Raw genomic sequence first — 107,191 nt, 5'->3', positions numbered from 1 at the left:
GTTTCTGGCAGCGTGAAATGGGTTTTCTGGGTCACATTGTGTCTGCTCATGGGGTCTCTGTAGATCCGGAGAAGATTCAGACTATCATGGAATGACATAGACCGCATAATGCCACGCAGATCAAGAGTTTTCTGGGGTTGGCCGATTACTACAGGAGGTTTGTGCAGCTGTTTGCGAGTAGAGCACGTCCTATGACTAAGTTGACAGGGAAGGATGTTCCTTTTGTTTGGTCACATGAGTGCGAGGAGGGCTTTGCAAGCCTGAAGGATATGTTGACTACCGCTCCAGTATTGGCGTTGCCTGATCAGAGAGAACCCTATATGGTTTATACAGATGCATCCAGAGTTGGGTTGGGGTGTGTGTTGATGCAGCATGGGAAGGTGATTGCCTATGCTTCGCGGCAGTTGCGGAAGCATGAGGACAACTATCCTACTCATGATTTGGAGATGGATGCTGTAGTTTTTGCCCTGAAGATTTGGAAATCTTATCTTTATGGTGCAAAGGTACAGGTGTTTACAGATCATAAGAGCCTAAAGTATATATTCACTCAGCCCGAGCTGAATTTGTGGCACTCATAAGAGCCTAAAGTATATATTCACTCAGCCCGAGCTGAATTTGTGGCAGAGGCAGTAGATGGAGCTGGTGGCGGATTATGATTTGGAGATAGCCTATCACCCTTGTAAGGCAAACTTGGTTGCAGATGCCTTGAGTCGGAAGCGGGCGGCTTCGGCTCAGGAGCAGGATATGGAGTCTCTGGTAGGAGAGATCAGTGCGTTGAGCCTGTGTGCGGTTTCTCAGGAGCCGTTGGGTTTAGTTGCAGCTGATAGAGCAGATTTGTTGAGCGGAGTGCGGTTGGCTCAGGAGAAGGATTTGGGGCTGGTGAATGCCTCAAAGGATGTTGATTCAGAGTATCAGGTTTTGGCTAATGGTACTATTTTGGTTCATGGGCGGATTTGTGTGCCTAAGGATGAGGAGTTGAGGCAGGAGAACTTGAGAGAGGCTCATGCGAGCATGTTCTCTATTCATCCAGGAACGACTAAGATGTACCGTGATCTCAAGAGGTACTATCACTGGGTCGGGATGAAGAAGGACGTGGCTAGTTGGGTTGCGAGGTATGATGTGTGTCAGCTAGCGAAGGCTGAGCATCAGGTACGAGGTGGATTCCTGAAGAGTCTTCCCATTCCAGAGTGGAAGTGGGATATGATTACTATGGACTTCGTGGTTGGTTTGCCAGTGTCCAGGACGTGTGATGCTATTTGGGTCTTGATATATCAGGGTTTTTATGGTTTTTAACCATGATATAAGTGTGCTTTTTGAGTCTTTTCATTTGTTTCTAGGTTGTTTTTGAGTCTTTACATGTTATTTAGGAATTTGGCACAGATGGAGCAAAGTGGAGCAATTTGGATGACTTTGGAGCATTTTACAGAAGGAAAAGAATTTGGAGTCGGATCAGAGTAGGAGCATCGACCGACACCGAAGGAGCATCTGTCGACACCCATGTATATCCCACGAGAGAAAGAAGAAATTGGAAGTGTTACAATTTTACCCAAAGTTTTTCTAAATTGCAAGACAAGTCCCTGACGTGTTTTAGGACATATATATAGTGTCTTTGGGTTTTAGAAAACCCTTAAGTTTTATTATAGCAAGTTATTTTCTAGCAGCTTTTTGAGAGAGAGATATTGAAAGCTTTTGGGAGAGAAAGAGATCTAAACTGCTTTGTAGAGAAGAATTCTTGAACTCCCTTCTTACTTTTTAATATCTATTGCTTATTATTCAGAATAGATGTTTTGTTCTTCATTAAATATGTCTGAGTAATTTGCTTGTTAGGTTTAGGGTTTTTCACAGGGTTTTTATGATTTATTTGATCTGTGATTTTTAGGGTTCTTAACCTTTATGATCTTCATCCTTGATTGTTCTTCACAATAATTTTTGATTGATCACCTAGAATTATTATCTTAGGGAAATTAATTGATATGAGAATATAATTGTTTTTCTGATTAAAACTATTGATGAACAAAATTACTTTTTACAAAGAGATTTGAATTAGTGATTTTGTGAACTTATCTAAACCTGTTTTTAAAGCTGATTTTTAACTTAGAATTTTACAAAGAGATTTGGATTTTCTGGTTTTAAATTTAGATAGTAATTGCAGTGAGAACTGAGTTATTTTACCAAAAAGTTTAGAGTTCTAGATCTGTTTTTTATTGCATGAACCCTAATTAATCTATTGATTTAATACTTCATAATTACCTGAGAAATTCCATAAGCTTAAGCTTTTGATTTCCTGATTTCACAACACTTTGATTTAATATTTTGCATTGTCTTCTTTTGTTTTTAATACAACTTAATCTGTTTAGCGTAATTACAAAAACTCTATAATCCATTGTGTTTGATCTTGAGTCTCTGTGGATTCGACCCCTAAGTACTACATTGATCTCTTGTTTGAGAGAGTAGCTCTAGGGTTTACATATTAAGTCTTTGTGGACTGGTTGACTAAGTCGGCACATTTTCTGGCCATTAAGAAGAATGATGGAGCAGCGGTCTTGGCTAAGAAGTATGTGAAGGAGATAGTCAGGTTGCATGGGGTGCCAACGAGCATTGTGTCTAATAGGGTTTCGAAGTTCACTTCGGTGTTCTGGAGGGCATTTCATGCAGAGATGGACACTAAGGTGCATATGAGTACAGCTTATCATCCTCAGACAGATGGACAGTCTGAGAGGACGATCCAGACGTTGCAGGATTTGCTGAGGATGTGTGTGTTGGATTGGGGTGGCCATTGGGCAGATCACCTTAGCTTGGTAGAGTTTGCTTACAACAACAATTACTAGGCGAGTATTGGCATGACTCCCTATGAGGCTTTGTATGGGAGGCCGTGTCGTACAACGTTATGCTGGACTCAGGTGGGGGAGAGGAGCATATACGGGGCAGATTTTGTTCAGGAGACCTCGGAGAAGATTCAGGTTCTCAAGCTGAACATGAAGGAAGCTTAGGATCAGCAGAGGAGTTATGCCGATAGGAGGAGGAGAGATCTTGAGTTCAGGTTGGAGATAGAGTACCTCAATATGGCCATGTTGTGGGGTCCGAACAGGTCATTGACTGAGACTAAGTTGAGTCCAAGGTATATGGGTCCGTTCAGAGTGATTGAGCGAGTTGGACCAGTGGCATATAGACTGGAGTTAGCTGAGGTTATGCGAGCATTCCATAAGGTTTTCCATGTGTCTATGTTGCGGAAGTGTCTCCGTGAGGATAATCAGTTGTTGGCTAAGATTCCTGAGGATCTTCAGCCTAACATGACTTTGGAGGCGAGACCAGTGAGAGTTCTCGAGAGGAGGATCAAGGAGATTCGGAAGAAGAAGATTCCTTTGTTGAGAGTCCTTTGGGACTGTGATGGTGTTGAGGAGCAGACTTGGGAGACTGAGGCGAGGATAAAGGCAAGGTTTAAGAAGTGGTATGAGAAGCAAGCCGCGACTTGAGCTTGCCTAGCCTGATCCCATTTGTAATCCGTGGTTAGAGTGGGAATGGAGTATTCCAGCCCATCTCTCTTGTTTACTTGGTCGCTTAGGGGTGGTTGTTTGTGCGACTAAGTAACAAGATGAGGTGGTGCTCGGGATACAAAATTTCTGTGAGGCGGTGTTTGAAGGAAGGTTTCCTGAAATAGAAATTTCTATAAGTGGAAAGTTTCCTGAAGTGGGAAGTGCTAAAATGGAAACTTTTATGTGAGTTATAATTTGTCCATTTTTAGTGGCGGAGGGCTTGGAGAGGCTTGTGTGGCCTTGTGGCGGGCTGTTTAGCCATTGTGTGGCCTTTGTGGCGGGTTGTTTAGCCGTGTGTGGCCTTTGTGACAGGCTGTTTAGCCAATTGTGTGGCCTTTGTGGCAGGCTGTTTAGCCAATTGTGTGGCCTTTTTGGCGGGCTGTTTAGCCAGAGTGCCTGTTTAGGCGGTCCTTCGGGACAGATGGTCTTTGTGATGGTCCTTCGGGACATATGGTCTTTGTAACGAGCCTTCGGGACAGATCGTCTTTGTGATGGTCCTTCGGGACAGATTGTCTTTGTGACGGTCGTTCGGGACGAGTGGCCTTGGTGGCGGTCGTGTTTAGGATATTTGTTTGGCCTCTGTGGCGGTCCTGTTTAGGACATTTGTTTGGCCTTTGTGGTGGTCCTGTTTAGGATATTTGTTTGGCCTTTGTGGCGGCCCGTGGGGCAGTGAGATGACCCTTGTGTGGCCATTAGGTATTCCAGTGAGGGAATATGTGGTTGGTAGGACATTGTGTTATCTTACGCGAGCCATGGGAAAGAAACCTGGTTAGGGATAGGACTTAGACGTGTTCAGAATTGTTTGCTCACTACTCTTGGGGGACTTCGGTTCTCCTAGTACCGCCATTTTCTAAGACTTTGTGGCTTGGGAGTGTGGTTGATATATCGACTTCGGATGACGATCCGGGGGTGTGCTGTAGGGTGGCAACCCGAGATACGAGTATTGGATTTCCTTATATATATTATGGCATGCAGGTTTAGGCTTGATGAGGAGCCAATATCATGGCATGCAGACCTCAGTCTGATGAGGAGCAAATAAAGACTCAAGGTTTACACTTGTGAGTAAAGGAAAGTCCAAAAGTCGAGAGCAAATAATGCCTGGAACATGAGTCTATCGCCTAGAGGTAACCTTTCGTACATCGGTCGGAGGAGTGCGGGCCGTGGAGACGGTGGCACGGGAGTCCTTGACTGATGGTTGTTCGAGATTCGAAGACGAATCTTTGTTGGTGGAGGAGAATTGTAACGCCCGCAAACCAAAAGTCTGCATTTTGGGGGTGTGTGTCGGTCGACCCCAAGGTTTTTCTGGTTCGACGAGATTGAGTTTTTGATCGATTTAGTTCGGTTTGGTTTTGGGAAACCATTGAACCGGGTTACTTAAGTGTTTGTCGACCCAAGAAGGGGTTTAGAAGTTTATTTTGTCGCCGCTTTGTTGTTTTGAGAGGAAAGGGAGAAGAGTATTGTTCTTGAGCTTTTGAGAGAGTTTGGTGAGATTCCTTGCTGTTTCTTGAGAGATCGAAGGCTAGGAAGGAGTTAGAGGCTTGCTAGGAGGGTTGGATTTGTTGCTATGGTTCAGAAACTTCCTGCAAAGAGGTGAGTGCATGACCATGGCTAATCTAAGCCTTTGATTTCGTTGTTCTTGCTTGTTTGTTGTTGTTTTGTGTGTTTTCTTGCTGGGGATTGGTTGCTATAGGTTTCTAAGGATGTTTCCGGCTTGGGTTTTGAGTATTGGACAATTTGGTGAAGTTTTGGGAGCGAGATTCGACTCTCGGCTTTGTGCGGATCGCGGTTGCAGAGGAAGTGTCGATCGACACCACTTGGTGTCAGTCGACACCAGCAAAATGGCATCGATCGACACTGTGGGGTAGTGTCGGTCGACACCAAGGCCGGTTTCGGTCGACACTTGGCTGGTGTCGGTCGACACCAAGGCCAGTTTCGGTCGACACTTGGCTGGTGTCGGTCGACACCTCCCTTCCATCGAGATGATTTTTGTTTTCCTGGTTTGTATGTTTTGTTTGTTGATTGTTTGGAACTTTGGAATCACTGTTGCTTGTGTGTATAGCCCGGTAGATGGGAAGATTGTCTCACTGAGTGTTTATCAGATACTCATGCATCTCAATTTGTGTTTGTGGTGCAGGTAAAGGCAAAGTGTGATCGTGGAATCAAGGCAATGAAGAGGAGGATGTTCTAGGGACTCGACTGGTTGTTGTCTGGCATTGCTAGGTTGCTAAAGTTGGGTCATTAGAAACATTGCTAGGTTGCTCATTCTATGTTCCCTGTTGGTTGGTTATTGGATATTGTTTATGTTATACTATTGGTTTATTATTGGATATTTAATTGGATATTGGTATTGGTTATTTCCGTTGTTGGTTGTGATTGTGATTAGGTGGCTAGTGGATATGGGACCACTAATTGTAGTTTACTTTTTATACTTATTTATTATTTATAAAAAAAATGGGTCGGGTCGTTTCACCATCGAATTCCTCTCTAGGAATTTCAACTCTTGATGGTGCATTTGCAGCGGGGGAATATGACTTCGTCACCCTTTTTTGTATCTATGAACGCATCAGGTAATTGATTTGCCAAATTTTGTAAATGTACAACTTTCTGAACTTTCATCTCACGTTGATTTGTAGGAGGGTCAAGATATATCAAAGATGGTGTAGACCATGTAATATCTTTTGGAACTTGTTTAATCCTCCCCCTAACGCTGGAAATTCATCTTCATTAAAATGGAAATCAGCAAAACGTGCTGTAAACATATCACCAGTTTGCGGTTCAAGATATCGAATTATACTCGGTGATGCATAACCAACGTATATACCCAATCTCCATTGAGGTCCCATTTTTTTTCTTTGCGGTGGGGCAATAGGAACATAAACCACACAACAAATAATACGGAGATGAGATACATTTGGCTCTTGACCAGATGTTAGTTGTAAAGGGGAATAGAGAATTTTATCTTGAAAAATCAAAGTTTTCATGGAAGAATTATTTTTAGGGTAATGGCACATAAATCTGATCGAAACGGGATATTTCGGCGAGAAACAGTTAACGGTTTGTGAGAGTTGGGCTTGGAATCAGTTGGGAGAGTTTTAATTGGTCAATAAGAGACCAAGTGGTTCATTCTTAGCCAAGAAAATAGGATGAGGGCGTTGTTGAGGTGTAATGCCATGTGTTGGCATGGAAAAATGGATACGTATGGTTAAGGTTAAAATGGCGAGATGTGATTGGTTGAGAATTGAACGAAAGACACTTGTTTAGGTGACTAATCAACCTCATCACCGACCCTACAGGAGTATCAATACCACCCACCGTTCATTAGCTTTAGTAAACCCAAAATCCACCTTAAACCTTAGGGGGATGTATTGAATTAAGGATTTTAGGAGATTTGCTGGGAATTTAGTATTCCAGAATTTTGGGAGATTTGAGTGTACTTTTAAGAGATTTGATTAGAATTTATAAAATTTTGAGATTTGATTTTTGGGATTTGGTGAGATTTTGATTATTGAATTTAGGTAGATTTAGAATTTTTTTTAAAAAAAGAGCAACTTGATTCAACGTAATCTGAAGAAGCTTGATTTCTTGTTTCATTTGTCGGCACCTTCTAGAAGCTCCTCCAACTGATTTTTCCATAAAATGATGATGAGAAAACTCATATCTCCATGTATTTGATTCTTGGCAGTGTTGGTTAACGTGTTAAACAAGATCCAACAAGAACAATATCAAGTTGTTGGCAAAATCAACACCGTTAAAGAATAACATTTATCGAAACTTCACTCACACTTTGGTTAATTTAAGAAAATAAAAAATAGACATTGTAGTTAAAAGGAGACAAAAATTTCCTCAATAAAAAGTATTGGATATAAGTAAAAAAAAACCAACAGAAAAAATGAAAACAATCTAACATAAAACACATTAATATTATTGCATCATGATCCCATATTCATAGCTATAACTGCTCTCCAGTTATTAGCAAGCACTCTTTGTTATTCTTGAGTACCATGAAGCTGTTCTTCTTCATTATTCCCATCAGCAACTCTTTCATTAACGTTAGTTCCTTCTGCATTTCTAACATCTGCAAATTTACTGGAGCTAGAAGATAGTGGTGTTTTAGCATGTTCCCAATTTTGGTAAACTGACGCTTTTGACCATTATCCTTGACGGAAGTTCCGTTGCGGAGGGGGCTGCGATATCTGGTTTTGATAAAACAGGGAGAGACATTGTAGAGTTATTCAATGATCAACTCAATTGGCTTTGAAGACAAATTTACATAGTTTCCCTTCATGCACTGTGACTAACTTTAATACATATTGGCTTAAAAAAGATAAAATATTTTCATAAAGATCATAGCTTTTGTCTCTTTGGAATCAATTATAACGTTTCCAAACTTTTTAAAAGCCCTACAAAAACAATTTTTTCACATCAACAAAGACACCACTAAAAGGTACATGGTTCATAAACAATTTCATCGTCCAAAAGACTTGAGGGTTGTACTAATTAGAGTTGAGGGTTGTTCAATTGTAAGTTATTTGACAGTGAGCACACCAGAAGCTATATATGCAGTTGAACAATGAATGGAGGATAAGTGGGTGTGTTGTGTAAAGTACAATGTATTTTTGGCGAGGGTAACAAACTGTTATCACACATAACTATCTGCGTTTCTATTCTGATTTCATCAACAAAATTCTATACGAATTATGCATTTTGTTTTCTCGAAGATTCTTTTTTTAACAAAAAAAAAACTTGAAAATAACATTAGAAACAAAAGCAAAGAGAAACCAAGACTTTCGATCATGTTTTTTTTTTTTTTTTTTTTGGGTTTTTTGATATCCAAAGAAACTTAATTTGCAAAATTAAAAGTACCTAAAGAAAATTTAAGGATAAGGGGGAAATAAGCTATAAGGATTCTCAAGAGGTTAATTACAAAACGATTTTGAAGGCTTGGCTCAAGAATTAAAGATACTAGTCAGTTTACTTTGTCTATGATCAGCACATCTGCTCCACAATGAAAGAAGGACATAAAACAGTTGAGCTCCTAAAGTAAAAAAATTGAATCCAGCTTTCATTTATCTCGAAGCTGATAAAGGATTTAGGGGTTTCCTAACACAAAATTGAGAATCTTAAGATGATAAAAGAAAAGGGGAAATTATTGCCTAAGAGAAATTTATGGAAAAGTTTAGTATTTTTCCATAGTAAAGAGAGAAGACAGAAAGAGAGAGTTGCAAAAAAAAATTGCAACGACTGTCGAAGAAGTCTTTTTAACAAATATTTTTAAGTTTCATCTTTAAAGGTGTGATTTTGTAAGACATATTTTTGAACTAAAAATATTAGAAAACTCTCCTAGGATCACATTCAGTAGATTTTTTTAAAAAAGTTGTGATTTTTTGAATAAGAGTAGATTTGATGTGAGATTTATAAATGATTGATTGAATAACAATAGATTGTAAATGATTTTAATAAATTTCACATTCAATAACATAGGATTTCAGTTGATTTTAAAAAATCAGCAATTAAATAACAGAGGATTTAAGAATACCCCAAAATCCCCTAAAATCCTCAGTTCAATACACCTCCTTTAGTTAAAGTTCTTTGTTTGTTCTTGGAGTTAAGGGAAGTCTCCAAGTAGCTCAAGGGAGTATTCAAACAAGGTTAGCAAGGTTGTTAGGTAAGTAACTTAGTCATAGTTCAGTTTGCTTTCTAGCTTTTCTTTTTAGATCCTAGCCTAAGCGGATCTTGATGATGCGAAATCCAGAGCTTTCGAGTTCGCGCGGATCTGGCTAGTCGGAGACGTGAAACCAAGACAAGTTCCAGCCTAACCTTGTGAGTACCAAACACAGGTGAAGTAGCACATGTCTAGGATTTATTTCCTTATTTCGTGTGAGGTTAAGTTCGGTTGTTGTTTGTTTTGTGTGGTTGTTGTGTTTCTTATTGTAATTTCTTAGGATATGTGTTGCATGTTAGGTTCATGTTCTATTTTGGTATAGCTCCTGATCATTGTTGTGTGCTTTGTTTGATGTGCTTATTATTGTGTGATTTGTTTGTTCTGAGTGGTTTAGATGCTAGTATAATTGGTTATGCTATCGTTATAGCCGTTATGCTGCTCGTTTTTTTGTAATTCAATAATTGGTAGTTATTGACGAGTTTGTGATGTCTTGTTTGATGTTGTGTTTTATTTGTTATTTATTATGATAGGAAGCATGTTATTTTGTTGTGCGTTGTTGTGTTAGTCATACTTATGCATGACTAATGTTTGTTTGATTGATTGTTAGTTTATGTTGCAAATATTCTTAGTTTCTAGATATACTTGTATTTTTGGGCTAAGTCATTAGTCTTATTAATACTTGGTAAGGCGATAACTTGATTGTACCAATGGCTCGGAGTGGTTAGTTACCAACAAGCACTACTTGACGAAGTAGTAAATTTTACCGTAAGGGAATAGGTCCCTTATACACGATTTTGGGAAAGGGATTTGATCTTTCTAGCCTTTGTGGCTAAGGGTCGAGGAAGCATTCCTGGTGGGAAATCCGTATCGCAGAAGAACAAAGACCTTAAGGCAAGGTTTATTAGTATCGTACATGTATTTGGACCAATGCTGCAATATGCATTATAGCATGACCCCATATAGAAATTGGGAGCTTTGTTCTCAATATTAACGGTCTAGCAATGAGTTGCAGCCGTTTAATCAAAGATTCAGCCATGCCATTTTGTGTATGAGCATGAGGAACTGGATGCTCAACATCAATTCCTATTGACATACAGTAGTCATTAAAAGCTTGTGAAGTAAATTCACCAGCGTTATCAAGTCTAACTTTCTTTATGGCATTATCAGGGAATTGAGCTTTCAACCTGATTTTTTGGGCAATGAATTTTGCGAAGGCCGTATTTTGTGTTGTCAATAGACACACATGTGACCATCTACTAGATGCGTCAATCATTACCATAAAGTAACGAAATTGCCCGCATGAAGGGTGGATATGCCCACATATATCACCATGTATTCTCTCAAAGAACATTGGTGATTCATTCCCAACTTTGGTTGGCAATGGCCGAATTATGAGTTTTCCTTGAGAACATGCTTTACATGAAACTCAGAAGATCGAAAAATCATTTGGTTTTTCAATGGGTGACCATTTGAATTTTGTACAATTTTCCGCATCATGACTGAACCAGGATGTCCCAGTATTTCATGCCAAATCTTAAATATACTAGTAAGCTTAGAGTTTACTGTAACATAAGATGCAATTATATTTATTTTTGTGCAATATAATCTAGAGGATAACATTGGCAATTCTTCCAATATGTGTTTCCTCTTAGATGTGATGCAAAGATATTCAATGCCATTTTTATTCAGAGTCTCTATATGATATCCATTTCTTTGGATATCTCTGAAACTTATTAAGTTTCTATAAGACTTAGGGGAATATAATGCATCGATTTCAAATTTCGTTCCACTTGGCATTTAGAAATTGGCTTTCCCAAAGCCCATAATGATATTTGCATTTCCACATATAGTGCTCACGCTTCCGGCGTAGTCTTTTATTTTGAGAGAGAAGAAGTATTGTTTATCTTTAAGTATTAAGTGAGTTGTAGCACTGTCTGCTAGACACATATCTCATCCTCAATCTCAAAATTTGACATTTTATGAGATAAAGCATTTATAAAAATATGCATTAATAAAAAAACAAAAAATCTTACAAAGGTTTGTTTTATATACTACAAGAAAACCATTATTCAAAAAGACCTTTCTGAAAAACATAAAGTACATATAAAAATATTACAAGCATATCATGTCATTGATTTTATTCGCATGATTTCCCGTTTTCATGATCAACGAGAAAATCTGCGATATCTAGATTGGTTTCATCATTCAGGCCATTGAAGGAAGGTCCAGGTTCATCAGAGATGAGGTTGGTCTCCACATCCCTTTCTTTTGCCTTTTGAGATGCTTGATACAGATCGGCCAAATGTTTTGGTATACGACACATTTGGAACCAATGTCCTTTCATGCCGCAACTGTAACAAGTACTCTCATCTTGTTTCTTCAGAACGCGACCAACATCATTTATTTGTAGATTTTTGTTGGGTTTTCTTGCGTTGAAGTTATTAGGAGAGAAACCTCTTCCTTTCCCTCGTCCACGACCTCCTCCACGATCACGACCACGGCCTCGACCGCGTCCACGTCCTTGTCCTTGCCAATTATTGTAGCTGGATGTAGTAACATTCACTTCTGAAACTGGAGCTGATCCAGTTGGACGAGTTTGATGATTCATCATCACGAGTTTATTATTTCGTTTAACAACAAGAATAACTTGCATTAATTTAGAATATCGAGTATATCTTCTTTCTCGATATTGTTGCTGCAGGATTACATTTGAAGGATGAAAAGTTTAAAATATTTTTCCGATCATATCATAATCGGAAACATTCTCTCCGCAGAGAATCATCCTGGAAGTGATTCTGAACATAACAGAATTATATTCACCTACAGTTTGTAATCCTGGAACCGCAGATTTAGCCATTCATGTTTGGCTTTTGGTAGGATCACATATTTTTGGTGGTCAAACCTATCTTTGAGAGAGACCCAAAATCTGTGGGATTTTCTATTGTGATGTATTCATTTTTAAAACTATCATGGAGATGGTGACGCAAAAACGTCATGGTTTTTGCTTTTTCCTCTTCTAACCCATTTTCCGATGGATCAAGGGTTTTAAGAAACCCATTTCCTTTTAGATACATTATTGCATCTAATGCTCATGTCATATAATTATTTCCAGAGATATCAAGGGCAGCGATCTCAAGCTTTGCCATGTTTGACATGGTAACTATATAAATAACAATATAATTTGTTAAATATATTTTTTTTTACGAAAATTTCTTTTGTAAAAGTTTTTGATAAAATAAATTTAAAATAGTATAATCTATAATAGAATCATAATATAAAACAATCATTTTTAAGAAGCATAACCTTCCATATGATTGTAGAAAAAGGTATTAACATTTTATAAGATCAAGGAGGCAAAGCCTACCATTTGATCCAAATATATAGATCTAAACATATGACCAAGGAGGCAGAGCCTACCATTATGATCAAGATTATAGATCTAAATAATCGAGGAGGCAAAGCCTACCATTATGATTAAGATTATAGATCTATGTAATCGAGGAGGCAGAGCCTACCATTTTGATTAATATCGATAAATGATTAAGAAGACAATGGTACGATTAAATATAAAATAAGAACGCCTTACTCTATATTAGTACATATAATAATATATGCATATAAACTTAAATTAAACTTAAATAAATTTGACATAATTTAAATGTTACCTCGAATTGATGACAGATCAGGAGTCGCTCGTGTTGATAACGTGTTGAAAAACTACTCTTATAATATAAAATAGTAAAGAGAGTAAACAAGAGAGTGAAGTATCTTTATTGCCTTTTGTTGTTGTGTTGTTGTTACAATGAGCAAAACTAACACATATATATATACACAGGTCATTACTTGAGGAGGAAGTAAAAGATGAAGGGATAACTAGTACTAATAGATATGTATCACTAATGGATAAGTGTATACGTAAATAGATAATAATTATCCAGTTTTTAACATTAAACATTTAAAAAAAAAATTAAAATAGTACTACTAACAAAAGAGGCTAATTAATTCATATTGTAAAAACAAATTTTGAATTTTAGAATGTAATAAATGGTTTAGTGAAAAAAACAAGCTAGAGATTAATTCATGTGTAATTGATATTTTCATAAAATTTTGTAAACGTTTTATTCTTCTTCTTTGTTTAAAGGTATGTTTAGATCGAAAGCATGCACCACTTTGACACCCACTTCTTCTTCATCAGGAAAATTGCTTAAAGCGCAAACAAAATTTTATGATTTCGTTTGAGCTTTAAGTAATTTTCCTGATGAAGAAGAAGTGGCTGCCAAAGTGGTGCACATGAATTAGTTAATATTGTTTTATTTTATACATGAATTCGTCTCTATTTTGTTTTTTTTTCACTAAACCATTTATTACATTCTAAAATTCAAAATTTGTTTTTACAATATGAATTAATTAGCCTCTTTTATTAGTAGTACTATTTTAACTTTTAAGAAAATCGCCTTATACATATAAAAATAAAAGAAGTATAAAATGCAACCAATCCTAAAAATTCGTGGAGATGCTGAAAATTTATCTTCCAATGTATTTTAAATGATAACTTCAACGATAAAGGTACCTGCCATGGTATTGGTTTGATTAGTACGATTGTTGTTGGATATCTAAAGATTTTTGTTTTTGTTTTTTTATGACTATGAATAAAAATTGTCAATAAAATCATTGTTTTCTTCAGTATCTAATCATACATTATTACTTGAGTTTGTTTTTTTCACTTTTGTTTTAGGCAGTGCTTTTCTGGTTTTCTTAGAGTGTATTTGTGTTTTGCACCAAAAAAAAACACAGAAAAAAAGAAGAGTGTATCTTGTTTTCATACTTGTGAGTTTTGATTTAATTAATCAGAAGTATGCACTTTTCTTATTACTTGTGTGTATGATTTTAACCTCCTTTGTATAGAAATATTCATCATAAAATAAAATTTAATTTTTATTAGAAATAAATACTGAATTTCATAACAAAACCAAACAAATTAAGAACTTAAGAAGCAGAAAAGAACGAACCAAACTTAAGTTCGTAGTTGGTTTCTGACACTTTCTACAATACTTAGGTCACACGTTATTTGTTCAGGAAGAAGACGTGCTCTTTCCAATGTTTGTTTCTTCATGTGTGGAATTTTGTAGTTATTAGATCTTCCAACTCTCTTAGTTTCTTACATACAAAGTTGCAAACTCAAGAAAATATGATTGATCTTCGTCGTTGAATATTCTTCAAAAGATTTTCTAACGGCACCAATAAGTTCTTCAACGGTTTTAGGACATACCTTATGTTGTAAGGCTTGGATATCACTAAAGAATCCAAGGTCAAGAACATTCAAATATGAAGAACTCGGCGATTGACATATCAATCGAATGTCAAACCCATTTTTCGAAGCAACTTCTTCAAATTCTTTATCGCTTGGATTCATTGTGTCCTTGCATTATCTTGTTGAATGAATATTGAGTTTTCCTAAATCTTCAGCTGGCCACTTTTTGTGAATGCTCGGAATAACTTCTTCAATTAAGCATATTTTATGTGTTCCCAACGGAAGTAATCAGTTTTATCTCCATGACCCCTGCTTCTCTGTTCCTACTTCGTCTTTTTGCAGCTTGCATCGTGACAAAGGGAAATACTTCGTTCTTTCCCGTTCAGTACCCGCAACATTAAATCTTGGACGAGCCATAGAAACTAAGAACATAACTTTTCCAATAAAATTCTTACTTTGACATGTCCGCAATGGTTCATCTTTAGCCGAAAGTAGATAACAATTCTCTGACTTCTTAGTCATATAGAACCATTTCTCGTCAATATTGTACATATTGAAAAATTTTGGCTCGTGAATTAAACTGTGTGGATTCATCATATATAAGCAGAATTGTAGTCGTGCTCTCCTAGTCTCCTCCTTAAGATGTGGTTTTGAGGCATTAGTGTGACATCGTAGAAGACCTTCTTTCAGTCGTCTATATAGCGTTACATAACTAACTCCAAGTGCTTCTCCCACAATGACCTTAAAGTTATTTGCCGATGAAGAGGAATGTCAGCAATCCGTCGTAAATCAATTGCAACTCTCTTATGACCACAATTTATTATCTTTCGCTCAAATACATCAACTAATGCACCAAGGGGAGTCTTTTTAGCTCGTTCCCATATTCATTGCACAGTACGACAATGATGGTCTTGCTCTGTTCAAATATATTTAGATGGTGTAAGTGACACATTTGTATGAGCTATATATGAAAAGACAAACACACGTTCTTTACGAAACATATTGATATTCCATTTATAACACACTAGTTCTATATGAATACTAGATATTCATCACGGTACACCGTGGGCTATTTTTTACTTTAAAACAATTTAAGTAATGTTTTGTAAATTTTAAGTGAACAATATGTTAAATCAATATATTATGTAGTGCATAAGTAGTATGTTTGTGGTGTATTGTGTTATAGTGAAGTTAGGATATCATATTGTTAATTAAATGTTATGTAGTATAAAATGTACAGATGTTTTTAAGTATCTATTTGGTTTGTGTACAGATAAAATATTTGAAATTACTTTGAATTTTTAAGAATATATGCATATACTATATTGTGACATTGTAATTTAGTTTGTTTCATCCATTTATAATTAGACACTTTGGAATATTTAGTTTTATTGTGCATATAATATTTTTAATTTTCGACGTTTTAAACTTTCAATTGATCCATACTTATTTTTTGCTTTGTTATTAGTATGATACGTATGTGTATAGATATGTTAGCAATGAGCAAATGAAATTAAATAATAATTTTGTTATAGATAGAGATATATGGGGTTTTGACAAAATAAAATAAAAAAGAGAGATATATGGGGTTTTGACAAAATAAAATAAGAAAGAGAGATATATAGGTCGTGTCTTCTTCTACAATTGGGAAAGTTGATTTTTTATTTATTTTTTTCTCGACCGACTAAATAAGTAAGAACTGGGAAAACAAGGTTCCCATATCTTCTTCTTTCCTTAGCATTTCTGTGCAGCTATTTTTTTTTTTAATTCAGAGAAAGCAAATCGAGCTGTTGTCATTTCATGATTTCAGTTTTGAGTAGATTAGAAAAAGAGAGTACCAATTTCATCACATCATAATCGAGAATTCCAAATCTAATCAACTTTTGGAATAGTTTTGAGGTAAAATTACACTGTTTCTTTCTGTTTTTGTTTAAAAAATAATTCGATCCGATATAGAGGCTATTACATACATATGTTAATAGATTGTTTGGTAATTTGATTGTAGATTATCGATTATGGAAAGAATTTAATTGAGGATTGCTTTTCTGATCAAGTCAGCGAATTATTTCTACAATTATGAGGTGATGACCTTCTAATGATTCACATAATATGATGTGCTGCCAATATTAAATTATGGCATGGATAAATGACTTCCAAATCATACAGTATTCAGATCTAAAACCCAAGCTGCAATTAAAAAGCTAAGCACAGTTGACCTCCACACTAATCCTTCATCAATAAGTCAGTGTATTCATAACTTTAAATACAACTGCTTAACTTTGAAGGTTACTTTTATTTCTATGCAACCAATAATATAAGTGTCAGTAATAGTACATCAATTGGAAAGGAAAATATGGTGAGTAATAGAGGAAGCTGTTTCAGTTCAAATTATCAAGCTTTACTGTTGAAACGACTGCACCCGGATTCCCAATCCTCACACAGGATCCACAGAAAACGATCTCACCGGAACCCCATAATTCCGACGATACAACCGACATAGAATTCGCTCCTTACAAAAACCCTCACAAACATACCAAACCCCACCTCATCTAGTTATTGAGTCACACAACCAACCACCCCTAGCGACCGAGTAACAAGAGAGGTGGGATGGAATATTTGATTTCGTCCAGCCACAGACAACACTTCCCCAGGAATACTCCAATTCACTATCAACTCCTCTAGTGTCGAACGTCACTCTCACACAGCATCACTTCCGTTGATCTACCCTCGTCCAAACCTAACTCCAGATGTCCTCTTGACCCAAACACACAACAACATGATGGTATCGACCGACACCACCTTGGTGTCGCTCGACACCCAAACCTTAACATAAAACCGTCTATGCCAGACCACAATACAAACACTTGATTAAATCATAAACCAACCGTTAATCTCACAAATCCACTGTTGGATATGGAGCCTTTAGTATCACGAAGCTCCCACCAAATTTCAGCTAAATCGGACTTCGTTTTATCCTCCAAACGCTTCTCTAAAGTAGCCATCTTGGACTAGTCCACACAGTCCATCTGTAAGTGTTGGTGTCGACTGACACCACCATGGTGTCGAACGACACCAACCACGACCATAAAACTCTAATCCTTCACAACTATCGATTCCCTAATCAATTAAGCAAATAAATTACGCATTCACAAAGACAATAGCAATAGGAAACAACACATGGATTCTCCCAATCCATCTTACTTATCACAAATCCATATTAACCATCACAATCCTCTAGATGAGCACCATAACATCTACTTACCTTGGATTAGGAACGAATCTGGGAAAAGAACAACACTAGACAACCAATGGTGCTTCCCTTCCCTCATCCACGTCTCAAAAACACATTTCAGCCTCTTTCCTTCTCATGTCCAACCCCAAAACCATCTCCTTTGTCCCTCCTTCTAAGAGAGATAACCAAAATTCTCTCTTCTACTTCAAGCTCAGGAAACAGCAGGGAGCGCCCCCCCCCCCCAAAGAAAGAGAGACATTGTACTTTTATAGGGAGGGTATAGGGTTTCCTTCAAACGACACTAAACCACCCCAAAACCGGAGATGAAACTAACCGTCTAACCCAAAACGTTGCTAGTGTCGACCGACATCCCCTTGATGTCGCTCGACACCAAGCTCACAAACAGTTTCCGGGTTACATGCGTTACAACTGTTACTTTTATATATAGCTAATTGTTTTTGATTTCGTCAGGTGCAAGCTCATAAATGTAACAAACTACTGGTGCCAACAATAACTGTCTTCAGTTATATACAGATTCAGGTTAGTATATGTAATAAATGTGTTTGATGTATCAGTTTTAAAAGGCATATTCAAAATTTGAAACTAGAAAAATGAATTGGCTTTATGTTTGACATAAATGACGTTTTCTTTAGTCGGTCATGGTAATGTAGTTAAGTGATAGTAGAAACTGTGTTTTCGAAAAAATAAAATCAAGACACTTTCAGTAAAATAGAGAGTTATATGATTCTTTACAACCAATAATGATATGGCTGAAATTAGGAAGATAATTGAAATGACCCGACCCGTTTTTTTTTGTTTTTTAATAAGTAATAAATAATAATATCAATAATAATAATCATAATAATAGTAATATTAATAATCTAAGCTAGTGGTCCCATACCCACTAACCACCTAACCACAATCAAACCAAACAGCGAAAATTAAACAACAAACACCAATATCCAATAATAAAATAATCAATATTAGATCATAGCAATTATCCAATAACCAAACAACATGAAACAATGAACCATCACCCTAGAAATGTTCTACTGTCCCAACTCTAGCAACCTAGCAAAGCCAGACAACAACCAATCGAGCCACTAGAACATCCTCATCTTCATTGCCTTGATTCCACGATCACACTTTGTCTTTACCAACACCACAAACACAAATTGAGATGCATGAGTATTTTACAAACACTCAGTGAGGCAATCCTCCCATCTACTGGGCTATACACACAATCAACTGAGATACCCAAGTCAAACACAATCAACAAACAACACATACAAACCAGGGAACAAGTATCGTCTTCACTGGAAGGAAGGTGTCGACCGACACTGGCATTGGTGACGACCGACACTAACCCACAGTGTCGATCGATGCTGACTCAGCAAACGCAATCCGCTCAAAGCCGAGAGTCGAATCTCGCTTCCTATCACCTCCAATCCGTCCAATACTGAAACCCAAAGCCATATGAATCCGTGGAGACCCTATAGCAACCATAACAAGCAACAAAACACCACAAACAACAACAAAAAAGAAAGAAAAAGGAAATCTCATGCTTAGATCAGCCATGGTCATTCACTCACCTCTTTGCAGGAAGATTCTGACCAACATCAACGAATCCAACCCTCCTAGGAAGCTCCTAACTCCTTCCTAGCCTCAGATCTCTCAAGAACAGCCAATAAATCTCACCAATCCTCTCAAAAACCCACACTACAAGAAAACATCCCAATAGCGACTACAATATTAGTCGCCTAATAGTCGTTAAAATATAAGTTACGACTAACTTACGACTATATAGAATAGTCGTAAATCGAGAGTCGTGAATTGTTGTAGTCGTAAAAATAGTCGTCTTATAGCGACTATTTGACATCTATACACATGTAGTAATTGTTTGGTCATCTTATAGTCGTACAATATAGTGACTATTTTGCGACTATAGTGTTATTAACATATCGTCTCCTTAGTGTAATCGGGATATAGTCGTATATGTTTGGTTACTTATTGGCGACTAAAAGTTGACTTATACTATATCTATATGAATTAGTCACGATATAGTCACTTAATTTAGCGACTTGATATGTACTCTATCAACGACTATTTGGCGACTAATGTTTTCAGAAATTGAAAATAGCATGCTCTTTTTCTTCGTTTCATTCATGTCGACAAAACCAAAAATATTGATTCGAATTTGGAAAACTAAAAGAAATACATAATATTGAAAATAAGAGACATTGTATTTTGTTAACTTACCAAAATTACAAAAAGTACAACGCAATATCAAACTGTCATTGAGTTCATTAGAAAAGAGGTAATTAATACTTAGAAACCTATGAAGCAGATGTTGATGGAGTTGAAGTTGGATCTTTTTGATGAAGAGGGTCTGTGGTTGTGTCTTTACCTGAATGGGTTGCCATGAAATTCTGGAACCGTGGATCACATTCCCGCAGAAACTTCTCCACCAAGGAGAAGTGGTCAATCTTGTCCTTCTGTTCAGAAATAACTTTGGATTGAGCAGCAATTTCTGCATCACACCTCAACGTTTGAGCAGCCTGCTCTTCCATCATGCGTTGAGCTTGGTTCAATTGTTATTGCATAACCACAAAAGTAGAATAGTCACTTCCTTGCACCAGCTTTCCATTGACAAGGCAGTCCTTGAGGCTTCCAACTCCAAAAGGTATTCCTCTTGAGTCCTTCTCAGTGGACTACAAAGTAAGAGAATATTAAAGATTAGAGCATGTAATATAAAACTAGAAGACTATTTGGTGAATATTAGTTAAAATTAAGAAAACGTAACCTGAAGAAAAATTGTTGTATATTCTTCTGTACTGAGATCCCGTGGCCGAGAAGAACCATCTGACACAACAAAAGGATCTGCCTCGAGCTGAGACAACCTCTCTTGCACATTCTTCTCATATGTTTGTGCAATCTTCTCTGCCTTCCGATCAACATATGTACCATCAGGCTTTGTATGTGCCTTGATAAAAACCTCACCAATACGGACTTCTCTTCCCAACTCCTCTTCCTGCAATGTTAGCAAATAAACTAGGATTAATTTTAAAAAATAACAGCTATGTAAGAATTGAAAGGGGCGAAGTTGTAACAATACAATTGACTCACCATTTCGTCTTGGATCTGTTGATAAGACTTTGGCCCTAAGAGATGGACAGGAGGGCCTAGGCCATTACGGTCAGACATACGAGCATTAAAATAGGTTTTACTCCTTTGTTTTGCTTCTTTAGTGTCCTAATATTCCGTCATTGTTTTCCAGAGAGTGTTTCCAATCCATTTTGGTTGAACTCGACTAGTCCTCGCAGTGCTTACCATGTCTTTGATCCGCTTTTGGCATATTGACTCAAAATAAGCTTGAACAGTCCCGATTATCAAAGGATCCCACGTGTGGGTTTTCTAGAAAAAAAGGCAGCTATTGTAAGTAAGAAGAAGAAATGTAAAGCTATGTATGAAGGCTATGTGACATAAATCCTTACCGTGAACTCAAGGATGTATCTCTCTTGTTTGTCCCGCGGCACACATGTCCAGCTGTAGTAGGGAGCATCAAATTTGTTTATAAGAATTTTAGTAATTTTCCGAACAAGTTTAGATCCTTTGTCACGATTAAACCTCCATACACATGAAACAATAAAACAAGTAAGTAGGTTAATTAAAAGCAAATAGGTTAATTAAAAGCAAATAAACAAGAAATGAGATCAATACAAGAGGGGAAGAAATCATTGGATTACAATACGCATACGCATAAGACAAAAAACACCATTACAATACATTGACCCACCAATTTCTGTTCTAACAATAAAAAAAAACATGAAACAGTACAAAACCCACCAAACTCTCTTCTAACAATCACAACACACCATTACAATACATTGACTCACAAATTTCTGTTCTAACAATCACAAAAACATGAAACAATACAAAACCCACCAAACTCTCTTCTAACAATCACAAAACACCATGAGAAGAGGAAAAATCATACCATTGGGTGTTCGGTATGGGTATGGGAGAGAGGACGGTGGTGAACTTATCCCTGTTTGGAACGAGAAGCAATGCATTTAGAGCACACAACAGGTCATCCTGGAGTTCCGACAACACCGGAGAAGATTCTTCTTCGAAGTTGTTCCCTTGAGACGATGGATGCGATCGACTTTGAGAGGGTTGAACTGGAGAAGGCGGAGGGTCATCCTGAAGATTGTACTGAGTCTGCGGATTGAAGTGAACTTCTTCTGAAGGACTCCGGTGTGGTTCGGGTTGAGTTGGGTGTGTAAATTAGTTCTGAAAAAGTTGTTGCAGCGCAGGATAGCTTCGGATCAGGGCTGCTGAAAACTGTCGTTGCAAACCGGGGACTTGTAGTTCAGGTGTCTGTAGAGAGGAGGATCTTGGACCGCCAGAGTGAAGTTGTACTGACTGGGCAGAGTGTTAGGCCGTCGATTTGGTGTTGTCCCTCTCGGTCTCTGAGCAACATTAGGAGCAACTTTCCTCTTTGTTCCTCGATTCGGCATCTTGTTACTGATTGATAGAGAGACTGATTCGAAGAGTTATAGATTCGAAGAGAGTGAGAATAGAAAGAAGAATGGAGAGAGTTTGGGTTTCAAGTTTGGATTGATCGAGAGAGTTTGAGAGAAACTGAGAGGAAGAATCGAGATTACGGATTAAGGGTTTGGATTCTGAGAGAGGTAGGTAGGGTTTCGAGATTAGGGTAGTGTTTAGTGGGCTTAGTTTAGGAAAATTTAGGCCTAAATCAAATCGATTTGATTAGTTTAGGAAATCGATTTGGGCCTAAATTTAGCCCAATTGTAAACTGTAAAATTTAAATTATTTTGGGTAAAAATAATAATTACAAATTTAATAAATTATTTTGGTAAAATTAATACTTAGTGAAAATTAATTTAAATTACAAATTACAAATATAATTGATTTTGATGAAAATACTGAAACAAACTTAATATTATTTAACATACTTAATATTATTTAACAAAGTGAATATTAATTAACAAAGATTTTGGGTTAAGTTTTGATAAAAATATAAGATATGGATACTATAATTTTTTATCATCCTTAAGCTCAGTTTATGGATATATTATATCAATTAAACTTTTTTATATAAGTATTAAAGCTTAATTTTATATAATAAAGCTTGGTTTTATATAATAACTAGATAAGGACCCGCACGATGTGCGGGTTTAAAATTTTTTGAAGAAAATAAATCTTAAACCATAAACAATTTGTTTAAATTATTAAAAAAAATAATTCCTAAAGTAAATATATTAATAATTTTAGTTATAGAAAAAAATCATATTTGTATTTACCTTCATACACTTTTTTCTAGTTTTATATTTCAAATATATTATAAAAATTGTTACAATAATCTAAAGCTAAATTATACTCCACCAAAACTTTTACCAAATACTCATCATTACAAATATTATTATTGTCATTTTTCCATAACATTTCACAACTTATTATAAAATCTTTTATATGCAAAGAATTCATCAAAACAACATATAATTAATAACCACGTACAATTTTATTTCATGTTTTACCATTAAATACACGCTGTTACACCCAAAACTATTTTATTGTTAAAGTATGCTCTTTATCACCACCTAAAATATATTTTAAACAAATTTTATGTTACTTTACTTTCATTTTGGCATAATTATAGTTCTTATAATTACTAAAATTGTTTTGTGACATAATTTTATAACCATGAATATTTTTACTCCAAAAAATATTTTTGATGAACAACTGGTGAAAATTATTAACTCGAGTAGAATGATTTTATGACCAATCAAATATTTTTTTTTATTGAGAAATTGAAAAAAAGGTAATATAACATAATAAAAATAAAAATTTGAAAATTATAATGATGATGGTATATATAAAGTCTTAGATAATTCAGACATACAAAATAAAAAACTTCATAAACAATCCAAAACATGACATATGTCAGATCAGATTGGTGCTCTGGAGTTGGCGAAGATCAGATTTTATTGTTGGGTGATAGATGTCTTCGTCGAAGCCCTTCCCCGCTTCATGCAGAATTGGAGGTTCTACTTTGGGCAATAGAGTGTCTCCTCGCTAATGGAGTTGTTTTTCAGCGCGATGAGACGGACAGCGCCGAATTAGTTACGATGCTGAAGATTGGTCGGTTTTCACTAATATCCTTGACGATTTTCACCTGCTTCGGGCCGCATTTCCTCTCTTCTCCCTGTCCAAGATTCCTCGTTCATCGAATTTGAGAGAGGATTGTCTTGCTCAATCCTCTACTTCGTTTACGCTCATCTACTTCGTTTGTAAACTTTTTCCCTCTGAGTTAGGTCACTATTTCTGGAGTACTTTTCTTATTAATGTTTGGTTGACAAAAAAAAAACCTGATATATGTCATAATCACATTAAAGGATAGATGACCTGTTTACTTCTCAACTTATTTTTATCTGAATCAAAAGTTCTCATATATTTATCTATATACCTGAGTTTAAACGGTTTACGAACCAAATCCGATAAAAAACCACATAAATCCGGTTTGAAACCAATTTTAAAACGGTTTACCGTTCTAACTTCCCAAATTTCAAAATCTCTTCTCAATTACTCTATCAAGTAGCTTTTGTTTCAGTACTGGAATCACTGACATTATCCAGAAGAGAAAACTCTAGATTTTGACCAGAAACATCAACCATCGATTCTTCGAAACTTATAACGCTACTAACGCTTTATATACTTTGATTTAGCAGGCTTTTGGAACCTCCATCAGTGTCTCCATCCTCGATTAATATAGCAGGCTTTATATACTTTGATTCTATTCATTGAATATGACAGCTTCCATTGAATAACCTACACGAATCAAAGACCCATAAAAGATAAGCAAAATGATATCAGAAAAAAAAATCAAAGATCAAAGATTTCGATATAAAAATGTAAATTTATGTAGATATAATGTTATTTTCTTAATTAGTTGTCCTATTACATTTCAAAAGTAATAATTCTTTTGACATAACTTATGTTATTCTTTTTAGATTTGTTATTACCTATTTATTGATTAATAATAATATACATGTTTAATGAATTATTTTTTTGTTTATACTCAAAATGTAATTAAGAAAACACGTATAATACAATTAACGTACAATGAAAAATATATTAATTCGTTAATTTTCCTTTTGGATTTAGGAACTTTTTTATATATATAATAAACATGTAAATTTTATATAGATTTAATGCTATTATCTTAATTAGCTGTTTTATAAACTAATAATTTTTGACACAAGTCAACATCTTATCAGTATACTTGACACGTGTCATGATCCTGTTAATGGCTAAATTTGAAATCCAACTTTATATAATAAGATTTTGTGATTAGTATTTTTTTTTTTTCTTGATTTTTTAAAAAGAATTTTTCTTTTACAGTTGGAAATTTGTGTAAAATTGACAATTATCACAACCTGGTTAGTTAGTAACTTATGAAATTGACACGTGTCACAATCTGGTGAGTTTGTAAGATTTTTTTTCTTTTATAGAAATTTGTGTAAAATTGACACTTGTCACGATCTGGTGAGTTAGTAACTTTTAAATTTCACACATGTCACGATCTGGTGAGTTAGTAACTTTTGAAACCTTACTTTATACAATAAGATGGTTAAGTTTTGATTTTATGATTTATGAACTAATTTCTAATACTAAGAATTGAAAGTTTAAGATTCAGAGTTTATAATATAAGTTTTAGACTTTAGTAAAGATTTTGAGGTTAAATTTTAATTTTCTTGAATAGCGACTCATATGCGACGTATTAGCGACTTTTACCATGAGTCGCATACTAGTCGCTAAATCGGAAACTTTTACCATAAATCGCATATTAGTCGCTAAATAGATGACTATTTAGCGACTATTTTTTTGGTATGCGATATAGCCATTAAATAGTCGCTAAATTACGACTAAAAGTAGCCATTTTATGACAACCTTATTTTCCCGGTTCTATGGTTTCCTTAAACCAAACCGACCAAAATTGACAATTAAATCGAACTGGTCGAACCAGAAATTATTGGTGTTGGCCGACACTACACTTGGCGTCGATCGACACCCATCCCTAAAACGCAGAGTTTTGGTTCGTGGATGTTACAATAATAAATATAATCAGCTTGTTATAGAATTTTATGGCATCTATACTATTAAAAGGGAAGCACTATTTACAAGGAAAAAATGAAACATCCGATTAGGACAAATATTGTCTTTGAATAAATTATAAAGCATACAGTAGGAGAGGGACAATCACGTAATTTTATAAATCAAAACAGGCAGATCCGTATGAGGCCCAGGTTTTCAATATTCGGATCGTGTTTGTGACAACCCGTCCCGTGGACCCCACTAGCTCCCCGCTAGCCGCCCCCATGGACCCCAAGCTGGCCCTACAGGGCATCGATCCTAACTCCTCACCGTGGAAATGAAACTAATCATCCAAATCCACTAGTAGGTTATTTGTGCGCCATGCGTTCCTCGAACCCTGATCCCCAACCTTTAACAACCTTCCCATAGGACAAGCTGTCACCAATTGATCTGCACAGTGAGGGGTTAGGATCGATGCCCTACAGGACTAGCTTGGGGTCCATGGGACGGCTAGCGGGGGCTAGTGGGGTCCACATGACGGGTTGTCATAGTGTTTTACAAATCGGATCAGGACTTAAAAGTCTTGGATCCAAACAGAATCGACCACAATTATGTATAATGAAAGTCAATTTATTTTATGGAAGTAAAAACAAATCAGTATTCGTGACAATTAGTAACTTCCAAAGGTATCATTATGGAGCATTAATCACAAATTCTAAATAACATATAATTCAATATAGAAAATTATCCATATTTAAATTCAAATTTAAAACGAATCATTAAGTTGAAATCTTGAATATTACCTAATCTAATGGTATCAGATCAAATATCTAATTAACCTCAATTGGTTGTTAACCTAATCTCTATATAAGACGCGTCGAAGTATTTTGTTTCATTCATTCGCAAAAACTTCTCCGAGTATCAATATTTTGAGTTTTGAGTTTTTTTTTTATCTTTTATTTTTCAATATCTTTTAGTTTTCCAGATTTGAAACTCTTCAAAAAAATATGAAACATAAAAGTCAAGACTGTAAAACTTCTAAAATACGGATGCTGTGAAACAATAAGTTGTTATAAATGATTTAATCTTACGATTCTTTTTCATGAATTACGGTTTTTTTATGTTAGTACATATATACATTAACTATAATGGTGTAGTTTTACTCTATGATTATATTCTTACACATCGTCTATTGATATTAAAACATATTAGTGTGAGTAATTTCTTCGATATATTTCCAAATTGTTAAGAATAGATAGTGATTATCCATTTGTTTCATTTATCCATATGTTTATCACTTACTTACTCCCCAAGTAATTAGAGTTTATCTTCTTACCCCATGTATGACTTATCCATTAGTAGTCCATATATATATGCGTTGGTTTGAGTCATTGTAATACAGAACAAAAAGTTAGAGAGTGAAGTAATAGAAGTTCATTGTTTTAACTCTCGCCCTCCCCTCTCGATCTCTCTCCACTTATTTATTCTAGTGTATATAGTTATACATACATATACACATATACATATATAATATAATAATATTATATATTTGCGTTAAGTTTTATAACACGTTATCATCATGATGTCTTTACCGTTGGAGTTTTTACAAGGTAAGTAAATTTATATAGTTTTCATTTATATTTATAGAACATAAATATAATTATTATAGAGAAAGTGAAATTATGCTTTTTTCCGGATTGATCGTCATAAGTTGTAGGCGTTGCCTCCTTTACAATAACATCTATAGCTAAATCAGATCCGGATAGATCGTTAGATATATGGTAGGCTCTGCCTCCTTCACGATCAAATAAAAGCTATGTCATTTCCTGATAGATAGATCGTTATATATGGTAGGTTTTGCCTCTTTTATGATCATACATAAAGCTATATAATTTTTGGATGGATCGCTTTATATGGTAGGCTTTGCCTCCTTCCAGATATAACAAAAGACTATGTTTTTTTTTCCGGAAAGATCGTTAAAAATGGCAGGCATGCCTCCTATATGATCAAATATAAAGGCTATGTCATTTTCTGGATTGATCATTATAAGTGGTAGGCTTTGCGATCAAATATATAGCTATCCGAGTTGATTTTTTGATATATGGTAGGCTCTGCCTCCTTCACGATCAAATAAAACTATGTCTTTTCTGGATAGATCGTTATATATGGTAGGCTTTGCCTCCTTTACGATCATATAAAAAGCTATGTAATATTTGGATTGATCATTTGATACGGTAGGCTTCGCCCCTCCATCATGATCTAACAAAAGGCTACGTCCTTTCCAGAAAGACCGGCTTTGCCTTCTATACGATCAAATATAAAGCTATGTCATTTTTGGACTGATCGTTATACATATAGAAATTCTGCCTCATTAATGATCAAATAAAAAGTTTTGTTTTTCTGGATTGATCGTTATATATGATAGGCTCTGCCTACTCTACGATCAAAGAAAAGTTATGTCTATTAAATTCTTATATATAAGGCTATAGCTCTTATTTGATTTTCTGAATTTATAGTTGGTTTATTTAGTTTTGTTTATTCGTAAAGAATAAATATATGTGTTATATAAGATTTAAAGACAATGAAATGTCTTTATAATGAAAAATATATTTCTCTATGAGAATATATAAAGCACATGTACATATATTTAATACAGTGCAAAAGTAGTTGGAAAGTCTAGATGAGCTAGTCTCTCGACTTCCAAAGACGTCAGATTCATAGTTATCGATGTCTAGCATTCTCTGAATTCTCAAAGAAACTTATGGAGTTTCAAATACATTTTGTCTTAATAAAATTATTATGTTGAGACTATAAATAAATATGGTATTGCAAGATTGACCATAACTAATAATTCAAGTATAGCATTACCGGTCAACAATCCCGGTCAATCAATGATATTAAAAATCATTGAGAATTTGTTCAGAGGAACAAAAGTTCTTTCAAAAATATTGCATATCCTCGTTAACATTTCATGAAAATGTAAGTACTGTACTTCATTCATATTTTAGGTAACATCTAATTTATGTTGAATTTATTTAAGTTTATTTAAATCCATTTAAATTTCTACTTATTGTTTATGGAGTCGATGGTTGTATACCTCCTCTTTAATTCTGTACTAGGCTATGCCTCCAGAATCATATATTGTTGGTTCATTCACCATCCTTTTAGATTAACAAGCTCATTATATATATTATATATATGATGATTTGATTTCTTTCATAAATCCACAAATTAAACCCCAAATATAACCGATCTAAAAATAAGATTCGATCAAAGGTGAATGGACATAAAAGTCATCATCTTGAGAGTGGGTAATACTAATATCACAACTTATAAGGATCTAAGATAATACACATGACTGAAGGAGAGAATTCAAGGAATCCTACATCGACAATAAGTCGATAAACTTTGGTGAATTTGACACCCCGAGCAATATAACTCTGGTGAATTCATATCCTTTAGTTTATGACATATATATGTCGCATATGATTAAGTGGAACATCCATAATGTTCACTCTTGAAATGAGCTATGATGAATCGTTCATAGTGCAACTCCAAGAGATTGCAAAACGATTCATGGTGATTTAATCTCCATGTTTTTTACATGAAATATACAGTTTTATATGTAATAAATATTATATATGAGACCAATGGTTTGAAAGACATATATTTCTCCCATGTTATATATCCATGGTTGGAGATTAAATATTTCTCATTTTGAATTTTATGGGTGTGTGATATATATTATAAATGCTCCTCTACACCGCATAAAAATATAATCCAAAGAGGATGAAATATATGGATGCAGGAGATGAGTCTCCGCTCTAATAATATAGAACCATCTTATAGAGATGTGCGTATTGCAAGATTTGCATATCATCAAGTTGGATGATAAAAGTTCCCCATCATTATGGTAGAATCATCGAATAGTTTTAGATCTTTGAACAAATGAATCTAATGAATATGAACTTGACGTTCAAAAGTTCAACAGATCACTCTTCAAAATATATATTGCAAATCCAAATGCAAAAAACTGATGGATGAGATTTCATATAATTATTGATCCTCACATAAATGAATATGAATTTGTAGTTTTGAGAAATCTCACATCCCATCTAGAAATGCTTCAATAAAAATATCTCTCTCCCGGATGACATACAAGTCTATGACACATAAGAAACGTGATAAACTATTTTGGTTCCTAAGATAAATAAAATCCCCGAAAAGAAAAAGGAGCAAATTAAAAAGAGGATTATACTCTTGATATGTATATATTTTACACTCTTTCATCATGCATTTGTTATTCATTTTGTTCTCTTAACTCATTGTTTTGCATGGTTTTTGGTCTCTTTTGCATAACATGCACATTTAGGTAGTTTTTGCATCATCCTTGCATACATTGTGCATTTTAGAGTATTTTAGGTATCTAGGAAACGTCGGAAACACACCAGTTGAACCACCAGTCGAGCCACTAGGTGAACTACCAGTCAAGCCACCAATTGAACTACCAGTCGAGCCACCAGTTGAACTACCAATCGAGCCAACAGTCGAGCCACCAGTCGAACCACCAGTTGAACTACCAGTCGAGCCACCAGTTGAACTACCAGTCGAGCAACCAGTTAAACACCAGTCGAGCCACCAGTTGAACCTCCAGTCGAGCCACCAGTCAAGCCAGACTCCCCGCACATCATTCGAGCCACCTGGGTTGAACCACGTTGAGATTGCATTCCACTCGACGCGCACTGACTCGATCGCACATTTTAGGAAGGACGACGCTCCGTCTCACACGCTTCGGGAGATACCGAAACCGACTCCTTACCTTGTTGTTTTAAGTTTTAAGGGTTTACATGTTTTGACTATAAATACATTTTGTTAAGTTTTTGCGGAGGACATCTTTTATCTCAATTTATTCTTTTCCTGAAGTTTTTACCTAGCCACCAAAAACGTTCTCAGACTTTGTAATCTGATATCTTCAAATTTATTCAGTTTCTGCATTTGATTCATTCTACAAAGTTGTTCATCTTATGTTTATCTATCTAATGCTGCTTGATTCGCTGTTTTTTGAGTTTTTATTGTTGATGATGATTTCTAGATCCAAGTAGTGTTAGAGTTCTTGAGGATGGGATAGACTAGGTGGAGGATATTAGTATGTATATGTTTAAGCTTAGATTCGTGTGATTCCCTTCTGGAATAGAGTTAGAAATACTAGTTTCTCTCTGATCAATTGGAACTAGGTTCGAGACATTTCCACACCCAAAAGGTGTTTGATGAAATGTCTGACCAACTAGTGCTAGAGACTTACATTCCTAGCCTAAGAGATTAGTTGTCTAGGATGTTTGTTGACGTGAATGAACTTGTTTGTCATGCCTTCTTGATCATGTTTCTCTAGAGAGAGCTAGGTTTGGAAGTGGTTGAGTATGAGTAGCTTCTGTCAAGAGATTGGATTAGCTAAGTTGTGATGTTCATTGTTTAGGGATAGTTTGTTTGTGGCATGTTAAACACTCTGTAGACTAGTATACTCCACTGACATCAATTACCCCCATCCTTAGGACTTCTATCTTTTTGATTGATATTGCATTTCTGAGACCGTTTCTGCTTTTTACTCATATTTACTTCTTGTCATACATTTCCGTTTCTAGTTCTGTAGTTCATTTCCGTTTTGCATTCTGATCTCTCTAGGATTGTTGGACATAAAACCACTCTCTGAACTGGCTTGACTTGTGATTGCTTGATTGCATCCTGATTGCTAGCAACATCCCATTTGGATTGACACCTTATGTACTACAACTACATAAGGTTAATATAACCTGCTACGATAGACACACAAAAATCTTAGTATTAACTCTCAAAAGAGGAGAAAATGATGTCCTAAAGAGGAGTAGATAGACTCTTTAAAAAGAGCTAATAGACTCCTAGAGAGGAGCACATAAACTCCTAATGAGGAGCAAGATACTCCTCAAGAGAAGTAGAGAAACCGATTGATATGGCTAATAACGAAATCAGGTACAGGAATAAAATCATTTATATAGACTTTGGTTGTTGCTTGTTCAAGTCATGCCAAAATACTTGTGCTTCATATGCCATATCAAGAATCCATAATGGTTCAGATGATGCCCGAACGTTAACCAATATTTACATGTCTAAGATTGGAGCCTCGTAACATGTTGGCGAAGAACTTTGAACGTAGGGTTTGATCAGTATCAACTAGTTAATGCTTGTTGATACCCATTAGCAACAAACAACCGAAAGGCAACAACTCTATTTGAAGACTTTGTTGCATATGTCACCCAAATCAAAGGATGCTACACCAAGAGCGACAAAACAAGACATATTCCTCTCTTACACTCAAGAATTCGAGAAGAATAAGGAAGTTGATAGCCAGTCCATCAACTCAAGTAACAATGTAGCAGAGTTATTTACACCGGTTCTTCCGACTACTTTATTCAGAATGCATCTTTAGAGATCAAAATCCATCTTTTGAAGATGATACTTCCAGGGGGGAGAATATGATGATTCGCGTGGCTGCACTCTTTTTCCCTTATCATGATTTTTATCCCACTGGGTTTTTTCATGACAAAGTTTATATTGAGACAGCAAATAACACGCAAAATATAGACCTTAAAGGAGAATGTCAATAAGAACAAGACTCATTTGTTCCAGGGAAAGATTGTGTCACTATACTCTTTTCCCTTTATTATGGATTATTTCCTACACGATTTGTCCATGATTAGATTTTTAACGAGACAGTACGTAATGATGTTACTATATTTTCCATATTTTAGGCCTTGTTTAGTTCATGTTTTGCATCATATAGAAGTGATTACTTAAGTTTTATAGCCATTTCTGTCCAAATATGCACTTAGGATGTTTATAAGCATGCATTGCATACATTTGTGCATTTGGAGTATTATTAGGTGTTATGGAGCTCTAAAAGGGTAAGGAAACACTTGGTGTTATTTCTAGAGCTAAACAAAAAGATTGGACATATCAGGAAGGGAAAAGAAGGCACTCGACCATACCACTCAAGCAGGGACACTGTGACACCCCAATATCTTAAATTAGGCCAGTTTTGTTTAAAAGCTGCAGCCCATGAAGGCCCAAAAAGAGCAAAGTGACAAAACGTCAAGGGTTTCGCATCACGTTGATATGTTTGTGTACAAGTGTGTATACACACATACATCGGCGTCCTTGTTTTGGCGAGAGAAGGAATTTGTAAACCCTAACCCTAAGCCTCTCCCAACGTAGGAGCTCACCATCATCACCGTCTTCCTCAGGTTGTTGTCATTGTTGAGAGAGAGAGGAAGAGGTCACGGGAGACTTGTCGTTAGCCACCGTCCATCACCACCGTTGGTGAACAAGCCATCGTATATCACTGGATTTGCTACCATGTGTTAGCCGCTGTCAGTGGAGATGTCAGCCTCTGTTACTGGAGTAGTGGCAGCCATTGCCGAGGCCATTAGAGGTAAGGAAACCTAGATCTCATTTGTAACTTGTGCAAGAAGATCACTGGCTTTATCTTATGAGTGTTGCTTGGTTTTGGAAGTATGTTCCTGAACCATTGGGAAGTAGCCACCGTGTGGCTAAACCGTCACGTTGAGCCGTCGAGGAGATTCACCGAGAGTAAACGCCGAGAAAAGGTAAACGACAAGCTTCACTTGTGACGTTGTTGTGTGGTGTTTTCGATTATTAAACCAAGGACTATAACCAAAGTAAACCGAGGATTCTAAGTTGTGTAATGAAGTTCTCGTTAGCTTGTGCCGTTAAAGGTCACGTGTGGGATTATGGTGTTGTGCGTTTAAAGTGATTTGGGCTTTGATTATTGAACTGAAGTCGATCATGTGCATGTGCTCATGGAGTAAAATTGTGGTGTATTAAATTATTAGATTTTAGTCTAATTAATTTAATTTAGGAAACACCAAATTAACCAGTTAAATCAAGACTTTGGTTTGGGTTGTTTTTAAATGGATAAAATATCGTGGATTATATTTTGGATATAATTTCTGATCGGGTTATCTAAACCGCTGCAGCTTGAGGATTGTTGTTGAAGTGGGTCTTCTATCGATGGTTTAAATCCAATGGCTAAGGTGAGGGTGGTATTTGCAGGTAACAGTAACCTTTTTCTTTATGTACTCTTTGATGATTGCTGAGTATAGACTCAAGAATTGTTTGTTGATTGAAAGTGTTTGTGTGATTTTGTGTTCATGGTAAGATAGGTTGCTAGTAACATGATACATGTGAATCACATTAGTAATACGATTTGATGTTATGAATTAATGTATATATTATATTACAAAAATTATTATGAACGAAAAATGAAAATGAGAAAAGAAAGGATACTTGAGGATGTTGGACTGCAATGGACCGACGGGTTCATTGCAGGTCATAAACCGCTGACGAGCAGTATGGGAAAAATCGAGCTATGGGCCGTGGTCTTCTAGAAATGGGGTTTGTGAGACAGAAAAAGTGATAATGGCCAAACCTATAAGAAAAGTAAAACTTCTTAAGTAATGTAAAGGAAAAGAAATGTTTTAATGTGGTAGTTGTCACAAAAGGTGCATAAAATAATATGAAAGTTATTAAAGAGAAATAAGATGTTTGCTTGTTTGTTTGACTGATAGACATTCTGAATCTATGCTAAGTAATAGTTGTTGATTATATTTGGAACGTTATTATTGTATTTCCAGTGGGCAGAGTTTGATCTCCTCACTGAGTAAACTTGTTTACTCACCCCCTTTTTCCCTTTTTCTCAGGTTAGTAAGTTTAAGAGTTGCAGTTTGAAGTTTGTTCGTTGGTGAATTTTAAAGAAAGAAACGTTTTTGGCTAGACCGGGTGGATTACACGTTGTTCCGTCTTCTGTGACGGTACGGGTGTTACACACACGATCGAGTACTTGGTCGGATTCATAACGAGCTCCTCAAAGACCATTCAAATGAATATATTCTTTTGCGATTCAGCTTCAGCCTTCTTCACGAGAGTTGTAGTAAATTGAGTTATCTTTCCAATGTCTGTGGTGTCAAGTCAATCGGAGGTGTAGTTCATGAGTTATCCCAATTTTACTGAACAGATGTTATCCCAGATCGAAGACTCGAGCTACGTGATGGACCATGCACTCGACCGAGCACATGGTCGAGTTGACCGAGCACATGGTCGAGTTGACCGAGCCGCCTCTCTATTTTCTCTTCTAGCCATTTTAGGGCTTCCCTTCCTTCCTATATATACCTAGTGTACACTATGGCCGCCGACAAGTCTTTTTTTTTTAGGGAAAAATAATATCTTGTAGCTAGAGAAACCAAGTTTTTACCCTTTTGGAAATATTTGCTTTTTGTTTACATCATCAGCCAGTTTCATTGCATTTTTCTCTAGATTTTCATACATTTTTGGTTTCATAACTTTCTGGATATTGAGAATCTGAGTTTACTTCTTTGTTCAATATTGTAGATCTTTATCTCATCTTTCTAATCATGCAAATTTCATTAATTTATGGGTTTATGATTTTGTTCATCATGTTTAGTGATTCTGAGTAGTGTGTTAGGATCTTAGGGATGGATAAGGCTGGATAAGAGTTATGGTTGCTTAGATTGATCAAGCTTGATTGTTAAATATCTCTTCTAGATTAGGCTCTATGCTGTTCTTATATCTGAGAGGGTAAGAATAGATCTTAAGCTTCTTTGCATCGTACCAATGTTTAGGTTGTTAGATAAAGCTAATGCTATAGATTATCATGCTTAACCTGAGAGATTGGATGTTTAAGGTGATTTTTGACATTGATGATCTGGAACTTTAATGCTTGTTTTTTATGTCTTAGCTAGTTAGAACTAGGTCTAAGAGTATTTAAGCTTGATTGTTATTGTCATGAGAATGGATTAGCAAGTATTAGAAGATCATTGTCTAGAAATAGCTTATTGTTGATTGAGGTTTGTTGATCAGTTTAAGTAATTATAGCTTGAGTCCAGCACATGAATCCATCTCTAGGACCTACTTTGTTTATTGATTTATCTATTTGACTGCTGAGGTATGTTTCCTGTTTGATTTGATTGCATTTCGTTCTGTTTAAGTTGTTAAATCTGTCTTTGTTCTCTGTATTAAGTCACTCGACCTAGTACTCGATCGAGCATACGATCAATTGCTTGCTCGAGTACCTTCCAGTGTTCTTACTTTTGTTCTGTTTCATTTCTATTTCATTGCTTTCATTCCTGCTTAATCATGTTTCATTAATTGTCTTGCTCTAATGTAGTTCTTGTTCTTGTTAGTATCACTTATGTTTATTTACATTGTTCACTTTGCATTTAGTATATGTTCTTAGTAGATTTACATTCTGCATTTCATTATTGTCATTAGGATTTTAGAAACAAATCAACTTGATATTTGGCTTAACTTGAATGCATTGATCACATCTTAACTGCTTACATATCACACTCTTTATGGATTGACATCCTTTATGCTACAACATCATAAGGGTATTGAAACACCTTGCATACCATCTGATCATTCATGATCATCTTAGCCTAAGTCTGTTTGTTTGTCATCATCCATTCATTCATACGTTAAGATTAGAAAAATACATGTTTCAATTGGTGCCGTTGTCGGGGATCGAACCTGGGTCACCCGCGTGACAGGCGGGATTACTTACCACTATACTACAACGACAACAAGCTTCTGCTCTAGACCAAGAGATGAGGAGTATGCTTCATCAATTCCTCCAAGGCCAAGCTAATGGAGATATGGCAACAAGTAGGAAGCTCACAGAGATGAAAAACAAGATGGACTGCATATACAGTGACCTTAATATCAAGATTGAAGCTTTAACTTGCAGAATGCTTCTCATAGAGAGCAAGAGTGAATCTTCTTCTTCTAGACACCTCAATGGGACATCAATTGACAATCTAAAGGAGATTGCCACTGCCCAAGCTATCTCTCTCACAGAACTACCTAGAAAGCTAACTGAGGACAGTGACGACCAAGATGGGAGGGATTTTCTCCAACAAGAGGTGCAGAATGAGAAGAGAACTGAGCTTGTGACACCACTTGACCATACACTCGACCATGCACACGGCCGAGCACATTGTCGAGTGCTTGATCGAGTCATTGCTCAAGATTCTAACAAGTCGGTTCGGTTCATTCCTCCTCCCTATCAGCCACCTTTACCGTTTCCAGGACGGTTTAGAGAGCAAATGCTGAAAAAGTACAAGGCTTATATTGATAAGCAAGCAATGATGGTCTTGAGTCATGAACATTTGTTAGAAGATGTTGAAATGAAGGATAAGCCACAAGTTAAAGAGCTTGAGCAGAAGAAGAAAACTATTGATGGGCATATTTTCATGATTGAAGAGAAAGATCATGAAACTGAGTCTAAAATATTTGAGGGTGTGAATGGGGTAGAAACAAAGAACTCGACCTACTGCTCGACCTACCACTCGACCGAGTGGTACCAAGTCACCCAAAATGCCCAGAATTCATCCCCAAGCTTCATCAACAACAAGAGCCAAGAAATCCTTCCTCTGATGGTTTGTTTGAGCTTCAAACTATCAACATTCTACATGATTCATTGAGGGAGTTAACAACTAAGGATGAGGAGATAAGTAGGGAAATCAAGAAGCTCCATGGTAAAGTCAGAAGTTCCTCTCCAAAGAAAGCAAGGCAAGGTCTGAGTATTATTTGCAGAAACAACTCTTTTAGCTTTGAACCAGGAATAAGAGGAGCAATGCAATCTTTAAGACCAGAGGGGACTTCATCACCTCTCTATCACCCTTCCAAAGCATAAGAAGTATGCAAAGTCAAGCTTAGATACTTTAAACAAGCTCACTTGGGAGGAAGTCCCAAAGGTATCCTTGTACATATTAGTTTAAGTTTCTTGTTATTTTGATCTTGTTTTCTTTAGTGTTATGGTTGGTCAGGTAATAGGAAGGGAGTTTAAGCACTTTGTGGATTCCAATAAATGAATCTCACCCTCAGCCCATCCCAAGTAATACTCCAACTCTATCTTTGTATATACCATTGCATTTCTTGTTTTAATGTTGTTTCTTGATTCTTGAATCCTTTTCCAAATCTTTCTTACACAAGGGACTGTGTAATTTAAGTTTGGGGGAGGGTTTGAGATAGCATTTGACATTGTTTTCTGTTTTCTTATTTCAAATATTTATCATTATCATGTTAGTAGTTGCATTTCATCTATGGCATAGAAAAACCAAAAAAATGAAAATTTTTCACAAAAATCTTTAAAAAAAACAGAGTGTTCATGTAGTTTGCATTGCATATTAGGGTCTTGTTAGTATGTTCCATGTAGGACTGTTTCATATTCTGCATTTGGGATCATTGATGAGTTTAGCCTTGTTAACTTGTTTAAATTTATCAAACTAGGATCAATGCCCAAGTTAATAGTACTTTGATGCTAGTTGAGTGACTAGAAACATAAGATTCAACCAAGTCTTGAATTCCTATGTTGCATTCTGGCCTAAACTGAAGCATGTTGTGAATTGATGTCATTTCCTACTTATAAGAACCTAATATTGACTTTTAATTGTCAGTTTGTGCATTGTTTTAAACTCATGGATACTTAATATATATTTGGATCATCTTTCCCCTTTTTACCACTCTTGTTGATCCAAGTAGCTGATTTCATCATTGAATCAGTTCTCCCCACCCTTAACCAACCTTTCTTTCAAGCCATATTTATTCTTGAGTATGTGAGGCCTATTTTTGGGATTGAGCTTGGTAGAAAGTGTTAGGTTTGAACTGACAAGAATAAAGCCTTGTATAGTTCTAGTTTGCATTTTTCAAACTAGATAGGACTAGGTGGTTTAAATTCTGGGTTTGGGACTTGTTGTGTTTGAAAAAATAAAAGAAAAGAGGGAGAAGAGAAAGAAAAGGGTAAAGTCCTTAGGAGAGAAGTGTTTTTAATTAAATTCAAGCTCTAAGTGAAAGAATGGGGTGGTATAAAAGTTTTAAATAAGGTTCTGATCAAAGAAAAGAAAGAAAGAAAAGAAGAGTCTAGTAAAAAGCTTTATGACTTGGGAAACAAGAAAGAGCCTTAGCAAATAAGAAAGAAAACCCCATTCCAATAGAAAAATCAAGTAAGAAACCTCTCCTAAGACTAACAAGCAGAAAAGAGAAAAGAAGAAGTTAAAGGGTAGAACTAGGACATTATGGGATTAGAATGATAGGAACAAACACTTTGGGTACCTTTGGGTAGAAAATGTTCTGTTCTTGTATGTGTCTAAGTGATTTTACCTTTAGCCTTCTTCTAAAGCTCAATCCACTTTTTGTGAGAGAAACCTTGTTAATGATAAGACCCACTCAAAAGAGAGACCATTTTTGTCTCTAAACCCTTATTACCAAGCCAAATGAGTTTAAACATTGCATAATCTGATTCATGTTCTTGTTTAATGAATGTTAAAGGAAATGACTGATTTGAATGCATGTGGAAGTCTAAGGCTAGAATCAGTTAAGGTTGTGAAAGACTTGTCTAAAATTTTGAAGTATAGCTTATTCACCTTGCATCATAGTACTAGTAACTTGGACATTGATTCTAGCTAGTTTATTAGCAAGCTTTAGATTCTCATATCCCATTTTCAAACCTACTTCCCTCTCTTTGTTTTGTTTGTTTGCTTGAGGGCAAGCAAAAACTAAGTTTGGGGGTGTTGATGTCACTATATTTTACCATATTTTAGGCCTTGTTTAGTTTATGTTTTGCATCTTATATCAGTGATTCCTTAAGTTTTATAGCCATTTGTGTCCAAATATCATGCTTAACCTGAGAGATTGGATGTTTAAGGTGATTTTTGTCATTGATGATCTGCATTTCATTATTCTCATTAGGTTGTTAGAAACAAATCAACTTGATATTTGGCTTAACTTGAATGCATTGATCACATCTTGACTGCTTACATATCACACTCTTTATAGATTGACATCCTTTATGTTACAACATCATAAAGGTATTGAAACATCTTGCATACCATCTGATTATTCATGATCATCTTAGCCTAAGTTTGTTTGTTTGTCATCATCCATTCATAATCAGTCATTTCCTTGTTTAATAATTATCCATTTATTTCACTTATCCCATGTATGACTTATCCATTAGTAGTCCCTATATATATGCGTTTGTTGATTCATTGTAATACATAACAAAAAGTTAGAGAGTGAAGTAATAGAAGTTCATTGTTTTTAACTCTCGCCCTCCCCTCTCGATCTCTCTCCATTTATTTATTCTAGTGTATATAACTACATATACACATATACATATATAATATAATAATATTATATATTTGCGTTATGTTTTATAACATAAATCATAATAAATTTTGCAGTGCTATAAGTTTTTTATTTATTTGTAAAAGTCTTTTCTTAATTATGAAACTAATTTATGTTTAAATGTATTTTTACAAAGTTAAAAATTCAGACATAACTCAAGAAAATATATATGAGCCCTTTTTGTTCGGTTTTGAACTAGTCTTATATTTTTTATGTTGACAAAAACAGAGAAAAGAAAACAAAATATATTTTTATGTTTTTAGGATTCTAATATATTCCTTCTATTATAAAGGGTTCCCAATTACATCATGATTGACGAAATACTATCCATTTAACAATTAAATATTTTGTTTACCTTTATGAAATTATATCTTAAGACTATCGTAACTGTGAAAATTGTAATATCTTTCATTTAAGATATAATATTTTAAATTGGTACTTTTTTCATTTTTATATATTATTGTGGAGGTACCAATATACATTTATGGAAGTACCATTATTTAAATGAATTTAATATCTTTTAGCCACACATGATTTAATAATATTTATATGTATATATATGTCTGCCGGCGGTAAAAAGAAAAAATGTTGTTACTACACATGGTGTGAAAGAGAAAACATGAAGAAGTTATTAGAGCATTCCCATCGGTTATACCGATGAGATCTCTTTTATTTTTTTTTAATAATAAAATCAAAAAAAAAAGTTTTAATCCTTTATTTTTCAGAGAGCTATGTCTTTGCCCATACAATTTTAGATACCCAGAGACACCCACATGTCAATAATGCATTGGCTAATCTTTATAATTTGGTTAATTTTTATAATCGATCACTTTGGTTCACATTTGATTCGGATCCACTGTCGTTTCGATCCAAATGTTATGGTGTAATCAATTGTGATCCAAAACTACAATTATCAGACAGAAAAAAACATGACATGTATGGGAGGTGATGAGTTTTTCTGTCCATAAATAAACATATTATTTTTTCTTATTTTTTATTGTAGTTGTTACTACTATTAAGTAAACAGATCTGATCCTACTTTTTGACTAAAACAAATAGAATATTGTACTGGTATGAGTTTAGATTATAAATGTTAATAATATTTGTTAAAAATATGTTTACAAACGTAATCTCACACATACATAATATAATGTAGACTTGATAAATAACCTTAACTTTTGAAATCAATCTTGCACTTATGTGAGGGTCCGAATTTAGTATGATATATTTTGGTATTTAATTCTGTTTGCTTTGTTTGATTTTGAAGATAAATTATTGGGGGAAAATATATGGGAATCAAGGAGTAACATCGCATCGCATATCTCGCTATGATCATTGACCAAGGTAAACCAATATCTGTCTATTTAATGTTTAATGTTAAAATCTCGGATCCTAAAAAATCTATATATTTTAACGTAGATAGCGCTGTGATCATCGAGTTAGGTAAACCAATATCTCTCTATTTAATTTTTAATGTTTGATATCTCTCTATTTAATATTTAATGTTAAAATGTTAGATCCAAAACTCAATAAAATCTCAGATCCAAAATTTTAGGATATCAATGGGCTTGGGCCTTTGTAAGGGAGAGTACTTTGGACAAACCTAAGTTTTACAAAGTTTTATTAAATTAAAATTTAATATCAATGGTATTCCCTATAATAAGTTCCAACTCAAGGATTTATTTGCTAAATGTCTCCAAAAATGTATATATAGATTAGAAAACAATTTAATATATACATGGATTTCCAACCGAGTAATTTTTGTCTTCTTTATACAGTTGATTAAGATCTAGCTCTACCGGTTGTGCATCTGATCCCACCATCGGATTTGGATTCAAATCGATTAAAAGAGTACATTGCAAAGACGAGATGACCATTATTGGTGTTTCTTCATTTGGATGAATTGATTCACTATCATCCCTAATGTCTTCATTTGGAAAACATAATCATCACTACTAACTAGTGGAATATTCAAATCAAATGGATTCTTGTCGTCTTTCCTAGAAGAAGAAGCAGATTTTGGGGATGGTCATTACAACGTTGCTGGAGTTGATGGTTTGGCAAATGGACTGGTGTTAGACATCTATGAGGGTTTTGAAACACTTTTATAATATACTTTTGGTACTTTACAATGTTTACGCACTGTAAGAGTGTCAAATGTTTCTATTAGACAAGTTACTAGGTATTGAGGTAATTGCGATCTATTAGACAAGTTATATTTGCGTTATGTTTTATAACATAAATCATAATAAATTTTGCAGTGCTATAAGTTTTTTATTTATTTGTAAAAGTCTTTTCTTAATTATGAAACTAATTTATGTTTAAATGTATTTTTACAAAGTTAAAAATTCAGACATAACTCAAGAAAATATATATGAGCCCTTTTTGTTCGGTTTTGAACTAGTCTTATATTTTTTATGTTGACAAAAACAGAGAAAAGAAAACAAAATATATTTTTATGTTTTTAGGATTCTAATATATTCCTTCTATTATAAAGGGTTCCCAATTACATCATGATTGACGAAATACTATCCATTTAACAATTAAATATTTTGTTTACCTTTATGAAATTATATCTTAAGACTATCGTAACTGTGAAAATTGTAATATCTTTCATTTAAGATATAATATTTTAAATTGGTACTTTTTTCATTTTTATATATTATTATGGAGGTACCAATATACATTTATGGAAGTACCATTATTTAAATGAATTTAATATGTTTTAGCCACACATGATTTAATAATATTTATATGTATATATATATGTCTGCAGGCGCTAAAAAGAAAAAATGTTGTTACTACACATGGTGTGAAAGAGAAAACATGAAGAAGTTATTAGAGCATTCCCATCGGTTATACCGATGAGATCTCTTTTATTTTTTTTTAATAATAAAATCAAAAAAAAAAAGTTTTAATCCTTTATTTTTCAGAGAGCTATGTCTGTGCCCATACAATTTTAGATACCCAGAGACACCCACATGTCAATAATGCATTGGCTAATCTTTATAATTTGGTTAATTTTTATAACCGATCACTTCGGTTCACATTTGATTCGGATCCACTGTCGTTTCGATCCAAATGTTATGGTGTAATCAATTTTGATCCAAAACTACAATTATGAGACAGAAAAAAACATGACATGTATGGGAGGTGATGAGTTTTTCTGTCCATAAATAAACATATTATTTTTTCTTATTTTTTATTGTAGTTGTTACTACTATTAAGTAAACAGATCTGATCCTACTTTTTGACTAAAACAAATAGAATATTGTAAATGTTAATAATATTTGTTAAAAATATGTTTACAAACGTAATCTCACACATACATAATATAATGTAGACTTGATAAATAACCTTAACTTTTGAAATCAATCTTGCACTTATGTGCGGGTCTGAATTTAGTATGATATATTTTGGTATTTAATTTTGTTTGCTTTGTTTGATTTTGAAGATAAATTATTGGGGGAAAATATATGGGAATCAAGGAGTAACATCGCATCGCATATCTCGCTATGATCATTGACCAAGGTAAACCAATATCTGTCTATTTAATGTTTAATGTTAAAATCTCGGATCCTAAAAAATCTATATATTTTAACGTAGATAGCGCTGTGATCATCGAGTTAGGTAAACCAATATCTCTCTATTTAATTTTTAATGTTTGATATCTCTCTATTTAATATTTAATGTTAAAATGTTAGATCCAAAACTCAATAAAATCTCAGATCCAAAATTTTAGGATATCAATGGGCTTGGGCCTTTGTAAGGGAGAGTACTTTGGACAAACCTAAGTTTTACAAAGTTTTATTAAATTAAAATTTAATATCAATGGTATTCCCTATAATAAGTTTCAACTCCAGGATTTATTTGCTAAATGTCTCCAAAAATGTATATATAGATTAGAAAACAATTTAATATATACATGGATTTCCAACCGAGTAATTTTTGTCTTCTTTATACAGTTGATTAAGATCTAGCTCTACCGGTTGTGCATCTGATCCCACCATCGGATTTGGATTCAAATCGATTAAAAGAGTACATTGCAAAGACGAGATGACCATTATTGGTGTTTCTTCATTTGGATGAATTGATTCACTATCATCCCTAATGTCTTCATTTGGAAAACATAATCATCACTACTAACTAGTGGAATATTCAAATCAAATGGATTCTTGTCGTCTTTCCTAGAAGAAGAAGCAGATTTTGGGGATGGTCATTACAACGTTGCTGGAGTTGATGGTTTGGCAAATGGACTGGTGTTAGACATCTATGAGGGTTTTGAAACACTTTTATAATATATTTTTGGTACTTTACAATGTTTACGCACTGTAAGAGTGTCAAATGTTTCTATTAGACAAGTTACTAGGTATTGAGGTAACTGCGATCTTGTTAGTGTTCAAGCTGATAACCATACAAATGTGCTAGATTCCATTATAATTTAGGTTCTTTTAGGTTACAATAGTTGTAGATGATGGTTCAAAAGAACACTAGAATGTGATTGATTTTGCTACATGTTCTCTTTAATTTCTAGGACTCCTTGAAAATCCGGGAAAGATTCCATGAAATTCATGAAAGCTTACACAAAATTTCTCTTTTGCCTCATGTTGTTGTCTCTGTTTCTCAATCAAATATGACTGTCTTTTATACCTGATACAATCACGTTTAATCACAATTGATTCTTGTTCAGCTCTCTCCATTATGACCACTACTGGAGACTCTGGAGTCATCTTCTCTTCTCCCTAATATCCTTTTTCTTCCTTCTCTTCTTCTGCAACCCCAATTTTGACTTTAAATTCTCCATTAGAGATACATGAAGAAATTATTTTCTCTTCCTTCTCAAATTTCTCTCTTAATCTATCTATTATCAGATTCTCAAGCAAGGCTAGGAAAAATCGGCGATGTGAATACGGCTAGGTGAACACGGCGACATCAACGACATATCGACAATGAGATTCGATTGACAAGAGATCTGGGATGCTTCAAGGTCTTTGGGGGGGGGGGGTTAAGAACTCGATTGGCTCATGGAAATCAATTATTCGTCACACTTTAAGCTCATATGTTTTGTGAAACCACTTCATCGCTCTCAGATTAGAGCTTCGTTGCTGGTGAACATTGTTTCTTCTATCTCATAAGTCCCGATTTCTTTAGAGATAAAGACGAAATTTTAATTAAATATTAAATTAGAGTTTGTGTGCTAAAATTGGATAACTTGAGAATGTTTACTATGTTTGGAAGAAAAACCTAATTTGGTACTATTTTGAGAATCTCCCATTTTTAAATATGATAGAAATTAAAACTATTAATTTTGGTTTTTATAACTTTATTCCTCATTGTTTGTTTTTTTGTAAGTAAACTATAGTAAGAAATGATGTTGACTAATGTTGGCTACATAGCTAATTATACAAGGGAATCAATTTCAAATCGTTAAACTTAAAAAAATGATATTCATTGTGGTTATAAATGTAAGGAACAATGCTAAGAAAAACATTGCATGTAGAAAATTAAGATAAACATATCAAAGAGAAATTTGTTCTTAGAAGCAAGTGAAGGTAGAGTTAAATTTGGGTAGTGACACTGAATACAATGTCCTAAGCGGCTAAGACCCCAAGTATTGTAAGGTTGATATTATGAGAGATTACATTACTTAGTCAATTCCATAAATAACTCTTTTTGTATAGAGGATCCCTAATTTATCGCAACAACTCTGTTCTTATATGGTAACTCTTTTGAATCAATTTCCTTAGGATTTAAGGAAATAAATTTTCAATTATACAGTATATGGTTTCAATATAGGTTTTCCAAAATTAAGAGAATATATAAACTGCTAAGCGAACATCTCTCTCACCCTACTTGTTTGCAATTATAATGGGCTGGGGCGCCTATCCGGCCCACTATTCTTGTAAAGTCACATCTTTGTGGTATATATCGAATGGGAAGCTCCCACATTTCGCCGTCTCGTTGCTTCTAGGGTTTTCACAGAGTCTCGTCTTCGTCTTCGTCGCCGTCCCACAAGCAATCATGGTCAGCTTTGTTCATCTCCTTTGTTTGTGAATTTTTGTTCTCTCTAATCATTTCCTATGAAGTTTCTGAGATTTTGTTTGTTTATTTTTGGATCTGTGGATTAGGTGCTCCAAAACGACATCGATCTGCTCAATCCTCCTGCCGAGCTCGAGAAGAGAAAGCATAAGCTCAAGCGTCTCGTTCAATCTCCCAACTCTTTCTTCATGGTACTGTTTCCTTCTCCTTTAAACTCTATAAACACTAATGGATTCGTGATGCAATGAATACTGATTCTTGTTTCTTTTTTGTGTTTGTGTTCAGGATGTGAAATGTCAGGGATGCTTCAACATGTGAGTCTTTTTTTTTTTCAAATCGATTGTTCTTTAGAGTCGGATAATGTTGTTTTGTATTGAACTGAGTGCTCTATAGATTGGTGTTAGTAGGAAGAATCTGGATACTGTTTTGGGATTTCATTAGTGATGATTTGAATTGATATATTTCTCATTTCTGAATGCATAATTTATCAGTAGTGAGTTTTATGAAGTGACTACACTAAGTAAGGCAGTATAGTTGATTAGGGGCTTTATCAACTAGAGGTGATTGATGTTAGGAAGAGTTTTCTAAGCTATTAGATCAGTAGTGATGTGGAGAGATTACAGTTGGTAATGAATTGGTTGGTTGTGGGTTATTTTTGCAGAACCACTGTGTTCAGCCATTCTCAAACAGTTGTAGTGTGCGGAAATTGTCAGACTGTTCTGTGCCAGCCTACTGGTGGTAAAGCAAGGCTCCAAGAAGGATGCTCTTTCAGGAAAAAGGGAGATTGAGTTCTCACGAAATCAATCATCTTTTTTCACAGATGTTTTCAGTTGAGAGGATTCGGATCTTTTTTTAGTTTTTGTTTTCTTGCTTTTAGTAGTTTTTATGTCTTATGACTTTCTTTTTTGCTTATGAGAATATTATAAAGGGATTATGAAACTACTAGATGAGTAGTCGATTAGAACTCTGGTCTTGTTGAAACAATATCTGCTTTCTTTCAAGGTTTAATATTTTCCCAAGTTGTGCTTTTTCTCTTTGTTCATGCTTGCATTTGTGGTAGTTTAGTCACTCATTGAACAAACAACCATTGTTAAATTTGATAGACTTGTGTAAAAGAATTGTAATATGGCTGTTATTAGAAGAAACTGAGACTTGATGGAACTTGAGACATTGGTTTTAACATTATGAAGTTTAGTTGTTGAGGATTGACGGATTAAGTGAGGACTGAACGCTACTGAATAGTGAGCTATTGATGGGTTTTTTTCGATGATTTTGATAGCTTTTGGTTCATAGTTTAGTTTCTGTTCTGATTAATTAGAATAATAAGAATAGAGTTCTAAACACTGTTCCAATGTTATCTCTTTGGCAATCTGAATGGGAATGTCTAATCCAACACTCGAAATATGTTTTATGGTTTTTAATGTATAGATGACATTTCCTTTTCCTCTTCCCATTCTCTCTTCTGTGGGTTTACGGGTAATATAGGTAGATCCGCGAAAACCCCCCCGCATGTCTTTTTCCTCTGCAAACTTCAGTTATAGATGACAAAGAAAGATAAAAAGAAAGAGCAGATGCAATAATATTCTCTGAAATATTAAACAGATGAACGTTACGTTTTGAACTCTTTCTCTTAGCTAAAATACTCAATTGGGTTATGTGCAAATTTGGATACCGAGCAATGATACTTTTCCAAGTGGTATCCTCTAAACTAAATTTTAAATTAAATGGACAACTTTTCTTTTGACATCGACAATGTTATATGATATCCAAAATCTAAAATTTCAAGAAATCTAGAAAAAAAAAAGAGAGATCGAAGTGTTGTTATAAACGAAATAGAATCTTATAAGAAAAAAGCTAAAAATAATGATCCATGAGCAAGAAGAAATTTTCGCGGCGCCTTGAAATGTGAGAGAGACCAAATGCGTAACCACTTTCCAATTATACAACAAAACCATCAAATGCTTTTTTCTCCATCTCATCTTTTTCTCTGACTTTTAGAAAAAGTAAATAAGAATCTATATAAAAGATAAAGTAAAATTATAAAGTGTGGTTTAAAAGACAAGTACAATGAATTTACGTCGCCGCTGGATCAAGCATCTTTCCCAATTGTGAGTTTTTTCTTTTTCTAAGAAAAACATTTTTTTGTTACACAAATTTGATAAAACCTTTTTTTGGGTAACAAATGATAAATTTTGTTTTTGATAATTTAGCTGTGCTTTTGCTTTCGTAGGTAAGTTAATCACATTTAATAACTAAAGTCGTATTCAATCAAATCTTTAAAAGACGAAGTGGACAATGGTTTCGACTCTTTGCGGATACATACGTCATTTACAAATTATGTAATTTCGACTGTTTATATATATACTCCCAACTCTCAAGTCTCAACTACTACTATAGTTCATTTTCTTCACAAATATATATTTATATTTTTTTTATCGTAAAACGTATCTGTTTCCTATTTAGATTCTTTCCTATTTACAATATATACATATTGTTGGCCATGCAATACGTCTTGCACTTTTTGGTTTTCATAGATAAACCAATCAAAGTGATCTAGATTCTAGAGTCCCACAAAAGTACGAACTAGAGTCCAGTCGACCACTGGAGAAGTATTACGATACGAGCTTTCTTTTGGGAATAGTTAGAAACTTAGATAATACATTATTAATGCGAGATGCTCTAACATAACCTAGCCCATATCATAATAAGATGTTCTAATATATTTTAAAACGTGTGATCCGGAGTTTAGAGCCCTCTACAACAAACTCTCAACACCCAAACCTCTAAGAAGTCCCTTTAAACATAAATAGATCAGCACGCTCTCAACCCCGCGAGAGACATGTTAGGTTTACAAAAATTTGTGCATATTATGACGTACCAAACATCAACAGTACAACTCGAAAAATAATGAACATTTCTATTTTTCGTTTTAAATTAATAGTAGGCATGATACTTTATGAGAAAAGAAAGAAAAAATCATACCCGACTGATCGGCGCCAAAGTGGAAATTCCCCGTTAGGCCACAATTTATAAACAAAATTAACGTAAAACTAATTTCATGAGATTCTTTATCAAAGAAAGAAATAATAGAAATATCAAATGCATACGTTCGTAAAATGTAGGCACGATGCAATTTGATTAAAGAGAACGTGCAATAAAGGTTGAAATACAGAAAAAAAGTAAGTGATCCACTACATCAAATGGCTTCTGTACACGTGGCGAACTGTGAGAAGATTGCTGTGCCATTAAGTAAAACATATAGCCGTTAACTCAACAATACGACAACAAGACTCTCACAAAGCCATGACTTGTGACCGTACCTTTTGAAAACACACTTGACACTCCCATAGTCCTATATAATCCTCTACGGGCTCTTACCTCCAATGTTCCTTTCCATGCTAATTAAGCAACATCGACCAACATAATAGAAGAAAAAAAACACACACAATTATTGAAGCTCTTTCAAAGAAGAAGAAGATATGAAGAAAGCTACCGCATTGATGAAACAGATCGTTTGTTTGTTGAGCTCTGCAGCAAAGGCTAAATCTATAGCCATAAAGAACAAAACAAGTGCCTTCAAAACAAGAGTCCTCATGTTGTCTCTTGTTAAACACAAGAAGCTCGGGTTCCGTTCGATTTCCAACAAGATTCACAACCTCTTGGGCCATGCAGATCAAGATCAAGATCATGAGGACAACAACCAAGACCAAGACAAGAACAAGGCTATAGTTCTCTACAGCAGCAAGTCATCCACAATGGCCCATCATGAGGAATACGACGTTCACGAGGACAACGACAAGTATCCTGATCTGAGGCACACGTTGTTCGAAGGAGAGGATGATTTTGGGGACTTGGAAGAGGAAGGTCAAGGCAGTTCTGTGATAGATATGGTGAGGAACTCGAAGGAAGAAGAAGGAGAGAATTTCAAGCTAGAAGATGAGATCGACCATGTCGCAGATCTCTTTATTTCAAGGTTTCATAAGCAGATGAAACTTCAGAAACTCTTGTCTTTCAAGAGGTATCAAGAAATGCTAGCCCGAGGCACCTAAACCCATATCCATAAATATGACCATATATATATATAAAAATATGTTGGCGATAGATATGAAGAATAGATTCATATTGTGATCATTTGCTAACGTTCTTATTTTGTGTTGTATCTTATAAATTCTTCGAACCCCCTTATTTTCTACGATTAAAAATATTATGATCTCTTAGTAGATGTGTTTGTATTTAACATGTTGGGTTGAAGGAAGGATCTGTTTTGTGGAATATGTTTTCTTCCTCCTAGAGGTCGTATTATATATAAGTATGATCTTTGAAATGTTACAATATTGGGCATTTTATATTTTTTTTTGGCTTATATTTCACTTATTACAGTCCTTATAATTATATGTTGATACATTTGTTTCAATTACACAAGACGCAACAGCTAGCATTCAGAATCACAAGATCGATTCTTTTGTTTGATTTTCTGCCTGAGTGACTTTGAATCTAGATGATTTGTTAAGCAAGTAGTTTTTTTTTCCACAAACATTTTTATGTAAATTAAAGTAGTATTGTTTTTCCAACATGTTGAGTTTCAAAGACTTTTTGTTAACTTTCACTACTAATTCTGCATTATTTGTAGGAAACCATATCTGTATATGCCAAATTTTTTTATTTTTATTTTTATTGTGAATTGTCATATAATGAAAAAGTGTGTATGCCATTTTGGCAGGTGAAGTAAATGCTGATTGCACTCCTCTTCGAATCTGAAATGAAACTGGCTGAGTATACAATAAAGATGATACTTGATGAGGTTTAGTTCTATTACAACTTTGATTTCTTTGAAAACAAATTAAAGACTCTTTTAGAAAACTTGATTCTTTTTGTTTTCGATCGTGAATATACATTTGAGGATGCAAATGTGGATGAGGATGGACAGAAATGGAGCAGTTTCGTTATCTAAAACCAATCATGACTAGCTCTTCTGTATATCTGATACGTACGTACGTCTCCTTGCTATGATACTATGATCTATTTAGCCAATTTTGGTGCTGTTTGCATATGATATTTACCAAATTTGGAGGACTGAAAACTTAATTTTTAGGGATATTAACACCATGACGTTTCCGAGTTTTGTCTTTTAACTCGGCGGTGGACCAATGAAAGCTGGTTTATATATTAAGACTAAGTCATAGGTTGGACCAAGAACAAGAACAAGATTGATTCCTACAAAAATGTTACTTATTTGTTACTGAAACTTACTTATTTGTTTTAATTCAAAACGATATGGGATCAGAACTGCTTACTGCTTGAGTTTGATGATTTGAAACATGACTATGAAGTTGATACTTAAAAAACAAGATAAGGCGGACCTCAGAAGAGCTTTAAACCGAGGTCTGTAGCTGTAGCTGTAAGGAATAGAAGATTGGCTTACTTGAATAAACTTGTATCAGAAGGACACTATTCCTCTGAGGATCCTATGAGCGACAGAGAGCTAGACGTATCTATTCTACACCATGTGTAGGATTTGGTGGTGATATGATTGTACAATGCCATATGTCAGAAGGAAGTAAGTGAAGAAGAGGATGACGTGGACCAGAAGAGAGGAAAGACTATGATCGAGGAGGAAGCTTGGCCGTTACGGGATCAACTTAAAAGAGCTATGAAGCTCTTCTTCTTCATTATGCTTAATCTGAGTTGTAAAACCTCTTGCGATGTGCTTGGGGATAATCTATGTTGATCATCACTTCTTAGAGTAATTGTTCTTTTGATACATTTCTCTTAGCCTTGTAATCGTTTGGTGAAGAGTTAATTGAATATTGATTCAGTATCCAGAACCCAAGCGAAGGCGCATTCGTTCAAAATGGGAGGCTATAATTATTGTTAAGATCGTTAGAGCAATCCGGAAGGGGTGGATCAAGTTTGGTAAGCCTGAAGAAGAGCCCAAGTTGTATCTCTTATGGCATAATGATGATTCAACTTCGGATTATTAGAGCAAGCAATTAATTTATACTCCTCCACTGAAACAGAAATTGCCAGGTGATTTTTTTTTTTCCTTTTTTCTGCTGATCATCTGTCTAGGAATTGTTTTTTTCTTTCTTAAGGTCTTTAATGCTTTGCAATTTGGGTTTTACAGGACATGAGGAATCATACAATCCCTCTTTGGAATACATTCCAACAGAGAAAGAGATAGCCTTAGAAAAATTGATGTGTGAGGAAGATCGTCCAAAATGAATTCCTGAAAGGTTTGTAAAAGTACCGCTTGATATACTCAACTGTTAAGCTTGTAAGCCTTATGGTAATTAAAATTAATGTGTGCGTAGGTTTGCAACTGTGAGAAGCATTCCAACATATAAGAATGCACTAAAAGAATCTTTTGACCGTTGTTTGGATCTATATTTATGTTCGAGAGTTCTAAAGAAGAGAGTCAGGACGAATTTTGATAATCTCATTTTTCTTGTTTTATCTCATTTTCTGTATCTGAATCTCACTGTGTTTCCTTTCTCCAAAGACAAACATCGATCCTGAGTCTTTGAAGCCTAAGCTACCGAGTAGGAAAGATCTTAGACCGTATCCAAACTCATGTTATCTTGAATATAAAGGCCATACATGACAAGTTACTACCATATCCACTGAATGCTCTGGCCAATGGATAGCCTCTGGTATTTTATTAAATGTTATTGTTCAATTTTGTTGAGTTCTCTTTTCTTTTTCCAAGATGCCAAGTTTTGTATCTTTCTTGTAAGGTTCAACTGATGGATCTGTCCGTATATGGGAACTGGAAACTGGTAGATGTTTGAAGATCTGGCAGTTTGATGAAGCTATTAAGTGTGTGGCTTGGAATCCTCTTTTCGACTTTTCAATTTTAGCTGTTGCCATGTTGATAACAGGATTTTCACCTAGGGTATCAATTCCCTATGCAGTTGTAGTACAAAGGGTTATCAATCCAAATGGTTGTTATGTTAGCAGATAAGATAAGATGAGAACAATGCAAGTCAAGCCAAGCAATAATGGAGGGTTTTATCGAACAACCTAAAGTAAGGAAAAGTAAATAAAAGGGCAAAAACCACACGACCTAAGTATTCGATGCAAGCATTTGGGTACAAGATCGGGTGTGATGATCGGATCAAGACGAAAAGGATGAACAGCTCGAAGGAATACACGAAGTTGGTGATCGAGTACCAGTTCGGGGTAAGGGGTCGAGTTATAGGTAAAAGCTAAACAATCAAGATGCGAAAGCTTCTAAGGATGGGGTAATCGACTCCTAAGTGCTCCTAATCAAATCGGGATGTATTACATGCCTCAAGCAAATATTCCTTATAAAATGAATCTTTAAACCTTGCTAAAACACTTTCGTGGTAGAACAATCAACCTTAATCACTCCCCTACCCAACTCTAGTTGGAGAAACATGACTAAGAAGGCATTAAAATCTGATTCATTATTGTCAATAAACTCCTTACACATCTAATCTCTTAGGCTAAGTGAGTAAATCTCTAGCATTGATTGATTCAAGCATTTCAACACATCTCTCGATGGCAAAACACCCTAGATCTAATCTCAACCTCTCGAGCATTAAGAACACCAATCTAGAAAGGAATTTTTATCAAATAACATTCAAGCTATGATATGATCATGAAACCATCCAGGATAACTCTTGAGTCTTGTTCAACACGAATGAAGTCAAAGATCAGTTCTTCCAGGCAAACGACTCTTTGGGATACATTCTTACCTCATTTAGAGCATATCTCGAAGTGGAATCAGTCAAATCAGAGTTTGTATAAAGAAGTTATTCATTTTACAAATCAGGTGAACTCATGGCTACACGATTTGGACCTACGAGCATTCAATGGAGAATTCCAACCAAGTCAGAAAGATTCAAGCTATGAACCAAACTGTTCTGGAATCTTGAACCATTCCGTAACCATGGAGAATTGGAATCACATTGAGATGAGTTCATATGTGAAAGATATGGATATTTCAAATCAGTGGATATATCCCAGTACAACTTTCACGTCTGAGCCAAATATCGTGTTACACAGAGCAACTCAGAAACAATTTCGACATGAAACCACTTGGAGGATGTTAATAGATCTCTTATGTTTCCAAGGAGCTCAGAAACGGAAGATTTGGCCCAAGGAATACAAGGATACACTTCATTTGCCAAAGGAGGTCAATCTAATTCTTCACATGAAGAGTTTTAGGTCCAATTGGTTTAGGTGCTTCCAGAATTATGTTTGGCAGCCAGGAGTTGTTTCTACTAAGCCCAAGGGGAAGAAATCATACAGCCCATGTTGTTTCTCATCAGCAAGTTGGATCAAAGAGTCAAAGAGAGAGATGATCAAGGAAACACATAATGGGTCAATTCAAGAGCTTATGGCCAAAGAAAGCATGAGAAATTCTATTGGGGATGTTGTCTATCAAGTCCAGTCTACTTTGAGCCTAATAAAAACCCAAGAAAGCCCAAAATAATCACTTTGTTTTGTGGTCTAAGAAGAGTGACGAAAATGAGAGATACATGCACCAAAAGTCACTTTGGAGGAAGGGAAACATGTACCAAGAGTTGGATCTTCATTCAACTTAGTATCTTTAATGTTTTTAGTTTCAAGAATAATCAATACTGGGCATTGTGACCAAATTTTCTATCTCTTTATAAACACATGTAATCTCATTTGAGAAATCATTCAATCAAGAAATCTTTTATCTTTTATTTGAGAGTGGAAAACTCCTTTGTTCCTTTGGAACTAGTTCTTTCTCCTTGGTGGGTTACATCAAAGAGTTCTCCTTGGTGGATTACATCAAAGAGTTTCGGTATATCAAGTGATTCCGCCGCACTTGACGTTGCCATTCACTAGCTGAGGATTGAAGAGTCGTTATAAGAGAGTCTAGGGCATAAGGATTTTCGGGATTCGTCTCACGCCTTGTCATTTGTCTCCGCGAAGCTTCTATCTAAAGTTCCACCGCCTTTCTTTGTTTGGTTTGTTTTAAGAGAGTTTGGGGCATAAGGATTTTCGAGTTTATCTCATGCCTTATCATCCAGCTTTGCGAGCCAGCGAAGTTATAGGATTATCAGTCTACCTACCTTAGAGCGTCGATTCCTTGGGAGAATCGCATCAAGTGGTTTCAGAGCATCAAGAATCACATCAAGCTAGGACATCATAACCGATCAAGAACACATATTTGTCTATCCCATCCTTAGAAACCTTAGTTCACTACTCAGATCTCATGGTAAAAAGCAAAAAAACACAAATGAATGAAACTTGCATTGTATTGAAAAATAAGGTAAAAGTAATAGAGTACAGAATCGAAACTGAAAAGAATAGCAAAAATATTAAAAGTAAAAAAAGTGTTTGAATCGCTCTATCTCTCTCTCAGAAGCTCTCGCTCTCTGTTCTCTGTGTCTGCGGCGTGCTAGGGCGAGAGAAAGAAGAGGGGGTTTATATATGGAAATCCTTTTAACCTGGCTACTCATTTCTGCCCGAAGGTCTGCTCGAGGCGGTGCACGAGGTTTGAGTCGGGTAGCTCCTCGGGTAGGGTTTCGGGTTGTTCTTCCTGCTCTTATATCCTCTTTGATCGGGTTGAGGTGCAGACTGTTCTTCTTGATCGATCACTCCTTCTGGTACATGCTCGAGTTTTATCACATTCTTCCCTATTTTGGGCTCCAAAGCACCTGTTTTCATCCAAAATGCACGAATGCAACAATGCAACACCCTAAATGGCCTAAATGCAAATTCTTACGGTTAAGGACCTAAAAATGCTAAGGTTAGGGTAACTATAATGCAAAATATGGACAGAAAGGGTGTCTAAAACATGTAAATTAGAGAGTTATCACACCCCTAAACTTATCTCTTGCTAGTCCTCTAGCAAGGAAGTAAGAGGATGAGGTTTGAAAATGGGGACTCATAACTTTTTAATACTAAGCGAAGGATTCAAGCTATAGTCCTTAAAGGTAGTGTAACAGTGATAAGATCAATCAACATACTTACAAATATTTTTCTATGCTTATCACCATGCATCGATCTAGTTCATCCTCCAACTAACAGTAAAGACTTGCAATTCCAAAGAACATCTCTTTCACATTCATTAAAGTGTTTGGCGATTTCTTGCAAATAGAAAGCAAATCAAGCTTAATCGGTTCCAAGGGTAAGGCTTTTTGGTAGGTAGGTTCCAAACAATATCTTTAGGTGGCTTACTCTCAAAAGAAGAAATGCTAAACAGTTGTGAAAGGTATCTGAGATTGAGAACAATTGAGGCATACAAAGCTTAACTCTTGATGATCTACCCCTTTCTCATTCACATTCTATTTATCCAACACCTTAGAATAAAACCGCCTACAACCTTGATTTTAACTCCCCTTTTTTTTACAATCCCTAAGGTTTTAACTTAAAAATCTAGCTCTCTTTAAAACATTTTTTTCTTTCTTTCTTTCTTTGCTATTATACTCCCAAATTTTTTTGTTTTCTCTCTTTTTTTTTCTTTCTAGGAGACTATATCAAGATCTTTCTCTTTTTTTTTTTTACTTAGAGACTTAGAGCTAATTAAACTGAACCTTAGGGACTCTCTTCTTTAGTTTCTCTTTTATTCCTCAACCCAACCCCAAATAAACATGCTAACTACCTATCTTTCAAAACCGATTCTATTAGCCAATCCAAATGATTCAAAACTTAGCTAAAACAAGAGCCAGTTCTTTGTCGTTTTCAATACTCTCAAGGTTTCACAACCTATAACACTATCAAAGCTGAAAAGGCCTCACTCAACAAATCACAACAAGGCTTGAAAGAAAAGGTTTGGGCTCAAGGGTAGGGAAAACAATTCGGGTTAAGCGAAAAGATTGGCAAAAATAGAGTGTTAACCCGAGTTTAGAGTTACCATGAGAAGGCATTCAAGTTCCATAAGCAAGATAATTTTAAGTTCCAGTTAAGTCCAATAATATAGAGATGATACAATGTTCAAGCAAGTTTCACACAAGTGGAAAAAGCTTTCAAAAGACACAAGGTTTTAAACAAAGATTTTTCATTTTTTTCCAAAGATTGATCTAGCAACAATGAACTGTGATTAAGGGCTATAACTTCAATTCTAAGGTTGGACTTTAAACAAGGTAGGTTTAATCATTGTCCCCTAAAATGAATATGCAATAATCCTATATGAAGCAATCTAGACTCAATCCTAATATGTAAATGCAACTACATGAACACTCTTTTTTTTGTATTTTTAAAAATTTTCAAATTTTTTTGGGTTTTTTACGAAAATTGATGCAGACTCAAATGAATAAAACTAGTATGCAAAATTTTGAAATAAGAAAATAAGAAAATAAAACACAATGTTAAATACATTCTCATATCCTTCCCCAAACTTATATTACACAGTCCCTTGTGTAAATAAAAGTATGAATAAGAAATCTAAGAACCACACAAAGAAAAATAAAACTCAATGCAATGGTATAAACAATGGTTTGGATGAAAGTGGTACCTCATGGGTTGGTGCAGAAGGAGGTTGTGGCAGCCTCCATGCTCGCCAAGGTGTACCCAGGATCTTCACCGGCTTCAGCAGGTGCTGGAATTTGCTCATCAGAAAGCTCGGTTATGTGCACGGACGACCTGCTCGGACCAGCATTCGAGGGGTTGATCGGGTAAGGCATCGCGTAGCTCACCGGGTAGGGCATACGGTAGTCAAAAACACCGAAGAGAGGAATACCAAAAAACGTAAACTATATTTACAACTCTGCCGTTGGGACTTCCTCCCAAGTCCCAAGTGAGCTTGTTTATAGTCCCTGAGCTTGAGTTTCAATGCTTGTCAGACTAGGGCGGGGTCGGTGAGGTACAATGATGACCCCTCCTCTGTGCTCTCATTTTCCATCTATTTCTTCACTCTCTCTCTGTTTGCGGTAAACTCGGTCCCATCCTTCCCGAGCAAGGTCACTGCTCCATAAGGCATCACTTCCTTAATTACGAAGGGTCCTGACCATCTTGACTTGAGCTTCCTGGGAAACAGTTGAAGCTTGGAGTTGAATAAGAGAACTTTATCTCCAGCTCTTAGATCCTTGTGTTGGATATTCTTGTCATGAAAAGCTTTAGTTCTTTCCTTGTAAATCTTTGAATTATCATAAGCCTCTAATCGTATTTCATCGAGTTCGTGAAGATCCATTGCTCTCCTTTCTTGAGCAGTTTTTATGTCCAGATTCAGGAGTTTAGTTGTCCAGATCGCCTTATACTCGACCTCAATTGGTAGGTGAAAATTTTTTCTGTAAAGAAGCTGGAATGGCATTCGCCCAATCGGGGTTTTGTAAGCTGTCCTGTAAGCCCATAACGCATCGTCTAGCTTGAATGCCCAATCTTTTTTCGTGATTCCCACAATCCTAGCTAATATTTCCTTGATCTGTTTATTACTTACTTCCACTTGCCCTATGGTTTGTGGGTGGTAAGCCGTTGCAACTTTATGCCTTACCCCGTGCTTTTCCAACAAGCCATCGAAAACCCTATTAATGAAGTGGGTTCCTCCGTCACTGATTACTACTCTAGGGATTCCAAATCTCGGGAAAATGATGTTTTTGAACATCTTCACCACGACCTTGTGATAATTTGTCGGGCTGGCTATTGCTTCAACCCATTTTGAGACATAGTCAATTGTCACCAGGATGTCCATGTTCCCATTCGAAGGCGGGTTGAATGGTCCCATGAAATCTATTCCCCACACATCGACAACTTCAACTTCTAAGATGGGCTGTTGAGGCATTTCGTTCCTCCTACCGATGTTACCCATTTTCTGGCATGGATCACACTTTGTTATGAAGAGCTGCGGGTCTTTGGACATGGTTGGCCACCAAAGACCGGTTTGGAGGATCTTTTGAACGGTTTTGAAAGTAGCAAAATGACCTCCATAAGCGGACCCATGGCAGTGCTCGAGCACTCCTTGAACTTCCTCCTTGGCTATACAACATATGAATTGGCAATCAGTCCCCTTTTTGTAGAAATAGGGTTCATCCCAGTAATAGCTATTGACGTCTCTGAATAACTTTTTCTTTCTGTGGGCATCATATTCCTTAGGAATCTCTCCGCATACTATGCAGTTCACGAAATCTGAGTACCAAGGTAGCTTAACTGACTCGATTGCCATAAACTCGATCGATTTGATTGAGTTGGGGGTCGAGTGAGCAATCATGTGTCCAATTGTGTGGCTCATTTCTTCCAGGAAATCAAAGTGCATTAGTTTTTATTCGGGCACTGAGTCATCTATCGGGAGCGGATCCTCAATCCTCATTCTAGACAAATGGTCGGCTACCCCATTTTCAATTCCTTTCTTGTCCAGAATTTCTATGTCAAATTCTTGCAGAAGAAGGATCCATCTGAGAAGCCTAGGTTTGGTGTCCTTTTTTGAGTAAATGTACCTTACGGCGACATGATTCGTGTAAAAAATCACTTTCAAACCGACCAGGTAACTCTGGCATTTTTTGAATGCAAAGACTACAACAAGGAGCTCCTTTTCCATTGTCACGTACCTCGTCTGAGCGTCTTCCATGGTTCTGCTGGCCTAGTACTGCCCCTACAACATAATTAGACGCATCACACATAATTTCAAAAGGAAGATCCCAGTTAGGTGCCTAGACTACCAGCGCGCTCACCAGAGCTTCTTTGATCTTATTAAATGCATCTAAACACTCCTTGTCGACAATGAATTCTTCTTCTTTGCAAAGGAGCCGCGTTAACGATCGCACAATTTTTGATAAGTCTTTAATAAAACGCTTGTAGAACCCCGCGTGACCCTGGAAGCTCGTGATGTCTTTTACTGATCTAGGTGGTTGTAATTGAACCATTACTTCAATCTTCCCTTTGTCGACCTCTATCCCCTACTTTGAGATATTGTGGCCGAGGACTATCCCCTTCTGAACCATAAAGTGACATTTTTCCCAGTTACACCAGGTTAGTCTCTTCACACCTTTTTTAGCACTTTGTAGAGGTTTGAAAGACAGGATGAGGAAGAGGCTCCATATACTGAAAAGTCGTCCATGAAAACCTCCGCCATATCTTCTATTAAATCTGAGAAAATGGACGTCATGCATCTTTGAAAGGTCGTAGGAGCGTTGCATAAACCGAAAGACATTCTCTTATAGCCAAAAGTACCGTAAGGGCAGGTAAATGTTGTTTTTTCGTGGTCAGCAGGGTGTATCGGGATTTGGAAAAACCCACTAATGATATGATCATGAGACCATCCAAGAAGATCCTTGAGCCTTGTTCAACATTAACAAAGTTGAAGATCAATTCTTCCAGCAAAACAACCATTTGAGATACATTCCATTTGCCAAAGGAGGTTAATCTAGCTGTTCACTTGAAGAGTTTTAGGTCCAATTGGTTTAGGACTGTAACAACCCGTCCCGTGGAACCCATTAGCCTCACTGCTAGCTTTCCCCCAAAGTCCCAAAGCTGGCCCTGCAGGGCATAGATCCTAACCCCTCACCGTGGCAAATGGAACTACTCATCCAAATCCACAGTAGGTTATTGGTGCGTCAGGCGTTCCTCGAACCCTCTTCCTCAACCTTTATCAACTTTCCCACATGACAAGTTGCCACCAATTGGGAAGGTTGATAAAGGGTGAGGACCAGGGTTCGAGGAACGCTTGGCGCACCAATAACCTACTGTGGATTTGGATGAGTAGTTCCATTTGCCACAGTGAGGGGTTAGGATCGATGCCCTGCAAGGATAGCTTAGGGCCTATGAGGGCAAGCTAGCGGGGGACTAGTAGGGTCTACAGGACGAGTTGTTACAAGGACCTTCCAGAATTATGCGTGGCAACCAGGAGCTGTTTCTACTAAGTCTAAGATGAAGAAAAGATACAACTAGAGGTGTCAATTGGGCATTAAGTCCGCGGACATAGCCCGTTAAGTAACATTGCGGGGCGGGCATGGGCCTTGTATTTGAAGCCCAAAAGTTAGCGGGCATAGCGGACTCAATCCGTTTGGTCTGCGGTTTTGGTGGGCATGTCTATCGCGGGTTTGCGGGCAACCCGAAGAGCGATGGAAGGTTCTTCATCTTCATCTTCGTTATTCTCCAAATCGGACGGTGAACTGGAGGATGCTCGATCAGATGCTAATGAGACTCGTTCTTTGCGAAGAATCCAAGCTTGAGTCCTAGTCTCTAACCTCCTTCCTCTTTAAGAGTTCTCGGCTAGCTTTTGAGAGAGGGGGAAATTCACGGAGAACAGGGGAGATCCATGTCAGTTCACAAGCGGTGGTGACGAGAGCTCTGTCTCTGCTTCTGTTAAACTTGAATGGTATCGGCATAATGATTGTTCACGGCATATCAATCTCGGTACAGTTTTGAATCTTTTTGGCTTAAAACTTCAATTGAATCAGCTTCAAAATTAAGAGCTTTCTTCATCGTTTATCTGGGATTTGCTGTTCCAATTCCATAAATGGTAGAAACTCTTTTTTTGTTACATCGTTATTGTAAGTTTGTGAACTTGGTGAGAATTATGAATCCATGTATCCTCAGTTTAAGAATTGAGCTTTGAAACTTTGGGGTAACTTATGTGTTTGGTCTCCTCTAAAGCTTCTTCACAACTTTGAGATTTGTAAATTTGTGAACTTGATGATTCTCTATCTCACAGGTTTCCGTTTGCTTGCAGTGTGCCAAGCTCAATCTTGTCATTATCAGTAATTTTTTTTCTTTCTTTACTTGTTTTGCTATGTTGATGTTAATCCGTAGAGGGAGTCTCAATTTCTGGGACATCACATTATTCAAATGCATAGTTGTTAAATAGTGCATATTTGTTGTTCACGACATAGGTACGGACCGTACGAAGCTTGGTGGAGGAGAAGAAGAGATGCCTGCGGGCATGCCCGTGTGTCCGCAAAACTAAGCGGAGCGGGAATGGACATTGATACGTCGCCCGATGCCCGTGGCGGACACGTCTGCGGTGGATCACTAAAAAAAAGGGACCGTCACGGTCAGCCTGTTTGGGCGCGGGCATGCCCGTTTGACATCCCTAGATACAGCCCATGTTGTTTCTCATCAGCAAATTAGATCAAAGAGCCAAAGAGATAAAATACCAAGGAATGTACTTAATGGGTTTATTCAAGAGCTTTTGGCCAAAGAGAGCATGAGAAATCTATGTGGGATGTTATGTATCAAGTCCATACCACTTTGAACCTAATTCAAGTCCAAGAAAGCCCAAAATAATCACTTTATTTTGTAGTCAAAGGAGAATGACGAAAATAGAGATACATGCACCAAGAGTCTCCTTGAGAATGGAAACACCAAGATTTGAATCTTCATTCAACTATCTATCTTTATTATGTTTAGTTTCAAGAATAATACTTGGCTTTGTTACCAAGTTTTCTTATCCTATATAAACTCAAGTTTCTTATTTCTATTTTATTTTATTTAGTTAAAAAAAAAAGAAAAAGGGTTCTATTCTTACAAAAAACAAAAAACTGTTCTAATCAAAAAGAAAAAAGAACCCGTTCTAATAAAAAAAAAATAGAGAAGAACGCGTTCTTATCAAAAAAAAAAATGTCTAATGATCAACAAGTTCAAGCACTTATGGGAGAGATGCGACGGTTGATGAGGGTTGAGATGAGTGCAATGTACAAGAGGTTGGATGATGTTCAAGCGGAGGCACAACAGAGACAACCACAAATGTTGCATCGTGGAAGAGAAAGAGATCAACCTACAGTAGCAAATGGTGATGATTATTACAATACTCAATCATCAAGAAGAAGCCATTGGAGTCCACACCATAAAGAAGGCATGGATCAAATTGATGACAACATTGGAGGTAATAAGTTGAAGATTCCTACCTTCCAAGGTAGGAATGACCCAGATGCATACCTAGAGTGGGAGAAAAAGATTGAGTCAGTTTTTAATTGTCAAAAATATTGCGAGATGAAGAAGGTACGAGTTGCAACCACTGGATTTTGTGATTATGCTATTACTTGGTGGGATCAGTTGGTGATAAGCAGGAGAAGAAATGGAGAACACCCTATTGAGAGTTGGGCAAAGTTGAAGTCTATTTTGAGGAAACGATTTGTTCCCAACCATCACCATCATGGTTCAAGTCATATTCGAAGAAGTACTTCTAGACCAACTTATGGAGCGTCTATTGTCACGCCAAGTTACCAACGAGAAAGGATGTCTCTTGTTTCTAAGGAAGAGGAAGCTACTTTTGTTTCGTTACCATCACCAAAGGAGCATAAGGAGTTGCTAGTTCAGAATAATCTGTTAGCAGTAACAAATTCACCAAGTGACCAAACGAAAGCCGAGGAACCAGAGCACAAAGAGGTTATCATAGATCATACTGAGGAAGCCGCGAAGGAAGGCATGATAATCAACAACCTTGGCAGTATGGATAATCCAGCTAATGCACCAACAAAGAGGTATCCAATATTTTCTACACTTGCTGTATATACCCTGGATTTCAAAATGGTGGAAGCAATGGACTTTTATTTTGGAGATTCCACATTTTTCAAACCGGAAAACGGAGTAAAGAGTGTACTAGAAAGGGTTATGGAACCAAGTAGAGAATAGCCAATGTTCCATTTATGGTCAAGCAAGATAGAGCAAGTTTTGAATTTCCAATGAACCAAGAAAGGTCTCACTAAAAGCAGTGCACTTTTGCCTCATCGTCAACAATATGGAGTCTTAGATTCCCTCAAAGAGAAGCCACCAAAATCACTTAACCACTCTCCAACCCATGGTCGTACAGTTTCGAGGACGAAACTTTTTCAAGAGGAGTGGTATGATATGATCATGAGACCATCCAAGAAGATCCTTGAGTCTTGTTCAATACTAACAAAGTTGAAGATCAATTCTTCCAGCAAAACTACCATTTGGGATACATTCCATTTGCCAAAGGAGGTTAATCTAGCTGTTCACTTAAAGAGTTTTAGATCCAATTGGTTTAGGACCTTCCAGAATTATGTGTGGCAACCAGGAGTTGTTTCTACTAAGTCCAAGATGAAGAAAAGATACAGCCCATGTTGTTTCTCATCAGCAAATTAGATCCAGGAGCCAAAGAGATAAAAGACCAAGGAATGTACTTAATGTGCTTATTCAAGAGCTTTTGGCCAAAGAGAGCATGGGAAATCTATTTGGGATGTTATCTATCAAGTCCAGACCACTTTGAACCTAATTCAAGTCCAAGAAGGCCCAAAATAATCACTTTATTTTGTAGCCAAAGGGGAGTGACGAAAATAGAGATACATGCACCAAGAGTCTCCTTGGGAATGGAAACACCAAGATTTGAATCTTCATTCAACTATCTATCTTTATTATTTTTAATTTCAAGAATAATAATTGGCTTTGTTACCAAGTTTTCTTATCCTATATCAACTCATGTAAGAGCAAAGAAATAATGAATCCAACTTTTTATCAAAACTTTTTTTTTTCTTTGAGAGTGATTCTCTTCTGTTCTTTGTGAACAAAACCGATTGCTTGGTGTGATTCCAACAATCAAAATCAACTACTTGGTGTGATTCCAATAGTCAAAACCCCGATCTCCTTGGTGCGAGGAAGAGATATCCGATCTTTTTGGTGAGAGGCTGAAAGATCAAACCAGTATATCAAGAGGCTTTCCGCAACTCTTGTGCGACCATTCGTTCCACCATCCTTATTCTTGAGGCTTCATCGTCTTTAGAATCAAGGTGTCTCTATCAACCAACTCGAAGGTGCTGATTCTTTGGGAGGATCATATCAACTATACCCATCAAGGAAACAGTAGTAGGGGTGGTTAGCGAGCCTTTCCAACATCTGGTCGTTGAAAGGTAGAGGAAAGTGATCTTTCCTAGAGGCCTCATTAAGCTTCCTATAGTCAATACACATTCGATGCCTAGTTATTGTCCTTGTGGGAATTAGCTCACCTTTCTCGTTTATTAGAACAGTGATTCCACCTTTCTTCGGAACGCAGTGCACCGAAGACACCCAAGTACTATCAGAGATAGGATAGATAACTCCAGCGTCGAGCAACTTCAGAATTTCCTTTTTTACCACTTCTTACAGATTCAGATTTAGCCTACGTTGAGGTTCCTTACTAGAGTATGATTCATCCTCAAGATTTATCCTATGGGTGCAGAGATCAAGAGATATACCCTTGATGTCGTATAGAGTGTAACCTATTGCCCTTCTATAATTTTTTAATTAAGTGCATAGCAATTTCAGCTCTTTTTCTGGCAAGTTAGAATTGACGATAACTAGGTAGGTTGAATTAGGTCCCAAGAAAGCGTACCTTAGCCCGGACGGAAGAGGTTTGAGTTCTACTTTAGGTGCTTTCGACTCGGACCAGTCATCAGTAGTTTGGACCTGCGACTCGAAGTGGTGCTCGATCATCCTGCTCGGTGAAGTGATCGTGTTAGTGATCGGGCTGGTGTTCGGGCGGGTTGGTGTTGAGCAGCTGCATGAGATAACACACGAAGTGACAACTGACTTGCTTAAGCCTTGTTTTTAAGGCATCATTCCCCCCCCCCCCCCCCTCAGGTTCCCTCTGATCCTCACTTAATTCTGGATCGATGACTGCTCTACAGGTATCAAGCAATTCCTTATAGACTTGCGATTCCTGGTGTATGAATCCCTCCTTACCATCCTTTGTTAGAGCTGTCTGTAGGCAATCTCCGATCGTTACCTCCTCAAACGCCTCCTCGCGTAATTTATCCAATTTTTCTATCCACAAGGTTTGCCCTGCGATTGTGGGCTTCTTCATAGTTTCCCGAATAACGAACTACATAGTGAGGTATTCCCCTAGTTTCAGATCGATCTTCATAGTTTCCCGAATATCATTGCTCCTACGGTGGCTAAGAATGGTTGTCCTAAAATCAGCGGATCCTTTGCTCATATGGTGGCTAAGAATGGTCGTCCTAAAAATCCAAAGTCAAAATTCCTCGGACAAAGGGAGTTGGGAAGACAAAGGAGGCCGAATAAGGAAACACAGTCGAAGCAGAAGAAGAAAGGCCGTGAAATCAACGATGGTACTGAACCACGGACCATGTACCGTGGACTGTACCACTTACCGCAGAACCGTCTGAGAGCATACCGCAGATCCGTCTGAGAGCATACCGCAGAACCGTCTGAGAGCGTACCGCAAAACCGTTCGAGACCATACCGCATCACATACTGTCGACTGCACCGCGGTACTGCCGGCCGACCAGACAGCGTTCCAGAATTTAAGGAGCGTTTGTCTTTCTTGCTCAGACAATGAAATTCATGCAAGAAAGTGGGAGGCATAATCATTACTTTTCATAAAAAGTAACCAATGAGATTTCATGCAAAAAGGGGAGACATCATCATTTTGTCTTCTTAAGAGCTGGCCAATGAAATCTCATGCAAAAAGGAATGGAGAAAAAATGGGAGACAAGGAAGATTCTTTAGAAATGTGTGGCTTGCAAATGACCAAGTGTTCGCCCAAGGGAGGAAAGTGAGCAACCATGTGCTTGCCATGCAAGGGCCGATGAAACCGCCCAACTCCTCTATATAAGCTCGCCCATCCGCTCTCATTTTCGCAAAGTATGAGAGAAAGGATAGAAAGAAGAGAAAAGAGTGAAGGAAGAGCAAAACCAAAACTCACACTCTGCACTATAAATAGAACTCTTAGGAAGCCATTTTTGTTGCCTTCCAAGCATAGAAAAGAGTTAGAGAATTAGAGTGAGAGAGATTTCCAGGTAGAGTTTTTTTGTCCCGCGAGTCCTTAGCTGCGTCCATTTAGCGTCAGCCAAGGTCGCATTTCGCGTCCATAGCCGTGTGTCGCCGTAGGATCTGTTCGCGTCCAGTCCTTGCCGGGTAGAGCTAGAAGTCTGATTAGATTTTGCTCTTTTCAGCCAAGCCGAGGTGAGTCTTGAAGCATGTGATATGGTACATGATAGGTTGGGTTGTTGGGTGTTTTGCCTTAAGTTTTAGACTTAAGCGTTTTAGATCCGTTGGGTTTATTGTTTTTGCTTAGGACTTTTGTGTTAAATCTAGGCATTTTCTTGCGTTTATTATACGCATGCGGAAGCTAACAACTCTTCTTCATCTCCATGGACTTTTGTGTTAAATCTAGAAGTGATGAAGTGATGAAGTGATGGAGTGAAGGAGTGAAGGGCCCATGGAGATGAATAAGATTTGTTAGCTTTCGCATGCGTATACTTTGATAGTATACTTGTTGCTTGACTAACTTGCATATTATCTTGCTTTTTTATCTTTGTTTTAGCTTGTATGTTGCATTTGAGTGTTGCATGTAGTTGTAGAATGTTAGCTTGCATGTTGTGTGTTGCTTGCTGGGGTTGGGGTTGGGTTTTTGTTCTTGTTATGTTCCCGAACTCACTGAGTGATTAGCACTCAAGACTCCATAATTTGTTTTGCAGGTAACCTTAGTGGGAAAAGCCTTAGAGGGGAGCACGAGACGTTAGACCAGCCAGTGTAGTATTGTATTACCTTTGCAAGATGTTTTGTTGTTGTAGTTTAAAATTATCACATTTTGGCTCTAGGCCTGGTACCAAAAATGTTATAAATGTTTTGTGTACTTATTTCGTTAAGTAATTGATGTTCACATGTTTTACCTTATTTTACCGTAGTTTATTTACACATTTTGCATGATTCACTAGCTTGTTAGGTCATCATTGAGTAGTTTTAGAGCTGTTTATGCATTAGAGTAGATTTGCATTGCATTGCATTGTTTATTGCATAAACAGGTGATTTAGGACCTCAATGGAGCATGGATAAGTGCTGAGGGAGAGTGAAGCCATCAAAAGAAGCAGACAAAGGAACTAGAGCAGAAGAGAATCAAGGTCCGGGAGTCCACTCGACCACCACACTCGACCAGCCACTCGACTGTGTGCTGAGAGGGACTCGACCGACTGAAAGGAGCAGAAGAAGACCTCACTCGACCATGCACTCGACCAAACACATGATCGAGTCAACCGATCGGCCTCTCTATTTTGTCTTGTAGCCATTTTAGGGCTTCCCTACTTTTCTATATATACCCTTTGTACTCTATGGCCGTTGACAAGCCACTTTACAGAGGAAAAATATCAGAAAACCTAGTTTTTACCCTTTTTGGGATTTTAGCTTTTAAGTTTACATCATCAGCCATTTTTAAGCTTTTTCTTTAGATTTTCATACCTTGTTGCTTCTGTAACTTTTTGGGTATTAAGAATCTAAGTTTATTTCTTTGAACAAAGTTGTTGATCTTCATCTTATCTTTCTAATCATGCAAGTTTCATTGATTTTTGGGTTTATGACTTTGTTCATCATGTTTTGTTCATCTGAGTAGTGTGTTAGGATCTTAGGGATGGATTAGGCTGGATGAGAATTATGGTACTTTAGACTGATCAAGCTTGATTGTTTAAATATCTCTTCTAGATTAGGCATGCTCTATGCTGTTCTTATATCTGAGAGGGTAAGAACAGATCCTAGGTTGCTTAGCATCATACCAATGTTTAAGTTTCTGGATAATACTAATGCTAGAGATTAGTGTGCCTATCCCAAGAGATTGGTTGTATAGGATGGTTTTTGACATGTGATGATCTGGATCTTTATGCCTGCTTTTATATGTAATAGCTAGTGAGAACTGGATCTAGGAGTATCTAAGCTTGATTGTTATTGTCATGAGAATGGATTAACAAGTATTGGAGGATCATTGTCTAGAGATAGCTCACTGTTGATTGAGGTTTTTTGGTCATTTTAGATTAGTATAGCTCAAGTCCAGCCCATGAATCCATCCCTGGGACCTTCTGTGTTTATTGATTTCTCTATTTGATTACTGTTATCCGCTTTCTGTTTGATTTACTTTCAACCTGCTCTGTTTGATTGTTAAGTTTGGTTTCTGTTCTTCGTAGCTTCCCACTCGATCCAGTACTCGATCGAGCATACGATCGAGTGCCTGCTCGAGTGTGTTTCCAAGTTCTTACTTTATGTCCTGCATCTTTCTAGTTTCATTCTTGTTTCATTGCATATCTTTGTTTCAGCTATTCTCTTGCATTTAAACTGTTATCTTAGTAGTTTTACATTCTGCATTTACATTTCTGTCGTCAAACTGTTACATCAAAACTATTTTCATATTTGGCTTAACTTAGATAAGTGTTTACATCTTGACTACTTGCATCATACTCATTATGGATTGACATTTCTTATACTACAACTGCATAAGAGTAATTGAAACCTCTTGCATTCCACCTGATCATATATCTTTGGTTTTAGCTTGTGTCTGTTGTCTGATTGCATCATTCATACATTCATAAGTATATTCCAAAACCCACAAAAAGATATGTTTCAATTTGGCGCCGTTGCCATTTGAGTAGTTGTTTGTAACAGTCAGGGTTTACACAAGTTTAAGATTAAGTTCTATTGTTACACTTGATCATTACTGATTTGAATCTTCATCTGCCTGGTTGTTTTGATTTTCAGTTACCAAATCGACCCTGCACTCGACCGTCTGCACGTACGAGTGATCGATCGAGTCACCAAGCCGGATGCAGTCAGTCTTCTAGTTTCAGTCAGTTTGGTCTTCAACTCGAGCCAGTGCTCGACCAAGTGTCAGTACGAGTGGTTGATCGAGTCACCAACCAAGGTTCACTTGAGCCAGTGCTCGACCGTGTGTTAGTTCGAGTAGGTGATCGATTCCGTACATGCAAACCAGATCGAAAGGAAACAAGAACCTTGAGAGATACATTGAGCACATCAACCGTTTACCAAGAGATTTGAGGCAACAGAGAACCAGAATCCTTCAGGAACAAGAACACCAACTGCTCATGGATCCACCCATGCAGAGACCAAGACAGATTGGAGCAGGTGATGCTCCAAACACCCACACACAAAGGGCAGGAGTAGTTTCCTCTTGCAGTAGCAAATAATAAAGTTTGAGATAAAAAGTGGGCTGATAAAACAGCCCCAGCAACATAACAATTATGTACCCAAGCAGCAACACCAAGGTTTCCAGGCTCCAATGTGTCCCCCACCAGGGTTTCAGACTAACCAAAGCCAGGAACCAGATCTAAGAGCTATTGATGTTCACATATTTTACCCTGTTTTCCCTTAATATATTCACATCTTTTGCATCTTTTGCTATCATTTTTGACCATTATTGCATAGTTTTAGGATTGTTCTTGCATTAGAGTGTAGTTGCATTGCATTTGCATCTTTTCTTGCATAAACAGGTGATTTTGGAGCATAAAGAGCATGGAAGCAATGCTGAGGAGAAGTGAAGCAATCATGAGGAGAAAGCAAAGGAGTAAAGGCTGGAGAACCAAGGTCCGGAGTCCAACTCAACTGCCCACTCGACCAGACACTCGACCGTGTACTGAGAGTGACTCGACCGAGTGGAAGGAGCACAAGAAAACCCAACTCGACCGGTCACTCGACCGAGCACCGGGTCGAGTTGGCCGAGCCGCCTGGCTGTTTTGTCTTTTAGCATTTTTAGGGCTTCCACTACTTTTTCTATTTAAAGGCCTTGTACCCTGCAGCCACCAATAGTCCAGCTTTTTAGATAGTCATAAACCTAGTTTTTACCCTTTTGGGAATTATTCCTTTTGCTCTTTTATTTTTAGATCTTGTACCTCCTTGAAGGAGAAAAACAGAAGATTCTTGGATTTTGTTGGTTCCATAACTTTCAAGATATTAAGAATTCGTGTTTGATTCCTTCTTCAATATTGTAGATCTTTCCTTTATCTTTCTAGTGATGCAAGTTTCGGTATTTTCTGGGTTTATTACTTTGTTGTTCATCATGTGTTCTTGTGAGTAGTTGCTTAGGATCTTGAGGATGGGTTAGGCTGGGTTGTGTTTGAGGTTTGTTTGATTTGGTCAAGCTTGATTGTTGTAGATCTCTTCTAGGCTAGATGTTCTTAATGCTGGTCCTATAACCGAGAGGGTAGGATCTGATCTCAAGCATCTTAGCATCACACCAATGTCTAAGGAGCATAGATAAGGCTAGATCTAGAGACTATCATTAGGCTTGCTATGAGATTAGAAGTCTTGTTTGATTTTTGACATATTGCTTAATGCTTGCTTGTATAGGTTCTTTACTTTGTGAGAACAAGTCTAGAAATATATGAGTTTGATTGTTTTTTGCCATGAGAGTGGATTAAACATGTTCTTAGAAATTATGGTCTAGAGATTAGCTCTAGTTGTTTGAGATTTTTTGGCCAAGTTAGATGACCTCAATCATTAGTCCAGCCCATGAATCCCTCCTCAAGACCTTCCTTGTTTATTGATTTCCTAGCTTAAATCATGTTGTTTGATCGTTGTTTGATTTGCTTTTGTATTGCTCTGTTTTTCTTGCATTGCTCTGTTTTCCGGATTTGTCCAGCTCGACCCTGAACTCGATCTACACTCGATCGAGTGCTTGCTCGAGTTCATCCCCAGAACTATTGTTTATGCTTTGTAGTTGTTCTGTCTTGTTTCCTGTTTCATTTTAGTTGCATTTCTACTGCATTCACTTAGTGTCCTGTTCATTACTTGTCTTGCATTAGTTCATTACTTGCATTATCATAGTTCTATTTTTGTTCTTGGTTCATCATAGCTTTGATTAGTCTGTTCTCTTTACATTTAGCATCTATTTAGTAGTTTTTACTTTCTGCATTTTACATTTCATCAATTGGATTGTTAGTGACAAACATCCTTTACATTTGGCTTGACTTAGACATTTATGCACATCCTGATTGCTTGCAAACTCTCAGATTGGATTGACACTCTTATACTACAATTGCATAAGGGGAATTGAAACACCTTGCTTTCACCATTGTTCATCATCATATCATTCATTCACATTCCATTTCACACACCAAGAAAGATACAAGTTTCAATTTGGCGTTGTTGCCCATTTGAGTGTTTATTTGTGACAATTAGGGTCTATATTAGTCTAAGATTAAGTTCCTTTATCCCCTTGTTCGCTACTGATCTCGATTCTTCTACTGCTTGTTTGTGATTGAGTTTCAGGTACCAACTCGACCTTCAACTCAACCGCCACTCGACCGAGTGTGTGCTCGAGTCCGTGATCGAGTCAGAAGCCGGATACAAATAGACCTCACCTCCCAGTCGACTCGACCATCCACTCGAGCCTGCGCTCGACCGAGTGCCTGTCCGAGTCTGTACTCGAGTCTGTTGATGCAAACAAGATCCAAGGGTCATCACAATCTTCAGAGACTCCTTGATCACATAAACCGACCACCAAGGGACCTGAGACAGCAGAGAACAAGAATCAATCAGGAACAAGAACAACAAGTGCTAATGGAGCAACAAGATCAACAAACTCCAAGGGCAAGGAACATTGGTGCTGGGGATGCACCTAACACACACAACCAAAGAGCTGGTATTGTGCCTCCTGCAATTGCCAATAATAATTATGAAATCAAGAGTGGATTGATCTCCATGATACAAGCCAACAAATTTCATGGGTTGCCAATGGAGGATCCTCTAAATCACCTTGATGAGTTTGACAGGATATGTGGACTCACAAAAATCAATGGAGTGAGTGAAGATGGCTTCAAGTTAAGGCTATTCCCATTTTCCCTTGGAGACAAAGCTCATCTCTGGGAGAAGACTCTTCCTACTGGAGCAATAACCACATGGGATGCATGCAAGAAAGCTTTTCTGGCCAAGTTCTTCTCCAATGCAAGGACTGCTAGGTTGAGGAATGAAATCTCAGGTTTTGCACAGAGAAATAATGAAAGTTTTTGTGAGGCATGGGAGAGATTTAAAGGATTCCAAACTCAGTGTCCCCACCATGGATTCAGCAATGAGTCTTTGCTCAGCACTTTGTACAGAGGAGTTCTACCCAAGATTAGAATGCTACTTAATACAGCCTCCAATGGAAACTTTCTCAACAAGAATGTGGAAGAAGGCTGGGAGTTGGTAGAGAATCTTGCTCAATGGAAAACATTATTTTTGTGATTGTGGTGAATGATGTATGGAATGATGACTTATGAATGAATGGATGTCAGGGTGTTTCAATTCCCCTTATGCAATTGTAGTATAAGAGGTGTCAATCCAATCTAAGTGTTTGTGAACAATCAAGATGTGCATATGAGTCTAAGTCAAGCCAGATGTAAAGGATGTTTGTCACTAACAATCCTATTATGAAATGTAAAGTGCAGAAAATAAAACTACAAGAGCTAGGAGCTAAATGCAAATGGAACAGAATGATTATGACAATTATGACGCTAAAACAGAAATAGAAACTATGATAATGCAAGTATTGAACTAATGCAAGGTAAGTAATGAACAAGATACTAAATGAATGTAACAGAAATGCAACTAGAGTGAAATAGGACAAACACAAATCATAAACACAAGTTCTGGGTTGGAACTCGAGCAAGCACTCGATCGAGTGCAGGGTCGAGCTGGACAAATACGCAAAACAGAGCAACACAAGAAAAACAGAGCAATACCAAAACGAATCAAATAACGATCAAACAACAGGATTTAAGCTAAGAAATCAATAAACAAGGAAGGTCTTGAGGAGGGATTCATGGGCTGGACTATGATTGAGGTCATCTAACTTGGTCAACAAATCTCAAACAACTTGAGCTAATCTCTGGACATATATTTCTAAGACATGTTTAATCCACTCTCATGGCAAAAAACAATCAAACTCATGCATCTCTAGACTTATTCTCACAAAGTAAAGAATCTACACAAGCAAGCATTAAGCAATATGTCAAAAATCAAACAAGACTTCTAATCTCTTAGCAAGCCTAATGATAGTCTCTAGTTCTAGCCTAATCTATGCTCCTTAGACATTGGTGTGATGCTAAGAGGCTTGAAATCAGATCCTACCCTGTCAGATATAGGATCAGCATTAAGAACATCTAGCCTAGAAGAGATCTACAACAATCAAGCTTGACCAAATCAAACAAACCTCAAACACAACCCAGCCTAACCCATCCTCAAGATCCTAAGCAACTACTCACAAGCATACATGATGAACAATAAAGTCATAAACCTAGAAAATACTGAAACTTGCATCATTAGAAAGCTAAATCAAAGATCTACAATATTGAAGAAAGAACCAAACTCAAATTCTCAATATTAAGAAAGTTATGAAACCAACAATATTGAAGAATTTAGTCTTTTTCTCCTTTTAAAAGAAGTACAAGATCTAAGAAAATAAAAGTGCAAAAGGAATAATTCTAAAAAAGGTAAAAACTAGGTTTTTTTGACTCTCTAAAAAGCTGGACTCTTTTGGTGGTTGCAGGTACAAGCCCTTATATAGAAAAAGTAGTGGAAGCCCTAAAAACGCTAAAAGACAAAATAGCCAGGCGGCTCGACCAACTCGACCTGGTGCTCGGTCGAGTGACCGGTCGAGTTGGCTCCTCTTGTGCTCCTCCCACTCGGTCGAGTTGGCTCCTCTTGTGCTCCTCCCACTCGGTCGAGTTGGCTCCTCTTGTGCTCCTCCCACTCGGCCGTGTCCCTCTCAGCACACGGTCGAGTGTCTGGTCGAGTGGGCAGTCGAGTTGGACTCCGGACCTTGGTTCTTCAGCCTTAGCTCCTTTGTTTTCTCCTCATGATTGCTTCACTTCTCCTCAGCATTGCTTCCATGCTCCTTAAGCTCCAAAATCACCTGTTTATGCATGAAAAGATGCAAATGCAATGCAACTAAACTCTAATGCAAGAACAGTCCTAAAGCTATGCAATAATGGTCAAAATGGATAGCAAAAGATGCAGAAGATGTGAATATATTAAGGGAAAACAGGGTAAAATATATGAACATCACTCAATCAGATGGTAATTATAATGAAGATTATGATAGAACCATAAGGATCACCTCCACAGATCTAGAGGACATATATAAGCAGGATTTAAAGATGGTCAATGAGAAGCTTGACAAGATTCTCCTAAGCCAATCAAAAACCATTCACTTCATTGGTGAAGAAGAAGCTCCAGTCCAAGAAGGAGATAGGGAGTTTGCTGAGTTGTGTTATATGCAGAACCAAGGAGGAGGATACAAAGGCTACAACCAAGGTGGAGGATTCAAGCAGAACAACCTCTCTTATAGGAGCACCAATGTAGCCAACCCTCAAGACCAAGTCTATCCACCTCCTCTGCCTCAACAACAGAACAACTATGCTCCCAAGCAGCAGCAACAAGTGTTCCAGCCCCAATTGTGCCCCCCACCAGAGTTTCAGACTAACCAAGGCCAGGAACAAGAACTAAGAGCAATGATACAACAGTTGTTGATTGGGCAAACCAATGGAAAGATCGAGGAAGCCAAACAGTTTGCTGAGTTGAACCAAAGGCTCACATCCTAGTACAATGATCTGAACATGATGTTTGAAGGTCTCAACTCTAGAGTGAAGTTTATGGAGAGCAACCTTACCTCTACTTCAGCTCCTAAGCCCAACCAACTCCCTGGAAAGGCAGTTCAAAACCCAAGGGAGTTTACTGCCAAAGCCATTCATATATTTGAAGAAGAAATCACTGAGGACAGTGAAGTTCAAGTTGGGGAGGATTGGTCATTTCTTGAAGCTCAGAGTGAAGTTTGTGCAAAGCAGACTGAATCCGGTATTGCACTCGACCAGGTGCTCGAGTGAGTGTTCGAGTGGTCGATCGAGCTGAAGAGTCAGAAGCTGTCAAGCCTGCTAAGTACATCCCTCCTACTTACAAACCGTCTCTACCATTCCCAGGACGTTTCAAGGCACAGAAGCTTAAGGAATTAAGGGAAATCATTGAGAAAAAAGAAATGTTGGCTTTGCAACAAGAGGAAGAGAAAGCTTTGAAGGAAGAGGTTGTGATTGAGAAACAAGAGGAAGTGATGGCCATACAAGAGATCATCATTGCTTACTAAGAAGAAGAGAGAGGACATGCCTTGGAACAGTATGATCCATATCCTCTCTATAAGGATTTTTTGCTTGATTTGTCAAAGAAGAAGGCTCAAGCTCAAGATGAGAAGGATCTTGAAGACCTTGTAGGAGTTATCATCCCAATTAAGCTTAAGGATCCAGGTCCATTCTATCTGCCTTGCACACTTAGCTATCTTCACTACAACCAGTGCTTATGTGACGTGGGAGCATTTATCAGTGTGATGCCCTATTCTATAGCACAGAAGCTTGGGCACACTGACTTCAAGTCCACCAACCTTCATATATGCCTAGCTGATGGTTCAAACAGAGATGTGGTTGGCAAGTTGGAGAATATTCCAGTCAAGATAGGAAGAGCAGTTCATACAGATTTTGTGGTATTGGAGATGGACAAAGAACCTGAAGATCCTATTATTCTTGGGAGGCCATTCTTAGCCACAATCGGAGCTGTTATTGATGTTAAGGAAGGTCTTGTGACCTTGAACATTGTTGAGGGTATAGCTATGAAGTTTAACATCTATAACCCAACCAACCTTCCTACCATTGATGATCAACCTTTTACTATCAAGGAAAAAGGTGGTCATGAAGGTTTAAGTGAAGTGGCAACTCCAAAGGACAATCTCTCTCTTCAAGAAGATTCTATGGAAAAGCTTAAGGGGTCAGTTCAAGAGTTGACTGGTATGGTTAAGGATCTCCAAGTCAAGCTAAACAAGAGGTCTTTGAGGAAAGCAAGACCAAAGCTCAAAATCAAGAAGAAATATGGTTTGTGTGTTAAGGGTGAGGTGATCAAGGATCAAGAAGTGCCAGGGAGGATTTCATCACCTCCTTGGTATCTAAACAACGCCTAAAAAGGCAACCAAAGTCAAGCTTAGTGACTCTAAACAAGCTCACTAGGGAGGAAGTCCCTAAGGTATCCTTTGTAAATAAGCTTTATTTTCCTTGTAGTTTTGATGTGTTTTCTTTTATGTTTGTGTTGGACAGGCCTTTCAATGAAAGTGTAGATGGGTATGGAGTGATTTGGACTTGGGGAAGTAGACTCGCAGGCCCACTCGACCAGCCCACGAGAGGTACTCGACCGAGTTGGCAAAGAACTAAGGCCCACTCGATTCCCATTTCTCTAGAATGATCGAGTGGAGGGAAGAAAAAGAAGAAAATTTTGAATTTTCAAACTTTGGTCAAGGAGCAAAAAGCAGGTCAAAGATTCTTATTTCAAATTTTGAATGGTATGGACGCTCCACTCTTGTCTCCTTGTCCCCTTAGTTTCTTTAAATAGAGCTTGATTCGATCATGTATCTCTCACACTCTCTCATTTGCTCAAAACAATTAAATTCAAGTTTAAAATCTCTCTCAAAGTTCATCTTTTTGCTCAAGCTTAGCTCTTTTAGTTTTTGGGTCACTAACCTATTAACTTTAAGCTTTGAGTCTATTCCTCTCAGTTCTATTCGAAAATGTCTTCAAGGATCACTAGGAAGTCTCAACAAGCGGCTGAAAGCTACATGGATCATCGTGATGCTAGTCTTGAATCGAGAGGAGAAACTGGAAGAACCACTCGACGACCCACTCGAGCATGCACTCGACCGAGTGTTCGTCCGAGTGGTAGGTCGATTCAGATGCCAAATTCAAGGAACCAGTCAGCTGAGGAAGATCCTGAGAGGACTGAAAGTGAAGAAGAAAGAGAGCCAACTCTTATGGAATTCATGAGGAGAAACAAGACCACAGGGAAGAGGCCAGCAGTTGAGATTGAACAAGAGGAGGTTGAGAGTGAGAGTGAAGAAGAAGATGAAGAAGAAGAGGGAGAAGATGATGGAGAAGCAGAATCTTGTGGTTTGACAAAGAGGCAACTTTATGAAGCCGTCATGAGAATGGAGTTCCTGGGGACTAGATATCCACACAAGGAAACCATGGAGAAGCTAGCCATTGATAGAGATGTGGAGTATCTTTTTAAAAAGAGCAACTTAACCAAGTTCATGGGGCTTTGCATGGAGGGTTACAAGGAAGAAAGTTGTGAGTTTCTAGCCACAGTCAAGCTGCACACATATGCAAGGAAGGATGATGAGTTGGGAGCTGGTCATATTGCCTTTACTATCAAGGGGAAGAAGTATGAGCTTCCAATGAAGAAGATAGCCAATATCTTTGGCTTTGAAGTTGGGAGTAATAGGAGCTTAATGATACCAAGAGAAGAGCTCTTTGCTGTTTGGGAAACCATTGGAGACCACATCACTTACTCATCCTCCAAGACCAAGAGTTCAAAGATAAGAAGCCCAGTCCTAAGGTACTTCCACAAGGCCTTAGCAAACACCTTCTTTGCTAGGAAGGAAACTGGAAATCTCAATGAGGGTGAGATCAAGATGATTGATATGGCCCTCAATGGAATCATCCTTAAGGCAAGAGATGGAACCATCATTCTTGGGACCACTGTGGAGACTGACCTTGCAATGGTGCTCATTGACCACATGATATATTTGAGAAGTTGGGTAGGCAAGCTACAAAAGAAAGGGTCACGAGGAGCCTTAGCCATTGGAGGCATCGTCACTCCAATACTACAAGCTGCCAAGGTCCCACTTAGAGGAGAGAAGGTTTTGCCAACATGGATTGACTAAAGCTACCTCACCTCTACTCTCATATTGGCCAAGGAAATGCATCAAGGAAATCACATTTTCAACTTTGAGCTTCCAACAATTGGGAAAAAACAGTTGATCTTACCTAACCAAGAGCTCACCACCATTCAAGAAGGAGCAAACATTGACTTTTGGCCAGCTGATGAGTTCTTGTTTGATGGGATAGTTCAAGTTAGAGTTGATGAAGCCGGAGATGTGCAAATGGCTGATGGGGAGGAGCAGTTTTACTTTGAGGATTATGAGCCCAACCCAAGAGATAGTAGAGGAGTGAGGGAGACTAGCAAGAGGTTGACAATCCTACAAAGGTGGAACAAGTGGCATGGGAAGAAGTTTGATAAGCTAAAGAAGAAGGTGGGCAATATGGCTAAGTCCATCAAGAGCCTAAAGAAGGAGATTGCTGAGTTGAAAAGTGGAAATTCTTCACCAACACCATCTAGCCTTTTGAGGAGGAATAGCTCAACTAGAGCACTTTCAAGAGTTGAAAACCCTGTGGAACCAGCTAGAGCCTCCATGTACGAGCCAATTCAGAGGAAGAGGAGTTTAAGTAGCCGAGAACAACAATTTTCAAGGCACTCGACCGGGTCACTCGAGCACCCACTCGACCGAGCACCCCAAATGCACTCGGCCGAGTTCCAGCCCAGAACACCTTATGGCTTCCCAGCTCCAGCTGCTTATCCAAACTATCCAGGTTACCCTCCCTTCCCATCCCAGTACTTCATGGATCCAGCACTCTTGCACCAGTTCTACCAGCAGCAAGGTCAGAGTTTTGGCACTCACAGCCCAGCTCGACCCCCCCCTCCCACTTGAGCACGTACTCGACCGAGTGCCAGTCGATTCCCATCATCGAGCTGCCCCAATCACCTTCTCCAAGTCACCAACCAGACCCCAACTACACATTTGACAGCATGAATGAGGATGTGGACAGTTTCTTCTCCAATCCTTGAGGTACCACTATCACCTTCACTTGTACATATCATAGCATTTGTTGTTGTGTTTTGTTTTCTGTCTTGAATCCTCTTACAAATTTCTTTCACACAGAGGACTGTGTGATTTAAGTTTGGGGGAGGGTTTGAGATAGCATTTGATGTTGTGTCTTGTTTTCTTATTTCAAATTTGCAAAAATCTTTATAAAAAGAGTGTTCATGTAGTTTGCATTGCATAATAGCATCTTGTTTAGCATGTTTCATGTAGGACTGTTAATTATTTGCATTAGGGATCTATGATGAGTTTTGCCTTGTTAGCTTGTTTAATTCACTAAACTAGGATCAATGCCCAAGTTAATAGTATTTTGATGCTAGTTGAGTAGTTAAAACCATAAGATTGAACCAAGCCTTGAATTCCTGCATTGCATTTGGTCTAAATTGAAGCATGTTGTGATTTGATGCCATTTTCTATTTATATGAACCTAATATTGACTTGTAATTATCAGTTTGTGCATTGCTTTAAACTCATGGATACCATATACATATTTGGATCATCTTTCTCCTTTTTACCACTCTTGTTGATCCAAGTAGCTGATTGAATCATTAAAATCAGTTTCCAATACCCTTAACCAACCCTTCTTTCAAGCCATGTTTATTCTTGAGTGTGTAAGGCCTATTTTGGGATTGATCTTGGTAGAAAGTGTTAGGTTTGAACTGACAATAATAATGCCTTGTGTAGTTCTAGTTTGCATTTTCCAAACTAGATAGGACTAGGTGACTTCATTGTTGGGTTTGGGATTTGGTTGTTTGAAAAAGAAAGAAAAGAAAAGAGGAAAAGAGAAAGAAAATGTTAGAGTCTTTAGGAGGAGAATGTGTTTAAGTAAAATCAAAGTCTAGTGAAAGAATGGGAAGTATGATATTGTTTAAAGATGGTTTCAGTCAAAGAAAAGAAAGAAAGAAAAAGAAGAGTATAGTAAAATGCTTTTATGTCTTAAGAATAAGAAGAAAAGACAACCATAGCAAATAAATAAGAATCTCCCATTCCACTAGAAAGATCAAATAAGAAACCTCTCCTAAGGCTTGAAAACAAAAGAGAAAAGGGTATTTGAGAAGAGAAGAAGATAAAAGGTAGAACTAGGATCATTTGGGCTTAGAATGATAGGATCAAACACTTGGGTTACTTTTGGGTAGACAAGGTTTTGTTCTTGTATGTGTCTAAGTGTTCTTACCTTTAGCATTCTTCTAAAGCTCAATCCATTTTTTATGAGAGAACCTTGATATTGATAAGCCCCACTCTAAACAGAGACCATCATTGTCTCTAAACCTTTATTTCCAAGCCAAATGAGTTTAAAACATTGCATAAGATTGATCCATATTCTTGATTAAATGAATGTCAAAGGAAATGGTTGATTTGAATGCATGTGGACATCTAAGGCTCAAATCAGTAAAGATTGTGATAGGTTTGTCTAAAGTCTTTAAGTACAGCTCATTTAACTTGCATCATAGTACTAGTAACTTGGACATTGATTCTAGCTGGTTTATTTGCAAGCTTTAGGAGCTGAGATCCCAGTTTCAACCCTCACCTACCTTCTTATGTCTTGTTTATTTGCTTGAGGGCAAGCAAAGACTAAGTTTGGGGGTGTTGATGTTCACATATTTTACCCTGTTTTCCCTTAATATATTCACATCTTTGGCATCTTTTGCTATCCTTTTTGACCATTATTGCATAGTTTTAGGATTGGTCTTGCATTAGAGTGTAGTTGCATTGCATTTGCATCTTTTCTTGCATAAACAGGTGATTTCGGAGCCTAAGGAGCATGGAAGCAATGCTGAGGAGAAGTGAAGCAATCATGAGGAGAAAGCAAAGGAGTTAAGGCTGGAGAACCAAGGTCCGGAGTCCAACTCGACTGCCCACTCGACCAGACACTCAACCGTGTGCTGAGAGTGACTCGACCGAGTGGAAGGAGCACAAGAAAACCCAACTCGACCGGTCACTCGACCGAGCACCGGGTCGAATTGGCCGAGCCGCCTGGCTGTTTTGTCTTTTAGCATTTTTAGGGCTTCCACTACTTTTTCTATTTAAATGCCTTGTACCCTGAAGCCACCAAGAGTCCAGCTTTTTAGATAGTCAAAAACCTAGTTTTTACCCTTTTGGGAATTATTCCTTTTGCACTTTTATTTTTAGATCTTGTACCTCCTTGAAGGAGAAAAACATAAGATTTTTGGATTTTGTTGGTTCCATAACTTTCAAGATATTAAGAATTCGTGTTTGATTCCTTCTTCAATATTGTAGATCTTTCCTTTATCTTTCTAGTGATGCAAGTTTCGGTATTTTCTGGGTTTATTACTTTGTTGTTCATCATGTGTTCTTGTGAGTAGTTGCTTAGGATCTTGAGGATGGGTTAGGCTGGGTTGTGTTTGAGGTTTGTTTGATTTGGTCAAGCTTGATTGTTGTAGATCTCTTCTAGGCTAGATGTTCTTAATGCTGGTCCTATAACCGGGAGGGTAGGATCTGATCTCAAGCATCTTAGCATCACACCAATGTCTAAGGAGCATAGATAAGGTTAGATCTAGAGACTATCATTAGGCTTGCTAAGAGATTAGAAGTCTTGTTTGATTTTTGACATATTGCTTAATGCTTGCTTGTATAGGTTCTTTACTTTGTGAGAACAAGTCTAGAAATATATGAGTTTGATTGTTTTTTGCCATGAGAGTGGATTAAACATGTTCTTAGAAATTATTGTCTAGAGATTAGCTCAAGTTGTTTGAGATTTGTTGGCCAAGTTAGATGACCTCAATCATTAGTCCAGCCCATGAATCCCTCCTCAAGACCTTCCTTGTTTATTGATTTCCTAGCTTAAATCATGTTGTTTGATCGTTGTTTGATTTGCTTTTGTATTGCTTTGTTTTTCTTGCATTGCTCTGTTTTCCGAATTTGTCCAGCTCGACCCTGCACTCGATCTACACTCGATCGAGTGCTTGCTCGAGTTCATCCCCAGAACTCTTGTTTATGCTTTGTAGTTGTCCTGTCTTGTTTCCTGTTTCATTTTAGTTGCATTTCTGCTGCATTCACTTAGTGTCCTGTTCATTACTTGTCTTGCATTAGTTCATTACTTGCATTATCATAGTTCTATTTCTGTTCTTGGTTCATCATAGCTTTGATTAGTCTGTTCTCTTTACATTTAGCATATATCTTAGTAGTTTTTACTTTCTGCATTTTACATTTCATCAATAGGATTGTTAGTGACAAACATCCTTTACATTTGGCTTGACTTAGACATTTATGCACATCCTGATTGCTTGCAAACTCTCAGATTGGATTGACACCTCTTCTACTACAATTGCATAAGGGAAATTGAAACACTCTGCCATCCATTCATTCATATCTCACCATTCCATACATTCATCATCCACCACCACAAAGATACAAGTTTCAGCTATGATGCAGCAGATGCTACTTGGACAAGCAAATGGGCAGCTTGAGACAGCAAAGAAGTTGGCTGAGCTTAACCAGAGGTTGGATTCTTCTTACAATGATCTGAATATTAAGTTTGAGAGTTTGAATTCTAAAGTCAAGTTCATGGAGAGCAACATTGCTTCTACATCGGCTCCTAAGCTAATCCAACTACCTGGTAAGGCTGTTCAAAATCCAAGGGAGTTCACAGCTAAAGCTATCCATTTCTATGAGGAAACTGTCACTGAGGACAGTGAGGTTCAAGCTGGGGAGGATTTGTCACAAGACAAAGCTCAGAGTGAAAGTTTTACATAGAAAACAGAAACCGGAGTTCCACTCGACCATGATCGAGTGTGTGATCGAGCTGATCTCGTAGAAGCTATTAAATCTGTTAGATACATTCCTCCTGCTTACAAGCCTCCTCTACCACTCCAGGACGTTTCAAGGAACAAAAGCTGAAGGAACTCAAGGAAATAATTGAAAAGAAGGAATTGATGGCTTTGAAACAAGAGGTTGTCATTGAGAAAAAGAAGAAGAAAGGAGACCTGCTTTGGAACATTATGCTCCATATCCTCTCTACAAAGGCATGCTGCTTGAAATATCCAAGAAGAAGGCTCAAAATCAGGACAAAAGGGATCTTAAGAAGATTGGGGAAGTTGTTATCCCAACAAAACTAAGACCCAGGTCCATTCAACTTACCATGCTCACTGAAATATATGCACTTCAACAAGTGTCTATGTGACCTTGGAGTCTCTGTGAGTGTTATGCTCTTCTCAATAGCACAAAAGCTGGGTTATGAAGAGTTCAAACCAAGCAACCTCTACATTAGTCTTGCTGATGGCTCTAGAAGAGATGTGATTGGTAAACTGGAAAGTTTTCCAGTTTGATAGGTAAAGCAAGGATACCGACTGACTTCATCATCCTTGATATGGAACAAGAGCTTGATGATCATATTATCCTTGGAAGGCCATTCTTGGCCACAGCTGGAGCAATGATAGATGTTAGAAAAGGTATAATCAGCCTTGAAATTGCTGTTGGGTTGACTATGAGGTTTGACATCATGAATGCAACAAACCAACCCACCATTGGAGGCCAACCTTTTGCCATAGAGGATATAGATGATGTTGAACCAGTAAAAGAAGACAAGGGTTCTAAGATCAAAGTTCCAAACAATGAAGAAGCTGTTCAAGGACTAAAGACTTCAGTTCAAGAGTTGACTAGCTTGGTGAAGGAACTTCAGGTTCAGATCAATAAGATGTCTTTGAAGAAAGCAAGGCCAAGGTTCAAGCTTAAGCAGAAACAAGGTTCAAGTTTAAAGGGTGAAGTGATCAAGAATCAGCTTCACAATGATCAAGTTACACCATGGAGGATCTCATCACCTCCTTGGTCTCCAAACCAAGCCTGAAAAGGCATCAAAAGTCTTAGTGACTTTAAAAAAATCATTGTGGAGGAAGTCCGTAAGGTATCATTGTATATAAGTTTGATTTTCCTTTTAGTTTTGATATTTTTCTTTTATGTCTCTGTTGGACAGACCTTTATTAGAGAGAATAGATGGGTTTGGGAAGAATTGAACTTGTAAAAAGGAGGTTTTGGGGCCACTCAACCAGCCCACGAGAGGTACTCGATCGAGTGACTATAGGCCCAGGCCTACTCGGTTCAATTTCTCTTTTGCTCGAACGAATGGAGGGAGAAACAAATTTGAAATTTGAATTTTGGTCAAGCACTCAACCACGTGGGGTCGAGTGGTGGGGTCGAGTGACATCAAAAGTGAGTCAAAGATTCCCAATTCAAATTTCAATGGTATGGACGTTCCACTCTTGTCTCATTTTCCTCTTTAGCCTCTTTATAAAGAGAAAACTTGATTTTAGTCTCTCACACTCTCTCATTTGCTAAAAACACTAAAAATCTAGTTAGAAATCTCTCTCAAGTTTTATCTTCTTGCTCAAGCTTAGTTCTTTTGGTTTTTGGGTTACTAACCTATTAACTTTGACCTTTGAGTCTATCTTTTTCAGTTCTCTTCCAAAATTTCTTCAAGATCTAGAGAGACATCACAACAAGCTGCCATTCGTGAAGCTGAAGGAAAGAAGGCTGCTTATCGATTTATGGATCGCCGTGATGCATCCTTGGTCACACAGAGAGAAACTGGTGAACGCACTCGACCGCATACTCGAGGGGGCAAACGACCGAGTGCTAGCTCGAGTAGGGGGTCGAGTGGCTTTTCGAAGAAGAAAAATCAACCTGTTGAGGAAGATCCAGAGCGGACAGAGAGTGATGAGGAGATGGAGGTTACTCTTGAAGAGCACATAAGAAGACATAAGGCAAAAGGGAAGAGGCCAGCTCAAGAACACCAAGAAGAAGAGAATGAAAGTGAAGAAGAAGAAGATGTGGAAGAAGAATCTGGTTCCCAGACCCCAAGCCAACTCTCTGAAGCTTTCATGAAGATGAGCTTCCAAGGAACAAGATATCATCATAAAGAAACCATGGAGAAGCTGGGTATTGCTGAAGATGTTGAGTTTTTGTTTGAGAAATGCAACCTAAGCAAATTCATGGGGTTGTGCTTGGAGGGGTATAGGGAAGAGAGTTGTGAATTTCTATCCACCATCAAGCTTCATCTCTTCACAAGCATGGACCAAGACATGGGAGCAAGATATCATCATAAAGAAACCATGGAGAAGCTGGGTATTGCTGAAGATGTTGAGTTTTTGTTTGAGAAATGCAACCTAAGCAAATTCATGGGGTTGTGCTTGGAGGGGTATAGGGAAGAGAGTTGTGAATTTCTATCCACCATCAAGCTTCATCTCTTCACAAGCATGGACCAAGACATGGGAGCTGGTTACATTGACTTCACCATCAAATGTAAGAATTATGAGCTGTCACTCAAGCAGCTAGCCACACTCTATGGGTTTGAAGTTGGAAGTGAAGAGGACATAGTCATACCCAAAGAAGAACTCTTTGCTGTTTGGGAAACAATTGGAGACAACAAGCTTTATTCTTCTTCCAAGACCAAGAGTTCAAATATAAGGAGTCTAGTCCTAAGGTACTTCCACAAAGCTTTAGCAAACACATTCTTAGCTAGGAAGGAAACTGGAAACTTGAATGAACGAGAACTTAAGATGATTGATGTAGCACTCTATGGGATCATCACAAAAGCAAGAGATGGGACTGTTATCCTTGGGAGCAGTGTGGATACAGATTTGGCTATGGTCCTCATTGACCAATTCATCTATTATAGAAGCTGGGTGAGCAAGCTGCACAAGAGGAACTCAACTGGAGTTCTAACCATTGGAGGCATCATCACTCCAATCCTTGTAGCTCCAAATGTACCACTTCAAGGAGAGAAAGCCAAACCAAGATGGATAGACACCCAATATCTCACTTCCACCCTCATTCTGCCAAAGGAGTTGCACCATGGGAAGCACCTCTTCAACTTTGAGCATCCAATAGTGGGGAAGACTCAGCTTGTTCTACCTAATAAAGCACTCACCACCATAAGAGAAGGGCTGAACATTGATTTTTGGCCAGCTGCTGAATTCTTGTTTGATGGTACAGCCCAAGTAAGAGAGGATCAAACTAGAGATGTGGAGATGGCTGGTGGGGAAGAACAGTTTTATTTTGAAGAGTATGAACCAAGCCCAAGAGATAGTAAAGGGGTTAGAGAGACAAGCAAAAGGGTAACACTTTTACAAAAGTGGAACAAGTGGCATAGGAAGACTGTGGATAAATTGAAGAAGAAGATGGGTAAGATGGCTAAGTCCATAAGACCTTTGAGAAGGAGCAGCTCAACTAGAGCATTGTCCAGAGCTAAAAACCCGATGATATCAGCTAGAGCTTCACTGCATGAGCCAATTCAGAGGGGGAGAGGTTCAGGCCGCACATAACTCACTCGAGCACCCACTCGACCAAGCACCTCCGATGTACTCGACCGAGCACCTGCCTAGACCTCCTTATGGCTTCCCAGCTCGAATAGGGTATCCATCTTATCCCTATGGTCCAGCTTACCCACCCTTTCCACCTCAGTACTTCATGGACCCATCCCTTCTGCAACAATACTATGAGCACCAAGGTCAGCCATTCTACCCACAACATGCCACTCGACCAGCCAGCTCGACCTAGCTTGTCGCAACCGATGGCCATAGTCGAGTACCCTGTTTCTCCACTTCCAAGTCAGAGTCAAGACCCCAACTATACCTATGACAGCATGAGTGATGCTGTAGAGAACTTTTTCAACAATCCATAAGGTACCAGAATCACCATCTCATTGTAAATACCATTGCAGTTCTTGTTTTGGTTTTATTTTAAGTCTTGAATCCTCTTTCAAATTTCTCTTACACAAGGGACTGTGCAATTTAAGATTGGGGAGGGTTTGGGATGACATTTGACATTGTTTTCTATTTTCTTAGTTCAAATTTTTAGCATTAGCATTTTAGAATTTGCATTTCATCTAAGGCATAGAAAAACCAAAAAAATTTGAAAACTTTTCACACAAAAATCTTGTTTAGCATTTTTCATGTAGTGTGTTCATGTAGTTTGCATTGCATATTAGGATCTTGTTTAGCATTTTTCATATAGGACTATTTCATATTTGCATTAGGGATCTATGATGAGTTTAGCCTTGTTAACTTGCTTGAATTCACTAAACTAGGATCAATGCCCAAGTTAATAGTACTTTGATGCTAGTTGAGTAGTTAGAAACATAAGATTGAACCAAGTCTAGAATTCCTATATTGCATTCTGTCTAAACTGAAGCATGTTGTGATATGAAACCATTTCCTATTTATAAGAACCTAATATTGACTTTTAATTATCAGTTTGTGCATTGCTTTAAACTCATGGATACTTTATACATATTTGGATCATCTTTTCCCATTTTCACCACTCTTGTTGATCCAAGTAGATGATTTCATCATTGAATTAGTTTCTCCTACCCTTAACCAACCCTTCTTTCAAGCCATGTTATATCTTGTGAGTGTGAGGCCTAATTTGGGATTGAGCTTGGTAGAAAGTATTAGGTTTGAACTGACAAGAATAAAACCTTGTATAGTTCTAGTTTGCATTTTTCAAACTAGATAGGACTAGCTGGTTTAAATTTTGGGTTGGGGACTTGGTGAGTTCAAAAAGAAAAGAAAAGAGTGAAAAAAAGAAAGGAAAGGGTAAAGTCTTTAGGAGGGAAATGTTATAAAGAAAATTCGAACTCTAAGTGAAAGAATGGGAGCATTAAAAGTTCTAAGTAAGGTTCTGGTCAAAGAAAAGAAAGAAAGAAAAGAAGAGTCTAGTGAAAAACTTTATGACTTGGGAAACAAGTAAGAGTAAGAACCTTAGCATATAAGAAAGAAAATCCATTTCACTAAGAGAAATCAAGTAAAAAACCCCTCCTAGGACAGAAAAACAAAGAGAAAAAGGGCAAAAGAGAAAATATGAAGTTAAAGGGTAGAAATAAAACATCATGGGTTTAGAATGATTAGGAACAAACACTTTGGGTACCTTTGGGTAGACAAGGTTCTGTTCTTGTATGTGTCTAAGTGATCTTACCTTTAGCCTTTTTCTAAAGCTCAATCCACTTTTTGTGAGAGAACCCTTGTATTTGATAAGCCCCACTCAAAAGAGAGACCATTTTTGTCTCTAAACCCTTATTACCAAGCCAAATGAGTTTAAGCATTGCATAATCTGATTCATGTTCTTGTTTAATGAATGTTAAAGGAAATGGTTGATTTGAATGCATATGGAAGTCTAAGGCTTGAATCAGTTAAGGTTGTGAAAGGCTTGTCTAAAATCTTTAAGTACAGCTCATTCACCTTGCATCCTAGTACTAGTAACTTGGACATTGATTCTAGCTAGTCTATTAACATGTTTAAGGTTATGAGATCCCACCTTCAAACCTCACTTTCATACTCATGTCTTGTTTGTTTGCTTGAGGGCAAGCAAAGACTAAGTTTGGGGGTGTTAATGTTCACATGTTTTACCTTAGTTTATTTACACATTTTGCATGATTCACTAGCTTGTTAGGTCATCATTGAGTAGTTTTAGAGCTGTTTATACATTAGAGTAGATTTGCATTGCATTGCATTGTTTCTTGCATAAACAGGTGATTTAGGACCCAATGGAGCATGGATAAGTGCTGAGGGAGAGTGAAGCCATCAAGAGAAGCAGACAAAGGAGCTAGAGCAGAAGAGAATCAAGGTCTGAGAGTCCACTCGACCACCACACTCGACCAGACACTCGACTGTGTGCTGACAGGGACTCAACCAACTGAAAGGAGCATAAGAAGACCTGACTCGACCATGCACTCTGATGTTCATATATTTTACCCTGTTTTCCCTTAATATATTCACATCTTTGCATCTTTTGCTATCCATTAGGACCATTATTGCATAGCTTTAGGACTGTTCTTGCATTAGAGTTTAGTTGCATTGCATTTGCATCTTTTCATGCATAAACATGTGATTTTGGAGCTTAAGGAGCATGGAAGCAATGCTGAGGAGAAGTGAAGCAATCATGAGGAGAAAGCAAGAGAGCTAAGGCTGAAGAACCAAGGTCCGGAGTCCAACTCGACTGCCCACTCAACCAGACAATCGACCGTGTGCTGAGAGGGACTCGACCGAGTGGGAGGAGCACAAGAGGAGCCAACTCGACCGGTCACTCGACCGAGCACCAGGTCGAGTTGGTCGAGCCGCCTGACTATTTTGTCTTTTAGCGTTTTTAGGGCTTCCACTACTTTTTCTATATAAGGGCTTGTACCTGCAGCCACCAAAGGAGTCCAGCTTTTTAGAGAGTCAAAAACCTAGTTTTTACCTTTTTTAGAATCATTCCTTTTGCACTTTTATTTTCTTAGATCTTGTACTTCTTTTAAAAAGGAGAAAAGGACTAAATTCTTCAATATTGTTGGTTTCATAACTTTCTTAATATTGAGAATTTGAGTTTGGTTCTTTCTTCAATATTGTAGATCTTTGATTTATCTTTCTAATAATGCAAGTTTCAGTATTTTCTGGGTTTATGACTTTATTGTTCATCATGTATGCTTGTGAGTAGTTGCTTAGGATATTGAGGATGGGTTAGGCTGGGTTGTGTTTGAGGTTTGTTTGATTTGGTCAAGCTTGATTGTTGTAGATCTTTTCTAGGCTAGATGTTCTTAATGCTGATCCTATATCTGAGAGGGTAGGATCTGATTTCAAGCCTCTTAGCATCACACCAATGTCTAAGGAGCATAGATAAGGCTAGATCTGGAGACTATCATTAGGCTTGCTAAGAGATTAGAAGTCTTGTTTGATTTTTGACATATAGCTTAATGCCTGCTTGTGTAGATTCTTTACTTTGTGAGAACAAGTCTAGAGATGCATGAGTTTGATTGTTTCTTGCCATGAGAGTGGATTAAACATGTCTTAGAAATATATGTCTAGAGATTAGCTCAAGTTGTTTGAGATTTGTTGACCAAGTTAGATGACCTCAATCATAGTCCAGCCCATGAATCCCTCCTCAAGACCTTCCTTGTTTATTGATTTCTTAGCTTAAATCTTGTTGTTTGATCGTTGTTTGATTCGTTTTGGTATTGCTCTGTTATTCTTGTGTTGCTCTGTTTTGCGTATTTGTCCAGCTCGACCCTGCACTCGATCAGCACTCGATCGAGTGCTTGCTCGAGTTCCAACCCAGAACTTGTGTTTATGATTTGTGTTTGTCCTGTTTCACTCTAGTTGCATTTCTGTTGCATTCATTTAGTATCTTGTTCATTACTTACCTTGCATTAGTTCAATACTTGCATTATCATAGTTTCTATTTCTGTTTTAGCTTCATAATTGTCATAATTATTATGTTCCATTTGCATTCAGCTCCTAGTTCTTGTAGTTTTACTTTCTGCATTTTACATTTCATCATAGGATTGTTAGTGACAAACAACCTTTACATCTGGCTTGACTTAGACTCATATGCACATCTTGACTGATCACAAACACTCAGATTGGATTGACACCTCTTATACTACAATTGCGTAAGGGGAATTGAAACACCCTGACATCCATTTATTCATAAGTCATCATTTCATACATCATTCACCACAACCACAAAAATAATGTGTTTCACACTCGACCTAGCACATGGTCGAGTCAACCGAGCCGCCTTTCTATTTTGTCCTGTAGCTATTTTAGGGCTTCCATACTTTTTATCAGCCACTTTTAAGCTTTTTTTTTAGATTTTCATACCTTGTTGCTTCTGTAACTTTTTGGGTATTGAGAATCTAAGTTTATTTCTTTGAACAAAGTTGTTGATCTTCATCTTATCTTTCTAATCATGCAAGTTTCATTGATTTTTGGGTTTATGACTTTGTTCATCATGTTTTGTTCATCTGAGTAGTGTGTTTGGATTTTAGGGATGGATTAGGCTGGATGAGAGTTATGGTAGTTTAGACTGATCAAGCTTGATTGTTTAAATATCTCTTCAAGATTAGGAATGCTCTATGTTTTTCTTATATATGAGAGAGTAAGAACAGATCCTAGGTTGCTTAGCATCATACCAATGTTTCAGTTTCTGGATAATACTAATGCTAGAGATTACTGTGCCTATCCCAAGAGATTGGTTGTATAGGATGGTTTTTGACATGTGATGATCTGGATCTTTATGCCTGCTTTTATATGCAATAGCTAGTGAGAACTAGATCTAGGAGTATCTAAGCTTGATTGTTATTGTCATGAGAATGGATTAACAAGTATTGGAGGATCATTGTCTAGAGATAGCTCATTGTTGATTAAGGTTTGTAGGTCAGTTTAGATTAGTATAGCTCAAAATCCAGCCCATGAATCCATCCCTGGGACCTTCCGTGTTTATTGATTTCTCTATTTGATTACTGTTATCCGCTTTCTGTTTGATTTACTTTCAACATACTCTGTTTGATTGTTAAGTTTGGTTTCTGTTCTTTGTAGCTACCCACTCGACCCAGTACTCGATCGAGTGCCTGCTCGAGTCTGTTTCCAAGTTCTTACTTTATGTCCTGCATCTTTCTAGTTTCATTCCTGTTTCATTGCATATCTTAGTTTCAGTTATTATCTTGCATTTATACTGTTATCTTAGTAGTTTTACATTCTTCATTTTCATTTCTGTCATCAAACTGTTACATCAAAACCATTTTCATATTTGGCTTAACTTAGATAAGTGTTTACATCTTGACTGCTTGCATCATACTCATTATGGATTGACATCTCTTATATTGCAACTGCATAAGAGTAATTGAAACCTTTTGCATTCCACCTGATCATATATCTTTGGTTTTAGCTTGTGTCAGTTGTCTGATTGCATCATTCATACATTCATAAGTATATTCCAAAACCCACAAAAAGAAATGTTTCAGTAATAAAAGCATGAAAGTTAATTTATTTATTTTTGTGTGGGTTTGAATGGTACTACCATTGTCCGGGCCAACACAACGCACCAGGCCGCGAGGGTTGCAAAGCCTAAGCAGTCTCGGTCGCAGGCGGAATTGCGTCCAGGGAGGACCGGTCGGGAAGCTGCAGCTTCCATCCCTCGGCTGGACCACCCGGTGCAGTTCCTATAGTAGCGTCTTGTCGCTGTCCGTTGGCCTGCGTGGTCATAGGACAGTTCAGAGGCGTAACAGGCAAGTCTTCCAATAATCCACTCGACAACCTTGTAGTTCTGTCTGTCAGGATTAGTTGGATGTCAGTGGGCTTGAACTTCTCAAATCCAAGGCGTTTGACTATAGTAAATGGCATTAAGCTGACCGATGCCCCCAAGTCACAATGACATCTTCTGAGTGTCAAAGGTCCAATCGAGCAGGGTAATGTGAACGATCTAGGGTCGCTCAGTTTCTTGCGTGCAATAGTTCTCTGGATGACAGCACTAGACTCATGGTTGAGTATAACCATTCCTTGAACTTGTTTGATCCGTTTCATCACCGCATCTTTCAGGAATTTCTGGTAAGGGGGTATCAGGGTGAAGGCTTCCATTAAAGGCATGCGAAGTTCGAGTTCCTTCATCTGTTTTTTGAACAACGCCTTATACTTCTCAAGAAGCTATTTGTGAAACCGTCCAGGGAATAGCAACGGTGGTTTGTAGGGTGGAGGAATGAATCGTCTCTCCTTCTGCTTCTCCCCGCCTGGTTTGTCGGTTGGCGGTGGGCTTACCCGAATATCCATCTGAATATTTGTTAGGGTGGCATGATCGGGTAAAGGGTCGAGTGATCTGCGGAATGATTTGGTGGATGAGTAGAAGTTGACGGCTCACGGAGATCCTCCCCATCTAAGTCATTGCTGTCCTTAGTAATGGTTGGTGGTGCCTCACAAGTCGGTAAGTGGCGCCCACTCCGTAGGGCTATGGTGAGAGCAGACTCTTTGCTGGTTGAAGTGGAAGCTGATTTAGCATTAAGCGTCTGGATTCGAAAGCTTAAAGCATCAAACTTGATATGCAGTTTCTGATAGTTGGCTGATAAGCGACTAGCAAGATCGTCGAATTGCGTGTTGATGTTTACGGCATTGGATTTCTGAGTGGACAAGACTTGTTGCATCATTGATATCAGGTCTAGAGATGAGGAAGATGACAACAAATTTTGCGATGAACTTATGTTAGACTACTGTGTCGGTGGGGGTAGTTGCCTAGCAATAGGTAGGCCATGGCGCAAACCGTGTGGAGTGGTTGGATTGATAGCCTGGTGATTGAGGATGTAGTTGGTGTACCCTTTATTTTAACCTCCTTGATTGTTGATGTAGTTCACATCCTCTAGCTTAGCATTCTCTCCATCTTGTTGCGGAAACTGGTCATCTTCTATGATGGAACGGACATGTTGTTGCTGGTTGAGGATTTTGTCCAATTTGTCATTTAGGGCTTTCATGTCGCGCTTGTACTTGGCATCATCCTCTCCAGAAGATCGTATTGTGCGATCATATTCCTCATTGTAGTGCCCATCAGATTGGGCTAAGTTATCCACTAGGTCACAACCTTCATCAACGTCCTTGTTGATAAAATTACCATTACTAGCAGTATCCGGTAACATCCGTATCTTAGGGACTACATCGCGGTAAAGTGTGCTTAGCAAAGAAGCATCGTTGAATCCGTGATGTGAGCATCCGCTGGTGTATCCCTTGAAACGCTGCCAGGCTTCACTGAATGTCTCATTGCTTTTCTAAACAAAGCTGGAGATGTCATTTCGGAGCCTTGCAGTTCTGGAGTTAGAGAAGAATTTGGCTAGGAACGCCTTTTTGCATGCCTCCCATGTGGTGATAGACTCCTTGGGAAGTGATTTTTCCCAAACGTTTTCTTTGTCACCCAGAGAAAATAGGAACAGCAGGAGTTTGAATCCATCTTCACTAACTCCATTGATCTTTGTGAGGCTACAGAGTCTATCAAATTCATCCAGGTGATCCTATGGGTCCTCCATTGGCAGTCCATGAAACTTGTTACTCTGAATCATCTGGATGAGACTACTTTTGATGTTAAAGTTATTGTTTTGAACAGCAGGTGGCACAATACCATGTCTTTGAGTATGAGTAGATGGAGCATCTCCTGCTCGTATGTTGATCCTCTCTTGAGGAGCTGGTGGACCATTCTGATTATTCATGACCTCCTCAATTGTTGTTGGTTGCGGTTGTTGGACTTGTTGTTGACGGAGTAGCCTCGGTCTGTTGATGTTGTCTATGAAAGGACTCAAGTGTTGGCTACCCTTTGATCGTGTTTGCATGCACAATCAGTTAACCGAGTAAGTACACGAAGGTCTACCCGATCCAGGTGATCGAGTGACGGATTGGGTGGGTACTTGGGTTGTACCTAAAATGCAAAACAAACAAAAACGAAAGTAAACAAGTCAGTTTCGAACCGATGGATAGAAAAAGAACTTAATCTAGCAAGTGCTGAGATCTTAAACGTAGCAAACAAAATTCAACCAAATGGCAACGACACCAAATTGATGACAGGATTTTCACCCAGGGTATCAATTCCCTATGCAGTTGTAGTACAAAGGGTTATCAATCCAAATGGTTGTTATGCTAGCAGATAAGATATGATCAGAACAATGCAAGTCAAGCCAAACAATGATGGGTTTTATCTAACAACCTAAAGTAAGCAAAAGTAAATAAAAGGGCAAAAACCACACGGCCTAAGTACTCAACGCAAGCATTCAGGTACAAGATCGGGTGGGATGATCGGATCAAGAAGACAAGGATGAACAGCTCGAAGGTATACACGAAGCTGGTGATCGAGTACCAGTTCGGGTAAGGGGTCGAGTTATAGGTAAGCTAAAGAATAGAGATGTGAAAACTCCTAAGGATGGGGTATCAACTCCTAAGTGCTCCTGATCAAATCGGGATGTCTTACATGCCTCAAGCAAATATTCCTTAGACAATAAATCTTTAAACTTTGCTAAAACACTCTCGTGATAGAAACAATCAACCTTAATCACTCCCCTAACCAACTCTCGTTGGAGAAACATGACTAAGCAGGCATTAAAATCCGATTCATTATTGTCAATAAACTCCTTACACATCTCTAATCTCTTAGGCTAAGTGAGTAAATCTCTTACATTGATTGATTCAAGCATTTCAACACACCTCTCGATGGCCAAACACTCTAGATCTAATCTCAACCTCTCGGTCTGAAATAACATTAAGAACACCAATCTAGAAAGAATTTTTCATAAAATAACATTCAAGCTAGGACATCCTATACGATCAAGAACACATATTTGTCTATCCCATCCTTAGAAACCTTGGTTCACTACTCTGATCTCATGGTAAAAAGCATATAAACACAAATGAATGAAACTTGCATTGTATTGAAAAACAAGGTAAAAGTAATAGAGTACAGAATCGAAACTGAAAATAGTAAAATTGAATCCTAACAAAAGTAGAAAAAGTGTTTGAATCACTCTATCTCTCTCTCATAAGCTCTCGCTCTTTGTTCTCTATATCTGCGGCGTGCTAGGGCGAGAGGAAGAAGAGGGGGGTTTATATATGGAAACCCTTTTAACCTAGCTACTCAGTTCTGCCCGAAGGTCTGCTCGAGGCGTTGCAAGAGGTTCGAGTCGGGTAGCTCCTCGGGTAGGACTTTGGGTTGTTCTTCCTGCTCTTAGATCCTCTTTGATCGGGTTGAGGTTCGGACTGTTCTTCTTCCTCGATCACTCCTTCGGGTACATGCTCGGGTTTTACCTCATTCTTCCCCATTTTGGTCTCCAAAGCACCTGTTATCATCCAATATTCACAAATGGAACAATGCAGCACCCTAAATGGCCTAAATGCAAATTCTTACGGTTAAGAATCTAAAAATGCTAAGGTTAAGGTAATAATGCAAAATATGGACAACAAAGGGTGTCTAAAACTTGTAAATTAGAGAGTTATCACATGTGAGTGTTTATCTTGGGAGTTTTGTTTTCTAATTTATTTATTTTATAATAACTTCCTGTTCTGAAACCATGACAGTTGCAGGGGACAAGATTTGGTTATCTTAAACACTGAACTTGGAACTGATGAGGAAGAGGAAAATGTTAAAGAGCTGCTTCAGTTAGGAAACGTTCCAGAACCAAAAGCATCTAGTAAATAGCCCACCAGCACTTTTGTCAGAAATTGAGAAAGATTGATATCTGAATGATTTTTAAATCTTTTGTGTATTTTGCACCATAGTTGCAGTTATTGCAAGTTGGCTTCCAGATGAGAAATATGGAGCGATCATGATTAGAAATTTTAAGGTACACTTTTGCTAAATATCCTTTGTAACAGAGAAAAAAAAAATCCTTAAACTGGTTTGTTTTATATATTATTGAACATATCGAGTATTGATTAGCATCGTAAAGGAGACTATCTGTCGACAGATTTGGCGTCCGGCGAAACACGAGGTGTTGTGATTCATCAAATCTCGAAAAAGCTTACACAAAAGCTTATCAAGATCCTTGGACTTCTAGTGACTGCACTTTTCCATCCAAGCCGTTCTTACTTGTTCATCGCTGATATGTATATGTTTTACACTCTTTCATCATGCATTTTTCATTCATTTTGTTCTCTTAAGTCATTGTTTTGCATTGCTTTTAGTCTCTTTCTGAAACGACCGCACCCAAATTCCCAATCTTCACACAGGATCCATGGGAAACGACCTCACCGGAACTCCATATTTCCGACGAGACAATCGGCGTAGAAATCGCTCATTACAAAAACTTACACAAACACACCAAACCCCACCACATCTAGTTACTGAGTCTCACAACCAACCATCCCTAGCTACCGAGTAACAAGAGAGGTGGGCAGGAATATTTGATTCCGTCCAGTCACGGACAACACTTCCCCATAAATACTCCAATTCACTATCAACTCCTCAAGTGCCCCGACGCCCACGAGATCACTTCCGTCGCTCGACACCCCAACCTTACCACAAATCGTTTATGCCAGACCACAATACAAACACTTGATTAAATCACAAATCAACCGTCCATTTCACAAACCCACCATTGGATATGAAGCTTGTAACACCACGAAGCTCCCCACCAAATTTCAGCCCAATCGGACTCCGTTTCATCCTCCAAACGTTGCCCCGAAGTAGTCATCCTGGACTAGTTCACATTATCTGTATGTTGGTGTTGGTGTCGACCGACACCATTGTGGTGTCAAACACGACCCGTAGTCGATTTCAAGCACCTCTCGGCCACCAAAACCTAACTCCACGACCAATACTCTTTCCCCAACGATTAAGCACATACCTAACGTATTCACAATGACAACAACCATAAAAACAACCCATGGATTCTTCTCAATCCGTCTTACCCATGACCTACCACAACCATCCCAAAACCCTAAATCAGCCTAATATCAACCACTTATCTTGGATTAAGGACGAAATCTGAGGAAGGAGCAACATCTCACCACCAAATAGCTTCCCCCTCCTCCTCCACGCCACATTATTACCACTCCCCTTTCTTCTCATCCCCAAATCCAACTCCTCACCTCCCTTGGTGCAGCGACCGATAGCGATGCCGATGGTGATGCCGATCCTGATGATTGATCCTAATTATGTTTACGGTTTCTTTCACTTTGAGTCATTTTTATTTTTCCTTGAGCCAATTTGTTATTTGTTTCAGCTTGAACTTGTATTGCATTCTGAAACATTATCTAGCATGATGCATTTAATGTTGTGCTTGAGTGATTCTTAACAGAGCTGACATCCAAGAATGAGAGAAACACAACTAACATGCAACTAACAGGATTCAACATCGGACTCTTTGTTTAAATGGAGTATCGACCGATGCAGGTCCGCATCGATCGATGCAACCTTTACATCGATCGACATAGAGGCTAACAGTTGGTAACACGTATCTGATTCATGATTTCACTACGTTTTCAATTTGATTTTTCTTTCTTAGTCAATCTTAGGCTTGATAACACTAGGGACAATGTTTTTTAAGTCTGGGGGAGGGTAGTTACTAACTAACTACTTGTTCTTTCTTGAGTGTCAGTCAAGACCATATTTTAGAGTCAATTTTTTTTAAAAAAAAAATCTTTTTGGAATTATGATCTCTAACTAATGGTTTCTGTTCTTTGGCTAACACTCTTATGAATCTTGATTAAGATTGATCTCAGAACTGAAGTTTAGAAAAGCTATGAGCTATATCAACAATCCCGAAAGCCCTTATCCAATGGATATCTGACTGAACTAACGTTATCTCAATTTTTATCAGGATTATAACCGGACTTAATCTCTTACCTTGAGAGTTGGAAATCAGCGGACTAGACTTCTTCTTCGAGCCATACAAGACAGTGCAATTTTTCAAAGTATGTCTCCCCTCTCTCTTCCCTATAGTACTCGTAAAAAAAAAAAAAAAAGACCAGAAAAAAAAAAGAAGAAGAAGGATATAAGTGAGCCAAGGGATGTCGCGTAAAACCGTGCATACTTCGAAAACTCATGGAAACCTTACTATTCTAAAAAAAAAAAAGAAGCGAGGGGTTGATAAAAAAATATGATACCCTAGAAAATTAGGGAAAAATCAACTTCTAGGAAGTGAGAAAAGAGAGAGAGAGGAAATGAGATGTATGAAGAATGTCTTGGCGAGAAGAGAGTCCATATGCCACTGATCGATATGCCCATGGTAAGAACTCGCCTTTATTTGCTTAAATTTATGTAATGAGATTAACAATGGTGAGATCAGAGATTCCAGAGCATTGTGGGATTTGAGTAAGGAATGTTGATGCTTCTCGTTGACATAGTATAAGAAGTAAGTTCTGAAGGTCAAGTCGATGAAGAGTGTGAAAAACAGTTACTTGCAATTGAGTGAGTTCCACGTTTTCAAACCTCTTTCACAGGTAAAGCTGCTGTTTTGCTTGAGGGCAAGAACTCAGCCCTGTTGAGAGAAGCTTTCTAACTCCTTTGTTTTTCTCTTTTGAATTCTTATATGATATCTATTTTATTCATGGTTTTTGTTTCATTGATCATGTCTGAGTAGATATTTAGTTATGTTCAGAGTTTCATAGAGTTTTTATGATTTATTAGATCTGTTGATTTATTAGGATTCTTATTCTTCTGTGATCTTCATCTTTGGTTGTTTTTCATATTAATTCTTGATTGATAACCTAAAATTAATAGTGTAGGAATATAATATGAGAATATAATTGATTTTCCTGATAAAACCTTTGATGAGCAAAATTACTTCTTGCAAAGAAATTTGATTTAGTAATTTTGTGAACAATCTAAACTTGTTTTTGTTGAGGATAAGCTTGAATAGCTTGTGGTAGAAGTTATCCTAATCTCACCAAGTCATGGTTTCCAAAAGAGATGAGGATTATAACAAGTTAGGAGTTATCTAATTGTTATTTTAATTAAAGATTATCAAAGGGTCTCTCTATATATAAGGAGTTGTTGAGATGTAACAACGCTTGTGAGATTAGAGAGATTGAGATTGTTTTTAGTTTTGAGAAGTTTCTAAAAGCAATAATCGAGAGTTATTCATTAATCTTTTGAGCTTGGTTCAATATTCTTTGAGCATAATTCAATATTTTGGTATTAGAGCATCATTGAATTTTAAAGCATTAAGATTTTCTTTACTAGAGCAAAACCATCTGTTTGCAACTAGCTAAATCTGTTCTGATCAAGAGACATGGGAGATATCGTTGCTATGACATCCACACCGAAGGAGACCGGTATTTCGACTCTACAATGTCCGATTCTCACCACCACCAACTATACGGTGTGGGCAATTAAGATGACAATAGTGCTGAAGGTAAATAAAGTGTGGGAGACAATTGAAACAGAGGAGGTTGCGGATGCTGACAAGATCGATCTAGCCAAAGCCCTTCTGTTCCAATCTATCCCGGAAACACTAACCCTGCAAGTTGGTAACCTAGTTACTGCTAAGGAAGTCTGGGAGGCAATCAAGTCTCGTTTTGTTGGAGCAGAAAGAGTCAAGGAGGCAAGATTGCAGACTCTTATGTCAGAGTTCAAAAGGATGAGGATGAAAGCTACGGACACAATTGATGATTTTGTGGGAAAATTATCAGAACTTGCATCAAAGTCTGGAGCATTAGGCATGAGTATTGAGGAGCCTAAGATGGTCAAGACGTTTCTGAACAGCTTGCCAAGGAAAAAGTATATCCACATCATTGCAGCCTTGGAGCAGGTTCTTGATCTTAACAAGACTAGTTTTGTTGATATAGTCGGTAGACTTAAGGCATATGAGGAACGAATTCGTGATGAGGAAGATCAGGAAGAAGATCAGACGAAGCTTATGTATGCAAATAACTACCCACAAGACTATGATCAAGGTCGAGGAAGAGGTGCAAGGGGTGGACGTTTCACAGGACGAGGAAGAGAGCGAGGTCGTGGCAACTATCAGAACAGAGATAAGTCGGTGATTGTTTGTTATCGCTGTGATAAACATGGCCACTATGCCTCAAATTTTCCGGACAGATTGCTTAAGCTACTAGAGATTCAAGACTCAACTGATTCAGAGACTCAAGAAGCTGAAAACTTACTGATGCATGAGGTGGTGGTCCTTAATGAGAAGAAGGTCAAGCCACAAAATTATGAGACGAAAACAGTTGGAGACAATGTGTGGTACCTCGACAACGGAGCCAGTAATCATATGACTGGCAACCGTAGTTTCTTTACCAAACTCGACGAGACTATCACGGGAAAGGTAAGGTTTTGGTGACGACTCGTGAGTCGACATCAAAGGGAGAGGTTCAATTCTTTTTGTCACCAAGACGGGTGATCGTAAAATCTTGGCTCAAGTTTACTGGATACCGGATCTCAAGAGCAACATACTAAGCCTCGGACAAGCCACAGAAACAGGGTGTGAAGTAAGAATGAAGGAGAACTACTTAACTCTTCATGATCGTGATGAAACTTCTAGTGAAAGCAAACAGGTCACAGAACAGACTTTACAAAGTCCATATGGAGAATGAACATCACTTGCTGCAAATCTCGGATGATAGATCTATAAGGTGGCACGAGAGACTGAGCCACATCAATGTTAAGTAAATGGAGTCAATGGTGAGAAAGGAGTTAATCATCGGGACACCAAACATGAGGTTTGACAAGGAGATGTGTGAGTCTTGCTTGCTCGGAAAGCAAGTGAGAAAGACGTTTCCAAAAGCAACAGGGTTTCGAGCTGAGAAATCGCTTGACTTGATCCATGGAGACCTCTGTGGTCCCATTACACCTGCAACAACAGCACAAAACAAGTATATATTTGTACTCATCGACGATCATTCACGGTACATGTGGTCTCTGTTTTTGAAGGAAAAGAGTGATGCTTTCAGCGCATTTAAAAGGTTCAATGCTCGTGTTGAGCAAGAACTTGGGACAACTATCAAGGTGTTTAGAACAGATAGAGGAGGTGAATTGTGTCTGATGAATTCACAAGCTTCTGTGAAGAATCTGAAATTCAAAGACATTTGACTGCTCCCTACTCTCCTCAACAAAATGGTGTGGTGGAAAGAAGAAACAGAACCTTGCTTTGGATGACTAGAAGCATTCTGAAACACATGAATGTTCCTAACTATCTATGGGGAGAGGTAGTGAGACATTCCACCTATTTGATCAACAGAGTTGCCACAAGATCATTGTGTGACAAAACCCCTTACGAGATGCTTAAAGGTAAGAAGCCAAATCTGGAGCATTTGCGGGTCTTTGGCTGTGTTGGTTATGCCAAGGTGGAGTCACAACATCTCAAGAAGCTGGATGACAGGTCTCGTGCATTGGTACACCTTGGAACCGAGCCTGGAAGTAAAGCATATCGGTTGTTGAATCCCTCAAAAAGAAGAATAACAGTGAGCCGTGATGTAACGTTTGACGAAACCAAGAGGTGGAATTGGAGAGAATCACAGGGATAGACAGAGGCTCCAGGGTCGTTCACTGTAAGTTTTGGAAATTTTGGTAACAATGGTCTACGATATGACATTGCAGACTGCGAACAAGTTCCTAATGTTGAGGATAGATTTGAGGTGCTAGAATAAATTAAAGAAAAAGTATCGGAACCAGTTCAACCTGTGTTAAGAAGGTCAACTCGACCGAGTGTGAAGCCAAGTTATCTGAGTGATTATGTGCTTCCAGCAGAGGAAGAGGGAGAACGACTTTTTTTGACGATGAATGATGAACCTATAAACTATGATGAAGCAAAGGAGCTAGAAGTATGGAGAGATGCTTGCAGCGAGGAGCTAAGTTCCATCGAGAAGAATCTAGTGTGGAACTTAGTGGAGTTACCATCAGGCGTTAGACCAATAGGTTTGAAGTGGGTGTTTAAAATCAAGCAGAATTCTGATAGAAGCATCAACAAGTATAAAGCAAGGTTAGTTGCAAAGGGATATGTGCAGAAACACGGGGTAGACTTTGATGAGGTGTTTGCTCCGGTGGCACAACTCGAAACAGTTCGATATATCCTTGCTTTGGCTGCGTCTAAAGGTTGGGAAGTGCACCATTTGGATGTCAAGACTGCGTTCTTGCACGGAGAACTTAGAGAAGAAGTATTGGTTGCTCAACTGGAAGGTTTTATGAGGAGTGGAAGTGAAAGACTGGTGTATACGCTGAACAAAGCACTCTACGGGCTTCGTCAAGCTTCGCGAGCCTAAAACCACAAGCTCAATCAAATTCATTTGGAGTTAAGGTTTGTTCGATGTGCTAAAGAGCCTGCTCTGTATCGAAGACAAGAAAAGGATCAATTGTTGATTATTGTAGTGTATGTCGATGACTTTCTTGTCACTGGTAGTAACTTGAAGCTGATCTACGAGTTTAAACAAGGTATATCTTCAAAGTTTGAGATGAGCGACCTTGGGAGGCTGACTTACTATCTTGGCATTGAGGTTTTACAAGAACAGAGTGGGAATACGTTGAAGCAGGGGAGATATGCAGAAAAGATTCTCGAGGAAGCAGGTATGAGCGAGTGCAATGTTGTGCAGGTTCCGATGGATATGGGTACAAAACTCTCTAAAGCATTGACGGATGAGTCGTTTTGTGAACACGAGTATATGAGAGGTATTGGTTGTCTCAGATACTTAATTCACACTCGGCCTGATCTCGCATTTGCTGTTGGAATCCTTAGTCACTACATGCATAGTCCGAAGAAGTGTCATGGAACAGCTTTAAAACATGTTTTGAGGTATTTACAAGGCACTACGGGTTATGGTCTCACATTCAAACGAGGTGACAGTTTGGGCTTGGTAGGATATAGTGACAGCAGTCACAATGTGGACGAAGATGATGGTAAGAGTACGAGTGGTCACATTTTCTATCTTAATGGCTGTCCGATCACTTGGTGTTCACAGAAGCAGGAGACAGTGGCATTGTCTTCTTGTGAGGCAGAGTTTATGGCTGGTACTGAAGCGGCAAAGCAGGCAATTTGGTTACATGACTTACTTTCTGAAGTTACAGGAGAAGCTCTTAAGAAAGTAACGGTTCGCATAGACAATAAGTCTGCAATAGCTCTCACCAGAAACCCAGTCTTCCACGGTCGTAGCAAACATATCCACAGGAAGTATCACTTCATTCGTGAGTGTGTGGAGAATGAGCAGGTGGATGTTGAGCACGTTCCCGGTACTGAGCAAAAGGCCAACATCTTGACCAAACCGTTTGGAAGAATCAAGTTTGGAGAAATGAGGGACTTCGTTGGTGTTCATGATGTGTCAAACAAGAACTTCAAGCTTAAGGAGGTGATTGTTGAGGATAAGCTTGAATAGCTTGTGGTAGAAGTTATCCTAATCTCACCAAGTCATGGTTTCCAAAAGAGATTAGGATTATAACAAGTTAGGAGTTATCTAATTGTTATTTTAATTAAAGATTATTAAAGGGTCTCTCTATATATAAGGAGTTGTTGAGATGTAACAACGCTTGTGAGATTAGAGAGATTGAGATTGTTTTTAGTTTTGGGAAGTTTCTAAAAGCAATAAACGAGAGTTATTCGTTAATCTTTTGAGCTTGGTTCAATATTCTTTGTGTTTAATTCAATAGTTTTTAAAGCTGGTTTTTAACTTGGATTTTGCAAAGAGATTTGAATTTTCGGGTTTTAAAACTTAGATAATATTTGTAGTGAGAACTAATTTATTTTACAATTGTGTTTAGAGTTCTAGATCTGTTTTTAATTGATTGAATCCTAATTTATTGATTGATTTAATATTTCATAAATTCCTGAGAATTTTCCTACACCTAACGTTTTTAATTCATGAATTTACAACACTTTTCAATTTTATTTTTGCATTGTTTTTAAATTAATATTTTGATATAGCATAATTAAAAAATTAGTAAGTCTATTGTGTGATCTAGAGTCTTTGTGGATTCGGCTCCTAGAGTATTACAACTGCAAAGTTGTTAGTACCATTAAGGTATTACAATTTGAGCATATCGAGGACATCACTAATGTGGTGTTTCACCGTTCATATATGTTGTTTGCTTCGTCCTCAGAGGACTCAACAGCTCATGTCTTCCATGGAAAGGTGTATAATGATCTGAAGGAGAATCCTCTGATTATGCTGTTGGAGATTCTAAGAGGCCATTGTACTTCTTCAACTGGGGTAGGTCAGTTTATATGGCGTTTTTTTTTTTTCCTTAAGGATCACACTATTATGCGTCATGGTCATATGTTTTGATTCTTCATGAGATTAATATATATATATATATATATATGTTATGGATTTTGATTGCAGGAGTCTTGGACTGCAAGTGTCATCCGCGACAACCATGGCGATATACTGCAGGGGCTGACTCAGTTATCAAACTCTATTGCCACTAAATTTACAAACCCTCTTTTTGACATTTAATTGCAAGTTATTTCACTGTCTTATTTTTTTCAGTGTACGTGGTAAACTGCTAATTTGACTTGATATTAAATTCGACTTGACTTTTGTGTTTATTTTTCCAAAATCTGATCATATAGGCATATAGTACAATAGTTTTTTGACTATATAAAAAAAATAATACAACAGGTTGTTTTTAACCTTGCTGTTTTAAGGCCCACAACTATTTTGTATAAAGGATTAAAAAATCCAAGCAATTGTGAAAACATATTCATTGGATAATTAAAACCTATACCCCTTCTTAAAATCTGCTCTGACTTACATGTTATTATTTACTATTGTATAGTTTATCTCTCCAATCTTCTTCTCTTGTACATAAATAGAGGAGAGTTGTGTTAACCAAACTTTGGGAGCTCTATAACTGTCCAGAAAAACGGGTTTTGCTTGTCTTTTGGTTATCTACTATTGTAAGTGCTTGAAAATAGTCTTGAAGTCTCTTAAATCATTTGTATAATTCATTGCGAACCTAGTAAAACATAGTAAAAACGAGAAAAATTCGATGTTACATGTTTCTTTAGCTAACACTTCTTGGAGATCATGTTCACTACTAAAGATGAACCAAAACTTTCACTAAGTAAAGCTACTCTCTTCATCTTCTTAGGCTTTAACTGTCATTTCCTTGGCAAATCTTTGATAAAAAATTTCCATAGGTTGACATTTCGAAATTAGGGTTTGACCAAGATTGATCGAATTCCTCTCCATAGGCATGAATTCAGGAAAACCCAGCATCTCAAAAAGTAACCCCATCTTCCTCTTCAAGCAACATCGCCATACGAACTTTATTTATGACCGATAAGGACCCAGAAAATATTTTTACGGGGGTCATAATATTTTTTGAACCATATCGCAAATGTAAAAAGCTAAACAAAATTGTGATTTGTAGAAAGAGAGAATAACTCTTGGTTTAGGGGTGTCAAAACCTACAAATATACCATATGTGCTAACAAAAACTCTAGGATTTCTATACAAAAACAATAATTTTCTCTTAATAGGTCTGCCGATGTGACTAATGACATGATAAACTAACTGCAAACTTGATACTTTCTCAAACTTTTGACTGTAGAATCGATCCTTCATACTCAAAAACAATCGTAGCTAAAGAGAAAGAGATAAATTAGCAGATATAACATAGGATAATCGAAATTTAGACGAACATATTGTAGAACAAACTATCAAATTTTTTTTTATGAAAATCTTTAAAAAAATTTTAGAATTTTGTTCATGAGATAATGACTATAAGAAAGTATGATTTTTTTTTAATATACTTAACGAAAGACACCATGTAAAAAATAAAATAAATGAAAGAAATGGTTTAAATGAAATTAACTCTTTTTTTAATGTGTTGAAATTTGAATAAGTAAAGAGAAAAAGAGTGAAAATAAGAATCTTATATAATAAAGTAATGTTCTATTTTGACAAATTCTAAGAAATTGTCATTTGACATTCTCTTCTTTCGACATGTGTCATTTTCTCTTTAATACTGTAAATGTATTTTTTCAATTGACTTTATATTATATACATTATTTTATTTATCTTTATATTTAAGATGTTCGATTTATTTTCTAGTTTGTGTAGCATATTTTCCCATAACAATTTTCACTTTTATTTCTTTTCTTTAATAGATATTTCTCTTTAAATATTTATAAGTTATATATATTTAAATATACTTTAGTTAGTTTTAATTAGAATAAAACTGCATATATATTATATAGTAAAATTCTCTTTTGACAAGCTCTAAGAAATTGTCATTTGGCACTCTCTTTTTTCAACATGTGTCATTTTTTCTTTAATACTTTTAGTGTATTTTTTCAATTAACTTTATATGATATACACTATCTTATTTATCTTTATGTTTAAGACAAAATATAATTTGATATTATAACATTATAAGATATTCAATTTATTATTTAATTTGGCATATTGTCCCATAATGATTTTCTCTATTATTTCTTTACTTTAATAGATATTTCTCTCTAAATATTTATAAATTATATATATATATTTAAATATACTTTATTTGTTTTAATTAGAATAAAATTGCATATATATTATATAATAAAAAGTAAGGTTCTTTTTTGACAAGCTTTAAAAAATTGTCATTCGACACTTTTTTTTTCCGACATGTA

The 107,191-nt window shown here is 37.3% G+C and overlaps 3 protein-coding genes, 2 long non-coding RNA genes, 2 other non-coding genes and 2 pseudogenes across 7 annotated transcripts; 6 read left to right on the top strand and 3 right to left on the bottom strand.

The window, feature by feature from the left end:
• Window positions 1-7,371: 7,371 nt before the first annotated feature.
• Window positions 7,372-8,756, bottom strand: LOC147922760 (uncharacterized). The gene is made up of 2 exons (XR_015588121.1): window positions 8,509-8,756; window positions 7,372-7,726 (listed from the first exon to the last, which is right to left on the bottom strand). It is a non-coding gene; the product is annotated as an uncharacterized LOC147922760 (long non-coding RNA).
• A 336-nt stretch (window positions 8,757-9,092) lies between these two features.
• On the top strand, window positions 9,093-12,262 carry LOC147922759 (uncharacterized). Its single transcript, XR_015588053.1, has 2 exons — window positions 9,093-9,198; window positions 9,286-12,262. It is a non-coding gene; the product is annotated as an uncharacterized LOC147922759 (long non-coding RNA).
• Window positions 12,263-20,014: 7,752 nt separating this feature from the next.
• LOC147922758 (uncharacterized) lies at window positions 20,015-20,882 on the bottom strand (annotated as a pseudogene).
• A 24,981-nt stretch (window positions 20,883-45,863) lies between these two features.
• On the top strand, window positions 45,864-47,107 carry LOC104760777 (small ribosomal subunit protein eS27y). The gene is made up of 4 exons (XM_010483739.3): window positions 45,864-46,073; window positions 46,178-46,279; window positions 46,374-46,402; window positions 46,750-47,107. Exons 1-4 carry the CDS (start codon window positions 45,918-45,920, stop codon window positions 46,874-46,876), a joined length of 414 nt encoding a protein of 137 aa, XP_010482041.1. The 5' UTR covers window positions 45,864-45,917; the 3' UTR covers window positions 46,877-47,107.
• A 2,288-nt stretch (window positions 47,108-49,395) lies between these two features.
• LOC104760776 (uncharacterized) lies at window positions 49,396-50,438 on the top strand. Its single transcript, XM_010483738.3, has one exon. It carries the CDS (start codon window positions 49,568-49,570, stop codon window positions 50,135-50,137), a length of 570 nt encoding a protein of 189 aa, XP_010482040.2. The 5' UTR covers window positions 49,396-49,567; the 3' UTR covers window positions 50,138-50,438.
• A 579-nt stretch (window positions 50,439-51,017) lies between these two features.
• Window positions 51,018-96,930, top strand: LOC104763210 (ribosome biogenesis protein BOP1 homolog; annotated as a pseudogene).
• LOC147922757 (small nucleolar RNA R71) lies at window positions 72,651-72,757 on the bottom strand. The gene has a single exon (XR_015589871.1). It is a non-coding gene; the product is annotated as a small nucleolar RNA R71 (small nucleolar RNA).
• Window positions 93,861-93,967, top strand: LOC147922756 (small nucleolar RNA R71). Its single transcript, XR_015589893.1, has one exon. It is a non-coding gene; the product is annotated as a small nucleolar RNA R71 (small nucleolar RNA).
• Window positions 96,931-99,877: 2,947 nt separating the features above from the next.
• On the top strand, window positions 99,878-101,183 carry LOC147922755 (uncharacterized). The gene is made up of 2 exons (XM_087497769.1): window positions 99,878-100,915; window positions 101,034-101,183. The coding sequence occupies exons 1-2, from the start codon at window positions 99,878-99,880 to the stop codon at window positions 101,181-101,183; spliced, it is 1,188 nt and encodes a 395-aa protein (XP_087353895.1).
• Window positions 101,184-107,191: the final 6,008 nt, after the last annotated feature.

Source organism: Camelina sativa, chromosome 18, assembly GCF_030686135.1.
Source record: "Camelina sativa cultivar CO46 ecotype springtype chromosome 18, ASM3068613v1".
NCBI lineage: Eukaryota > Viridiplantae > Streptophyta > Magnoliopsida > Brassicales > Brassicaceae > Camelina > Camelina sativa.
The sequence above is the reverse complement of the archived record's forward strand: the minus strand, read 5'-3'. Positions and strand labels throughout refer to the sequence as shown.

Excerpts from the sequence above, each read along its gene's own strand:
- LOC104760777 (XM_010483739.3), top strand. The coding sequence starts at position 45,918 with ATGGGCTGGGGCGCCTATCCGGCCCACTATTCTTGTAAAGTCACATCT. Across the intron at positions 46,074-46,177 it reads CCGTCCCACAAGCAATCATG|GTGCTCCAAAACGACATCGA; the intron begins GTCAGCTTTGTT and ends TCTGTGGATTAG. Across the intron at positions 46,403-46,749 it reads TGTCAGGGATGCTTCAACAT|AACCACTGTGTTCAGCCATT; the intron begins GTGAGTCTTTTT and ends TTATTTTTGCAG.
- LOC104760776 (XM_010483738.3), top strand. The coding sequence starts at position 49,568 with ATGAAGAAAGCTACCGCATTGATGAAACAGATCGTTTGTTTGTTGAGC.
- LOC147922755 (XM_087497769.1), top strand. The coding sequence starts at position 99,878 with ATGGGAGATATCGTTGCTATGACATCCACACCGAAGGAGACCGGTATT. Across the intron at positions 100,916-101,033 it reads ACGAGACTATCACGGGAAAG|AGCAACATACTAAGCCTCGG; the intron begins GTAAGGTTTTGG and ends CCGGATCTCAAG.